Raw genomic sequence first — 121,896 nt, 5'->3', positions numbered from 1 at the left:
GCACGCAACTTTTGACCCCCTCCCCCCCCCCCCCCAATAAATAAACGCGAAAAAAGTACCACGCAGTAAATGAGAGAGAGAGAGAATATTTCAGTGTCACCTACAAGGCGAGCACGTTGTGTTTTTATTTTTCTGGATATAAAATGTTAGAGCCATTTGTTTATTATAAAATGCAATATCAAATTCTATCTAAATTCTGCTATCATGCTTTTAATTTGCAAAATCGATGAGACGTACTTCCCACCCTGTAGATGCTTCTAAGAAACAAATCACGCGAACAAGGCATAAAAAGCAGGGTTCATTTAAAAAAGTTATAGCATTCACAGTTTTGCATTAATACAATAATCTCGTGCGTATTATTCGCAGTTGCAGCATGTTCTTCCAACCCCTGCCAAAATGGAGCGACCTGTATGGAGTCTGGATCCGGTACAGGTTTCTTCTGCCTATGTCCTCCGACGTACAGCGGGCCTACCTGTCAATTCCAAGGTACATTACCATCATTCAGTGATGTCAATATGCAGATTTTCTTCTATACGATCGGATTTCCAAAGGATTCCAAAGTCTCATTACATTTTGCAAGTCGACAGCATGTCACATCCACTGTAGGTGATCTTAGTGTTATCATTTATTATCACTAAACCGCCAAATCCCTTTACTTTTCATTTTCTAAAGTAGTGTAACAGCGAATGTCATTCTTTGTGAATAAACATACATTCAAATGTAACATGCTCGAGATGAACAGAACGTCAAGAACATTAAATTGATTTACCAAAAGATTGAGAATAGAGAATAATCATAGCAGAAAAAATCCAAATATTAATATTTTTTCCCTATTCAGAAGCACCATGTGCGTCCAACCCTTGTTTGAACGGTGCCACGTGCTTCACTTCAATAGACGGAGAGGGATATGTTTGCCTGTGTTCTGCAGGATTCACGGGACCCATGTGCAACACATCAGGTAAAGACTGTTCTCTCTTTGCTCAATGGTTTTAGGCTTTGGAGGTTTTATCACAAAGAACAGCCCGCAATTCTTCATTACAAGGGAAACTTCAAACAAACTAAGTAGCAAATTAGCGAATTTTTTTTTTCAATTGATAGAATTTATTGATTTCTCGAAGCAACATAATTTTACAGAGGATAAATGAATTACAAAGTTATTACTTCAACACAAAAACATTTCATTGATACAAACAATTTAAACACTTATCTGTGTTTTTTATGCTTTTTTTCAAATATTCAAATAACTTCTTACTAACAAACATACTATAAAGGGTCGTACATGCAAGAATACCCACTAATGCAAAACATAACTGTATATACCCAACCAAAAATGGTTTGGCAGAGACCTCCAAAAGCATCTGATTGGACAGCCCCCCCCCCCTCCCCCCTCCCCCCTCCCCCCCCCCCCCTCCGTAATGCGGAGAAAAGTATTGTTCATTATCATAATTATTGAATTCAATTTCGAAAATAGGATAAAATAACTCTTGGCAGTCCGAAAGCCCGCCCACTCCCGCCCGACATGGCGACGACGAGTGCACATTGAATAACTTCCACAGGACCATTGCAATTGACTACACACAGCCCCGCCGCCGTACACAAGTGTAACACTTGTGCACAGCGACAGGGCCGCGCACAGCCACATTGCAATGTACAGCTAATAAAAGGAAATTCGTAAATACTAATAGTATTTACGAATTATTAGCGAAGTTGTAGAGGTGCACCTTTGTTTGTTTGTTTGTTTGTTATATGTTGGTATGAAGACGTGTTGATGAACAGTTTTCAAATCCCATCTTGCCGTGTATCAGAAAACTGACATCGTTTTTCTTCTGATTTCATTCCAAATTAGTTCCTGCTTGCTCCTCGGATCCGTGTCTCAATGGAGCGACCTGCGTAGACTCAGCCCTAGGCTTCATCTGTGTTTGTCCCCCTGGCTACACTGGTCTTACCTGTAGTGCGACAACCTGTAAGTTTCGATGCCTGGAGGTCTTTATGCTTTTATCCTTGTTTTATTGGCCTCGAAAAGCTTTCATTAAAGATAAACAAATTAAGGGCGTGTGTGAAAGTGATGGCTGGACAACTTCATGGACTTAAGTTTACTTTAGAGAAGGTAATATGTAACAGTCCAATGACTTGTCAGTACCGTCTAATCAGTTTTCATTATTTGTTGAGAGGGAAGATGTATATTATTGTATCCTTCATGATAACACTTGGTATCATTTCGGAATTAGTGTTTTTATCGCTTGTAAGGGAAAGGAATAGACACAAGAAATAAAGTTGACTATGATTATTAAGAGCATATTCATTGCTTCCTTCATTTTTTAAAGATATTTCCTTTCACATATAAACATTAGGGCACTACTTCAAATCATTCTGCATAATACATATGGTATAAAATACGCGATTTGACAAACAGTCTAAATAGTATGACTAAGAGATTCCCCAGATAATGTGGGATACAAAATCTTTGGTTTTTGCCGACATGATCTCGATTTTATTTTTCAGTCAGTTGTCTTGTATCATGAGCAACGCACACACGGCGGCAACAATATTGCTGATCAGTACATACAACCTCGTAACTGCAACACAGCATGCAAGTGAGCTTATGCACTAATTATGTTCCTTTATTGTTTGCAGCACTTGCGTGTTCATCCGACCCCTGTCAAAATGGAGCGACGTGTATGGAGTCCGGATCGGGGTCAGGATTCTTCTGTTTGTGTCCGCCGTCACATAGCGGTCCCACCTGCGAAGTGCCAGGTGCGTATCAGTTCTAAAGTCAATTAATATGTTTTGAAAGTGACTGGAAATTACATGCATCCAAAGCCTACTTGTATGATATCGATATTAATAAAGATAAGGTCGAGTGAGTGTACACCAATCATCAATTTTCATGTCATCAGAGTAGTATGCATATCTTCAATACTTCATTGTCCCCACTGCTTCATGGAAATGTAGACCCTACAGCTGTATATATATGCTTCTGAAATTTTGTTAAACAATGAAAATTTAAGGAAAAAATCAATCTTTTGTTCATGATTTTGGTATACTAAATAAATAAGCAGAGTTGTGTTAAGGTAATAACACTACCAGTGCTATTTTTCAAACATTTCTCGTCCAAGTACTATGCTTAGTTCTAAATGAATGATTCCTTTGCAGTGCTGTGTTGTTCTTCAGAACATTGCATTTAGACTTGCAAAAATGTATAATATATCCCGATTTCGTTTTGTTAAACAGATGATTTTTTTTTAATCGATCATTTGTTCATAAATTTGGTAGACAAAAATAATAAGCAGAGAAGTATACACTACCAGTGTCAGTGTTATCCCCCTCCCCCAATTTCTCGTCTAAAAACAGTAATATGCTTTGTTTTAAACGAATGATTGATTTGCAGTGCTAACCTGTTCTTCAAACCCTTGCCTGAATGGAGCCACTTGCCTGGAATCGGGGTCTGGCTCAGGTTACATTTGCCTGTGTCCGCCGGTATACACTGGCCTCACTTGTGCCACAAGAGGTACGAATAATGTTACTCTGTTAATAATGATAAACGATCGCTTTTGTCTTGACTAAATTCGAAAATATTGTTTAGGAATAATGTTCCCAAAAAATTAATGATTTTTGACTTAGTTGAGAGCAGTCAAGCGAAGTTATGTTCGATGAGATGAGTAAATGCCGGTCACGGTACGTTGGGAGAATGATAATACAAAATAATATGTTGTGAGATTTCAGTATGCATGTAATTCTCTTGAGATACTTTTCTTTGTGACCATACATAATGTTTTTTCTCTTGTAATAAAGAGTAATACCGCATGTTATCAATTCTTTCAGTTTCCACAGCAGACCGTGACTGCAGGTTTGTAAATGCATTTATGTGCATAAATAATTATGTCAAATTTGAATCGTTTGCAGTGTTCACATGCACGTCAAGTCCCTGTCTGAACGGCGGTGTCTGCCTAGAGAATCAGGCTTCGTTGGGATATGTGTGCAACTGTCCAACTGGCTTCACAGGTTCTCGATGCGAAGATATGGGTGAGTGATTAATTAACACGTAAATTCATTCAACAAACCTCAAACAAATGGCGCCATTGCTAAAGGAAATATTGATGCTCGATATAGAGCAAATTGTAGAAATAAGCTGATTGGTTGTTATTCGCACGGACGCGGATCCAACGAGCACGCCGGTCAAGGCATCATGACATAACGTAATATATACCCAAATAAAGATTATAAGGTCTGTTTAAATTGACCAAATTGTCACTGTGAAGACATGTTCTTATTCATACCATAGAGGCAACAATGAAAATCTTATACACAACTAGAGTCTATACAAGTGTAGTGTTGTGTCGAGGTAATGCAGTGATGCTCATTTTTGCACGTTATTCAACAGACCGTCTTGCGTCAGTTACTGTATCAATGTGTTATTTACCTGTTGTTCAAATGGGGGGGGGGGGGGGAGCAAGTGTAGTGTGTTAGTTACTTGAATATCCTACTTCACGATATTAAGATATAGTATGCATACGTTAACTTAATGGAGTAATAAACGGGATTTTACGTGATACCCATCGTTTTATATCGTGAAGAGAGAGAAGTAGCCAAGGTCTCTATGAAATTGGTTTTTATTTTTGTCGTTGTGATTGTAGCTTGACTGTGTGTACATGCATGTGTTTTGTATTGTGTATTATCTTGTGTCAATAATGTGCACTAATATAGCTTCGCAGCTGAGAGCAGCTAGCTTGCTCAATTATGTCACTGTGTATAATACGTGCATGTTGTAGTCCCTATACATTAGCTTCATGCCATCAACCAGTTGCGATCATTGTGTCATTAATTTAGTGCTGACGTGCCCGTCGAGTCCGTGCATGCATGGCGGGGTTTGCTCCGAGCTCTCCGTGGGAGTCGGGTACACCTGCGATTGTCCACTGGGCTTTACAGGGACTCGCTGTGAAAATCAAGGTACGTCTAAATCTTCAGATGGCCGCGTAAATGCATTTTGTCCACGTCAACTAATTATTCTATAAGGAACAGAACTAAGCGAGTCAGTACCGAAGAGAGTTTGAACAGTTTCACCAGTCATCTTGATATCACGTTTTAAAGATTTCTGTAGGTTTACCTGTCATTTCTACATTTTAATAAGTGCATTTTTATTGTGAACTTCTGAGTGAATGCAGAAATGAAAAAAAAATACTAAAGTGTTAGAAGTGAGTAGTGTGTGTAACGCAACATCCAGGTAATAAGTGACTTTTCAACATTTAAGAAATTAGAAATAACTTACTCCTCGCCATTCTAACTTGCATTGTCCAAAGGGATGCATGCTCATGTGTCTTTCAGTACCATAATGCGAATGATTCCTTATTTGATTCTGAAAGGAAATGATGATAGAAAAGTTGATATTAGTAGGAAATTTAGACGGATGAGCAGTGAAATCGTCATTTTCTCTCTCGTGTTTTACAGTGTTGGCTTGTGACTCAAACCCCTGCCTCAATGGTGGTGCTTGTTCTGAACTGACGTCAGGTTTTGGGTACTCTTGCGTTTGTCCTGTGGACTTCACTGGCTCTCAGTGTCAAAATGCAGGTTAGTATTTCTCTTATACTTTCTGTGTAAGATTTGTCGAAGTATGTGTACATTTGCGTATTTGGATAGAGAAGATAGGCTCTCGCGCACAAACGTACACGCAGACGTACACATGAATTCGAGAGATTGCAGCTTCGGACACTATTTTGGAAACGTGTTATTATTATCTAGTTTTAAAAAAAGATAACTTTTCGCTGAAACTACAAAGTGTATTATATGTTTGTTGTCGACATTGTCGACTACAGTGGGAATGATATTGCCTCGTATATGCGACACTACAGCTCTGTCAAAACAGCATGTGATTGCATAGTCAAAACTGCAGCATGGCGGTGGTAGAAAAGTTATAATAGATACTGCAGGGTTATGAGACCATGAACACTGACATGATTCCGCTGTTTATTCCATGGAATCTACTTAACCACCAAAAAAAAAAATCATTAATTAATTAAAGAAAGAAAAAAAGGACAGGTTACAAAGAAGACATTTATTTCCTTTATGTTTGCGATGGATGTTTGATAACTAAACGTATGACACTCAAATTCAAATGAAATCATGTTGGTCATTAAAATGGTCAGGGCGATGCGCATGACTCGGTCGATGCTCACTTTCTTCAAGAGAATTTGATAATGCCGACCTTATAAAAACTGGTGCAGTGTATTGACGGCAAGCGAGTGAATGCTTGATCTGACATTCGATTCTGTCAAGCTGACCCCGTTCTAATTAAGCCTACATATTTAATCAGGCATAAATTACTTATGGTCATAATACTCAGGAATAGGGAGAATGATTTATAAAAATCCTGCTGTGTTTCGCCTTTCCTCCGAAGTACGCCCGTGTGACTCCGCCCCCTGTCTCAATGGAGGTACCTGTTTCAACCAGGGGACCGGAAATGGATATGTGTGTGTCTGCCCGAGCGGCTACACTGGATCCCAGTGTGCAACGAGAGGTAAAGATGCAAAGCATTACGGCGCGGGGAGGTCGAATCTGGAAGTCATTTCCCAAACCTTTTACGCGGCCCTGCAATATGTCACGCTTCTTCCTCTGACACAAACTTTTTTTTTGATTCGTGTTGACATCAGTTATGCAAGCATTTATCATATCTTGATTCCCTTTTTCTGCATTACTTTCATCGCGATGCATTCGTGAGCACTCTATGAGATGCATTACCTTCTATATATATGCCTAATGGGCGAATATCAGATCTATCCTCTATTTTCTTTATATGTTTCTTGCCTCTACAGTAGGAACAACAAATTCTAGTAACACACATGATAACAAAATCAATTTCTTTGTCGTGGTTGTCTCATCGGTGTCATTTCTAACAGGAATAATAATTTCTGTCTTGTTAATGTCAGTGTTATTAATCTTACCCCAACCTCGAATAGATCATCAACAAATGAAGTACCGCTGTGCTCATGATCATTTTACTCCTTTTCAGTGTTCAGTGTGTGTGTTCATGCGATCACGTCTTCTGTGGAAACATATTTTTTCTTCTCACTTACATTATCTTTATGTTTCTAATGTCTGCATATGCATGCCAACAGGACAAACATGTGAGTGTGTGTGTGTGTGTGTGCGCGCGCGCTTTAGCGTTGTATTTCTTCATGAATTGCGTCAATACTTCTGTGTTCCTGCCTATTTCCTACCAGTTTCGTCTTGCGAATCTTCACCCTGCCAAAATGGCGGCCTTTGTTCAGAACTAGATTCAGTAGTTGGTTTCAACTGTACTTGTCCTGATGGGTATGAAGGGCTTCATTGCCAAGACCGAGGTAACTAACACCGTCCCAGTTCTCACTGATAACATAATTATTGTTCTTGTATTTCTTGGAGGATACAACTTGAATATACTCTTCCATCCTACCAATCTCTTCTGCGCTTTGCTAACAAGGAAGTTACTCGATCTCTTTTTATTTCACGCATTTATGATTTTCCTAGTAAGTAGGCCTATATGAAACTAATTGTGTTCTTTATTCACTCTGACTCAACGCAGTATTTGTTTGAAATATCAGGCGCAGACGCAGATACAAATAATGAAATATTGTCGAGGATAAACATTCTTAGTCGCAGTAATGCTTCCAACACTTTCTTGCAATGTCTTGTCTTGTCTAAAATTTTTGCTTAAAACTTCCCTCAATTATCACAGAATCTTTCCACATTTCTTTTATTCTTGGAGTATCACTCATTAGTATAACTTTTCCCCCTCTGTCCGCACAGTATTCTTTTCATGTCAAAATGGCAAGCTTACTGTTCTGAACTAAATTCTGATTTCGGCTATAGCTATTACATACATGTCCCACTGGTTAAGGAGGGTAGTTCTGTGAATCCTAAAGAATAATGTATTTTGCTAAAGACTCGAATACAATCTGTTCACACAAACCAAATCTTGGCCCCATTTCTCATGATCTGCAGTTTGTCATGTGTTACAAAAATCGTCAAAATGTTATAGGAGTCCCTTCTTTGGCTTGTATTTATCCTCGATAACGGTCTGTATTTTTCACATTCATCTATGTTGACCTCACTGTTGTGTGCTTCTGTAACGTCATGTCTAGATTCTTTATTATGTACACTGATTCTTGTCCATTGCTAGCTTGTCAATTCCTATGCTTTTTCATGTTGTTCTTTCAAATCATGTGTTTTAAACCTTTTTTTTCATGTTTTAATGCGCTTGTAATGCCCCTCAATTCTGCTTGTAGTTCTTTCTTGCGAATCTACTCCATGTCAAAATGGTGGGCGTTGTTCTGAACTTGAATCTGAATTCGGCTTCAACTGCACATGTTCACTTGGCTATGAAGGGCGGTTCTGCGAAAGCAAAGGTAACTAACATAGCCATTTGGGTTATCGGCGTGAATGTTGGTCTCAACCTGACCGATTTGCCATACCAATTTAATGACATCTTCACTCTATATTGCAAGTGTAAAACCAGCTACTGTACGTCAAAAACGAGTCTGCGAAGATATCGCAGGAACAGCCAAACATTCGCAGGAACATACTCTCTACCTTCTTCACAACTTTTTTTTTGTGTCTAAAATTCATACTAGTCTATGTCTTTGGAAGTTTTCCATTATTGCCAGGAACTAGTTCTCAAGCTTCCGTGTACGTATGTCTTAAACTTTGTTTCGTGTCAATTGTTCTTCATGTAATTTTCTGCTTTGTATCTCTTAACCACGCCAAAAATGGTGGCCATCTTTCCTGTCTATATGATATCTTGTTTGTGTATTTCATTCTTGTTTTTAATTGTTCGTATATGCCATCGTAGTGTCGTCACGGTTTCTCCTAACATCAGAACATTGTGTTTTCCTAATCTTACTTCAGTGTACTTTATGTTCATTTCACGCTCCCTATGTCTCCCTCGCTTCTTCTTGTAGTCCTGTCTTGCGAATCTTCACCATGCCAAAATGATGGCCTCTGTTCCGAACTAGAATCTGAATTCGGCTTCAACTGTACATGCCTAATGAATTATGAAGGGCGGTTCTGTGAAAGCAGAGGTAACTATATAACGCAGTATATATCTTCATCTGAATATTTACTGTCTTATTGGCACGTCGATTGAATATGCCCCTTTAAAAATCGTATCATACAATTTACTTCATATTTCCGGAGAATATTACTGAAAACAATTATTAACAAAGGCTCTTCCTTCGTATTACAACTTCTCTTGCCAAATGTCTGTGTTAAGCTTTGTTGTTGTTGTTGTTGTTGTTGCATGCAATTTGTATATGGTACTGCGTGAAACAAAATCATTAATAGCAAAGGTTCTTGCTCTGTTTTGTATTTTCACTCGCTCTGTCATGTCTTTTCCATATTCATCTTCTTAAAACTCTTACTCTCACTCTTTTTTGCATCTTATGGAGGTTTAATCGTTTTACCTTTGTTTCGTGTCCAACATCCATTTGTCATGTCTTATTCATTTCTTCATGTAGTTCTTTCTTGTGAATCTGCACCTTGCCAAAATGGCGGTCTCTGCTCTGAACTAGAATCTGAATTCGGCTTCAACTGTACATGCCCTATGGGTTACGAAGGGCGGCTGTGTGAAAGCAGAGGTAACTAACATTGTCAAATTAATGTTAGCATCCTATATAACAAACGTATCTCGTGCTTTAAAATCACAGATGTATAATCGGAACATCTAGATTTATAACATTTACGGATTAGGTCTATAATTCCTCAAGCATGCGAACTCTCTGGCTTTTTATATCATTTATTTCAGTTTCATTGTCTTTGTTTGTAAATCACACATTCTTTCTTGTGATTACTGTGTGTCTGTGCAAGCTCATAGAGTATATTGTCTAATTTGTGTTTAATATTCTTCGTCATCTTTTCATATCTTTCTCCCATTTCTTCTCGTAGTCCTATCTTGCGAATCTTCACCATGCCAAAATGGCGGTCTTTGCTCTGAACTAGAATCTGAATTCGGCTTCAACTGTACATGCCTAATAGGTTATGATGGCGTTTTCTGTGAAACAAAAGGTAACTACCTAACTAACTGGGACGCAAAACCAACAAAAGTAGTAAACCAACGAATGTGCACGAACGATTCCATTATTTTGCAACAGTCGCAGAAAACAATATAGAATAAGTGGCGCGGGTTCGAATCCCAGTGGGTCTTGCTGAGCAATGTTGTGCATTACCCTGTCGTCTGAAAGTCCCGTATATAAATGAGAGAGTTAAAACTCGTGTACATAAAAGATCTACCCTGCTTCATTCATCGCAAATAGCAATTAGTGCATAGCCCGATGATGTGGTCCGCCCAAACTACATCTACATATTGACCCCATGGAAGACTATGGAAGTGCAGTTGAATATGGACAATTCAGCCATCCTATCTTGTACAGATGGAAAAACGAACACAAACGAACATACTTTCTTGATAGCTATCTGCTTCTAACACTTATTTCCTCTTTCTAACTGTGGAATCTTTCTTTACGTATGTCGACTTTGCCGCAACCATCTCCTCTACTGTTCTCTGACTTTTTTTTTTTCACCTTAATCTCAAGTCTGCTTTGTGTTTTCTATTTCTTCGTGTAGTCCTGTCTTGCGAATCTTCACCATGCCAAAATGGCGGTCTCTGCTCTGAACTTGAATCTGAATTCGGCTTCAACTGTACATGCCTAATGGGCTATGAAGGGCTGTTGTGTGAAAGCAAAGGTAACTAACACAGCATATGACCTCGTCTGAGTTATGATGTAGAGCGTTATTGACACGACAAATATTTACCTGTAAAAATTAATTCATTTGATTTACTACTGAACAATCGGCATGAAATTATTGAAAGTAATTCAACATAGGCGCTTTCTTCAACTTCTCTCCCCAACTGTATGTGTTTGCTGTTTTTAGTTCATCCATCAAATTCATTTTGTTGGCTTGTTCGTGTATTGTCGAGGTTATAATTGTTGTCTTACCTTTGTTTCACAGCCATCATGTCCTTGTCATGCCTTTTTCATTCCTTCGTGTAGTTCTTTCTTGCGACTCTTCACCATGCCAAAATGGCGGCGTCTGCTTTGAACTAGAATATGCATTCGGTTTCAACTGCACATGCCTAGTAGGTTATGAAGGGCGGTTCTGTGAAAGCCAAGGTAACTAATGCGGTATATGACTTCATCTGTATATCATTCCATTATTAACATAACGGATCTCCACTCTAAAACAAAAGGCGTTTCGTTAACTTTACGATATTTTTCTTTCCTTACCAATTATATTTGCGGGAAGCAAACATAGGAAATCATCTCTTTGTGTTACATTCTTACATGCCAACTATATCTGTCCTTCCCATTTCACTTGCAAATTCTCATTTGTAGATGGTTTTTGTGTGTCAGTGTGCTAATTATTGTCTCTCTTTTGTCTCATGTCTGTCGTTCGCTGTCCTGTCTTTTATGTCTCTTTGCATACATTGACGTATTACCTATATGTAGGTGTGATCAATGCAAAACAACTTCCAACCCCCCCCCCCCCCAAAAAAAAAAAGCAGCAGGCAAAATACGCGAACAATTCCAATATTTTACAACAGCAGACATAGGTTTCTAGATTTGGAGAAAATAATGTACCCTTTCATGATAACTGTCTGGTTCTAACATCCATTCCCTCGTTTTTAATTTTGGATGATTTCTCTACTTCTGTAAACTTTGTCGTAACCTTTCCCTCTTGTGTTCTCTAACCATCTTCAACCTAAAGATGCTCTTTGTTTACCATTTCTTCACGTAGTTCTGTCTTGCGAGTCTTCGCCTTGCCAAAATGGCGGTCTCTGCTCTGAACTAGAATCTGAATTCGGCTTCAACTGTACATGCTCTATGGGTTATATAGGACAGTTGTGTGAAACTAAAGGTAACTAATTATGACAAGAAATGACTGGTTTATTACATTACTGACATAAGAGATTCATGGTCATGAAGAACTCACATAACGACGAATTTGCCATGTATTTGTAATATCGCTGTTGCACTGCGAAAACTTAATTAAAAGACTTCACTGACTTAGATAACATTTCCTAGCGCTTACTTTCCAGTTAATCTTTTTTTTGGGGGGGGGGGGGAGGGCTATTTTTTATTCTATCTATTCACTATTAGAATTATTTTTTTTAAAGCAAACGTTCTTTTCAAAAGTTCTTTCTTGAGAGTCTTAACCTTACCAGAATGATGGTCTCTGCTCTGAACTAGAATCTGAAATCGGCTTCAATGTTCAATGGCGTATGACCGATTGGGCCATTCTGTGAAAGCAGAGGTGTGACCTCATTATAATTGACACAGCAGGTTAGCACTTCAAAACGAAAGATTCCATGTCATGAACTCTATATAACTTTTGTTTACATGTCTTTGCATGCAATTTGTACAGTATTGCGAGAAGCAAAATTATTCATAACAATAGTCCTTGCTCTGTTCATGTTCTCTCTTGCTTTGTAAATGTGCTTTCCATCTGTGCGTTCATCAAAGTATCTTATTTTTTTTTTGCATCTTGTGGAAGTTCAAATTGTTGTCGTATCTTTGTTTCGTATCCATCGTCCGCTTGTCATGTTCCTTTCGTTTCTTTATGTAGTTTTTCCTTGCGAATCTTCACCATGCCAAAATGGCGCTCTCTGCTCTGAACTAGAATCTGAATTCGGCTTCAACTGTTCATGCCCAGTGGGTTATGAAGGGCGGTTGTGTGAAACCAAAGGTAGCTACAGTACTGCTCTATGGTTATTAGCATATTATTAACGCACGACATTCAAAATCATCAAGGATTCACATAAGATAAACTACAACTTTGATATGTGTTTGTAAAATCGCTATTGTATCGCAAAAACTAAATCAACATGATTGACTAATTCGTCTCCTTCGTTTCTTCTCGTAATTCCCCGCCAAGTCAAAATGGCGGTCTCTGCTCCGAAGCATAATCCGAACTCGGCTGTATGTGTACATGCGTAATGGCTATGAAGGGCGGTTGTATAAAAGCAAAGGCAGCTAACGCGAAGTATAACTTCATTTGTATTATACAGTTATATGAAATATTCCTTGAGCGACACAACAGCTTTGTATTTCAAATGAAGAACGCCATTTCATGAACTCTTCTACCAGTCTACGTTATATATAAATATGTCTGTACAATTGGTATAAATCGAAGATCCTCGCTTCATCGCTTGCTTAGCATCTGTTTTCCATATCCACTTTAACCAAACTGTTCCAGCTGGTGTTTTCATCTCGTGAAGGTTCTAATTATTTTCTTAACTTTGTTTCATTTCCATTGTCCGCTTATCATGTCTTTTTCATTTGTCTTTGTAGTTCTTTCTTGCGAATCTTCACCTTGCCAAAATGGCGGTCTCTGCTCTGAACTAGAATCTGAATTCGGCTTCAACTGTACATGCCCAGTGGGTTATGAAGGGCAGTTATGTAAAATGAGAGGTACCTAACATTGCCAAATTAATGTTAATAGTTGATGTTACAAATAAATGTCGTGCTATAAAATCACAGATCTACTCGGAATGTCTAAGTCAATCCAACTAATTCGGATTATAATTCCTCTCACATGCTAACTCTCTGGTTTTTATTCAATTTCTTTGAATTATCATTGCCATCATTTGCACATCAAACATTCTTTTTCTATGATTACTGATGCTTACTTCTAAGGCTTACTTTCCGGTTTGTCATTGCATTTCTTTTGGGGTCATCGTTTGTTTTGTTTTGTTTTGTTTTTTTTTTACAGCAAACGTTCTTTTCTCTATAATTACTCTGTGTGTATTGACAAGCTCATAAAGTATGTCTAATTCCTGTCCAATATCCATCGTCTACTCGTCATGTCTCTCTCGCTTCTCCTTGTAGTCCTTTCTTGCGAATCTTCACCATGCCAAGGTGGCGGCCTTTGTTTAGAACTAGAATCTGAATTCGGCTTCAACTGTACATGTCCAGTGGGTTATGAAGGGCGGTTCTGCGAAAGCAAAGGTAACTAACGTATATCATATGACATCACATTAACACAGCAGGGTTGCACTTTAAAACAAAAATTACCATGCCATGAATTCTAATACAAATTCAGTATATATATATGCCTATGCATGCAACAGGTAAAATATTGTGAGAAGCAAAATTATTAATAACAAGGTCCTGCTCTGTTTTATGTTTTGTCTTGCTTTGTATACATGTTTGTGTTTTCCATATCTACGTTCGTCTTACTTTGTTTTGCATCTTGTGGAGGTTTTCGTGTCTTACCTTTGTTTAATGTCCATCGCCCGCTTGTCATGTCTTTTTCATTTCACCATGTAGTTCTTTCTTGCGAATCTTCACCATGCCAAAATGGCGGACTATGTTCTGAACTAGAATCTGAATTCGGCTTCAACTGTACATGCCCAAATACTTATGAAGGGCATTTATGTGAAAGCAAAGGTAACTAATGTTTGGTTTGGGTTCTTTTTTTTTCAGATATTGGTTAATATTTTACTAGAATAACATAACTGATTAACGATTCGAGATATGATAATAAAATAGGACCTATCATTTATTGTGAATTTGTAATCCGGCTACTGCATGGTAAAACTTTCATTTTTCTGATTTTGCAAGCCGCAAAAAAAAAAAAAAAACACCTCACAGAAACTAACAAAGCATCAACACTTACTTTCTTTATAGCTGCCTGTTTCTAATATTCACATCATATGATTATTCTGACTATTCGTTTATGAGTGTCAGCACACATCGCAGTCATATTGTCCAGCTAAGTACCGTGTTTTAAGCCTTGGTTCATGTTCATCGTGTTCATTGTCCCTATACAACTGCTATGTGTCGTATGTCTTTCGCATTCTTCATGTAGTTCTTTCTTGCGACTCTGCACCTTGCCAAAATGGCGGTCTTTGCTCTGAACGAGAATCTGAATTCGGCTTCAACTGTACATGCCTAATTGGTTATGAAGGGCTGTTGTGTGAAAGCAAAGGTAACTAACGCACTATATAACCTCATCTATATGTATATAAATATAAACGATTTGAACATAACTACAGGTTTACGTTTTAAAACAGAAGGCATTTCGTGAAGTTTAGTAAATTGATATATCTATTTTTATTGCTACGTTTCCGCGGAAAGTGAATAAATGAAAGTCCTTCTTTTCTGTAACATTTTCTCTCTGTGTATTTTTTTCCTTCCATTATTATCATTCACACTCTCTCCGTTGCTTTCTGTGAGTTCTCCAAGTTCTAACGTTCCTCTCTTTATTTCTTGTCTGTTATGCGTTTTATGTCGTCTTTCTCGTTTCTTCATTTAGTTCTGTCATGTGAATCTTCACCCTGCCAAAATGGCGGTCTCTGCTCTGAGCTAGAATCTGAATTCGGCTTCAACTGTACATGCCCAGTTGGTTATGAAGGTCATTTTTGTGAATCCAAAGGTAATAGGCATAGTCATGAGTGTGTGGGCGTATTTTGTTTTAAAATCAAAATGAATGATTGCGTCATCATTTAGGTTGTCATTTTCTGGGGTCTTCATGTTTTCTCGTATCAGTTTCCAAGCCATTGTAATGCAACAACAACAAAACCAATATTATAACACCTTTCTGTTGCTAAGGACTCATATCTCATAACTACTCATTGTAGATGTTTTCTCAAAGTTTGTCGTAACTGTTCTCTCGACATACTGTTCTCCTTTCTAACCCTTGTTTCATATCAATAAACTTGGTCATTGTTTCCCGTTTTTTCGTGTAGTTCTTTCTTGCGAATCTTCACCATGCCAAAATGGCGGTCTCTGCTCTGAACTAGAATCTGAATTCGGCTTCAACTGTACATGCCTAATGGGTTATGAAGGGCAGTTATGTGAAAGAAGAGGTAACTAACATTGTCAAATAATTGTTAACATCCTATACACCAAACGTACCTCGTGCTTTTAAATCACTGATGTAATCGGAACATATAGATTTACAATATTTACCAATTAGGTCTATGATTTCTCAAGCATGCTAATTGTCTGGCTTTTTATCTCATTTATTTCAGTTTCATTGTCTTTGTTCGTACATCACACATTTTTTTTTTTTGTGATTACCGTGTGTCTGTGCAAGCTCATAAAGTATTTTCTAATTTGTGTTTATTCTTCATCATCGTTATCTTCTCATGTCTATCTGTCTTCTCGTAGTCCTATCTTGCCAATCTTCACCATGCCAAAATGGCGGCCTTTGCTCTGAGCTAGAATCTGAATTCGGCTTCAATTGTACATGCCTAATGGGATACGAGGGGTTGTTGTGTGAAAACAAAGGTAATTTCAAGGAACTTGACATGTCCTTTATTCCATTATCACCACAAATGAACAGATTCGTGACAACTACTCATTTCATAACAGTGTAAACTCCCACAACGTTATCGTGTATCTGTACACTCGTATCATGGAGACCACACTGTAGCAGTTGGCGATTTTCAACCTTTCTGGTTTTTCAAGTCATTTCATTTCGTTCTGATTTCTGTCATCATACATCAAGCTTTAAAAAAAAAATGATTTCTGTGTTTCTTTAAAATGTATTGTCAGACTAACAAAGTAATTTCTAAACCTTGGTGTATTTCTATCGTCTCCCTGTCCATGTGAAGCACGAAATTTTATTCCATTAACATAATGATATTTTTTAAGTTTACACTTTATCCTCGTCTTCCTTCTATTTATATGACATAACGTTGTCGAGAGCTAATGTGCTCCTCTTAACCTTGGTCACGTCTTTCTCATCATTATTTTTGCAAAGTATTAATATTTTGCATTCCATCCCATCAAACATATACCACTTTTTATGCTTATACTATAGCTCGAACTCAAACCGCAGCTTTCATCACTTGCTCCTCTTTCTCCCGCCATTCACTATCACTTTCATGTCCTTCCGCTATAGTCTTGTCTTGCGACTCATCACCTTGCCAAAATGGCGGCCTTTGCGCTGAACTAGAGTCGCGATATGGGTTCAACTGTACGTGTCCCATGGGATACGCAGGGCTACACTGCGAGCTGAGAGGTAAAAACCAACGACAGCAACAATGCTTCATAAAAGGAAACAATTGCTCTCTTTATAGATCTTGCCGTTAATGATTATACTAACTTACTAAACATTTTTTTTTTCGCCAGCGTTGAAATGCTTTTTGAGACTGAGGCTAATTTGAAGTATTTACTCTGAATAAGTTGTGAACGCTGACATTTTTACCCTGTAAGAATATATCAATCTTGGAGAAAAAAACCCAACAAAAACCCGACAGAGTAAACGTGGCAGGCCGTTTATAAATACATGTATTCTGGTTTATGATCGTAAGGGATAATTTTAGCTGTCATATAGTTCACACTTCTTTCCTTGCATCTTCCGTTTACCCCCCTTATAATCCTCGCAGTATCAATTGAATAGGCGAGCCTTACTGATACAGTTCTACAGGAAGCAAAATAATAACAAAAAAAAATCATAACTTCCCTCTAGCCATGCACCATACATGCCCCTACTGATTGCAATATTTGAAGTTATTCACACCTTTAACAAATTCTTTGTCAGTTGATGCAAAATGAAGAAGTAGGGCCTTTGTATATACATTATGGCTTCATATTGGATAGGTAATAATCATTAAAGGAACGCTAGAAATTGAAATATACTGGACTCTCAAATTAGTGTGTTTTTTTTTAAAACATAGTCAGTAGTGATCAGATTTCCTCTAAAGAGAATGGACGTTTATGGTATAACTTCGGTCATTCGGGGCCCGGTATTAACGTGGTTCCTTCATTACTGTCCGGCAATATATCCTTCAGCTATTCCTTTTCTACCCTATTAATCCCCTGCGATATGAATAGAAATGCTTGTTCTTTTTTCTCTTTTTTTTTGCATTTTTCTCTTATACCTTTGTTATATCACTTTTCCTTCTACCAGTCTTGTCTTGCGATTCTTCACCATGCCAAAATGGCGGGCTTTGCTCTGAATTAGATTATGAATTCGGCTTCAACTGCACATGCCCCCTTGGATATACGGGGATGTCTTGTGAAGTGAAAGGTAATTAACTTAGATGCGTAACATCGATTGTTCATTTACCCCAAGTAGATATTCAAAAGTTAAAAAAATAGCAGCAGCAACAACAACAACAAAACAGAACACAAAAAAATCCTCATACACATCAGTGGAAAATTGCTCTCCATGTTGGCATGCCTTATTAAAGTATGAGAGATAAGTACTTTTCAGACAACAGTGGGTTATCAACATGTATGCGTGTTTTACTTGAAGCAGGATAATACTCATATATATATATATATATATATATATATATATATATATATAATGATATCCGAAAATCATGCTATATCATCCTAAGTACAGTATCCGTTATCTTTTGCTAATGATATACAGTATATTGGCAGAAATAGATAATTTACTCCAGTCTAAATGTTCGCTCGATTCTTTCATTCTTTCTTTCCAAAATAATGTTCTGTATTTCTGTTTTTTTTTATTTGTGTTAAACGTGTCTTGTCTTGCAAGCTATAATAACATTCTGTGCTCTTACTCGTCATGCTTGTCCATATACCTATACCTGTCCTCTTCCCTCGTTCTACTAATGCAGTTCTGTCGTGTGAATCATCACCGTGTCTTAATGGCGGCCTATGTTTGGAATCGGATATTGATTTTGGTTTCAATTGTACATGTTCAGATGGATATACAGGTGCTTTCTGTGAAACTAAAGGTAACCCGCATGCAGTATACAGGACTCTACATTGATTAGATATGCACAACATGTACTTCACAGCGAAAGCTTATCCATAATGATAGTGATTACTCTTAATGCCATCTGTATCAAAGCAAAACAACGTTTCTTACACTAGTCATGATATCTTTTGTATTCGCATTTGCACTGCGTAGTTGATAGGTATCGAAAACCGTCATTTCAGTCATATCTTTCTGTCTAATTTCCAACGTATCCTTTCTATCCCGCACTGCATACAAAAACGACAGTGGCTCAATTGTGTTTATTATGCCGAATTGTACTTTGCGCCTTGCCCACCATAATGTTTCTAAGCATGTACTTTGTATGCGTTTTTAATTATGGTATTAAAATGCGGGCGATTGATATCATGGTGAACATTGATGAAGACATGGTGGATTGAACTCCATATAGCGCCTTCCGCAAAAGAGAGAGATATGCACGTATTCTTTACCGCATTTCCTGTTTGATTTTGGAGGGAAAAGAGGGGTTGAGGTGCTTATTCGTGTAACCTGTTAATCAAGGTCTATTGAGATGATAAAGCTATCTTCTTATCTTCGCTGCTTAATTGCTGTCTTCCTCTTTGCATCTCTCCTTCTCGTTTTGCCAAATTAGTATTGACCTGCGCGTCGGCACCTTGTCTTAATGGAGGCACGTGTACAGAGTTATCCGCAGGCACGGGATATACGTGTAGCTGCCTTGCCGGATATGCGGGACAACGCTGTGAGACAGAAGGTAAAATCTATTTTGGACGATGTGTTATATAGTATTCTGAAGGAAACACCTGCATGTGTTAAATAGTCTTGGGTGTTCGAACGGGAGGCTAACAGAAGTTTAACATCACCACCAATCGAATGTACACATTACACTAATTAGGTCAAAGGCATAGTGTTACACGATTGAAGAGACTTTCCAGGAAAAAATAGTTCATGTAAGATATGGCTTAATTCTATGAAAAATTAATAAATCAAGACCATCAATAGATTCTTCATAGGACGAGATGGTATGGCATTATTCCAATTAATTCAAATCTGACACTGTGTCGTTTCCGGACATACTAATTAGTGTTGAGGAAAATGGTAAGGCTCCTAAACGAGAGTTTAACTCTTTCTTTGCCTGAGGTTTCCGACAGTGTGTACAATGCTATGGGGCTTTTCAATGCCAATTAGTAGTCAGAGCACACATAGGGTTAACTGAAGGTCATTGAAATCGATATTCTCATTTTAGCGAGATTGTCTTCGGTGATAAGAGCGCTATTCAGCTGCATATAAATTGAGTGCGGAACAACTTTTTTTTTGTCGGTGAATATACATTGGTTTGCATGTTTGCATTTAATATAATATCGTTATAAAAATCAATTCAAAGATATATTACATATGAATTTACATTACTATTTTTTTCTTATTACACTGGGTGTCTGTCAATTCAGGCAAGACTTAGTTAAATAAAAAAGAGAGAAAAGAATGAGACAGTCAAACTTACAACAAGAGCGGATATATTACCATAAATATGTGTAATGCTGTATTGCGATATTCATGCTTGTACTGTGGTATTTCGGTGTCACTGCAACGGGAATGGGAAAAGGGAAGAGGGTACGTGCCCCTCTTCAATATATGTTTTGCTCTGTTCTTTTTTGTGTCGTATTGTTTTTGTCCGATACTTCTGCATCACAAAAATACTCGCTTTTTTTTCTTGCTGTCGGGACTTGCGCTGTGTTTTCTTGAAGGAGTTCACCTTGGGTTCTTATATTATGATCAAGAATTCCTCGTGATATATCGTGTGATTTTCCTCATTGCTAATCAAAGCCCATGGAAGCATCTTAAGTCGTTGAAATTGCAGTTGACAATTGTGCATTTTTGTGTGCTTTTCCGAGTAAGAATGTATTAGAGTACTATTGAAGACGTTATGCTCACAATGACGAATAAGCAAGATAATTTGTATATTTAAAGTCAAGAGTCAATATCAGTACTCGGGATTGGGAGGGACAAGAAAAAATATCATCTAAACTACTTTAATATGAAGTGGACAAAAGGAAAGCAGCTCAGCTTGATAATTAGTATCAATTTTCATAGGACGACAAATATTCATGAACGGGAAGAAGTGTGTTTATGACGTCACTATCAAAACAACAGTCAAGTAGCAACAACTTTGCTCAGGCTACACTTTGAATTGAGAAAACATGCATGTTACCTTCGCTGGCGTACAAAACTTGCGAGTTTGACATGGACCAGTGAAGCAATGTCTGCGCAGGTAAACACACGGGGAGCTAATACCATCACTTCTAATGCAGCTGCCATCTAGCTAAATGTCACCAGGGAAACTAACATTCAGTAACGGTTAATATATCACAAATGTTCCTCCTTATCCTTTCCCTGCGGAAGCAAAAAACCCAGTTCCCACAATGTGTGCACACTGTGTTCGCTGTGTTCGACTATATGGAAACGCTCAAATTCAACAGTGTGAAAAATATTTCACACTGTGGTATGCTTTTTTTCCACACGGTATTCACAAAATGTTCTGTTTCACACTGTGAATTGATAAATCACACTGTGAATCCACGTTTCACAATGGGTTCACTCTGTTAAAACGCTCGAATGTAACGGTGTGAAGAGATTTTACACATGTACACTGCAAAAATTCCGATGTTAAATAGTGAACACCGAGTTGGTGTTAAATTTTCGGTGCTCATTATGGTGTTAAATTAACACCTCCGGGTGTCATTTCCAAATTTTAAACTGCTTTTTGAAGAGTTTCTTAGTAACTGCACTTCTTGTTGATTTTTAATTTAAACAAGACGATCAAGAATTTTACATCAAAATACTAGATTTTTGAAAAAATGTGAAAATAAATTTACACCAAAGTAACACCAGCTGGTGTGGTCACTTATTGAAGCTGGACGGGTGTTAAACCATTGATATTGACACCAACAAATATCAAATCAACACCATGTGGTGTCATTTTTGAATTAACACCAGTACAGTGTCAAAATAACACCAGGTACAGTGTCAAATTAACACCACGAAGTGTCAGGTGAACACTTTTCAACACCATCACAGTGCATTTTTAACACCAGTCCTGTGGGTGTTGTCCTTTATTGAAGATTGATCGGTGTTAGATTTAACACCCGTGGTGTTAAATCTAACACCGATGTTTTTGCAGTGTACTGTGTTAACAGTGTGTTCAAGTGTGTTTCACATTGTGTTTCACATTATGGAACACTGTGTTCTTTCCAGCAGGGCTCCCTGTATATCTGATGCCTGTTTGAATATACAATGCTTCAATGTCTGTACTCCGTTCACAATGCACCTTCTCTGTGTTCTTAACTTTGACACTGTGATTACCACATCAATAAACAAGAGTATTATACATGTAGCCGAAATACTAACATTTCTTTTATTCTTATTTTTCCTATACCAGGTTGCTACGGCAGTCTTCGGGAGAACATAGACATTCTCTCAAAATTTGATGTTTTCATTGAAAAAATCTTAATGCATGTATTCCCCTGTTTTATGTTTTATGCATATCGTATTTATATCATAAATTTTCTTTCTTTCTTCCTTTCCCTCATTTTTTCCCCTGTAATACCTATAATGACATGTGACATTCATCATGAACGTATTTCATTGTGTTGTCAAATGCAGTCCTGGATGATTTGATTATTTTGTCTTCAAGTAATCATTAGTAACAAACATGCAATGCAATTTTGTGTGATAACAATTCCATCCTTCTCCCCCACGTTATATGTCTCTCTATAGCCATTCAACTAACCACCTAACCGTAGTTTGTCCGTTTGTGTGTATTGCGGACGTTTCGCAATATACGCACTGATTTCGTGTACCTTTTTTCTCAATATATTCATTTTATGTGTGATTTACATTGTTAAACTAATGTATTGTTCACTATAATTATTCTTTTTATACAATAAAACATTCTCATTTGATATTTCACAATTGCGCTTGTGTGTTGTCGTCCAGTAAAACTTTAAATGCATGTGTTTCCCTTACGGTTAGATTCATCGCTACACACTTTCCATGATTGTTTCTCGAAAAAAAAAAACTCACACAAAATGCAAACTTACGAAATCGGATGTTTTATTTCCTCTGGTCACTGCTGGTCGATGGCTGTCATACTTTGTAAATGTGTGTCCATGAGTATTAACTCAGTTATCGCAGGGTCTGATAAAGATAAATGTACCTGTGTACATGCATTCAAGATGAATTAATATGATCATTCGAAAATTCATTTTTAACAATACACATGTATTATGATTAATGAAAATGGATTCATGCGTCGTGAATAAACGTCGCATTACAGACTCAAGTGCGTAGTTTTCTGAATACATACCTCTATGTATATTTTCGAATGAGAACGATTTTGTTTTCCTGGTAATGTCGTACAATTACCTTGCAGCATTTGCCATTTTTTTTTATATAAATGACACGATTTGTCACTAGCATTTAATATTCCCCCTTGTTTCTTTATGTTCCTGTTTTTGTTGTTTTACATGACATAAATTTGGAATGGAAGGCTTATTTACAAGAACGATATCTGAAATGAAAATATGATAATGTCTCTACGAATCTCAGGCTAAAAATATCGCACTGCTCTGAAACCTTGTTTGCATTTTATCCACGGGTGACTCTTCGATAATGATAGATTGCACATAATGGGAAAGATTATTGACAAAATTGTAATGATTATTGAGCTGAAGCCTTATTTTCCTTGTGTGAGTCACAGAAACATTGCTTTGCACATGTAATCTCCACCACAAGGAGATTAATAATGAGTTTCTTTTGCCACCGTCATGTCAATAGTGACTGCTGGACATGTTCAATTGTGTCTCCTTGACGCAAGTTATCACCAAAGTCATGAATGTGACCAAAATGCGGTTAGGCAGATCCCAAAAACTGAGTTTCAAATCTTCTCTTTTGAAGTTATCTAGCTATTACAATCACAGAATGTACTCAGTATATCGTCACTCTATTATTGCTTTTTGGTATCTTATCACAGAGGTTGCGTGTAACTCGAATCCATGTGTCAATGGCGCCTGCTCGAACACAGGAACTGGATATTCGTGCACCTGCTTTAGTGGCTACACTGGAACTAATTGTGACCAAATAGGTAAAAAACAAACAGACAAAAAAAGATACAAGCTTAAACCCTTTTGTCTATTCGTAAAGTGTCATTGGTCGACCATTTAGAGTTTGTTGTACTAGATCCAAGGTGATTTCAACGTTTTAGCCAGGTAGTTTTTTTCTATATGCCGTGTGAGATTTGTAGGATCTAACAAACTGGCATAAACGACATCTAGAATGAATGGCAGGAATGTCTGACGAAATGTTAAAGGAGTAAATATATGAATAAGTTTCATTATCCATCGACGTCTGGACGTGGCAAAATCTGTACTATTGGGAAGGAGAAAAGGGCTCTATTTTTTTTTCTTACGTAAGATTATTTGATACATAAAGCAAGTATGTTATTTCAACAGTTATTCAACATCACTTCGCGTGAACGCCGGGCATTTTTTTTTTCGTTTGTATTCATATTTTCAGTCAATTATCCTGCAACCACTAAATGCCGAGCCATGCATTTGATATTTTTACTTATTTTGTTATGTCTACAGTTAACGTCTCACCTTGCGACTCATCACCCTGCGGTAACAATGGCATTTGTTTCACGTCTCAAGTTGGAACCAGTTATGTGTGTAGTTGCTTCACGGGTTTCTCGGGAACGAACTGCGAGATCGTTAGTAAGTCGAGTCTGGATAGATGCAATGCATGCAAGTGCCTGAAATTATTGGTTGCAGTTTTCTTATGTTTTTTTTTCTTTTGCAAAGTATTTCATTGGCTTCCATGGAGACATGGTTTCATTGTTCTTGCACGTCATAAGGCGACTAGTAATTATTCATACGCTATCTGTGATGTATGCTTAAAGAAGCTTTGCTGTAGTTTCTTTTTTCTTGAAGGAACTGAGATAATCACAATTAAAAATACATCAAATGACAATTCACTAGGGATTTTGCACGTCATCCCCTCAAACAGAGCACAAAATCTAAAGTGAGATGCGTCCTGACTTTCGAATTGTGTGCTTATTGGTACGTTGATATTGTAACGTACTATAATTACACTTATTGTAGATTATCCCAACTTCAATGCATCCATAAATTCCACCAATTGATTGTAAAATTAGCTGTTTAGAAAAAAACTTTCTGCAACAAAATCTGTTGCGTCATCTCATTTCTTATCATTTTCGTGGGCTAATTCGGAAGTAGCCTGCCTATCCAATTCCATCCATTTTACCATTTAAACATTGCAATTTTGACTCTGATCATTGCCACACACTTGTGTAAGCTCGTAAGCCTATCAAAATGTCCATTTACATATCATTCTTGATATTTTTGTTACTTTCAAACTATACAACACATAGGAGAGATGGGCTCGCTGTTGATGTCATTACTTGCAAACATTCATATAGGGAAAGCTACTGCTAAGGGTGGGATTTCACGGAGCACGCGAACGATTTGCGAAGGACGCGAATGACAAAATCCAACATTCGGAAAAGTTTTTCTCCGAATGTGTTCCGACAATGAAGCCGAAAACTATTCTTGCGCATTTTGTGCGAAGTTTCCACGACGTTTGTGCGAATGTCGTGTGTATCATTGCGAAAGTACAGCATGTTACGTACACGAAGAACACGCGACGGAAATGCGAACAACGAAACATTTCCAATAATCATGGGAGAAAATGTACCCAAGGAGAGGTGGAAGCTGTCTTGAGTTGAATTTTTTTTTCTTTCCTCTATTTCTCCTTACTTTTTCTCTCATTTCTCTATCGTGTGCTTGCCTACATTCTTTTTCCTAATACCTATCTCCACTAGAAACGAGCATCTGATTTTTTTTTCAGTTCCTCCGACACATAATCTCTATAGTTCAAATGAAATTTTACATACTTAAGATTAATCTTAAGTGTATTCTGCGATTTTTTTTGTATATCAAACATTTCTTTCTCTTTGCTAGTCTTTAATTTCTTTTGTTACTATAGTTGTTAATAATTCTTTGATGTTTAGATGTATGCTACGATTTTTATCTGTAGAAAACGTATAAGTCATACGTCCCCCAAACGTGCGCAAAACGTTCGCGAGAATGTCTCAAAATGTACGCGAACAGTTTGCGATTACGTCGTAAAATGATCGGAAAAACTTCGCAGATTTCGCATAACATACGCGAGACATTCTCCAAAGTTTCGGAGACTGTTTGGGGTTTCACGAACATTTTGCGAACATCGCGCGTGTCTTGCGAAGGTCTTGCGCATATGACGAGGCTTTAAAGACACTTTCGAGAACAATTCACGAGCAAATCACGACCAAGTGTGCGGAAAAGGTTCGCAAAAAATTTCAAACTTTTTTGAAATTCTCGCCGAAGTAAAAACGACATTCGCGAACAACTGACGACGCTTCCGAACCCTCACGTTCGTTTGGCGAACTTTTGCAGACTAAAATACGAATGCTGGATTTTGCCATTCGCGTCCTTCGCAAATCGTTCGCGTGCTCCGTGAAATCCCACCCTTACTAGTACCGGTGTTACGCTCCAGGCTGTTTTTGTGTACTCGCTTCGGTGCTTGCCAGTGTTTAGTATGAATGTGTATGTATCTGTTATTTATGATCATGCATAATCACTGATGTGGAATAAGACAAGAATGGACTTTTCAAGCCTCTAAGTTACTACGATAAACGCATGTTTCCATCACTCCATCGATGCATTCATCTGCCTTTGTACCCATTTACCCATTATTGTATTTATGATCCATCCTTCCATCCGTTCACGTTGTATCTGTCTCTCAGCTTTGGAGCCCTGTGCTAGCAGCCCGTGCCAAAATGGCGGCACGTGCTTGGTTTCTAGCGACCGGTCCTCCTTCACCTGCCAATGCCCCGCAGGTTTCAGCGGCGAAACCTGTCTAGTATCCGGTATGAGCAAAGTTTGTGGAGTTCAAGTAGCCCTATATAGTATCATTGTAGCCAACGCTTGTTGTGCACATGTGTCTCTGCGGTCTGCCTGCCTTGCATGAAAACACGATAAAGTCCTTTAGTAAAAGTATGTGATACCTTGGAAGCCTGTAATTACACTGGATAAAAACAGTACAGTAGCTTTCAAGATAAATTCATGATTGAAATTTCGTGCGAGTGTATTTTCATGTTTGTTACACTCGCGATGGAAACACATCTAAAACGGGTTCAAAGTTAAATTAAATGTAAGTCCTGCGTTATCAAGACGTTATAAAAAAGAATAAAATCATATGCCGAGTAAATGTGTGATACTACGAATGTACCTTGATCACTATACATTCATGCGATTCTCTGAATATCTTTTTTCGTTCCTCTTCCAGCCAACGGTTGCGCCTCCAACCCGTGTCAGAACGGCGGTATCTGTGGCAACACGGCGAGCGGATACACCTGCACCTGCCCCGCTGGATATGTTGGGGACAACTGCCAGACTTTCGGTAAAACCTGTGAACGGCATCTTATGTTGAATCTCGCTATTTGCTGAACACTGTAGAGCATTGCAGCTTTTTAGTCGCATCCCCTTCGTTTTTCCTGACATTCTTTATTTAAACTACTTGTGAAAAACTTACAAAAAAAGGGGGGAGGGAATGTTATGTGTTGAATTCCAAGTACATGACAGCGTACGACAGCAAGAGCTTTGAGTTCGTTGTTGCAGAAATGATCGAACGTGATTTTACGGTGTCAATTAAGTATGTTGCCGGGCATGGCCACTGTAAAATTTTGGATGGGTCCCTCACTCTCCCTCTGTCTCTTTCCGATATCAAATCTAATCAAGCTCATTTATCAATTTGTTACCGAAAGAAACAACCACTGCACCCCTTGGGAAGGGGCAGTGCATAATTCACAGTTCGTTGAACATTTGAATAGTTTGTTTATTTGATACAAATACAATACATTGGCTTCTCGCCAATCATAGCTTGGCAAAGATTTGTATATGCAAAGAGCTGAAACCGAATCGTTTTACTGACATTAAAAAAGGGAGCCACTCTAGTGAAAGTGCTGTGTTCATATTAGATATTGCCATGCTTACATTCTGTGTTGTTTGAAAAAGAAAATATAGACAATTAGCATCATGCATAGAGTGATATGTGTGAACATGCTCCCTGCAAAGTTGTTCTCGAATATAGATTGCTTCGTTTTATGATTTATCGGGGTACCGTACGTTACACTTGCATGATTTACGTTACACTTGCATGACTTGCATGATTTCATTTCCTTTTTGGTCACCATATTTGTTTTGTTTTGTTTTGTTTTGTTTTGTTTTGTTTTGTTTTGTTTTGTTTTGTTTTGTTTTGTTTTGTTTTTTGGGGGTCTGTATTCTTGTTTGTTTTGCCTGTTTATTCGTTTCAATCATGACATGCCTTTCTGTTCCTGTCAAGCATCATTTCATTCATATTTCAACGTCAAGTTCTTGTCTGTAGAAAGCTCTTATAGGGTACACAGTGTGTGTGTTTGTTTTGTGTGAATTTGTCTTTATTCAGGTTATTGATACGTTTGATTGTTACTATTTGCGCTATATAGATCATCTGTTGTTCATGTATGCTTCGCTTTTCATGATTATAGTGAGCCCGTGTTCCCCAAACCCTTGCTTGAACTCTGGCACGTGCTTCCAGATGCAGGGTAGTTCCTCGAACTACTTCTGTCAGTGCCCGGATGGTTTCGAAGGCGCAAATTGCGAGAACCCGGTGTATGGTGAGTCCAGCCCACAATCTTGGTGCCATCACTCATGACCCATAAAGTCATCGAGATAAAGCAATATGATGTTGTCACAACAAACAGAAAAAAAAAAATCGTTGTATTGGCGTAACCCGCCCGACCCTAACCCCCCCCCCCCCGACCCTGAACTTTTCAACAACAACAAAAAGAAAAAAAAAGGAAATACATCGTTTTTACCGACAGAGGGCGCGATACGGGTTTGCGAATTATCAAAAACAACAACAACAACAACAACAACAGCTGGTGTCGGGAAATGGCCGCGCAGTACAGCGTGTCGGCGACTGGCAGGTCCGGTTATATTATTCGGAGAATCGATTCGTCAGTGGCGCTGGGTGATTTGGCCCAGGAATTTGTTCGTTCGTATTCTGACCGGTATGTCGTGACGGCTTTTAAACCGGTGATATAACAAACTTTGGATGCAACAGACCCTCTCTATCGAATGGAGTTTTGTTATATGAGTTTTACACGTAAAATACAGGTAGCAAAAAAAAAAAAAAAAAAAAAAACACGCCCGCCCGACCCTATTTGAAAATCTCATGTTACGCCAATACAACATTTTTTTTTTAGCCTTAGTTAGCTGCAGACGTATCGCAATATCAACAGTGTTGTAGCGGCTTGAAAGCCATAATCCCGCTCCCAAATCACTTGCATATCCTTAGCAGTAGCAGTGCCACATATTCCTCATTCTGTCGTAAATGTCATTTGCTTTTGTCTGAGTAGAGAACGTTGATTTGATTCAGTTTTCCTTCTCTGTTTTTTTTTTCTTTGCGTTGCTTCGCATAGTAAAAAAGCCGCCTCACGTATGGGCTGAAGGAAACCCATAATAATCTTTGATAGTCATTTTCATATTATTTCTTTTTTTTATTATCATGATGCTTCCACAGACACAAAATGCATGCCTATTACAAACGAACTTCAAGGAGTTTGTAGTTTCAATATGTTCGTGATCATTAATTATACAGAATTACTTATGAACCTAGTACCAAAGAATGAAAATCAATAAATCTTTGTAGTACTATAAGTATTTTAGGTTGTTTGTGTATGACTTGCATGCTGTTGATCTGCGGGATTTTCTTGGTTATGTTACATTTTTTTGATCGTCATTATTGCTAATATTGGACAAGAGAAATGACAAAAAATTATTTCTCTTTTCTTTGTGTATCGAGTTTGCTAGGCTGTTAAAGTAAGCTTTATATCAATAACCGCATGAAAATTTGAAGCATGAATGCAGCTATGCTATGTTAACTTTAATATGACTGTACTCTAGACTGTCGGCATTCTGTGATCGGTAATGATAATAGACAATAATATAATATCACAATGATGCAGTTGAGTCAATGGATGGCTAGATAGAGAGATAGATAGAAAGTTGTGATATCTTATATAAACTGAGCATGACTGACTGAATAACAATGTAGTGCTATCTGTATATTATTACTCATTTTGTGTGTGCGTGCGTGTGTCGTTCCGTCAATCTATTTTGTACGCATAGTGTCTCCATGTGCATCCAATCCGTGTGTGAACGGCGCCACCTGTAGCCTCTTTGGAGCCAACTCGTATGGATGCATGTGCGCTGATGGCTTTCTTGGAGACAACTGCGAAGTCGTTGGTATGAACATAACAGGGCTGTAAGAAACATGTGTCTTCTTGAAAACAAAGACACACGAAACCACTATAAGAAGACCTTAATAATAAAGGATTTGGTGTGAAAATAATTATGTATATAAAGCTTTAGCTGTTGCCAGGCTATCCGCAACATAGGAGTCTGAAGGGAAAATATTGCTGCAGTAAACATGCAAGTTTTGCATAACATGTCTAGGTTAGAACAAGCATAATGGGAGAGAAATGTTTCGGCTACTATCGTGTAGTACAACTCTGAGTTTGCAGCAAAGCTGTATCTTTTGAATACAGTTCCCGGAAACTAGTCAAATGCTGTCAATAATAGATGGAAAACAGATATGGCTATCAAAATAACACTGGCACTCAGTTAGTTGGTAGCGTAGATTTTTTTTTTAGATGCTGTACAACTGTTCTTAAAAAAATCTTCTTACCTAAAAAAGTATGGCAATGTAATTTCCGTCGTGATGCAAGAGCGATTTATATAATAATGATGTTATTAATGATAACAATAGCAATAATAATAATAATGATAATAATAATAAAAATGATACAGGGTGCTTATAATGCGCCAATTCCACATAACTAATGTGCTCAAGGCACAGTAGAAAAAGTGAGTTATGAAGTACAGAAATCATTACACACACACACACACACACACACACACACACACACACACACACACATATATATATATATATATATATATATATATATATATTCAGACAATAACATCGCGATCACTATCTTTAGACTTAGTTTGCTATGAGAGAGCCCCTGATATTGAATGAGTTTATCCCCAATTGCTTTCTGAGATGAAATGATAGTAACGTTCAATATACAGCATGTCATCGTTTACTGCATGTGGCATGTCTGGGCCCCTTCCATAAGCCTAAGGTAACGTTACAACTAATGGTAACTCTGCAATCGGTGGTAACCATCAGTGATTACTTGGATTTGATTAGATACGGAGTGATGCTGCTATGATAGTAACCCTTGATTAAAGAGATACCATTAATTGTATAGTTCCCATGGTAATGATTTTATGCAACGGAATTCTGATAGATGATTCATGTCAGCAAATATTGTGAGGAAGTTGCTCTTTTCTGTTCATCTCCGTTTTATTATCAGATTTTTTTTTTCATTCTGAAATCAAAATGTTACAGAGAGAAGTTATAAAATGTGATTATGTGTTAACCACTGTCATGATTTAGTCATTTAGTCATAATTTAGTGTGAATATGACGTTTACACCTTGTCACACTCTGTTACCAAGTCAGTTGGGAATAAATCTGCTGGGTCCACCTGTTTCGCAGACATGCACTTATACGCACATGCAATGGTTTTATAGTATTATATCACCACATTGTTGAAACGACACACAGCATGATAATGCATCTCCGCGGAGGTAATTCCACACAGACTGTGGACGTAGTTATGCATCTACGTACTCCTATATCCGCCTTCCTATACTATCCACCTTCTTACACTCTTCTGTTCTTTTTGACTTCTTGTTTTGGACATATTTGATGTACGTCACTGCCGCACCACCAACACCAACACCACCACCACCGACACTGTCTTGTTTTACATCCCGCACACTACTGCGCGCACACGGGGACAGACCCTTGCTCCACAAATCCGTGCGTGCGCGGACAGTGTTTCATCAGCTCGGCAGGTTTCTTGGCGTACTATTGCTTTTGCCCTGTCGGCTACACCGGTAGTACTTGTGACGAGGTTGACGGTAAGGGTGCTTTTTCCAAGCCCACTTTTCAGAGTATAGTCTCACTTCGATGTTTCGAACTGATGAAGTAACGATTATAAATAGTGGCTTTATTAAAAAATGCTCTCGTCTTTTAGTGCGATGCGTGATTTGGCATTCATGTCCGTGTGCACCGTTTGTTTGTTCAAAGACACTACTACTTACATTTGTAAGAGTAGCGATCACCTATCTTGGGTTCTTTGAGATATCAATGTTCAGTAGAATTAATGAAGGAGCACATGCACGGGTATAGGAGCCACTATGCTCATCTCGTTACAAAATGACAATCTTTATGCTATAATGAAAAAATGCACGTCTATCTACTATTCTATTCAATATTCTGTGGCTAAGGCCGTCTCTATAATCACAACCAATAGACAGTGACAGATATGCCTTCTTTTATATGATTCATACAAAATTTTTCTCCTTTTTAAAAACCCGCGTAGGTTACACTGCATATTAGTCTCTTCAGAACGGCTTTGTATCTTAATTGTACGATAATGCACCTTCAATAGCGGGCACAGGAGGAATGGATGACATTTCCGTAGCAAAGCCATTTGTTAAAACAAAACCTACGCGCACGAAGACATTCACGGCATTTAATTAGAGTATGATGGCTTTTCAGATGTATTCATTCAAGTTTAAAGACAGAAAGCTACTTGTCAAAAAGCTGACGGAAATCTTGGTGTATTTTGCCTAATCACGTTTTGTTTGCTTATCGATTATTTCGACAGATCCATGCATCTCCGGACCATGCTTAAATGGCGCCACCTGCGTCCAGGATTCGTCCAGTACCAATGGGCTCGTCTGTCAATGCGCGCCAAATTTCTCGGGAGAATTCTGTCAGACCTACGTTCCGCCAAGTAAATATTGATTTAAACGATCATACAAATGGCTCTTCTGTCGTATGTCTTTTTTCGTGTTGTTTGGTGTTGTTGTTACTGTGTTTAATTCTTTAAAATTATCTTTCTTTACTCTGTGAGGTAAAAGCAAAAGATGTCGAATGGGAAATTGCCACGGAATGCTGTGAAGTTATCAGTGCAAGAACTTTAGAAGAGCAGAGAGTAAACTGATGGTCTTTTTTGATAGATAATAAGCCAATGATGGCGATGATGATGATGATGAAAACGATAATGATACAAATAATGATGAATTATTATTAATGCTAATTATTAATGACATTGCTATAAGAAAAGAAATGAAAGAAAGAAAGATATTAATCAGAGGGGTGAAGGTTCAGGTGCGGCTGTCTCAGGGACAGCCTGGTGGTAGTGTCGCTGCCCGGAAAGCAGTAGATGACAGTTTCGAGTCCCACTGGTTCCTTTTCCCGACACGTTTGTTAATTTACAGATCAGCAGTTGCGATCTTAACAAATTTAATTTGTAGAGGGAGACAAGGTGAAGAAACTCGCACCTGAAGAAAAGAAATGTTGACTAGAAATGATAATATTTTATGGGTGGTAACACAGAAATAGTTTCATTATAGTCATCATTGTTGATATTTGATGGTACATCTGTACGCTGTTGATGTGCCTCAGTCTGCTTTCCTGACCTTTGAACTGTGTATGTACCTTGCCACAGCCGATCCATGCAACCCAAATCCATGTCTGAACGGGGCCGGCTGCTTCATCGACGGTGTTAACAGCAGACAGTGTGTCTGTCCCACCTACTATAGCGGCGATCTGTGCGGAGACTTCACCCGTGAGTTGTTTTTCATCATCAATCTTTTCAGCTTCCTGAACATCTAGAAATAATGAAAAAGATTAAAAAAAACATATAATTTCATTCCCACCAATACTTGTCCACATGATGTCGTTAAATTGAATGGTGGGTTCGTGAACATCACCGCCAGATTAAAGTTGACGATCGCCCCGTTTCAAACTATCAAACCTCAAGGAACATTCGACCTGTGAACGGCAGTCGAGTTTAACGCATTTAACTCATTTTCGATAAGTTTGCTAAGCTACATTTTATTCGTTATTAATCTTAGAACATAATGCATTTTTTTTTCTTTAAGACCTAGGCCTATCTTTGACATCACTTGCAAATTATAGCAAAGTCAGTCCATATTCGAACATTTTTTCCTCTCATTTCGGTTTATACAGTCTGTCATCAGTGTCTGTTGTGGCCCCATGAGGTGAACGATCCTTGAATTGTTGTTATCCAATAAATCATGCAAAAATGTGTCATTATTTATTTAGCCCCCGATGTGTGCGACTCGAACCCATGTGGCGCCAACGGGATTTGCACCAACTTCATCAGCTACTACACTTGTCAGTGCCTGAATGGTTATACTGGATTGTCGTGTGAAAACGGTAAATATTCATGTTTTGTTTTTCAGACTCAGTAAACATTTAAAGAAATAATAAAGCGGAGGAAAGTAAATCAACAGATTGGATTATGTTTATTATACCAATATTGAGAACCTATATAGGTCAAATAAAAGCAAAATTCTGGCAAAAACTTCAGAGTGCAACGGAAAACGACGGTTGATTAATTGGAGGCATCGGTCATGAAACTGCCAATTACTGTTTCATCATCTGTTTCCCTTTTTAATAGAGTTTTTTACGAACATGTTCAAAACCACAATCAAAGCTTTAAATCTTGCTTGACGTAATCAATATTTGAGGTTTGAACCGGCCAAGATATGAAATCGATGCTGATGTTAAAGTGTTACTCAACACTAAAATGACTTTGATAGACTAAAATCAATCAAATTAACTAATAGAGGTCCTATCGATGTAAGATGAGAAAGTAATTGAATTTTGAAGTCTTCACTAAATATGCTCATATCATTTTGGAGAGGGGATGATGTCATCATCCCGCAAACCCCTCTTGCCCTCCCATACATCACAATATACAAAAAATACTTTCAAATCATTTTGTTGCTGTTGTTGACGATGAAACGACTACAATGTCGTAGCTGGTTAATTCAAGACAACAATAAAGCGATGCTTAGAATACATCTTATTTCCTACTTCTTCTTTCTTTATGTCGTGAAAGGATATTTCAGAGAAGATTTGTTTGGAGATCTTAGGGAAACTTGTGAGATCATGATATCATTATCGTTGACAATTTGAGTTTTCGTTTGTGATTCGATTGTATCACTGATTTTTGATTTATGAAATGTGGGAAAAAATAATAACCTTCTTGCTTTTGGTACATATTTTCTTTTTGATAAAACGTCTAACAAAGTTTAATCAACTTAAAAATAGCGTACATTTACGCTTTAAATAACAAGCATCTCATACAATTTATTGTTCTGCAGCTGCAAATTTCACTTTCGTGATTCAACACTCATCGGTTTACAACACTGTTGATGAATACTTTTGATTTTATTTGATTCATTTATTCTCCGTATGGCATCATTTACAATTTTTTTCAACATAATCAAACATAATATATACAAATATGATACTCATTATAGCTAGTTTCTACAATTTCACAAATTTTGATTACATATACATCTGTTACATAATTGCAGTACATGTGAATTACCATACAGAACGGTCGCCAATAATAAGCTGTAAGCTTGACCCTTTGGCAACCGATAATGCAATAAAAGAAAGTAAATGTTTCCATCAATAAAAGAAAGTATATTTTGTAAATGAGAATGTATGATATGTTGCAAAAGTAAAAAAAATACACTTTGATTAACCTCCCACTCTCATTACAGCTCCGAATGCATGCCTTTCTGCTCCGTGTAAGAACGGAGGAAGCTGCATTGTGGTCGGGACATCATTCGGGTGTGACTGTAGTACTTCCCCCCTCGGCTTCACGGGGCCAACGTGTGAAATAGGTACGTGTTTACGTTGATCGAGTTATGTATCCAGCCCACCAACTCGGCTTCAAATGCATTCTACGTTCTCCTAAAGCAAGGGCATATATATAGAATTTTGCTTCCCAACACAAAAGTTGTCTGGTATGCGTGAAAGTTAGATGATTATGATCTTGTGAAAAACGGGACAACATGTAGTCTAACAAGAATCATTACGATAAAAAAAGTACAATTGCAATACTTAAACTAGAAGAGGAACTGTAAAAGCACTATTTTCATCATTACGTAACCCAGCACAACTCGAATTGTGATGCCAAGTTGATTTTTGATTTCCTGCAGCATCTTGTAATGGGGGAAAATATTTATGCAAGACTCACCTATCACGGTATCCTAAAGAGGCGTTTGATTTTCAGGGGTTATACTTAAAATATCATCTTGCAAGTTGTAAACACTGCCAAAAACATGTCGCGGTAAATCTGTCACAATGTCGACTGCATCTAGTCTTCCAAATCATTATTTCTCGGTCCGCTGAAAATTGAATGGATAAGCTCAAACTCAGAAAGACCTCAATAGAGTGACTGATATAAAACAAACTCGCGTGAAGCCAATCATACAATCGACAACGTTGTCGTACTTCTTCACTCCACAGAGCCGAACCCGTGTCTCTCCGGCCCATGCGTTCGGGGCTCCTGCTACAACCGCCTGACGTACTATGAGTGTGACTGTCAGCTCACCGGGGGATATTCTGGAGAAAGATGCGAAATACGTGAGAATCGCAAATTAGTTCTCTTGAAGTTATCTCTGAAAATAAGAATTTCTTTTTTTTTAATCAAAAGATTGTTATACTTTTTGATTATAGATGTATTATTATGCACCAATACTAGACTACCTTTCAAGACGAACAGTCCAGCGTGTCCGAAGAAGCTTTTTGGTGGTTTTCTGCTTTTGTGAACTGAACATAAATAGCCGGTAGTATACTCGGCGTTTTTCACCTTGTAATATCCCCATTCAAGCCTTTTCACCTTACAGAAAAAATCCCAATAAGTTATTGTGTAAAACAACACAAGAGGTGTTTTATTAGACCAAATGATTGACATAATTCAAATTTCTGTTCTTACTTTAATGAGCAATCAAGAATTTCCCCTTTTTTTCTGAATCCGTCATGCCTGGAAAGACGTTTTCAATCTATAAACGCTACTGCATCTCAACAATACATTGCATAATCACTGATGATATCAAAGGCAGATGGAATTGCCGCTAGGGAAATTTCAAATGATGAATAACAAGTATCACTTTTATTTTGAGTTATGAGCATAAAATGAATAAAAAGATTCATATATATATATATATATATATACACATGTCATATAATGTATGATATTATATACGTTATACATCATGTTCTGAGAAGGAGGTAAAATATCATGCCAATCTTGCTACACTCTTTCTTCTAGCTCCCGATCCGTGTGAAGGCATTGTCTGTCTAAACGGCGGTATTTGCGACGTAGGACGATGCGACTGCTCGAACACAGGCTACTCCGGAACTACTTGTGACACACGTGAGTTTAAAGGTCCAGTTTACCTTTGGGAGCAGTGATTTCAAAAATGTTCAAGATATCACATTTCATGCATATGTGTAGGTCTGTTGTATCACAAAAGATCCTACCATATAAAATTTTTGCAATAAAGCCTAAAATGCGAAGGAGAATTCAGTGTTTTTCTCAATAAGCCGTAACTGTACACGGTTTAGTCACTTGAAACATTTTCATTATAACTATTGTTCTCATTTTGTGTATTTAACGACACTTACATAGATTATACGGATTCAATTTTTTTACATTGGTTGTTTCTATCCCTAACTCACATTTTAGAACTATTTTGAAGCACTAATGCTGGATTTTTGTGTCAACTGCAAATGGTAAATTATGCCTTTAACGACCCCTAGGTACTCTCCGCATAATTTATAAATTACAAGCGCATTCATATCTTCAGAGATACGAAGAAGTCCACAACTATCTGCACTGTATACAGCTAAGTTCAGTGAGGGAATATCACAAAATCATTCAATGCATGTTGTTATATAGGATATTAGTTTACGTTTATCAGTAAAATCTGATGGTACAATGTCAGCGGGAGGTTGTGGTGGTAGTCGTGAGGGACTTTTACTGGGACCAACCCAAATTATTCACAATGGATAAACCATCCTTTCAGAGAGGGCCGTTTGATGAGTTTCACTTTTTTTTAATAGTATTGCGAGGGCCTAATCCTAACTCGTGCAGTCAAGCCAAGCATCTTACAACGTATGTCGGCAATGTAGATGGGACTGCCCAATTAAAGTATCTCATGCACAAACAGACAGACTGACGAGCAGACAGACAAACAGACAGACAGACAGACAGACACACACACACACACTCGCGAAACTTGTTTATCTTAATCATCTCTGGTTTCATCCATAGTGACTGATCCATGCGTGTCCGACCCTTGTCGCAATGGAGGGACCTGTCTGAACTTCGGGTCTTACTACCAGTGCAACTGTGCCCCTCCGTACTCCGGAACTGTTTGTGAAACATGTACGTATGCAATGCAGTCGACTGCAGCTAAGTTTAAGTCATGCAATCAGGATAAACATTACCAGTCTAATCACAGTATAACATTTCATCAGGCAAGTGGTATTAAAGGTATGACTTGTGTTGAAATATTTATGTTTCCCTATACTCAATCGTCTACCTTTATTCTCACCACCATTGTTACAATTATCGATTTTGCTTGACCTACAGTCATGAAAACAAATGAGTTAATCGCGTTCTTATGTTTTATCACTGAGTTAAATTTTATTGTCATTTTTTTTTGGTGGAAAGAAAATGAATGAAGTCTAATGAAAATATATCCTCCCATTTGTTTTGGGCAAAATTTTGTACGACAAAACCATTGATTTGGTCATGTTTCAGATATGTTCGTTTTATTATACCAGTTGTTTCAAATTTCTTCCTCTGTTTTTCCAAATGATATCATTTATACAGCATTTCTCTAAGCATCAAACAATGCATAGATAGATGAATTGATATTTAATTACGTCAAAGAAATATCCATGTTGTTCACCAAGAAAATATCGGTTATATCGGTATATGTTATCAAATTCATGCATAACTGATCAACAAGAAGGTTATCACTAAAAATAATAATAACCGCACTGTGTGAGGTTCAAAACAACAACAACAACAACAACAACGACGACGACGACAACAACAACAACGACGACGACGACAACAACAACAACAACAACAGAACAACAACAAAACACACAAACAAACGTTAGCTTACGTTTAGGTTATTTTTATGTTCTCTGCATTTAGACGTAAATCCGTGCGATGGCATCACAGACCCCTGTCTTAATGGAGCCACTTGTTCGGATCTTGGAACCGGGCAGTATTTCTGCAGCTGCCCACTGGGATTTGAAGGAGACCGTTGCCAAAATGGTGAGGATGTGTCATTATTAACTTGAGCTAAAAGAAAGAAAACTCATTCGTGGTCCTTTCGATGTCATCAAAAGAAGTCTTTACGCTGGATGAATAAAATCTTTTGTGTAAATGTATACATAAGGTGAAAAGATCTCGATTTTTTTTTTAAAGTCTGGAAAGGCCCTTCTATAAGGAGGTGCTGAATAGAAGATTGTCACGGAAATCATTTCAGTGGGGAAGCATTCTCGTTAGTCAGGACTTGACAATAAAGAAACGTGTTTCAGCCAACGCAGCTTCCAGTTGTTGTTTTTTTACGTGAACAGTTTTGTTTCTTTCAAGTATTTTGTTATCAAAAGATTACCGCTGAAAACTCGCGTTCATTCTTCTCCGCGTGGCGTAATTGTGTATTTCAAACACGAAACAAAGTTTAGACTCAGTCAGTAAAGGATGTGTATTGATTGTTTCATACTGAATAATACAATTTTCGGTGCCACAAACAAAGGTTTATTGATTTCATATCTTTGTAATGATTGTCATCAGCAATCAATTACTGCGATAGCAATCCATGTGAAAATGGCGCCGCGTGTCAACTTCGTCCAAGTCAGTACGGCTACTTTTGCGAGTGCAATGACGGCTACGCAGGCATCAACTGCGAACAGGGTAAGTAATTCACTGCAAAAGTATCATCTGATACATTTTTACACCTCATTCAAAAACACCAAACAAGTGACAAACCATAAACCTATTCATTAACCAAATTTCTAAAGGCGTATAACCGTATATGTATTCTCCTAATTTCATTTATAATATTGTAAAAGAGAGGAGATAGCTTTTCATCATAATTCGTTTCGTTGTAATATGATATGACACGATGATATGCGTACATTCATGTTGACATAAAACAGTCCAGCATTATATACTCAGATTAGCATGATTTACAGCCTTTACAATAGAAAATAATGTCTATACTTTCAGGTGCGTATTATTTGGTATGAAAATACCGGATAGTATGATTTTTTTTTTTGATATTGTGATAAGGCAGTATCGTATAACTTCAACAGCTACTAAAGCACCAGCGATCTAAAATAAGCATCGATTGTTGAAGAGATTTATAACGTATGTCTAGTGTTCCCACTGTCTTTCCAAATTTCTGCCAGCTCACCCTTTTAGAATTTGCCGTGTTTGTTGTGTTTGCTTTCTTCAACTTTTGACTCATGAAATACATGTCAAATGGGTTATGCCTCTCCACTATACTTTAACAGTATCTAATCCACTTTAGAATAATAAGAAAGCTACCACCGTGGTTCCTCAATTTATTCTAATGTGTCTTTACCGCTCACATTGACGAGTCAACGGGTAGAGATAGTCAATGCTTCAGATTACAGTGGCTGCTAAACAGCTCCTTATTTTATTGTTACTCTTCCAGTTATCTATGCTTGCCTGAGCAGTCCTTGTCTGAACGGTGGCATGTGCACAGAGCAGCCAGGTTTTGAATATTCGTGCACCTGTACAAGCCAGTGGACGGGTGATACCTGTGAAGAACGTGAGTCAACTTCTCAAATCTGAATCTAAAATATGTCCTCTTTCATGTAAGAAGTCTTGGATTTTTCTTTTTTTTTGTTCCCCAATTAAATGAAAAAGGTAATTGTCTATGGCTTCTTATAATGATTGCATACAATAATGTCAAAGAGAAAATTTTATTTCACGCATGCGTCATTTTCACATTGAACTGTTGAATTTGCCCATCTTTTATTTTGTGCTATTGATCGCTCCTTATTACCAATGTGTCAAACATTCGATTATTGTTAGCGGTAAAGGGTTTGAATTACGGTGTGTAGGATTCATTTGATGTAAACTAAAAACAAAGCAAAACAAAACAAAGCAAAACAAAACGAAACAAAAAAAAAACAATTTTCGACACTACGTTCAACAGCGAATTCAAAGGATTATACAGAATCACTCGCTGACAGTGCATTTGACTGTCGTTTACGTGCCTGAAATGACACGGTGGTATTCTCTGTTTTTATCGCTAGCTGTGGACGCGTGCTCCTCAAACCCATGCGAGTATGGAGGAACCTGTACAAACTATTTCACGTACTTTGTATGTGTGTGTCCCGACGGAAGGTTCGGCTCAAGATGCGAACAAGGTGAGAACTTCACGGTATAAACTAAAATTAATGAGGGAATATCAGATAGCTTGGAAATATACAGTTTTCTTGAAGGCATGGTTTGTTTATTTTGTTATTTGTACTCATAGTTTTCGAATAAATCTCACAATATTTACTGTAGTATAAGTGCACAATTTAACAGACATGTGCAGCTATTTTCTCAAGGAAACAACCTTAAGGAAAAAGCCGCAGACAACTTTAAGGTACGAATTTTTTTCTCACATTTAAGAATATTCTGAACAACTACTCAAACTTTATTAACATTGCCTTCTGTACCCATGTTTGTTTGTTTGTTTGTTTTTGTCAGCCTGATATTTGTTTGTTTGTTTGTTTGAGGGTTTTTTTTAAACGATAGGTTCTGTTAAAGATGGTCCTTCCAAATGTGAGTTGAATAAAGACTAGTTAAGGAGCCTGTGCCTAAGATGTCACATTTTTTTGTTGCTGCCTATCACTAATCAATTCGCGTTGTTCCACAAATGCTAGACTTCAACGAATGTCTGAGTAACCCGTGCCTAAACAACGGTCTTTGCGTCAACGGAGACAACTCCTACAACTGCACATGCCAGGCGGGCTTCGAGGGCAATGTGTGCGAAACTAGTATGTCATTTTTTCCACTTTGATATATCCCTTCCATTTTTGTCATATTGTTTGTTTGTGTTTTTTTTTTCAGTTTCGTTTGTTTTCTTAATCATTTAGATTGGAAAATAATATCATATCATCTTAAAATTCGTTTAAAAGAGAACAATATGAAGAAATATACAATCTTAGTGTTGTATATTCCCCTCGTAAATATGTATATCATAAAAGCTATTACGCAAGTCCACGGAGTTTCGGACCCAGAGTGCAATCTGCCTAACATTGCTTGAGATCACTGGAGGTCGTTATTAATGATAATAATTTTGTTGTCCCTGTGTGCTGTAGTGTCATCATCATCACATTGCGTATCTGATTTAATAGATTTTTATGTGAAGCAGAGACACTTTCGTTGAGTTTTATTACCACTTATCTATCAATGTCATGGCCGGGATTATTACCAGGTATGGCGATAATAATACACAAATTGTATATTAAGACCAAGACCACAAGCCATTTTTCAGAGTAACTGAAACGCAATTACTACATCTATGTGTGTACGGAATGGATGAAAGCGCTAGCAATGTTGGCTAAATGTGTCCGGGTTCTCCTTTGAGAGTGGTTACACTGTAAAAACATCGGTGTTAGATTTAACACCACGGGTGTTAAATCTAACACCGATCAAACTTCAATAGAGGACCACACCCACAGGTGTAGAAAATGCACTGTGATGGTGTTGAAAAGTGTTCACCTGACACTTCGTGGTGTTAATTTGACACTGTACCTGGTGTTATTTTGACACTGTACTGGTGTTAATTCAAAAATGACACCACATGGTGTTGATTTGATATTTGTTGGTGTTAACATCAATGGTTTAACACCCGTCCAGCTTCAATAAGAGACCACACCAGCTGGTGTTACTGTGGTGTAAATTTATTTTCACATTTTTTTTCAAAAATCTAGTATTTTAATGTAAAATTCTTGATCGTCTTGTTTAAATTAAAAATCAACGAGAAGTGCAGTTACTAAGAAGCTCTTCAAAAAACCGTTTAAAATTTGGAAATGGCACCCGGAGGTGTTAATTTAACACCATAAATGAGCACCGAAAATTTAACACCAGCTCGGTGTTCACTATTTAACACCGGACTTTTTGCAGTGTATTTAGATTTTTTCGTTTGTTTTTTATTTTATTTTTGGTTTTGTTGTTGTTGTTGTTGTTGTTGTTGTTGTTGTTGTTGTTGTTGTCGTAAAGTGTCCTTGTATGTAAAGTGTCGCTCATCAATTAATGCTATGTATCTATTTTTGACAAAGATATCAACGAGTGTGATCCGAACCCATGCGCCAACGACGGCGTTTGCACGGACGGCATCAACGACTTCGTGTGCACGTGTCGACCCGGTTTCAGCGGTCAAACTTGTGAAGAGTGTAAGTTGTCAAGCATACTGTTAATACGGTACTTCGCGTGCACTTCTTTTACACATGCTAGAGTAAAAAATGGCTGGCTGAAATAAAGAATTCTCACTATGAATGTTCAATTCCACTCTCTGTATTTAAAGTAAAGCGATATTTACGACAATGCAGAGTATTTGAAATTGCTTTCACTAGTTTCGCGATAGCGATCGTGATGATAGTCTGAAACATTAAGGCAGATGTCACCGTGTAAGAGTAATAGTGTGTTGCATTTTCCCAAAACTAAAAGTCTTTCTATGTCTTCCTCGATAAAATAGTCATAGAAATGAAATGCTTAAAGTTGACCATGCACCGGTACTTAAACTAAATGTAAATTGACTGAACCTGAGAAGAAATAAGATTTAACTGAATGTCTTTACATGGCCAAGAAGGTAAACAAGATCTATGAAAAAAAAAATGTCAATGTCAGTTCACGTGGAAGAATGACGTCAATATTACTGCGCACCGTGTTCGTTTAATATCAATGTGTATAGTCGAGTTTCCACGGAAACAGCGGGTAACCTCCTCTCATTGCTTCCAAATTGCCTGCTGTTAGAATAAGCCTGTTATGATACACAAGCTAATACTTTCCTCCCTATTTAATATCCTCACATGGTTCGACACTATTTACTGAATTTCTGTTGTTGCACATGTAAATTCAAGTTTGATTTATCCCATCAAGAGTATGTTTGTCTGGTGTTTTAATATGTTTTCGCATTGCCTGTAATGACACATTTCTCGTTGATTGCCTAATTTTCTTGTCAACTACAGCCGTTGATAGGTGTGACAGCAGCCCGTGTCTGAACGGTGGGGCGTGCCTCAATCTCTTCAATTCCTACCGCTGCGAGTGCGCTCGTGGGTGGAGTGGCTTGAACTGCGAACTGAGTAAGTTTCTACTAAATGGAAGAGTGCAGTTTGAGAGAGGGAGAACAAAGGAAAGAGAGGATCGACATACTGCCAGGAGAGAATATATTCCTTAAAGATAGAGCGAGACGATATGAAAGAAAGATCGCAAGTGAGCTAAATGGACGATTGAATGTACCGTTGACCACGAGTATAAAATGTGACACATATATTTTGAAAAGAAATATAGGGATAAAGGGATGGAACCAGAAATACATGGAAAGACAACTTTGTGACTCCCTATGAATCTTTCAAGTCTTCCAATAAGGAGAAGACTGGAAATTGAAAAAAAGGGGGCTCGAGAAAATGGAGATACATATGCTTATATAAATTATATACCGTTAAATTGATAAAGGGATATCTGGGTGAATGATAGGCAGAGTTAATGGGGGAAGACGGAAGAGGAGAGAGCGATTGGTAAAGAAGTGTACAATGCAGAATCATTAATACGCGTATTGACCTTGTCAAATTCTTAGCAGAAAATGAATGCTTCCTTCAGATTGTACGCAATTGTGTATCTCAGAAACTTTATATTTATTTTGTTAGAAGTTTTTTTTTGTGTGGAAAATCGTCGTGATTCACAACGCTTTCATACTCCTTTAGTCATATTCGAGAAGGACGTCAGCACTGTACTGTGTTCGCCACTTCTGCTACTCAACAATATACAGCTATGTACCAGGATAGTTACTATTCTTTGCTTGTTCCTTCAGGATCCGCTTGCAATGTGGACTACTACCTGCCCGAGTGCGGGCAGGTGGAGATCACCAGTCCCAACTACCCGGCCGCCTACGACAACAATAGGACCTGCTCCTGGTTGGTGACGTCGGACGAGAATAATCGCCTCCTCATCGAGGTGAGGGATTTCCTGACCGAGCTCACCTACGACGTGCTCGAGATCGGCGGTGGCACGCTCATCGGAAACCCTTCGTCGCTGATCGCTGGGGGCGTCCTATCCGGGGATGTGGCACCCACAAATTTCACGTCATCCCAGACCTCAGTCTGGCTCCGCTTCGCCACCGATTTGGAGAAGAACGACCGAGGCTTCAGTGTAGTCGTCAGCGACATATGTGGTATGCCATCACTTATCAGTTATACTGTTCTTGTTTTTTATATTGCTTTGAGATTTGTGACGTGGATTTTGATATTTAGGGGACGTGGTGGCATTGTAGATACTAAGACTCCCAACTCCCAAACGGAGGACCCGAGTTCGATTGCTTACGTCCTTGGACAAGATGTTTTTACCCATAACGTCCCTCTCGACCCAGGCGTTTAAATGGGTACCTGGCAATGCTAGGGTAATGATAATGGCAGGGCCCTCTGGTAGAACAGTGGTAACACTGAAGAGGCTACCCTGGATAAAGAAGACCTCATTAGTAGTAGTACCCTAGCTGTATTATTATTATTATTATTATTATTATTATTATTGTTGTTGTTATTGTTATTATTATAACCTATTTGCATCAAAACGGTGAACCATAATCTTCATTTTGGCTTTGTAAAGTCCCGTAAAATTATGTTTCTCTAATTTTTTAGATAATGGAAAGATAAAAATTGATTGTAGATATCAATGACAACGTGGCATTGTGTTATCTGCGTCTGCATGATTGCGTTGTATTCATCTTGATTCCTCTTTTTTTTCATATTTCCATTTTGTGGTAGCAGAACACAGAGAGCAATAATCTCAAAATTAAACGATGAATAAATTCTCTGAAAAGGCTAGCCAATTCTCAGACATTGGATGTGGCCGTAATGTGATTATACAATTATTTCAGTAGTCCTGTTACAGTTCCATGACTCATGATTTTCAGGTATAGGGAAAAGTTCCACATTACCGCTAGTCAGGACACTGTGCCAAGATTCTATTCCTGATAATGTTTGTGTTTCATTTTCTTCATCCAGTTCTGCCTTGCTCAAGCAATCCGTGCCAGAATGGAGGGCAGTGCCGCGACACGAATAATAACCTTGAGTACCAGTGCGCATGCCCGCAGGCTTTTACTGGAATAAACTGCGAAGAAGGTGAGCTAATCTGACGTTTTTTCGTTGTGACTATCTTCATTATAATCACCATTGATTAACGCTTTCAATTTCATATTGTTGATGCGTGTGAATTAGAGGAGATTATATATGCATTGATAATCTTATACATCCAAGAAGTATTTGATTTTGATTTCAAATAAAGAAATATCAGTAAAACCCCAAAAAGGTTAAGTATAGACAACTGTTTAGATAAAGAAAGCGTGTTCAGCCTTGTTCTGAACAGATAACTATTTTAGTAGTCACCTATAACACGCGTTAAAATTTGTCTTTCCGGTTATATAGTTTTCCAAACTTTCGTAACTCTCAATGGAATGTGTTTCATCCATGCCGTTACTTTTTTTTTTCAATACGTCGTTTGTGGTTTCCCTTTATCTTGATAAATTAAACTCTAAAAGAAATGTGTCCCAAATTGCAAGGATGTACAATGACAAACTGTTTTCTCTCTTTTTTTTGTCACTTTAGCTGTTCCCACGCCATGTGATGACGAGCCGTGTCTCAACAACGGCAGTTGCTTCTTTAATTTTGCGACAAACGGATATGTGTGTCAGTGTCTAGACCAGTGGACCGGCGACAATTGTGAAGAAGGTAAGTGGGACCTTTATATATTTTGCTTCATATTGTATGACGCATTAGCGTCATTTTCAACCGTGGAAGAAATCTCATTGTAATCTTTCTACCATTATCATTAACGACATTAAAAAAAAAATACAAATATCATACTACAGTATATCCATCTTAATAGATTGATGTCATGTCCACGTACTTCAAGCTACCGTCGCGCACCTTAGTGTTTTAATACGTAAATCAGAAAACCCCCTCCGATCTTCCACCATGCACACATTATATACGCGCACACACGCACACGCACACACAGAGAGATGCAATATGAATTGGCTCTACAACAGAACTTATTTCACGCCTGTTCTTGGTTATTATAATGCTGCACCTCAACTCTAAGATAACATGAAGCTGTTAGTTTAACTATGACCGATGGGTGACTTTTATTTTCAGCCGTTGTTACCCCGGCGCCGATGTGTCCTACGGATTATTGCCTGAACGCCGGAACGTGCACCCTGAACGAAGCAGGAGATCCACAATGCGCATGCCCAGATGGCTACGTCGGGGCTCGCTGTGATACACGTATGTATGCTCAGATCATTAGAATATTAAACCTTGCACAGTGCTTGACAAGGATATAGTTTTCAATCACATAACGTATATTTTTGTTTTGTTGTAAAAATGCTGCGATGAATTAAAAATCAGATTAATGATAGTAAATTTTATCGTGAAAGTTCGTAATAGTCTTCTTACTAACTTAAGTGGTGAATCTCAGCGCACAAAGCCTGCTGAGATTATAAGTTCTAACCCATGGCCTTTCAAAAACTAACTGAAGATTGTAAAATGCGATTACATTGTGACCTACAATCTAAATCCTTTACATCGTGACAATGCTGACGTCAAACCATATTAACATTCTCTCAACCAATGCATTCAGTAACAGCTAGCAACAGGGTAAGGTGAAACTGTCTTTCATCATATAATGACGTCAATTTTAACACGTTATCTGTTAAAGCGGAGTGCCCGGCAGATTACTGCGGCGAAAATAGTCTGAACTGCGGAGTGGTTGGCCCGGGAGACTACCTGTGCGACTGCGTCCCTGGCTACTCAGGAGACCAGTGTGGAACAAGTAGGTATCCGTAATTACCGTAATGTATTGGTACATACGAATATTGCTGGTGAAAATAAGAGTACGTCTCCGTCTTGTTTAAAGCCGACGATCATACAGTGCCATGGAGTCAACTTTAGGCCCTGACTTTCTCTTGGAAAGCTGCTAATTCTGCCAGTGAATCTTTGGTAATTTGCCTTTCATTCAATTTCTTATCTCTCAAAAGAGGGCAAAGGAAGTATATAAACGTTACATATCATTAAACACTAACTGAGAGTATTCAATGTGTTTTTACATTTGCTATTAATTTTTCATTCTACATTTTGCTTCAAAGCAACAACAAAAAAAGAATGTGCAAATGTAAGGTTTACAATGTGTACAAATTGTACTAAGTGTTTGTTTATGCTAGAAACGTGTCCACTATATGTGGCTGCAATTTTTGCAGCAGATGCGCGTTTAGTACAATTTCAGCCTGGTCAATAGACGATGCAATCTATGCTGTAAACCTTTGTTCATGTTCATGTTGTTGTTTTTGTTCCACAAGACATCGACGAATGTGAGAGCGATCCCTGCCTGAATGGAGGAACCTGTGTTGATGGCGTCAATACGTTCGAATGTATGTGCGGCTCAGACTTTAAGGGCACCTACTGTGAGGAGCGCTCAGGTAACCTAATAGTAATACGAAGAAGAAGCGGTTACATTTTTTTTTCTGCAATTTTGGTTGGATCATTTCATGTCATGATTTATAGTCGTTGTCCTGTGCACTTGGACAAAGCTGCTTTGCAAAGGCACCCGACAGCCGAATACAATTTCCTTGTGCATGAAAATACAAGAGTCAAAATAAACATACGAAAACATGTAGCACGAGAGATAACAACTTCCTTTCAAAAGAGAAGAACAATATCATGCAACCCATATCAGACAAATCAATACCTTTCGTAATTCATGAGTCATTTGTGTGTGATAAATCATCATAGATATATCCAAATGAATGTCGCACAATTGGATGCAACAGTTACTGGGAGTGATGTATAGAAGAAGATGTTTTGTTAGAAGTGCTATAGTTATAGGCCTACTTTATTAACAAACTCTACTGCTACTGTGATTTTAGATGCTTGATTTAAATCAATATTATTATGTCCTATTTGGCAGTCCTTACTTATAGGTGCAAATAATTTCCATGAATGACAACGATAAAAAACACAGAAGCAATACCTACATAAAATTACAAGTTGTATTAATTGACCCTTTCTGTTTCCAAACATCAGATGCTTGCGTCGCCGGACAACCCTGCCTTAACGGAGGAGTCTGTATCGAAGACACTGGCTTTTGCAGATGTCCAGCTGGCTTCGCCGGCACGCTCTGCGAAACCGGTAAGCATTGGTTGATATGATCATGGTTTCATTCGGTTTCATTCGGTAAACTTCATCCTGTAGATTGGTAATTATGATGCTAACCCAACATGTCATACTCGGGTTTGTTTATAAGTTACTTGTTACTGTATATACTTGTTGCAGTAATCCCAATCGCAGCTTCCAGGAAGCTAGAATGGGACGTAAACCGTCTTGGACTAAAAGTAGTTCTCTAATTGCCCCCCCCCCCCCTTTTCTAGGCAAACTATCGCAGTTAGGTTTCTTAGGGGTGAGGGAGGGGGAGGGGTGAGGGGCAAGGGATTTGTCAGCATTTGTTTTCGTCACACATTGCAGCTTCCCCACGGCCAAAGCCTTTGCTGGCGATGTGACGGCGTTGTTTCGAAGCTTCAGTCCCTTTAACAAGTAGCTGTGACTATTACGATTCTACATGCCTAATCGAGACACACGACTTAATTACACATATTGTCATGGGAGGGGGGAATCAAAGTTTATAGAAATCGAGAGAAAGATAGATAAGGACACGTGGATGTCTGGTGGTGACAATTTCTAGAGTTTGATCCCAAAGGAAAAAAAAAGTGAATACATTCTTCATAATTTGAGATATTTGCCATTAAAGCTGCTCAAGACAAGATAAGAAAATATGGGATGTCTTTATACATAACTTCAAAAACGTTCCTTGCTATGTGAAAAAAGTGAAGTATAAGTGAAAAAGGTATTGTCTTTTTATTCTATCTGATGATGGACTTTGAAATGTTCGAAAATGGCTCTCAACCCGTTTTCCTATCGAACCTTTCATTTATAGAAGATGTAATATCCATGTATCTGTACACCAATATACTACAGAAGAGGAGGAGAGAGAAATAGGTAAAGAAGGAATTTGTGAGTGTTGAACATGCCGATTATACTTCGAAACTTCTTCAGTGCCTCTGTGGTATTCATTTTGTTTTTCCTGTTGGATTTTGCGACTCACAGCTGTGAACGAGTGCGACAGCGATCCGTGCCAGAACGGCGGTGTGTGCATCGACAGCGATGACCGATACGTGTGTGTCTGCAAGCCTGGATTCGTCGGTGATGACTGCTCAGAGAGTGGTAAGGATACCAAGAATGATGAGTCATTGATTTGAGGAACGAGTCTTGCGCACCTAATGACATTTTTTGTGTGATTGATGATACTGAGTAGCAATAAGATTAAGTCTGATGCTCATGTGACGATCTTCTCAGGTTTTCTCTGATATTGTGATGGACCTGTAACCCTGTGACAACGCATAAAATATTGATGGCAGAGGTTGCCTGGGACTTGTCCCATCTAACAAGATTATAGCGAGCAATGGATGCCGCTGCCAGATTTCGAAGTTGAGCTGACGCTATTCTTTGCGAGAGTTAATAAAAGGATCATCGGCCATTAGCTTAATATTTTATACGCGATATTCATCATTCTGTGAATACAATAAGGTGCTTAATTAGTTATTTTACCAAGTACATTATTGTAATTATCTTTACCTACCGGTATACATGCGTGTTATATAAAATGTATGTGTGCATGTGTGCCTGATTGCATCGTACACAACACGCAAGAACATTCTCATTATCCACCGTTCACTAATTCTTTCGTTTCTCCAGACAACACCGGTAACAACCTGCCGCAAGCGAGCGACTCCGCCCTAGCCATCGAGCCATGGTGGATAGCGCTCATCTGTCTGATCGGCCTCCTCTTCATCATCTTCGTCATCGTCTGCCTGTGCACGATGAAACGGCAGGACGACCTCGAGAAGAAGAAACTGATGGCTCTCGTGGCATAGAAGACGGATTCAGCGTGGGTTGGCTATACTTTATTTTGTCAGCTCTTTTGAAGTATTTTTGCAATCGTGAAAATATTATTTCATGATTTCCCTTTTTTTCAAACAATGTCAAAAAAATAATCAAAGCTGAAACAATCCTAATAACGCCTCTTTGTGTATTCAATAAAGTTGTATATACACACGAAGTATTTCAAGTCGATTCATAGATAATGTGTTTTTATACTTGTATGAATGAGAATGTTGCATTTGAAAAGTATATTTTTGTATATTTGCTTGAAGGTTCTTTAGTGATTGTTTAATGTAATGTCGCAGGGGATATAGTGATTTTGTTCTGTAACAAGTCGATCAAGTTGGTGTGAGACTTTTCTGTGTACAAATGTACATAACAAATCAATGATAAGGACTTTCGGGAGCATTGTAACAGAGGACAGTATTCGTCCATGAAGTTGTACTTAATTGCGGTATTTTTGTTTTTGTGTTAATAATAACACAAATGTTTCTTTAGCCGGTAAAAAAAAAATTGTAGATATCAGTTACACGTATGCTGGTTTTCAAGAGGCTGAAGAATAATACGAGTTTGGTGCGTTTCTTTAGTTGTGCCATATCCACCTTGGGAACCACCATCGGGCCATGTTTAATACGAGGGCAATGGAAGGTGAAAAAAATATATATACATGTACATACATGGAACGTCTGCCGATGTCTTTGATGATATGTGGGCTTCCTAGTTTTATCTTTAAAAGCCGAGAGAGGTAGGAAACAGTTTAATACGCAGGATGTGGTCTGATCAATTCAATGCTGGCCATTGATGACAGAAAACAAGAGATAAACATTTATTCTAAAATTGTTAAATCATACTACCTTGCGTTTTCTCTGTGTTTATTGAGAATTTCACTTTAGGAAAGAAATCGTTTCACCTTAAAATCCATGACGTATGAGTTGATGTAGTGAACGTCACGATAAAGTTTGAATATAACAGAAAAAGAAAGGGGCATTACAGTTGAGACAAAAAAAAAGTTACAGCTATTGTTTCTGATGCAAGGAGAAATCAGTGCAATTTGTCTTTTCCCCTCGGAAACGGTAGCGTATGAGAAAGAAAAGTCAGTTGGTAAATGATGTGTGAGTTGGTAAATGATGTGTGACGACGGTAACTCATAATGTTCAATAAATTGTAGGTTTCTGAATGTGTTTGAAAGAATCTGTATGCATACGAATTATATTATGCAAAGCAGATGTTCAATATTATTGAGTGAAGAGCAAATTCATCTGTTTTTATTATGAGCTGTTTCTATACGATGTAGGCCTACTTCTACTGTACTTTTTAATATATTATATGCCTAACTCTCTGAGTGCTTCAGCGACTTGGGATATGATTTATATCATACGATATATTATTGCTGTTATAAATGTGTCGCTTGCATTTTTTTATACTATAAAGTTTCAATGTTAGAATTACATAATGCATCTTTAGTTGTTGTTTTTTTTAAATAAGAAGGGTAAAGCGATTCATTTACTCTCAGTACTTTATTTTCAAGCGCGTTGTTGCTCCGATTGAAATTACTTCGAGGTGTTCGCATTTTATTTTGTATAAATGTAGGCCTTTTTAAACAGGCAGGAGATCTAAGTTCAGCAGTTCAGAAAGGTAGCGAAGATGCTGTAGAGTACAGAGAAAAAAAAAAACCCAAATAAATATGAATGGAGCATTACTGGCAAGTCCTATATGTATGTTTCCTTTTCTTTTACAATTGTGTGTACACTGTATAACTAGGTTATCAGGCAGACGGGGAAAATGAAAATAAATACATTCTTTAATAGTTACTGCACCTACATTATATTTCCACATCTAAACATAATTTCTACATAAAGTTCATGTAAGCCTAGATTACAATTATAACTATTTCTGATGCGCATATATTTCCTTTGTTTATGTTGCCTTGTTTTTCATCACAACATCGCATGGGCCTCGTATTTTTTTTTTTCCTTGAGCAAGCATATCTTTGAGGATAATTTATTTCTGTATTTTAGGATATGTTACATTTTGTTGATTGCTTGTTTGATTATTCATGCAGAATTGCAAAATGTAAAATCATCGCCCACATGTCTTTCAATCGGGATTAGAGGTTCTTTCTGTTATTTACAGCGTAGTAAATAGGTATCGTACAATGGAATTTGCATTTCTTAAGTTTTAAATGAATGGAAACACATATTCAATTTTCCATCACTCTAATAAAGTACTTGCGGTGTTTTTTCCTTTCTTTATACGTTAGCTTGAAATAGCTTTTGAGCCGTTTTACTTTACAATTAGTTTCATTGGGAGAATTTCCTCCTGTGTCAAAGTTTGCATATTTTTGAAAGTTTTTTTTTTTTTTTTTATCATTCCATATTTTACCTATTATGTTTCTTATTACATTAATCATGTAAACTTAACATCGGATTTGTCCTTGCCTACCTATGAATGACCCTGTACATTTTCGACTAAAATAGATTTTAAAGATGTTGAAAGATATACATGTAGAATTTATTTAATGTAAAAGGTGCACATGATCGCAATGTAATTTTACTTTCCTTTCCTACAGTACATTACTACTGGTGCTCCTCTAACAATGGAGTTGTTTTCTGATCACGAAGTACCAGTACTGAAAACCTATATATGATTAGGTAGTGATTGATACTCTATTCAGAAAATACTAGTTTTCATTGCTGGGTTGTTGTTGTTGGTTTTTTTTTCAACCCTTTTATCTCTCTCTCGCATGTGATGGAAAAAAAGTTTTGTGTTTTTTTTAAAGAAAATTATGATTGTGAATAAACGTAAGACAAATGTATTGAATGATTTGTTGTCTTTTTAGTGTTTTACTTACAGCAGTCTACGGTCTGTTTCAAAGAGTGCCAGAAGACCCACGAACTACTGTTCGATCAGCTCTAATCATCCCACCCCAAATTCATCCGATTTCGTCACACTACCACCTCGCGTCATTGAACTCATGTACCGTATGCCCCCCCCCCCCCCCCCCCCAAAAAAAAAAAAAAAAAAAAAAAAAAAATTGCAACGGGACCCTCCGCAATGATAACTTTAAAAATAGTGAATCAATCCAAATACAATTTCAGAGTATTATGAAACTACAACTTATCACCCACATCTTGCAGAAAACCCCATCTGATTTGCTTAAGTGGTCAAAGAGAAATGAGGATTTTTGTACAGCATGTCAGGAATTCCTTCCCTCTAAGTTCTGTCCAATGTGTTCACACATTAATATACAGTTCCAAGAGCATAAAAGTGCTGAACTTGCAAGAATCACATCCACGACATGCTTCACAACGATTCACATTTCTCTGTGACCACTTAACCAAATTGATTGGCGTTTTCTGCAAAACATAGGTAAGATGTTGGAAGTTATCAATGCAAATATTCGATTGTATTTTGGGGGGACATACTGTGAAGTGGTACATTATGAATAACTAAACAGAAAATTCAGTTGACTGTTTTAGAATACAATACAAAACTCAAGGCTTTTATTCATGACGAAGTGAACACTTCTCATATTGAGACAATATTCGATGACAAAATGCTAAAGCATCACAACGGCCGCCAACGCTGGACGGCATTCCTCACTGATTGATGCTTTGTTGAACTGATAAGCATTCAAAAACAAAAGAGAACGATCTTTGGTGTTTTATCAAATAATGTCCATTAATTTTGATCAACACGAATACAGTTTGGCACAATATACACATTACAGAGTGAGGTTCCGACTTCAAAACATTTTTCTTTCAAAGTTCAGTTGTACCTATAGTAACATCTTAATCTTATCTGCTGTGCAAGCAAGTCCCGTTCTGGTACGGCCCTGCAATGCAGCGATGTAAGAACAGATGCTGTATGGAAGGAAAATGCACTATACCATTGTAGCGGTGACGTTTCAGTTGGCTACTGATTTTAGACATACATTGTAGAAGCTACACTTTTGGAGATACGAATTCTAAACTTTCACAAAATTTTTCCTGATATTCACAACTGCCTGACAAAACTGAGAACTACATTGTCAAATCTGAACTTCAGCCACATAAAATCTCTCTTTATCACTACCCCCACAAAGAGAGAAAATGAAAGTTAGATAACGCATTGATGCAACAAGACAACACCAGCTCAAAACGGTCTTGATCTCAGCGTGAATGAAGTCATTACTTATGATTTCGGAAGTGTCTCCACGTTTGTGGCTTAAAAAGAAAAAGAGAACAGAAACAAAAGTTGCTCATGCTCTGAAATGGGTTCTGCACGTTACTTTGTACATGTACAGTGATTCTATGAATGGGACTCTCGAACCCTGCTAAAAATCCACCTGCACTGTAGGCAGAAACTTTCACACTGTACTGTACTACCTAAACAACAACCTGAAGAAACTGGCGTCGATATTCCCGGATCATGATCATGGAAACCACATGCTTTGACACTTTAGATAGTTATAAGTAGCTGAATGTGGTCATTTGCTGTGTGACTTTTCAGAGAACTTGATAAAATGATTGGCTATTCAGTCCCGCAATCTGACGAGTAATGCACATACGCAAACACAACTTAAATGCTCGAAACACAAACATTTTTTTTTTTTTTTCACAGAAACAAAAATCAAATTTGTGAATTGTTTGGACAATGACATTGTTGCATCTTTGCTTCTTCTTTTTTTCCTTCATTTGCCCACGTCTTATTTCATTCCTTTAACTTACGTTACACTTACAAAATATGGTATGTAACACACTTTACAACTTATCTCTCATCAGTAGTCTAAAATTCCAACCGTAAAGTGAAAGTGCATACTTTCAGAAACAAGACAGCAAATTGCTAACAAGTTAACGTCTTTAAGGACATTGCCATGAAAGATGTTCTTGAATTGACCTCCCAATGGCTTTTCAGGTAAATTAACAATATATTCCACACAAAATTCTGGCAGATATACGGTGTATTTGCACCTTTTCATCTGTGTGGTTACACAGACATATAATCATAGGATTCATTCTGTATCAATTCCACTGACTTCGTCCTGTCTTATCTTCAGAGAATCCAACCCAAAGCACCTTCTGATCTGGAGATTCTCCCGCCTGAAACCCCTAGCAAACGGGAGACTCCAAGCTGATGTGTGCAAAGCGCGAAGTTCCCAGGGTTCTAGATGCTCTCTGGTGCTATCTAAGGCTTATTTTTTTCAACATACAATAGCAATAAGTAAGAAATCCTTTCCAAAGGGAGACACAGAGCCAGGGCAGGAGAAATTATATCTCAAACGGGAGAACGGGAGATTTTGCAAAAATGGGTTTTCAGCGGGAGATCTCCCGTCGAAAACGGGAGAGTTGGAGTCTCTGTATCTTCAACTCTAAGTGGTTACCAAAACACGATCGTGACATGTATACATCAACTGATTTGGATGCATCATCATCTCACAAATTCTTGCTCCTCACACACATGAACAATGTCTTCTTCGTCTTCATTTTTCACTACTTCACGTTGCTTCACAGCCATGTTCTGATATCCCGCAATAGGAAATCTGGAAGGAATCCAAAATCAACCTATCAATCTAATAACAGGAATTCCCTTGCACTGAATCCACTATAAATCTTTCAATCCTACTAATCCTACTAAAGAAAATTTCCTGAGACTGAATCCAATGTCATTCTTACAATAACAGAAAATGAATAGATGTTATGCTGGCAAGAATTGTGGTGTGCTGGCTTCGTACGTACACTGGGTTTTTTCCAGCAAAATTGGCGGCAAACATAAAGGCAGATAGGCACTTGAAATAATCTTCATGAATAGGTATTCCCTGTTACTTGGTAAAGAAATCTCCAACTCTTCCCATCTGTCCAGCACACTCACCATAGCATACATGCTGGGCCAATAACCTGTCTGTTGCAATACATTGACTGAGAGAATAGAACAAAATGTTTCACCCAGACAGTAGGAAGATTATGTTTTTATCTTCTGGGTTCTCTGATCAGTCCATGAGAAAGTCAGTCAATATGCTTTTTTGCAAAGACAAGAGCAAACCCAAGTCAACTCTGAGTCTTGAGTCAAGACCAGTCAAGACAGGCAGTGGCAACAACATACAGGCAAAATGATGATCGTTGTGTTCCAATCTGACCACAATCCATTGTTGCATTGTTGGCAGATGACGTTCAAACCAAGGCATGCTGGCGGACATCCCTTTCAAACTCCCGGTGTATCAGCTCATGAACATAAGATCATTTAAGAGGGCTGGGTCGTCCGCATCCAAGAAGTCCTCACAGTCCTCCTCGTCCATGAGCCATCCTTCCCCGGCACCATCGTTCAGGAGATCCTCCTCCACGTCCTGGAACTGGGCCAGGTCTGGATTGGCCGCTGCAAACTGCCCAGGCACGGCAGACCACATCTGCGCATCATCAGCCTGGACCTCACCCACTGCTCCACTGATGAAATCAACCTCATCCTTGTTTTGCTCCTCTGCCTTTGCCCCCATTCGCCCCTCCTGCACCACGCCATCCCATGGCTCGTCGGAATCTGCAGGTACTTGCAGATATTGCCTCTCTCCTCTGTCTCCGTTGACATGGAAGTTGAATGGAGGATAGGGATACTGAATGGGGTTCATCTGTTCCTCCAGTCTCAAAGCATTTCTGTTTTCTCTTTCTCTTCTTTCATCTTCTTCTTCTTCTTCACTTGATACATCCCAAACTGAAGGAGGGGAAAAAAAGGTTGCATTTTCTTGGATTAATGAAAAAAGGTTAATTCATTCTGTACATACACACAAAAGGAAAAAAATGTTTAGAAAAAAAAAAATCACGATTACTGCATTACTAAAGTATGATCATCAGATAGACCTCCTGGGGGTGTTTCATAAAGCTGTTCTTAAAGTTATGAAAAACTTAAGAACGACTGGTGGTCAGTTGTGATGTGCTATACTTATCAGAATTTCAGTAATTCAGCACAAGAACTGATCACCAATTGTCTTAAGTCGTTCGTAACTTTACGAACAGCTTTATGAAACACCCCCCAGGAAATTATACAAGCTTCTAAGGTCACAACAGATGGGATGGGCTTATGGTGACCAGTGCTAGAATGGCCTGTACGTAACCAGTTCTTGGATAGATCATAGGCAATCAACTGTGAGACAGATGCTAAGTAATCCAATGCTGGGATAAAACTTGAATAACTAGAAGTGGGGACAGCTTTGGAATAATATTGCTGCAAAATAGAGCTGTAATAAAGTAACCACTACTAGGATTGGCCTTGAGTACTGTGTAGTGTGATGGGTTTGAAGTCATTAGTGGTGGGACATGTCCTATTATCTGGAGTATTGATGGGGCTAAAGCGCCCAAAGACAGGACATTCCCTTTGCCTGTGCAACTAGTGCTGTGTTTGCCTAAGTAGTCAGTTGTGGGATAGGCCTCGAGGTAAAATGTACTCTAATGCTACAGTCACAGACGGCCAGATTTCTAACCAGGTCCATAAGGAATTAAAACCATATCGATCCGGTTTGAGCCGTCGAGACCCGTATTGACTCGCATCGTAACCTGTGTCAATTCCTGATGGATTCTGGGGGCTATGATACGGCAGTGAAAATTTTTTGGTCATGTTCAAATTTTCTCACGGATTTCACTTCCGTATTGATATCCGAACTGACCCGGTTTGAACCGCACTGACTCACATTGACCCGCTGCAACCCGCAGCGTAAAACCGTATGGACCCTTGCAGTGTACTGCATTTTGCCTTCATGCAACGAATGCTGACAAGGTTTACATCTGGGTCAATACGGTACGAAGCGGCTTGACACGGTTTTAATCCCTTATGGACCCGGTTCGAAATCCGGCCGTCTGTGACTGTAGCATAAATTACCCTCCATTCCAAGACTAATCCGGCTCATTTTCACCGGGATCAAATCCGTTCTGTGACCCGACTGTGTGTGACTCTAGCATTAGTAGCCAGCAATCTTACTTACTGAAAGCATCCAATAGTGGGGTAGTTAAGAGGGGCCGTGGGTTATGCAGTGCTTAGATGTGTTTAACCCTTCTGTGCCAGTGACTTTGGACAGTGTGTACAACACTATCAGGTTTTTTGCTCCAATCAGGACGCAAAGCACACAAAGGGTTAACCCGTTGAGGATGAGTCCCAAGTATACTCGGGCAGGTGTCTATGGGAAATGTGTGTTGTAGCAAAATCAGTCCGTCCTCAATGGCTTAATTAGCTAATGGCACAATGAGCCTCAAGGCAGAATGTACCAGGGGTGGAGGCACGTACCGCGAGGATGCAGGGCGGGGTAGTGCATGCCAGGGGGTGCAGCCAAGTCCTGGAGGCAGATGGTCACACTTGGATCGATGCTCCCTAGCTCCTCTAGACTCTCACTGCTGACTCCAGTTCCTATGGTAACAGAGACAGATTCAGAGCAGTCCAATCAAAGCACTTGAGAACCAACATTCTATATTAAAGCAATACAAATAAAGTGATAATACATGTACTACCACAATAATAACAGTCTTATCGGCGCAAGTCTTTGCACGCCTTACCACAATCAAACCTTAATCTACCATTTCCATTAATTATTTCTGATTTCCATATATGTCATTGAATAGTCTTCCCTTCATGTATGCCTTTGAATGTTCTTTTCAGATAAAGTGACGCTACAGGGCTGTATACAAATGCTGTTCATGATCACCATCACCATAAAACCAGCTCACGGTCAAGAAACCCCCATCAATACTTGTCTAGATACCAATCCAAGGAAAATGTAAAAATGAACTTTACAGATATAAATTTGTTAGCCCGTTGAGGATGGACTGATTTTGCTACAACATGCATTTCCCATAGACACCTGCCTGAGTATACTCGGGACTCATCCCTTACAGGTTAGGCATAATACAGATTTAGTCTTGAAGAGAATCAAATTCAACAGAATAGTGCAGCACTATTGCAATTATTCACAAACCACAATAAATCTAAGATCACAGTAACTTCTACATCCTATCAAATTGGCGGTAGATCAGAATTTGACCTTGTATCATAGGGTTTGACACAGATTGTACTCCTAAATGTTTCTAATGATTGAATGATTCATACTTAAAACCATTTCTGAAGCCTGATAATTAGAGAGAGAAGGAAAAAATCTGACCTTAACCTTATTTGCATAACAATCTCAGAACTCCTTAACACATCCACAGACCTCTATCAATTCTAATTTCTTGACTTTTATTGACTCTCTTCTTTATAATCATGTCTGTTACATATCCTGTGACACTACACTTTCTGAATACACCAAATTTGTCATATTCTTTTCAAAATGGCTGCAGAAAGAAATATATTGCAACAAATGACGTATTAGAAAAAAATGGATACAACTCCCTTCAGGTGGAGGTTTGGATGAAAGTAAGAGAGGAAATACTAGTGCAACACGTCTATTTAGAGAATAAGATTCTACAAAATGTAGTATATTTCAATACATACATTGGACAAAGGGTATCTAAAATGAACAATTCATATTGTGCTCAGAAGCTGTATCTGGCAGGAGGTAACTATCAATTGGGAAAATAGTCATAGTCCTTTCCAACGAGTGCTAGCCCTTTTTTCAGCTGAAGTATCTAATCTTTATCCTGACTGAAGTCTGACTATGGTTTCTAGAAAAGTTTAACACATGAAAATATTACAGTGCATTTCGGTAGATTTGACCGAGTCCTTACCGCCAACGATGAGAGTCAGCGTCAGGGTCCTCCCCCCTTCATCCTGCTCATTCCTGGCTTCAAGGAAGGCCTTGATGGAGCACACAGTCACACCCTCACACCCACAGACATCCACTTCCTTCATCTTGGGGCAGTGGGCTGCAAGGTAACCGAGGCCTGATGATATACACAGAGCAGTAAGTGTGATGCATTACGTTTGGAGCATACAAATAATAATTGAATATCTGAATATAAAAACGAGCCAAGTCTAAATCTGGCTATCCTCTTTGGAGACCCTTTTCAAAGTCATACAAAAATGGATAATTAGTCAAATGAATGTTTCACATTTGAATTTATATACATAATATTTCACTAATGGAAAAAGTGAAAACATTAGGAAAATATTTAATGAGTTCTATTTTTTCTAAATTTTCTGTAATGGAGTTGGGTCATTTTTATATTCAGGTATTTAACTGTTTATTAGAGAAATAAATATAATAATATTTCATGAGGTGAAAGATGAAATGATTCATTCCACAAAGCACAGCCAAGTTGAATGGATCAATAATTTCATCTTTCTGTCCGTTGCACTGTTTATTGCACAAAGGAAAAACTATCATTTGTTTTATCTATTATTCATTTGATGTTTTATGAATTTACATATATATATGTATTGTAGAAAGAAGAGAAATATGCTAGATCTGAGATGGCAAGTGCTCACTGAGCGCTATAGGCTAGCATGCTGTATGCACACTGCAAACATAAGCATTTTACGTACTATGTATTGCGTACCGGGCTCTCGGCGTGCGTGCAATGGAGCAAATCGCATGGATCCCAGACTGCCCAATAAATGGGCCACAGTTGCATGAGTGATGACGTAACAATGAAATGGGACAAATCATCAATATCAACCGACCAATCAACTGGCAAGGATCTATCGGGGTGTTATATAAAGCTGTATCTGCAGGGCCCCATTTCATAACAGATTTTAGGAGAGCAACTCTTGCTGGATTGGCAACTTCCCATAGCAACAGCAAATCAAGAAGCTAAATTCTTGTCATTACCGTGACAATTGCCATCATAGCATTTTTATCATTTTTTTTAATGAAATGGGGACCTGATTTGCTCTCTGAACTTGAGACAAAGATATATATAACACTCTCCATATACACACAAATAAACAAATAGCAGACTGACGTATACACCCTCCATGTCAAGTCAAGTCAAGTAGTTATGCTGGACAAGAGAAATACTGATATATTGATACAGTATCAAACCCACTCTTTATACCGTAATGACAGAGTAATCTGTATTGGAGGTCTGTTGGAAAATTTATAAAAAAACAAAAGAAAAAAGTCTAGGTTCGAATATTTACCTTTATCTGTGAGCGGAACGCACCTAGCAACAAATTTTTGCAACCTGCCAGCCACGGCTAGAACCTTCACGCCTTCATCAGACACCTGGGGAAGACAAAGATGGGATTCAAGCCTGCATCTTAAAACCATCAATCAGTGGTTTAATTATATATGACATTTTACTAAACAGTAAACTAAGAACAGGACTGAGTGAAGTCATGTCAAGCGTTGATATTCATTGTGATTTCTTGATTGTACAATGATTATACTCGTAAATGACAAATCCACAACACTTTAATGATAATGTTCTTGATTAACGTCACATAATCATCTGACAATACATCACTTGCATAGCCATTCCTCCCAAGATAGTAGTCAGAGGAAACTTTTGAAAGGGCAATCATTCTCAAATCATATTTACTTTTATCAACAGAGGTCTTAAAGGGACATTTGCAAATTCACTGACTTCTAAGTAATATTGGCAGTTTGGGTATAAACTCCAGTGTTTTGATACCAATGTCATTTGTGTGAAATAATTTAATGAAAATGAAGGAAATATGAATGGAAGTTACTACAGTTTGGACAGCATACTACCTTCCCTAGATAACTGATGTTAAGAGACTCCAGCTGTCCACACTTTGCCAGGGACTGCATGCCTGTGTCAGTGACGGCGTCAATTGGGCAGCCGTCGATCTTCAGCTCCCTCAGTCTCTGGCAGCGCGTGGCGACCGTTGCCAGCACCGCATCGCTCACCGCCCGGTGGTTGCTAAGGTGGAGGGTGTGCAGGTCGTGCAAGCTTCCGAGAAATGCGAGTCCGGCTGCGGTCACTGAAACAAAGACTACGAGACATCATCCAGTGTGTTATGGAGGGATCTATCTGATCACATGAAAACTAGAACAAACATTTGCTTACATTGCTTGCAATTTTTAAATTACGTGATAATCACCGGTACAGTTAATGGAGCATTAGCTTTCAGAATGGTTCCATGTGTAAAAAGCAGGCTGTCAATAGCAGAAAAAACTAAAACAATAATGATGATGATGATGATGATGATGATGATGATGGATAATAATAATAATAATAACAACAATAGTAATATCGATAATGATGATAATGATAATAATAATATTTATAATAGCAACAATAACAACAATAATAGTCACCATCATTATCATCATAATCATAATAAACAATATTCGACATCTCCTTTAGGCAGGCAATGAATTCAAAGTGGCAGTTTTGTTTGATATTACATTTTCATTACCACATCATCTCTGATGCACTGAATGTCACAGTAAGACACGATACAAATGCAGACATTTGTTTTCAGCACGAATTCATCCTCAAGTAAAATCAGAGCAGTAAAATCAGGCTATACTTACATCTTGAGTGCACTCCAGTTATGCTCAATACTCCAAGATTGGGACACCTCTGACAAAAAGAGAAGTACAGGTATGTTAATAAAAAAACCAGAAGCCCATGTCAGCATCAGTGAAAATGGCAGAATTACCACTGCCATTGGACTTGGCTACTGCGGTACAAATAAATTGCTCATTAGAATCTTAATATTTCACAACACTGAATTTCACTGATACAATTTAACTACCGTAAAGTAGCAAAAATTGCAGCAATATCAACAAGAAATGTGTACGTGGTATGAATCCAGCTTTGACTTTTCACATCATATCAAACATGGACAGACTTGGCAAAGAAAACTGGCCCTAAAAGATCAGAATGCTAGGAGTCTTTCTTGCCAAGCAGCACAAATCCATGAATTAATCAAGGAATGTAGAGAATAGAAGCATCACATTACTTGCAATATCACTTGCAATCACCTGCAATATCTAAACACTCAAACTAAAAGTTGAGTGATTCTTATTGGGAGAAAAACAAGATATAAATGTATAGGTTAAAGGAATAGTATAGTTTTGGATGAGATGGTTATTCAGGTTTTAACTTTTTGCAAGATAAATAGCAATCACTAATATGAAATATTACACAGCATATAATTCTAAGAGGAATTCAAACTTTATTTGATGAAAATTGGCTTTAAAGCAGCCGAAATATCCAAAAACAAAGTAAAATAAAGTCCTGAAATTGAGCAAAGATGGACACACAACAAACAAAAATGTTCAAATTCCGATCTGATCATCTAAACATCGAGTCATTCATTAGGGGATCTTAAGCAATCATATGGCCACTGCTGGAGTTTCTCAGGCTCCAGCAGCAACTTTGTGAATGGTGGCAAAATCTTTTGTGTGGCCACAGTGTTTCCTTTGTGTGACCTTCTGTAGGCATTGTAATAATAATAATAATAATGATAATGATAATAATAATAATAATAATAATAATAATAATAATAATAATAATAATGATAATAATAATGATAATAATAACAATAACAACAATAATAATAATAATGATTAAAACAATAATCATAATAATAATAATATTAATAGTAATAATAATAATAACAATAATAATAATAACAATAATAATAATCAAAACAATAATCGTAATAATAATAATAATAATAATAATAATATTAATAGTAATAATAATAATAATGATAATAATAATAATAATAATAATAATAATAATAATAATAATTACATTTATAAGATTAGCCTTTGACCATGTTGAGGGCCTAATTTGCACAAAACAAAAAATTCAATGTTTGTATGGCCATATTGTGTCAATTTCAGGATGTGATGTTACCCGCAGGAAGACAGAGAACTTGAGAGGTACACACTGATCTACTGTAAGAGTGGAAATTTTCACTGTGTTCAAATTTTCACGCATTTCGTGCAACCAGAAACTGGCGTGTAAATAAAAGCACGCGCATATTTTTGCTTGCCATATGTTCCAGTACTTATGTGGCTTGATTCTGTAGAAATAAAAACATGCGAAACTCTTCTTACCGAGTTGACCGCGAAAAACTAGTCGCACAAAAATTTCCACATTTACAGGACTACTCACTTCAGTCAGATTCTGCAGACCACCATCCGTCACCATGACGCAGCCGCTAATGTTAATCTCCTCGAGGCTCTGGCCACATTTGTTGGTCAGACAGTCCAGCCCCTTGTCGGTGATGGCGCTGCAACCCTCCAGGACGACCGTCTTACAGTGCCTGTTCAGGATATGAAAACACTGGGAAGAAATGCAGAGAAAACTCAGCATCGACCTGACAAACTATGCACTCATTACTTCTGCGTTATGACATAGGCTTCCATTATTGCAGAGAAAAAAATTACTTCTGATTTCTTCTGTGTGCAATACGTCATATTCTCTTATTATCTCAAGGGCCAAGGAAAAAGTTGTCTGAAACTTAGATTTGTGATGACAAAAAGAAAACCAAGAAACAAATAAAAACATTCCACGGACAAGAAGAAAAGGTTATATGCATGGACGTGCCTTCCTTGTAATAATACACATGAAATTCTGACTAAACTATTTCCATCTGTGCTGGTGATGCTTATCTGTCTTTTTTTCTGTTTTGTATGTTTGCTTGTTTGTCTGTCCGTCTATGTTATTGTAGTTGTGTGTTTTTTTCCTGCTGATGTATGCTTGTGTGTGTATGTATTTTATCCAGCAAACCTCATGGTATGGCTGTGAGCCTCTGCATACAAAGCACAAAAGAATCACAAGAACCATATAACAGTAAGCTATGGTGTTTATAATTAGAGCCTTGCCTTACCTTACCGTTGATGCGACGGTTTTCTTCAAGGTCCACACGGCTGAGGTTTTCACAGTTGTGAAATAGCCACCAGATCCTGAGAGAGAGAGAGAAAACAGAATAGACCCATTGTAATCTAGTTCTTGTCATCTCTGACTCTTTATTCTTTGATTTAATCTCTCCTTTTTAATCTATATTTTCTAAAGGGGAGCTGATAACATTAAAGCATGTGTCACTCTTCTTATCAATACTATTATGACTTTTCGATAGAGTGAAAGCTATGTATTCAATGTAATATCCTACGAGAAAAAACAAAAACAAAAACACCAAAACAAAATGTAAAGATAGAATCAAAATCACACATACATACACTGTGGCATTCACCACTAAACTACTCTGGTTGTAATTTTGCAAGCATTTTTTAATCTACTAGTCACACAATGTCACTAGTCGGTTGCCGATTTATCATGAGAGGTTGAATACTATAATAACAAAATTGTATGATTACAGGGTTTAATCGCAATCACAATAAGTTACAGTATAGACATTCACAAACCAAAATAAAATTCCAGAATAGGGTGACGTACATCTTGGATATCAAAGACAAGTTACAGTAGATGAACAACTGTCATTTAATGCTTTTATAGTACGAGGCCACCTTTTCATGCCACCACAAAAATAACAATGTACTGAAAACAAGACATTTTCGTGCACATTGATTATGAAGTTGGCAAGGAGTCAAGATTTGCGCAAGTAAAGTGCACATAAAAGTTCTTGTTTACACAATACAGTGGCTATTCTCAAAAGTTTCATGCCGCGAATAAGGCTGTTGACTTCAATTCTCAAAAAGTTTTGCACCACAAATGTTTCTGGCTTTGCAGTCTCTTAAAGGGATGATTTAGCATTGGTTGAGATGAGGAGTCAGCTTTTAACTTTTCGCGAGATACTTAGACACCTTTTTATGAAATGTTAAAGAGCATACAATTTTAGAGGAATTCAAAGTTTATATGATGAAAATCGGTTTTGAAATAGCTGAGATATTCAAAAACAAGCAAAACAAAGTGATCCTAATAAAAAATTGAGTCCCATCTTTTATTAGGACCCCTTTGTTTTGGATATCACAGCCATTTCAAAACCAATTTTCATCAATACACTTTGATTTTAAGAGAAAATACTGGACATGCACAACTCAATCATCCTCCTACACATGCGTTCTCTACTGGTCAGTGCACGCTTAGCCAATCAGCTGTGTCAGGTTCAGCGCAATGCGACAGGGTTCAGTTTTCGGTCCGCAGGGTGGTGAGTGGGCAAGAGAGGAACCCTGCAACGTGCTTCAACTGTTTCAGGCAGCACAAAAAACCGATACATCGGACTGCGTACTGCTTACGCAATGGGTTTTACGTGGGCCACATGAAGTGACTGTGATCTCAATTTTTTCTGGACATATCCGTGCACCAAATGATACAGAAAAGATATTGGAACACAGTATGGATATACCACCATAAGTCATAAACCGTAGTTTCATTTTGGAGCAATGAAGGAAAATGTGAAAAAATAACACTTGATTTGAGACCAAATTTTCTGTTTTGGAAGCTAAGTTTCGATGTTATTTTCACAGATTTATCCTCAATAAAACTCCAAATAACTAGCATTGCGAATTAGAAACTAGCTTCTTCTTCAATTTGCTGTATAGATTTAATCATTTGATGGCTTCTGAGGTGAGATACTGCGATTGTCCTGCAACACTTCCCCAGCGGTTTTGTGTACACAAGCTGTCTACTCTGCGAATGCGGCTTCAAGGTAATACAATTCACATGCTTTTGGCGAGTTAATTGCACTGTATCGCCGTGCCTGGTGAGAGGAAACTTCCCCCCTGATTGTACTATCACATGTTCTCATTTCACCATCATTGCTTTGAACACTTTATCCTGTCTTTCCCACGGTCAATCTGACACTCCTTTCTCCAGCCACCACCATGCCTCATTACCTTTCATAAACACCACCACCTGCTCATCTCATTTCCTCTGCCACCCACACTCTTCATCAGATGACCAGTGGTGTACCGTGGGTCAAGACATTGGGGGGCACCTCGTGGAAAAGTAATTTTGAGGGTGTGTATGCTTGTGCGTGCGTGCATGTGTGCGCGTGTGTGCGTGTGCTGTCAGTTGGCAAACTTAATGGGGACTACAATACATAACGGAATGTGATACGTTCCACAGCGCAGTCATTGAGCAACATTGTAAGTTTTTCTTACATGGATTATGGAATGACGGTGTGAGACAACAAATTACTGGCAGCAACACCAGGAGGATTGCATAAAAACTAAATGTGAGCGAGTGGAGCGAGCGAGCTTGAAAATTTTGACATTTTACAGTCCAAAAAAAAATGTCGTTTGTAGCTATATTTTTTTCACTTTGGAAATTAAGGGGGGGCACACTGGGCGCAACTGCTGGCAATTACTGGCAGCAACATCAGGAGAATGGCATAACGATTAAATGCGAGCGAGCGGAGTGAGCGAGCTTGAAAATCTTGACATTCTACAGTCCAAAAACTGCCGTTTGTAGCTATATATTTTCACTTTGGAAATTAAGGGGGGGGGGCGCACCGGGCGCAACTGCTGGCAATTACTGGCAGCAACATCAGGAGAATGGCATAACGATTAAATGCGAGCGAGCGAGCTTGAAAATTTTGACATCTTAAAGTCCAAAAAATGCCGTTTGTAGCTATACTTTTTCGATTTGGAAATTAAGGGGGGGGCGCACCAGGTGCAACTGCTGGCAATTACTGGCAGCAACATCAGGAGAATGGGATAGTGATTAAATGCCAGTGAGTGGAGTGAGCAAGCTTGAAAATTTTGACATTTTACAGTCCAAAAACTGCCGTTTGTAGCTATATTTTTTTACTTTGGAAATTAAGGGGGGGGGGGGGGGGGGGGGTGGACCGGTGCCGCTCCCCCCCCCCCCCCCCCCCCCCCCCTGGATCCGCAACTGGTAGTCAAGGGTGTCGGTTTATGTTCATGGTTGGGGGAGGTATGACCAGCGAGGGGGCATCGAAGTGACCAAGCGCCGGGAAGGTTGTCCAAAATCTGCACTTTAGAGCATCCCCTAATTGTTTGTGTTTGTGTGTATGTGTTCTATATACATGGAAAAGTTAGGTAATAGCCCAGGTCAAGTCTTATTATTGGCAATGCAAGGCATCTTTACATAGACCAGTATGTAAAGCAACACAGCAAAATCAATGATCTAGGTTTGATATAACGAAGCGTAAGGTACAAAGGTGTACATTCTACATCACATTGCGCAACATTGCAGCGACTCTTTTTGCCGTTCGGATGTTCTGAGTACACTGCCAACATCCTGCTTATATTCAGAATGCCAACCAGGAATCACGCTGAATCTCAATCTTTTTTGTCGGCTTTGGGCTTTTTGAACAATGTTTCACACTATAAACCTCTTTAACCCGTTGAGGACGGACTGATTTTGCTACAACACGCATTTCCCATAGACCCCTGCCCGAGTATACTCGGGACTCGTCCTCAACGGGTTAATTATGCTTTTAAAAAATCTTAGAAAAATATCTTATTTCTTGATCACCCTTTCATGTTGATTTCAAAAGCAGTATACTAACCCTTGAATTACCATTTTGGTAAGGTTTTTTTTTTTAACCAGCGGATTGGGGGGGGGGGGGGGGGGGAGGGACGTGCCCCCCGTCGTTACGCCACTGCCCATGACTGTAAATCTGTTATACTCCACTGTGACATGTTATATAACTAGCCATGCTGGTGAGAATAAACAGATTGGCGAGAATAAACAGATTGGCATCTCAGCACCAGAATGGAGCAAGACGTGTCCGACTAAGTCTCTCTCCAGCTAGTCTCCATCTCAATAGATGTATACATAAAAATACCAACCTTTTAAAAATGAATAATAATGATCATTCTGGCAAACAATCAATTCATATCTCACCCTTTCTCTCCGAGCTCATGGCACCTCTTCAACACGATTTTCTGAAAAAACAAGATGACAAGTGGGGTAAACTTACATCACGGTGTATAAATATTACATCTCTACCTATCTCACTTCATCATAATAAACTTATTTTAACATCTCTGACCTCACCAGGCCCCATCTTATTTGTTTCAGACCAATGAAGTTCTGTATTAAAAGTGATTCACAGTGACCTTTAACCTGTAACCTCTGTGAGACACATGGCTTTATCTCTAACTCCAAAATGTTTCACTCATCATTGATTTCGTCTGTCATTTGACTACATCTTTCCACATATATAAATTAAATCTACTCTTCAAACCTTGAAAAAATGTGAGAAATATATTTAGTTACTTTGACATCTTCTCATCTAACATGTACACTTTGTATCGTATCAGTGTAGAACCAGTGACTACTAACAGTATAGTTAAAGTAATCAGTGATTCTGCAGCCCTGCTACCATACAACTAGTTTCAAATCCCTTCCATTGCCCCCTCCCCCTTCAGCATCCCCCTTTCATCTAAAATGAATATATTACCTCAATCTTCCGGCACCCATTGGTTAGCATCTTGAGGTTGGTATTATTAATCTTCGTCCCCGACAAGTCCAGGTGCCGCAGTTCTCTGCAAATATTCCCTTCAAACAAACAAAAAATTATTCCATGAACTTCAAATCATTGTCCGACAAGACTTTTTTGTTGTTGTTTTTTCAGATAAGTAAACAATACATCTTACTGAGCATCACTAATAATCTAGATCTAACAATTGTCAAGCTGTACAATGGCAACATAAACACGTGTGAAGGTTTCATTGCTGAACGTATCTAAATTATGTGTTATTGGTTGATTTCAGCACCCATATTTTGCAGAAAAGATGTGACATATAACTTATTCATCCGTTAACTAATGACACCACAATGGCCATCTACCAACAATCTTTGGGCCTGACATTGCACTATTGGAGAATACTGGACATTCTTATCAAAACTACCAGCATCACCCACATATTCCAATTACAATAAAACAAGGACTAGCAGTTTCGAACAAGCAAAATTCATAATTTGTGAAAAAAATTCTAGATTATAATGATGTTATCTAAAATCTTGATGTTTAACCACAGAAAACAGACATTTGCACAACTTCATTGATGAATAACAGCACATCCAACTGTCGACATACAAGCTCTCTTTTCATTTTCAATCTATGCAAATGATAATCAATAACAGAACAGCAACAATGGCAAATTTACAGCTGAATGAGTACATAATTACAGACTTAATAATCTCTACATACAAGTGCACATGATACATAATCTAATAAGACACTAATCAGGTGCGACATCTTTACAGTGATGTGGACTTCACACTCACCAATGCAGTTCAATGACCTTGAGGTTATGAACCTTGGGGATGCGGACAGATCCAAGTGATGCAGGTTGCTGCAGCCTTTCTTCAGAATGGACTTGAGTATGTTGTCGTTGAGAGCGACAATATTACCTTTAAGAAGGGAAGGTTGCAATGAAAAACCGGGCTGTTAATTTAATGATATTTCAATCAAACTGACACCCCCTCCCTTTTAGATCTCGGCCTGAACATATAGCCAGATGTCAACTGCAAGATTATAGGTTATACAATAGAAAAATATTGATAACTTTCCTTTTTGTAGTTTGAATTAATTATACAAATTTATGCATGAAATCATATTTTCACCTCTAACTCCATTAAAAAAAAGCTAAAAGACTGCTAATTTTTGTATCAGAGTTTCTCAAGACACATCAGACAATTTTCTTGAAAAAAAATTAGCACAATCAAAATCAATTACTTTCGTATTTTCTTGTCTTGTTAATTTCTTATGTGATTTATTTTCTTGACCTTTTGTGTTTTATTGTTTTTTGTCAAATTTGTTGCAGACACTTATTCACCCTTTTTACGTTATAATCAATTAATTTCAATGACTAAAAGTTGAAATAAACATGCCAATATAAATTCAACAGCAAAAAACACAAATTGCTTTGAATTTGCACACAACATCACAATTTGAGCTGTTTTGGGGTTGTCATTCATGTACAAAACACTGTACCCAGACGTCCCACAGTTGGTCTCACTCACGGTATGTGGGAGACTTCAAAGAAGAAAATCATGAAATGGCGCAGCAAAATCTTTGCGTGTTACGGAATCATCACATAATTTCTTTTTTTTTGGGGGGGGGGGGAACAATTTGCCCCCCCCCCCCCCCACCCCACTTAACCCTTACTGTACTGGGCTATTTGGCTCCATGAAAATACTGGGGGGGGGGGGGGCCTGGGAGGCCCCCCCCCCCCCCCCATTGATCTCGGAAACGCATTGTCCGATGAACTTGAAAATTTGCATGCTGATAGATCTTCGCGTGCTGAATCTGATGGTGTAATTTACTCTAATCAATTATGCATTTTTTTGCATAATTAGCTAATTAATTATTCATAATGCGTATCTTATGCATTTGGGGGATATTTTCATAATTTCAGCCTAAACAAGTACAAAATTACATGAAAACTGAGTAATAATGAAGAATAATGTTTCCCAAATGTGAAATGAATCAGAGAGAGAAAAAAAAACAAGAAAAAAACAACTTTTTTGTTATGTTTTGTGTTGTTTTTATTTATGTTTTCTATTGTTTTATATTCCTTATGTATATCATTGTTTCTAAACTTTGCCCAATTTATTTCAGAACAATATAGAAGCATGAACCAAGTGGAAAACCAATTCCTGAGCAAAATTTATAAAGTAATGTAAGCCATGGTCTATTGACAGTATGTAACTGTACACAAATATATGCAGCGATGAGCTGTTTTAATGACATGCGCATACTAATTGGCCCACAACACCCCCTAGGCAGGTGCGATATGGACAAATGTGGTATCAAAATTTGCACAAGACTTCAGGGGAAAAAGTCATGAAGTGAGAATCCGAAATTCCCAGCGGTCGTGATGCAATCGCCAATGGAGGAGGGGCCTCCCAGCCCCCCCAGTGCAGTTAGGGTTAAGATATGGTTAAAATCATTATTTTGGGTCATACAGCTATCATTACTTGTAAGCACGGCTCGACAGTAGCAGTGGCCTACAAAGACGGCTTCACAACTTTACCATCAGAAAAGGTGAATCCCTTGAAGACATTGTTGAAATGAAGAGAGCGTTGAGACGGCCACGTATCCAACACCACTCTTCTCCATCTCCTGCAGACTTGGGAGACAAAAGGTGCTAAATCTATTTTTCATCAAAATAGGACTGTGTGTACAAAAAAAAAAAAGCTTTAGATGACCCACATATTACTTGATAATTAGATGCAAAATGTTTCATTTCCATGAATGAAAATTCTTTGGACATATGGAGAATGAGAATGTGTAGAGGAAACAAATTATCCAAGAAAAAATACACAAAGTCACAGAGACTAGTCACTAAATCAACATTTACCTGTTGAACACCCCCTCGCTAAAAATTTTAGTTCCAAAAGCTGCTAAATTTACAAAATCTTTTAAAAAATATATCAATGCATCAAAAATCACGGTAGATACACAAGTTTTTCTGAAGCATATTTTCTTTTTCCCATTGTGCGGTACTTGTACAGGATATAAAGTCCTTACAGGAAAGCACTTAGAAGCATGTGAAATAAAAATCCAGGTTCATCTCCATACTTTCAGAAATGAATTTAGCACTGCTCGGAAAGGAACTTCTCATATAAATCAATGCAAATGGTAAACATGATCTGCCCAAGATTAGGTCCCCTCTGGCTACAAGTCATTATCAGATGGGGGAAACTAGATTAGTGACAGTTTTTGCAGCTTGCTTTTCATCTAAGGCAATATAGAGAATAACTGCCACGTGAATTTTTACCACACGACTGGAATGCTGATCTGAAATTTTGACAGAAATCATGACACCTTATAACATAATGTATAAAGTGTCATACATAATAAGAGAAAAAGAAGCATATTATGCGTTAATATATCCTGTGTTGTCATAAACTTCTTGCTTTAACATTTCAACAGTAATTGAAGAGACTTAAAGCCTAACCTGTTGAGGACAGGCTGATTTTGCTACAACAAGCATTTCCCACAAACACTTGCCCAAGTAAACTCGGGACCGGTTGGACAGACAAAGTGTACTTTGCAATTACCTCAGAGTATTCACAAGTACCTGCGAGACCTTTATGTATTTAACCACAAACTTCTCCTATGACTTTCTTTAAGTGCTCTAAAAGAAATTAGCACCCAATAATAATGCTAAAAAAGGGGGGGGGGGGAAACATGTCTCTTTACCTGATTCAATTTGGACTTTCTCCTTAAGACCGAGATAGCCAAAGATCATGGCCAGCACGTCATCAGGAAGATAATTATTGATGAGGGAGTCATCAGGAACTTCCTCTTTGCAGTCACCGCCCAAGTTATCCTCATCAGAAGCAACCTTTGCAGCTCCACCCTGACCCTTGGCTCCATCAGCTGAGAACACATCACAGCTCCTGTCCATGCTCCTGGAATCACCCATCAGTGAGTGCTTGTCCACATCTTCCTGCTGCCTGTTGACTCCGCCCCTGCTTTTCCGGGATCTGGTTTCCATGGCGCTGCACTTCATCACTCTAGTTTTTATGAGGAATGGCAGAGATTCATTTTCACAATTTGAACAATATCTTTGAGGTATTGACATCAGCTTTAGTACAGGGTAGGAAATCTAAAGCCATCAAACTAACTTCAATTTTTTATTAGTCTTCTTACAAAGAAACTTTTATCTCATAAATGTGATAGTGCATAACCAAACATACAAAGGTCACACAGTCATGTCAGTTTAACTTTCCAGTAGGCCTGAAAATGTGTCACTAGGTGAATAGTATTCTTTGTTTGTTTGTTTGTTGTTGTTGCTTTTTTTTATGGGGGGGGGGGAGGGAGGGCATTGTATGCTCTGAGCAGGCCCACCTCTTTTAACCAAAATGTGATGGTGGAATGAATAGAATAAAATGCAAGCAATACATTCTACAAATTTCTTCATTTTGTGCTATTCCCTCTTCATCGTTACCCAACTCACTTTATCTTTCAGAGTGAAATTAAGATGCCTCCTTGACTTACTTACATAATACATTACGTCTTGTGCCTTCATTCACTAAATCAGAACATCAAACTTGACATAAAAACACACAAAAGAGAAAGACCGTACCGTCCATCTAAGCTGAGCTCAAAGTGAGTTGCTCTTTTTGCTTTTGATGCCTCCTTTGGGCAGCTGAATGTGATAAATGCCATTCTGCAAAAGAGAGAACAACATCTTTAAAGGACAAGTTCACCTTCATAAACATAAGGATTGAGAAAATGCAACAATATTAGTAGAACGCATCAGTGAAAGTTTGAGGAAAATTGGACAATCAATGCAAAAGTTATGAATTTTTTAAATTTTTGTGTTGGAACCGCTGGATGACGAGACTACTACAGCTTGTGAATCATATGCGTACAACAGTATAAAGAAAATATAAAAGAAAATTCAACATATTTTCACTTTTTTCGCATAATAAAAGAGCAATTGACTTGCCTCTTTCTAAAGGCAGGGGAATAATACTACCCATAACATTTATCGGTAACGAGTCAGGGGAATGTGTACTTTTTTCAAAAGATGGAATTTTTGTGTACTTTTTTCAAAAGATGGAATTTTGTGAAATTCTCTTTGTATTTTCCTTATATTGTTGTACGCATGTGACATCTAAGTTATTCATACACTGCGGTAGTCTTCTCATCCAGCGGGTACTGCAAAAAAACTTCAAAAATTCATAACTTTTGAACGGATTGTCTGATTTTCCTCAAACTTTCAATGATGTGTTCTACTAATATTGCTACATTCTCTCAATCCTTATGGTTATGAAGGTGAACTTGTCCTTTAATTAATTTCTACATTAATGAGTTATTACATTATTACCATACAGAACATACAATGATTCTTCAAAATCCATACACTATACCAACAGCCAATGTGACACATTAATGAAACAAAACAATTGTGTCAGTGTAGATTTCTGTCGGTGAAACAAATGGAATCATAAAGTGATGTAGACAAGGGCATTCATTCAATATCAGCATAGATTTATACCTTGATGTTCTTGACATAATTATTTTACTATAAAACTGGTTGTCACAACTTTAAATGAATGACATCCCCTGTTATGCAGAATCCACTCAGACTCTGAACATTGCAATTATACAAAAAATAAAATTTAAAAATGACTGTGTGACACACATACAAGAAAAAAAAATCTGAATTCAACTTCAGCCTTTCAGTATTTAATTTGTCGACATGCAGCAGTCTCATGTCTTGATAAGACATCCAATTTCAACCTATTAATAACATTCTCAAAACTGTGTTCATTCAGGATTTGTGGCATCATTTGATTTTCCTCACATAACAGCTGCTCTTCATGCTACTCTACAATGATCTACAATGAATGCCAAACCAAAGAAAAAGAAACTGCCTTCCATGAAACTATCACACTACAAAATGAACTTTAAAATTTAATGATAGGAGATGGATGGAGATATGCAATTACCAATTATTCAGTTTGCAATAATTTTCAAATATTTGCAACAAAAACAACTTGACACAAGAATCGTTGATTTGGATGTAAAGACTTTGAAGAACCGAATGCCTCCAAAGCCCTCTGTGTGAAAGCAAAAGAAAAACTATTTGCTTACCCCCGGGATCTTCTCCTCTTCCCATCCCTGAGGAGATTCACCTGTGTCACTCGCCCAAAGTACTGGAAAAACTCACGCAGCTCTGATGTCCGCACCTGACCGAGACATACATACAAACACAACATGGGAACGAAAGGGACAAGATCATAATTTTTGTACAACCCACACCACCGCCTCCAGAAAATGCTTCAATCAAGTGAATGATCACCCGAAGTTGTCACTTCATCATCATAATCATTTTTTTTTTGGGGGGGGGGGGGGAAGGGAGTAATATTGCTCACAGAATCACTTTTTTTTCCCAGCAAACTCATAGTAACTCATAGTAGTAACTCATAAAGTTTTTTTTTTTGTTTTTTTTTTTTTCTACAGTGTATGCATAAATGAGTGATGCAAACAATAACATGTACATTTATGACAAACAATTGAAGGCATGCCTGACTTGAGTGCAATGTTTTTTTGCCTGTCAAGCGCTACGTGTTCACATTTGTCAGAAGCATTCAGCTTCCTTCTGCCAGACTTTGTGCTCATTCTAGCCCCACTACAGCTTAGAGCGCCACATCCAAATGGGATGATTGGGGGGGGGGGGGGAGGATCAGGTAATAATAAGCAAATAGTCAACGCTGGTGAAGATGATGGGACAAACTATCACTTTGAGGTGATCTGGATGTAGCTATCTTTCCGAAGCGCAGCTGAGGAAAGATAGCGTACGCATTCAGATCGCCGAGGAAGTGATAGTTTGTCTCATTGCCTGAAACTAAAAGTTGATTATTTGCTTTAATATTCCACATCTAGGGTCCTAGATATTCCCATTTTATTCCACATCTAAAACTGTTTTAGCTGTCTCAGGGTATCCTCAGGGCATGGGCTATGTAGTTTACTTTTCTAGACGTATGCACGTATGCTGTCATGCTGTAGATGACAAAACAATGAATTTTCTCCACGCAACGTGCGTGGCACGTAAGAGATCAGCGAAACAAAATGACTATCATCGTAGAGTGTAACGAACTTTTCTTCTCAGGTGATGTGATGGGCAAAACTATGCTTTATCACGTGATCAGCTCTTGACCAATCCTACAGCGAGATTCTTAGTATGTGGAATATAACATGCAATAACTATTAATTGGCAGATATCATGCACAGTACTGCCTGTATGAAAAGCTTCCTGTTCATTGCAGCAACTTTCAGTGAATTACTCATTCTTGTTCACATTACCAAAGTGTAGCCTATACAGTGTACACTGATCATCTTCAGTATGGCTCTTCAGTTAAACTAAATAAATGTCTAGCGCAAGACAAAACATTGGAAGTCTTCCAAAATAAATGATTTTATATGGCTTGCTAGTACAAATGAAGCTATCTCTGCTACATCCACCTTTGATATAATGTATCAAATGAATAAATATGGGGAAGATGTGTGTGTGGGTTTGTGTATGATGTCAACAACACAAAAAGGCTTTCCATTTATTGTTAAGTGATTGAAAATACGAGAATTGCCATCTCCACTATCCTGAGAGTTTAGAATGATTTTAGAGCCCTCTAGATCTGAAAATGTTGACCTACAAGTTGTATTGGTCCTCATAGCATTACATGTATACTCACCGAAAAGCTGATGTTACTGACAAACACCTTGCATGGATCGATCCCAGATGATGCACCTTCCTGGTAAGACTCTTCAGGTGGCGCTAACCTATCAGCTGCTGAAGGAGACACACGGCCCAGCGTTGCCTGGCTCATCACATCTGTACTGGTGGTAGCTTCAGCATCATCAGCACATGCAGACACTGGAAGGCTTGCAGCCTGAATCAGACAAGATCGTAGTCAGGATCTCACAACTTGATTTGTGTTAAGTATAATGCTATGCTCAAGGCATACCGTAAACCGAAAACATTTGAGGTATGAAACTTTTGCAAATGGCTGACCATGACGATGTACAGCATTGTACTACTGTATAAGCTGTTATTTTTGGGTATAGATATTTTCACGAATGAAGAGGTCACAGACATTTTCACAAAAGGTTGTTTTTATGATTTTGACTTCGAGGCTGTCATATTAACCCGCTGAAGACGAGTCCCGAATATACTCGGGCAAGCGTCTACATGGGAAATGCATGTTGTAGCAAAATCACACCGTCCTCAACGGGTTAAGTGCACCAATGCCTGGGTTGTTAAATTAGTGGTCCAAAACTGATTCACAGTGTATAGTCATCTCCATTCTCTAACCACATGTCATCATAATTTTTTTTTAAAATCAGCTTTGTTTTAGCAATTCAACTTCAAGTCCTTATTGCAAAATCATTACTGCACTAGACACCGCCCTATAAATATTTTTCTCAATTTCAAAGTGATGTAGGACTAGTACCTGGTAATCAGAAGGCATAAACTTTCTGAACTGAGTAGATTGGAATTACATGAGGTACTGTAGAATTCTATATGCCGAATATTTCGCGAGGTCTTGTTTTTGCAAATTTCGTGAGTCAGGTACCGTGCTATTCGCGAAATTACAGACACACGAAAATACATGCATTGACTCTGATCCCAAAGTGGATGTGACGTACGCATGTATCTCCGTTCAGTACAAGACTCCACGATCGCGAATTTAACCACTCGCGAAATTGTTGGGAATTCCTGATTCACAAAAATTTAGACTTGCAAAATATAGATCTATGGCCTATATAGTAAAGTCATGCCCATGCCTTAATTCTCACAGGTCTATCTCTGAAAAAAAAAAATCACAAGAAAAACAAATAAATGAAAAAATGAAAAAATAACTTCTAAGTTATAAAGAGCAATACAATTTAGTGCCTATATTTAACAAGAAGAAAAGTCCTCAGACCTCACTATGCAATTACAGAGCCTCATTTTCTTGCAACATCAGTGTTAGAATATTACAGTAACACATCTAGATACCAGCCCCCCTCCCTTCCCATTATTTTGTATTGATAGTCATGCATACACCTATAACTCCGGAGCGCTCCTTGCTTGTATACAATTATACTGTGGGAGCCGCTGGTCGCAGTTTAATAGCATACACCACACTACTACTACTAATTTTACACTAGGTACTACCACTGAGGGTCAGGGAGGTTATACCACCTCCCTGGTAGTATTAGTTGCACTAGATCTACTGGATTCTTAAACGTTAGTGCGCACCAGTTGTGTAAAAATTTACTTTTAAACATGAACTGACGAATGAAGGAAAAACTATCACAACCAACATTAACGTCACCTACCGTTAAGTCGCCATACGCGTTGATTCGCCACCTGTTCATGCACCTGATACCCTCTTCCCCTCGTGTACTCTATTATTGCTTGTGTATGTCTATTGTTTGTATGGAGTGAGAAGTAAAGCATATGTCCTTCCGCGAAAGTAAAACGTCTATGTAGGGGCGGGAAGAATTTGTGTGTACAATCTGTACGCAAATCGTACCATATTACGCACACACACACTACTGCACGAACGGTGGTCACGCGACACCAATGGCATCGTCTACTTTCATGTAGAGGGGAGAAGAGCTTATGACGGTAAGTTGTTAAAACTGTATATCAGATTAAACCTTGGAACTTAGAGCATTGGCCTGAACCATTTGTTAATGGGTATGTTTGGAAAGAAAAAAGCAAGTGAGAGTGGCAGCTCAACGATGGAACCGTGACTGCTTGGTGGCGACTCAACGAGTGTATTGGCGAATAGCGTATTGCGTGTGTGATGTGTACGTGTATCGTATGGGAGCGCTAGCTTGGTTGGGCTGAATGATTGATGGTTGCATGTTTGGGCATGTTAAAAAGAATGAGAATAAAAAGATGTTATTAAATGAAGATCTACTCGATCCTTGAGATAATGAGAAGTATTTCAGTCCATTATTATTTCTGGTTGCCAAATTCATGTCGATCAGAGTGTGCACTGTGCAGTTCAGGTGGGCATGGAATATGAAAGTTTAACGATTTTTTGCGTGTGTACCGTGCCTTGAACTGTTGTCATGATCACGAATGCATGCGGGGTGGATGGATGGATCGATGGAGTCTAGTCATCATGGCAACTGGGGCCGGGGGGGTACACTGTATACAGACTGACCCGAAGAGATTTATAAGCACGTGGGACGATTCTGAAAGAGGACTTTCTACAGCTCAGTCGGTAGAGCACCGGTCTAGCCATATAGGTTTTCTCGGGTTCGACTCCCGACGCATTCCCATTTTCTTTGCTCATCTTTCCACTCATGATTTATATTCTTTTTGGTCAGTTTATTCTGTCTGTATTTGTTACAAAAGAATGTTGAAAATAAGAAGTAAAAAAAAAAATAAGTTAATCTAATCAAGACAGACTCTTACTTTTAGTCTTAGATGAATGACGCTTAGGAACCACCCAACTTTTTATTGGTGTTAATTTGTTTTAAACTTTTAACTTTTAACTTGTTAGTTTTATTTCCTAATGTAGGCGGGATGGGGGTGGGGGCGTTGAGGGTTCCCTTCTTATAGTCACGCGCAAATGCTATGTCCGAGTAGGAATTATATTCATCCGCCACCCACCCCTCCCCCCCCCGCAAAAAAAAAAAAAAAATATATATATATATATATATATATGATATATAACGGGCCCCAGGTGTATATGCCTCCATAAAAGCCCTCAGTCTAGCTGGGATAGCCCCACTTAAACTTCAAGGAATATTCTCAGAACTGCAAGGATCGGTCTTTATTGGGTGATATATTATTGTGTGATATAGGAAACAAAGTTTAATTTCTTCTCTGTGAATAACCAACATGTAAATGAGACAACTATTACATGTCAACAATTTCATCTTCAAAAGATAGCCTTTACGGTATGTATAGATAGTATTAAAAATATTAAAAATACATATATATCTATATAGTATCAAATATATCTATATACATGTAGTACCAAATGATATGACTTGTTCAATACTGACATGTAGATCCTTCCCTGTTCTCTCCCCCTTCTTGTTCCCTGAATATTTTATTTTGTTTGTACATGTAATTCGTTTTGAATATTATGATTTTATTTGTGACTTTTCACACCTATCCATATGCGTTGAAATCCGTTTGTCATATCTCATTATGACCATATTCTCTTCTTGAGTTACTCTTTGTTTTGTATGTATATCAAAACAATTTGCTTTTCTTTTTGTATAATTTATAATTTATTTTCCCTTGGTTGGTGTAATATTATTTAAACTTTATAGACATGCCAGGTAAAAGAAATGTAAAGTACAGGCAGTGGTCTGAGGAGGATATGGAGAATGCATTCCACGAGGTCAGAGTTAACCATGTGCCAATATCTGTCGCAGCAAGAGACCACGGTGTGCCAAGGAGATCATTGGGTGACCGTGTCAATGGTAAAGTGCCCCTTAATGCGAAACACGGTGCCATGACAAAGTTATCTACAGAACTTGAGAGGGACCTCCTAACTGTTATTGATTACATGGCAGCTAAGGCCATGCCCCTCACGGTGAACCAGATAATGCTGTATGCGTGGGTCTTGGACAGGAAATGTGGAGATCGCAAGTTTGGTGAGAACGGGCCAAGCTACAACTGGTGGGTGAGATTCCGTAAAGCCTATCCTGACATGACTCTTAAGCTTCGTAGGCCAGATCGCCTCGACAGATCAAGGATAGTTTCTTCAACCGTCGACAACTTGAGGGAATACTTCCAACTTCTCAAAGGAGTCCTGGATAGATACGATCTTCATGAACACCCCGACCGAATCTACAATGTCGACGAAACCATGATCGACCTCAATAAATCAACCCAGAAGGTGGTTGTGCCAGCGTACCAGCGCCATGCCCATTCTGCGACTGTCGCGGATTCGCAACATATCTCCCTATTGTGCTGCGTTTCTGCTGCAGGAGCAGTGATGCCTCCAAACCTCATATTCAAGGAAGCAATGCCTGGAGGCAATTACTCACAAGGAGGACCAGACAATGCCCTCTACTCCAAGTCGAGCAGTGGATTTGTGGACGGAGAGCTGATGCTGAAGTGGTTTAACAAGATCTTCTTGAAGCATTGCCCCCAAGATCGTAGTGAGGAGAACCCCGTCCTCTTGTTGCAAGACGGTCACGCATCTCACCTGGATCCCATGCTGATATTGGAGGCCATTCGAGAGAATGTCATTCTCCTGCAGTTGGTGCCACACACCACACACCTCTGTCAGCCCCTGGATGTGTCCGTGTTTAAGAGTCTGAAGAGCCACATTGGGCGCTTTATCAAGGAAGGCCAAGCTATCAGAGGGTCACTGTGGGTACCCAAGACCGAAATTCCGCGAGTACTGAAGACCCCGTTCGAGAAGGCCATGACCATCCACAACATAAAACATGGCTTCAGGAAGTGCGGGATTCATCCCTTTGATCCAAACGCCATCGACAAGCAGCAGCTTGTCAGATCACGAATGATCCCATGCACTGATGTCGACCTGGCTCTCCCACCACAGTACCGCTACGCTGATGCCGCCACACAGGCAAATATCCAACCTGCAAATGAGCAGAATGTTGCACTGCGTGACACAACCAATGTCGGAGCCCAAGATCAGCAAACAGCCAACGTCCATGCTGCAATACCCGCAGATGAAGAGGCTCATGAGGCTCCCCAAACTGAGGAAATGCCGGAGGCAGAAGACGCTGCAGTGACACCAGACAGGCCAAGTACATCATATTCCAAGGTGGTGATGGATAATCCTTTAGTCCGATATGGTGTAGTGTCACCAGAGGTTGCCGAGGTGTTCCTCCCCCAACCAGAGTGGATCCCACCCGGAAGAAAACGGGCACCTCGAGGAAAGAGTAAGGCCCGTGTCCTCACTGCCAAGGAGGCCAAGGAGGACTACGAGAGAGAGGTAGCAAGGATCAAAGAGGAGCAGAGGAAGAAAGCCGAAAGACAGAAGAAGAAAGAGGAAAGAGAGAAGTTGAAGAATCAAGACAAGAGACCCAATGGCAACTCTGAAAAAGATGGAGAAGAGGTAGAAGAAGAAGAGGTTGAAGATGAAGAAGAAAACGATGAAGTAGAGGAAATGGACTTATCAGAAGACGGGGAAGACTTCTGCTGTGTATGCGGATCAGATTATTTCCAAGAAACCAAGAGGAACCAGAGAAAATGGGTAGGATGCTCAGGTGCCAACTGCCCAAAATGGTGCTGTCCTTCCTGCCTTCCAGAGAGATTCACCTATGACCAGGACTATTTCTGCGATGAGCATTCTGTTAAGAGAATGAGGAGGCATGCCACTGCTGCAGAGTAAAATGTTGGAGAAGAGGTAGAGGGAAAAAGAGGTTGAAAATGAAGAGGAAAAAGATGAAGTAGAGGAAATGGATTTATCACAAGACATGCCACTGCTGAAGATTAAAATGTTGCAATAAAGATTTGAGTTAAAACACTCAGAAACAATTTTGATTTTTTTGTTTCTTTTGAAAAAAAAACCATTCAGATTGAATTGTTCTCTTCCACACATTTCATAATTTGCCTTGAATATCGCAAATCGCCGACTTGTTTATATATGAAATACTTTGTATTAGCATCACCGAGTACTAATAGTGATACTATAGTGCTAGCGTGAACTTATGCTAGCACTAGTGAGAACAAAGGATTCATAAAGCCTCCAACAGAAACAGACTATCTGTTTGTATTACCACTATTACAGTAACATGTTGAATAATTTCATAAGTATTTGTGCTATATACCTACAGCAGTGTGCCCATATTATCAACTTTTTTTTAAAGATATGAGGTAGAATGTTTATTTTCGCTCGACCAATACGGATTCAATGAAAAAGTAGATCTTAATCACAGCAACTATTCAGATAAATGGCCATAGAATTGCACAAAGAATGATGATCACCACATTGATTGATTTGAAACCTGTTTATATTGCATAATATGTATACAAGTTACTTTCATTCAGTCGCCATGTCTTGGTAAAAAAATCAAACAAACAAACAAAAAACGAAAAGAGCCATGCAGTTTTGTAGAGCACTCTTTCGGGGCCACCCTGTGTAGATGTAAAACATATATTGACAATTTCATACGTTTGTTGTCCTGCTTTTATAACACATGTTATGTATGTTGATATAAACTGCAAACATTTGTAAATATGTTATGAAAAAAGGCAACACGAAGCTCAAGAGCTTTATGGAGACGTTGGAAATACAGTTTATGGGATTGTACTTTGAAGGAATGTTGACGGAAGCGAACCAAAATGCATCCTAACTACTGTATTCGATGTACAGGTATATCTTCATCAGCTAAAATTACATATCCAGTTTGACCCGGAAATATACATGTATTGCACATCTAAACTGGAAACCTTTGTAAATATATTATGAAAACAGAAAAGACAACATAAAGCTCAATATGGGATTGCACTTTAAAGGAATGATGACGGAACCGAGATGCATCCTTACTATTTGACGCATCTTCATCAGCTAGTTGAATGGGGCTACAAACATCCACTTTGACCCGGAAATACATGTATTGCATTCATATGTAAAGCTGCAAATATTTGTGAATATATGTTATGAATAAAGTGCAGGCAGTTCATGAGCGCTTTGAAGACATTGCATACATGTTTGCGATTGTACTTTGAAGGATAATATTGAAGGAACCGTCCTATGATTATCTGTTATCAGATGCGTATCCAATTTGACTCGTAAATATGCATGTATGTCGGATAATATGTGGGTATCAATACTGCAAACATTTGTACATATGTTCTGAAAAAAAAAAAGGCATGCAGTTCTAGATCTTTATATGGAGACGTTGAAAATATGTCATTGTACTTTCAAGGATTAAATTCATTTTTACTTTATCACGGAATACCTGCAAATAAGTTAGAAGTACATGTATATACAAGTGTAAATGTATATAGTTCAGAGATAGTACACACAACTTATATATACATTCTGAGAATTTCTGATGCACAAAGATGATCGTGCTCTACTTTTTAGCCTCATTATTTTTAGTTTGAGTATTTCATATGCTGTCGGAGTGATCGCCCTGTTAGTGCCAATTGTTACATCTGTGCAAACTGCAGAATGGAATTACTGTATAAATATTCAATTTACAATATTCAATTTTGATTTCATTTTGAAATGGCTGGTCCAAATTTCTCATGCTCTATATTTCAGAGACATTTGTTATATTTGAAGAAATAAAATCTTGCTGGCATCGTTCTTGCCACTTCAAATCATTTGCAGTGTACATTTTCTGTGTCCTAACCTGCGTAGCAGATTCCGAGTCCATTTTGAAAAGCTCAGTCCTTTTATTTATCTATATGCCTCCTCCTCTTACTTACCTTAATATCTCGACCCAAATAAATCCAGAACGGGCGGGATCCCCATCAGTGTCATTTCTTCTTCCTGCAATCGTAATGCCCTAATTGTACCCCTCAGGAATAGTGGTTCAGACTAATAACGAAATCAATATGTCGCTTACATCGTTCTGTGCTTCCCACTTCAAATTATTTGCAGTTTATTTCTGTTTTTTATCCTCATACTTCTGAATTGACTTGTTAAAGATAATTCTTCCATTTTGAAAAGCAGTCCTTTAGTCTATCTGGTATGTCATGATGTTACAAGAAAGATTGTCTAGTATGTGTGTGTGTGTGTGTGTATGTGTGTGTGTGTGTGTGTGTGTGTGTCGCTGCGGGCATGTCTGTGTGAGACCGAGTTTGCCAATACATGCTTGTAAACACGATTAATAACAAAGCTTGTTTACAAGGATCTTTTACCGAGTACTGCGTATTTGATTCCATGATTAGAATTAAGAACAAATACGAGATATAATAAATATTAGAAAATCAGTACAATTGTTATCAATATATGGGTAGAATGAAATTATGCTGTACTTTCAGCAAAGTATTGACAAAAATACTTTCAGCAAAGTATTGACAAAAAAAATACAAACACATTAACAATATACATCATAAATACTGGATGAAAATGGAATCTGTTCACGAATGTACTATAATTATACTAATCATTGTGAAATAGTGACGTATGTAATATTATGCATGATGGGATATGTGCGTGTGTGCGTGTGTGTGTGTGTGTGTGTGTGTTACACAATTCACGGCTAGCTTTTCCTGGAATATGCTCAGCTCGGAGCCCGTCCATGACGTACAGGGATCTGTTCATCAGGTGCATGAAACAGGTGCATGCGGGATGCATGGAAGCTTGCGGCTCACTGCATAATGTATGCACGTGCGGTAATTCATGGTACAAGTACGCTCGGTGAGTCGCCAGCCGGTAGTACTTAAAAAGAAGGGTTTCCCCCCAAAAAAAATCCATGACGATTCCTTCTCAAACTGCATAGAAACAGAATACAGGATTATTATTTTCACATGGAGATATCGAGATATCATTGCAAAGTAAGTAAAACAATGAATTTGTCATTTTTAAAAACCCTTCAAAAACTGGCGACTTCGTGCAGCTCACTGCATGCATGTGCGGTAACTCAATGGTAGTACGCTCGGTGAGTCGCCAGCCGGGACTACTTCAAAAGAAGGGTTTCCCCCCCAAAAAAATCCATGACGATTCCTTCTCAAACTGCATTGAAACAGAAGATAGGACTATCATTTTCACATGGCGATATATAGATATCGTTGCAAAGTAAGTAAAACAATGAATTTGTCATTTTTAAGAAACCCTTCAAAAACTGGCGACTTCATGCAGCTCACTGCTACGCACGTGCGGTGACTCAATGGTGGTACGCTCGGTGAGTCGCCAGCCGAGAGTACTTAAAAAGACGGGTTTCCCCAAAAAAATATTCCTGAAGATTCCTTCTCAAAATGCATGGAAACAGAATATAGGATTTTCATTTTCACATGAATATATCATTGCAAAGTACGTAAAATAATGAATTTGTCATTTTTAACAAATCCTTCAAAAACTGGCGACTTAACAGTAATTGACGTTATATGTAAATAATGGGAACTGAACTAGGGTAATATAACTAATATCAATAAGTCATGCTTTAATAAAATCAGTTCAACCCCATCATCTCTGATGAATATGAGTCCTGTTTAGTTTACTAAACCTCGACTTTTCTAGTTTATTTTTTACCGGGATTCAGGCTTGTTTATAACTATCAATAGGTGCCTACACATACACAGCTCAGTCGCTTCGCACAGCGTCTAGTCGGGCTAACTAACTTGTTTATGAACACTACAATATATTTGGCAACCAACACGTTTCACAAGGCATGGGACTGCGTCAATACACGGAGCGAGGGGATCGAGAGAAGCATCCATAAACACGGAGAGTATAAACGTATATCTTTCGCATTTAAACGGAACTGATACATTATTGTGTAACATACTGTCACCTGCTTGACTCTGACTCTTTTTCTGTGCTTCCAGTACCAATACACAACAACAGCTACAGCTACAACAGCAACCACCCCACCTCGGCCACGCATGGTAAAGTTCATCTTGCAAGGTATCGGTCGGGAAGCGTGGCTGGATCCATGGACTGACGTAAAAAAAGACGTCCACGTCCGTGATCCCTGGGCCCTGGATGATCTCTGGATGATTGTGTGGCTTGCTGAGGCGGAAGCTACGCCAAAGTTGTATACAGTGTAGACTCTGTTCCTAAGAGCTGTTCGAAGGTCGGACCTTACATTATTTCAGTAAGTGTCTGCGCCTCTTCTTTTGTCTCTTATTTTCACAAGAATACCAGTGACGAGTTCCATAATTATTATAACTCCTTGATACAAATACTACAATCTTACTTCTCTCATATCTGGCTGATAAAATATAGGCATATATCCCGAGAAAGTTATTTCCGTTGATAATGGTATAAATTGCAATGCGATGATGATGACGACGGTGACGATGATGACGATGGTGACGATGGTGACGATGGTGATGATGGTGATGATGGTGATGATGGTGATGATGGTGATGATGGTGCATGATGGTGATCCATGATGATGATGATGATGATGATTATGGTGGTGGTGGTGGTGGTGATTGATGATGATACATTGTGAACCAAAATGAATAAACCTAAAGTGATAAAAAGAAAAAGATAGACCTAATAGCTATGTTGCTGAAAGGGTGACAACAGTGAATGTGAATGGATATAGCTGCTTTTGTTTTTGATTCTGTCAAAGAGTGATTGCGTATTAACTTTGTAGGTGTTTTTCCCCTCATATGTTTGGTTCATTGTATTGTGTTTGTTCTACCTTACACGTTGACTGTTTATGACTGGGCTGTTTGGTGTTTTGCTTGTGGTTTTTTTTTTTTTTTGTACATGATACGGACTTACTGAAAAAACAGCCAAGTGGCTGAGCGCAAGTATTTTGACAAACAAACAAATAAAAGAAAAAATACATTAAGATCACAGTCTCCAAGTTTGATTAAAATCTGATCATCCGTACCTGAGTTATTGGAAGATTAAGCTAACTTTATGTCCTCTATGTTTTTTATGATCCTATGATATTTGACCTTTGACCTTTGTCCTCATAATCACTAGGTATAATCGTGTTTTTTTCTTATTTCCTTATGAACACAACCCGCCAAGTTTGGTGAACATCCGATCATTTGTTCTTGAGTTACAAGTGGGAGATTAAGCTTTCTCATGTTTTCTATTTTTAGATATCTATTAGATCAGTCTTGACGGGCGGCAAAAGAATAAAATAAAGTAAAGGTTAAAAAGGCTAAGTCGCATATACACTGTATATCCCATGCAAATCAATTTGTGTCTTCTGATTGGTCGAGAGCATTGAAAGTGACAAAACATATTTCCACTATGAAATCTTTGTCTCATCGGAGGCCAATTATTTCCCCAGGGGAAAAAAAACACGATATCATGCTGGTGTTTTGTTTTGTTTTGTTTTGTTTTTGTTTTTTCCCTAGAACCTTTCAGGCATGGTACTTTTGCATACCAGACTACCCAGTGGCCTGTTATATGTTGTTGTTCTTTTCTATTCTGCAGTATTGTGCTTAATAGACTGTTATTCGTAACTAACTCATGTGTACATTTCGGAAAATGACCCTTCTTTTTTTCAGTTGGTTAGGGACTTCATTATCTTCTTCAAATCGTCAAAATGTAAAGGTTTGCCCGACGTAACAATTTACAGAATTCATATCAAACCCAGAGTGAGGACCCTACTTGCGTAAACCAGCAGGTAACCAGTGGGAAACACCCGTTTATTGCTTTGCATCGAATGTAACATTTTTCTATCATTATTGCCAAATATCATATACTGCGCAGGCTTTAAAAGTCCAGTTTACCTTTGGGAACGGTGATTTGAAAAAAAAAAAGATTCAAGATATGACACTTAATGCATATGTGTAGGTCTGTTGTGTCACAAAACATCCTATCATATAAGAGTTTTGCTATAAAGCTTAAAATATAAGGAGATATCTGTATTTTTCTCAATCTGTAGACGGTTAAGTCTGGAAACATTTTTATCGTAACTTTTGTTCACATATCATCTAACAAAACTTAACATCGGGTTTACAGATTAAAATTTTTATAGTGGTTGTTTCTATCCCCAACTCACATTTTAGAACTATCTTAAAGCACTAATGATGGGTTTTTGTTTCATCTACAAAAGGTGAATTATGCCTTTAATGTTTAATAAACACTGTGCACTGCCAGGTGGATGCATCGCAAGCATGATCTATATAGAGATTATGAAAATAATCATTACATCACAGATGCTTATATCAGTGCACTTAAAAACCTATCATGCCTGGGCCCCATTTTATCAAAAGATATAATCGATTACAAATTTCCTTACCACACAGGATCCCATATAGACTTATGATAGAAATCAACTAAACAATCAATTATAACTCTTCATTAAACAGGACCGAGGCATGGTAAATGACCCTTTTTCTACTCATGCACAAAGTGGAGTCACGAAATGGATTTGTGAGTGTGTGTGTGTGTGTGTGTGTGTGTGCACAAATCCCCCCCCCCCCTTCTTCCACACAACACTCGCATGGTATTGCTTTCAATATAACGATTAAAAGATATAAAAGCCAAATCTTCAGGGATATTTCATAAAAGATGTTCGGATGACAACTCTTGCTGGAATGGCAACTTCCAATAGCAACAGCCAATCAGGAAGCTGGATTCTTGTCGTTACCATGACAATTGTCATTGCAGCAAGAGTTGTTATCGTATCAACCTTTTATGAAATGGGGCCCAGTTGTAAAAAGTCTATTGTGCTGTCACTGCTATTGTCTATTTATCTTGGCCTTTCTCTGCTTCCTGTGTAAGTCAAGAGGAGAGTTTGTCTCTTGAAAAGTTCTCTCAGTCACAAATAAAATATCCAGATTTATACTCCAAATTCAGTAGAGACTAGAGGGTGCAGACATTATTAATTATTTGATTCAAAATGTATGAGCAAACGGGCGCATTAATTTCAACATGTATATCGCCGTCAGCCAAGCGTGTGGAAATGCCTACTTTGGACATCATCAAAGTGCGAAAGGCGTACGACTCGTGGTCTGAGACATAACGAGGTAAGTTACGTCTTTAGGAGATTTTCATCTTCATCAATAGTAGTCAGAGTTTTGATAATTAGTTAAATCTCAAATTCATTTTCGATCTTTATTGACCAACTGGAATTTTTTTTTCAAGTCTGACACATAAACATATAAAACACTAAACAATGATATAACACATCCCAAGAAATTCATCGTAAACGCGTAACATAATGAGGCCCCTACATAAGATAACATGCTCATGTGCACTTGTAAAAAATCGATATAACACATCATAAGAAATTCATCGTAAACGCGTAACATAGGCCCCTACATAGAATAACATACTCATGTGCACTTGTAAAAAATCGAGCATTCAACCAATAATCTGACACTTCATTAAACTATTAATCTCAATTTTCACCTTTTTTGAAATACAATTTCACATTTCCACAGCTCATCATGATTACTATTCAAACAAAGCAAATATATTGTTAACGTTAATTTGTCAAACACTCTGACCATACTGTGTATAAAAAAATAAAAAAAAACTGAATACAGGAAGCTGCCACCACGAAATATTTTGGTACCTGTATTACTAAACCTTAAATGATACCCTTCCATCAGTTCTAATGAAATTACATAAAATCAATCCGTCACAAATCCTGGCCTATTAGGCCACGCTCTGGACACCGACGAAATCCAACATATCAAAATATAATATAACCTGACGATATACATCTCTGATAACAACTGCACTTTACAAATTCATTTGGAATAAACATAAAATAAAATAAGAGCTGCCCTTACCGGGTGCTGTTCGTTATTCCGAAGGTTCGCTATTCCGAATGTTCGTTATTCCGAAGGGTCGTTAATCCGAAACACGCAAATTCCCTATACCTAGAGGTTCGTTAATCCGAAAATGAAAATGGGTTCGTTAATCCGAAGGTTCGTTATTCCGAAGATTGGTTAATCCGAACATGAAATTCGGAACAATGAACCTTCGGAATAACGAATCTTAGGAATAAAGAGCCTTCGGAATAACGAACCTTCGGAATAACGAGCTGTAACCGCCTTTATCTACCAAGCTGATGTCGCACTTTCGTCAGTCCACGTAACGTACCTACACAGCAAAATCTAATAATGTATAAAACACAGTGTTCAATAGAATTTTATGGCTGTTCTTATTTCTTGTCTTTTCTAATTAATGTCACGTCATTCAGATGAAGAACAACAAATTTTCAATGAACATTTTTGACCTTCATAATTATGTAAACGTGATATACATATTGATGCTAGTCCATCGTAACAACGTCCCCTCCCCCCCCCCCCCCAAAAAAAAAAAAAAAATCATTACGTGTGGCAAAAATTATAATAGCTTGCTTGTTTGAAGTATTGTTATGGCAAAGTGTTTTTTTTTTTCGCTGCTCCTAAAGGTCTTTTTTTCGTATTTGGGGAGAGTGTGCAATGGAAATGAAAAAAAAATAATCCGACATTCCTGAATTGGCCCCTTCAACTGTAAAGATACCCTTATACATAAGAACAGTGTTGTATTTACGCACACAGATTTCAAGTATTTGATTAACAATCTACTGAGAAACTGAAAGCAGCGAACGTAACTCTCGGTTTTAGCTTGAGTTGAGTATAGAAACCATATGGGTTTCTCTCAAAGTTGCCAAATATCATCAACACGCTGTTTAGACCAGGCGTCCACTAGGGCGCGGACAAGACGCGGACAAGACCCGGAAAGCAAATTTGGTATTCCGCACTCGTTCGGCAACCTGTCCGCACGTTCCTGCAAGTGTCCGCTCACTGTCCTAAACATATCCGGGCGTTTCCGCACCTTCGAGAGAGAGAAAAATTTCCAAATTTTGATCGAGACCAAAATTTGGACGCGGAAATGAACTTCCTGACACCTTCGGCAACTTGTCCTGACGATGTCCTCAGGACATCCCGCCTGTCCGGAACCCTTCCGCACGTTCCGCAAGCGCTCCTGAAAGAATCCCGCGGTGTGGGGAAGCTTCGCGAATGAAAGCGGAAGACACTAGGAATGTTTTAGGACAGCGCGGAGCCGATGCGGATCTATTATGCAAGAGTCCGGAACCGATGCGGACATTTTGTGATCAAGACATGAAAGAGTCTCACACGTTCCATGAGCGAAAGGATCTTGGAAGTTTAAAAAAAAAAAACATCAATGCAGCATCTTGTCGATGAATCGCAAAAAAAAAAAAGACCAATAAGGAAGGCGAGGTCCCCATGCAAGCCCCACAGCCAAACCTCTCTTCTACTGATTAGGAAAAAATAAATATCAGCATGTTCCAGTCCCAAATGAAGGAAGCAAAGAAGAAGGCAGTGGATATTCTGCCAACAGTAACTAGGAAAAAGAGGAAGCAGTACTCTCCGCTCCGAGTATTTTTTTTTTTGCGTTCTTTTCAGAAGTCATTTTAAGTTGAGAGATTTTTAATAGTTGCTGTTACATCGTATACATAGTGCATCGTTTAGTTCGCTTCAAAATGTGACCGCCCAAATCAAACCCCACAAAAGTGGAATAAGGACATTATATATCTATTAGATTATATCATGTATATATATATATATATATATATATATATATATATATATATATATATATATATATATATATAGATAGATATATATATAGATATATATACATATACACTCAGCAAAAAAGTCAGTTCCCCCCTAGCATTTTTGGATATATCTCAAAAAGTGTTTTACCGATTTTCATAATTCAAACGGAAATGGATAAGGAATTTTATTACTCATAACATGAGTGGCAAATCATTGCCACCAGATATCATTATTGGTGTGTCAAAATGCATGGAAAAAAAGTTGCACTTTAGTGATTTGCAATGACTTTTACACAAATAATCAAACAATCACTCATGATTCTGGACATTTAAGCATGGTTGATTGCATATTTCTCTATCTCTTTCTTTTCATGAGCATACAGTGAAGTATTTGATAATTATTGATATGTCCACCATCCGCTTCTATTACCAGCCGGCATCTCTTCCTCATACTGTTAACTAAAGTTTGTATTTTGCGCTGCTCAATGTTGGCCCATGCCCTTAGATTCTTGCAGTGAAGTGTCATCTTTCACCTTCTTGCTCGCTTTCCGCTTAATGACATCCCAAAGATACTCTTCTGGATTACAGTCAGGCTATCTTGCAGGCCACTCCATACGTTCGATGTCATTTCCCTTAACAAACTGATCTACAACTTGAGCGCATGATGCAAAATGGCCATAGGCACATTAATGTGATCAACCCAGATTGGAATTACAAATCACATGGCTTCTACCAACATTTTCATATTGAAAAGGCTATTGTTTAAAAAGAATGCATAACATCTGTTTAATAGGGAAGCACATTGTACCTGAAGAAATTCCTGAGAATTGCACAACTTAAAAAGGTCATTTGCTAACTTACATAGGAAATGTGTACAATATGCTTCATAACCAGCCTGAAGTGCAACTTTTTTTTCTCATGCTTTTTGACATAAAATGCATTTTTTTTTACACCAATAATGATATCTGGTGGCAATGACATGCCATTCATGTTATGAGTAATGAAATTCCCTATCCATTCCCGTTTGAATTATGAAAATCCGTAAAATACTTTTTGAGATATATCCAAAAATGTTAAGGGGTAACTTACTTTTTTTGCTGAGTGTATAAACGTATGTACATGTTATAAGCTTGAAAAATTATTTAACTTGTATCATAATGATCATCCTAACAATTTAAAAAGGGACCAGGGCCAGTGCTCGTTTGTTCGTTCGTATCTATTTTGCTTCTAAAATTAAATCAAATCAAATATAAATTACATCAATAAGACAAATTTAAACAAAACATAACCAAATGTCATAAGAGCAACTCAAAAATGCTGTTTATACATCCATGCATAACATTTATAGTTATTATGTAATACAAATAAGGCAGTACATTCGATTCAATAAGGAAGCAGGAGACCATCAGCCTAAGCATAGCTTGACTGGGCTGATGGCCTCATTGGGAAATATAACACTTGGTTTGCCTCTCACAAAGGTACATTATTTTTTTTTTTGTTCTGCATTACAATAGTATTATGCTTTAGAGGGAAAAGAAGGTGTGAGTGAGTGTTGTGCGAGTGCTATTATAGGTGAGTTGAATGTTTGTGTTGGGGCCATTTTATAATACACTTATTCTTCAGTACATCAGTACAATAATATTGATAAATGCAGACCGAAACATAAACAAAATCATATTAATGATTATACTTTATTTCACTAAATATATTGAGTTGAAATACATTTCTTTAAACTAGCTTTGAAAGAAGATAGAGATGTTCGTGTTTTAGGGATCGAGTTGGGTAAAGGCATTTCTGCTGGTGTGACCGCCATGACGGCTAGCAGTCAAATTAGAAAAAGCGACAGTCTGCTCCAAATTTACAACCTTGCCCAATTTCCTGATACTGTCCGCATATCTAACTCCTGTTGTCCGCAAGTCATCCTGATTGCCCTCGTTCATGACTTAATCATTCCTGGTGTAAACCTAGATGTTTCCGCGCCGCCCGGCTACGATTAGCATATTCCGGGGTATGTCGCGCTCTTCCGGAGTGAGTCCTAGGACACTCCTAGTAATGTCCGCAGTCAGTCCGCGGACAGTCCGCGGACATTCCTAGGAATGTCCCAGGACAAGCCGATTCGCACACTTATTCCGCGTCTGACGCGGACAGGATGCCGAAATGACAGAATTTGCTTCCGCAACCCTTCCTAGGCTTGTCCGCGCCCAAGTGGACGTCCGCCTTTGATGAGGTATACAAGCGTCACAACAGCATCATTCACAGATTTACATGGTTGATAATCGTATAGCCAAACACTAGTATCTTCATGCAGGCTTTGTGAAATCGGTTTCGTTAGAAGCAATACGTACGAAAAAAAAAAATATACGAACGAAAAAATTACAAAATTCAATAGAATATGAAAATCATTATAGACCCTTATTGTGTGAAAATTTGGAAGTAGGATTAAGGGATCAAATGCTACATAATGTCACTTTAGTTTTCAAAGTCATACAAAATCAGTTTGGCATTGAGGCGCAAGCAAAATTTCAATGACACTATGATATATTCATGAAAATGATTATAAACTTGAACGGAGGGATATGAATATGTAATTGAATAGATAAAATGTGGCATCAAAAATTGGCAGAAACAAACTATTCCACAAGTAAGGCAGTGAAGGCTATAGTTTCAATCTTGCAACCCTGATAGTCGCAGCACCTATAACTGAAATGAGTGCAGTTATCGAATACAGACCCGCGAGTTATTATATTTTTCTGTGTAATGTAAGAAAATGCACATGAAAGCAATATACACACTCACAAATTCTTTGGTTGCACGATGTCGAGCCACCAAAACACACTTATTCTTGAAGGTTCTGTTGCCTTTTAGAACAGTGATTTAGAAATGTGCAAGATATCACATTTGATACATATGTATGTGTAGGTCAGCTGTATCACAAAACATCTTACCATATACAATTTTCGCAACAAAACCTAAAATATAAGGAGATATCACTGTTTTTCTCAATAAGCCATAAATGTAGACGATTTAGTCCTGAAACATTTTTATTATAACTATTGTTCACATTTTGTATATTTAACAATACTGAAAATTGATTATACTGATTCAAATTTTTACATTGGTTGTTTCTATCCCTAACTCACGTTTAAGAACTAGGCCTACATGTATTTTGAAGCACTGATGCTGGCTCTTTGTTTCGTCTGCAAATGGTTAACTATGCCTTTAAAGGGATTGTGTAGTTTTGGTTGAAATAGGGGAATTCAGATTTTAACTTTTTGCGAGGAAATTTTAAACCACATGATTAATATTGAAAGCATACAATAAGAGAAATTCAGAGTTTATTTATATGAAAACTGGTGTTGAGATGGCTGAGATATCCAAAAACAAAGAAAATCAAAGAGTAGTTCTAATAAAAGGTGGGTCCCACCTTTTACATCGCGGCCATTTTAATACCAATATTCATAAATGAACCTTTGCATTCCTCTTGGAATTATTGTATATTCTCTCATAATTCATGATGTTTCTCATTATCTCACAAAACTTTGGAAACCCGAAGCCCCGTCTCAACCAAAATTATCCCTTTAAGAAGCAATGGCCAGACATCTACAGTGTACGATTGTATTTCTAATGGTAAACCGTGCAAAAAGGCAAATAGATAGACGGAGAGAGTGAGAGAGAGAGAGAGAGAGGGGGGGGGGGGGCTCGTCCTGAATTGGAGGTGTTTGCATTTGAAACTATCAACGCAATTACGATTTGCGTGGCTGGTAAAAGCATGTTTGTTTGTTTTTTGTTTGTTTGTTTGTTTTCTCTGCAGAAACTATTCTTGTCATTATTAAATTGCACATCTTAAATTGGAGAAAGAGGACATCAAACTTCAAGAATTCATTGCATCTGCACGGATCAAGACGGATTTTATGCTTGAGTCAATTTTAGAGAGAAACGAGGATTAAATATTCTATTGTGTGATCAAGATACTATTGATGCAGACAGATAAAGATTAGCGAGTTTTATCAGTGGTCACTCTCTGTACAAATGCATTTGTAAGATCACAACTGCTGATCTACAACTAATATTGGAAAAAGGAACCAATGGGGGTCAAATCTGTCATCTAATTCCGGGCAGCGACACTACCATCAGGCTATCACTGGTTACCAGCAGACAGTGGCATGATGGACTTGGAACAAGTATAACTCAGGCTCCGTTAAAAAGTCCATAAGGTGAACATGTTATTGGCTTGTTGAATGAAAGGAAAGGAATGTTGATGTAGAGGGGTAGAGCCAGATTATCACTGGTTACCGGCAGTGACAAGATGAACTTACGATGAAGAATACCAAAGTTTCGAAATTCCGTACTTTTATGTTAAATAGTCCAAGGCCGAAAAGGCCTGTTGAATAAGAGGAAGAGAAAGTTGACGTTGAGGAGTGAAGATGTGCCATGATAAGATTGTATTTATCCTTCTATACAAATCTATCTGTAAGGTCGCAACTGGCGACCTACATTTTAACAAAACTAATGTTGGAAAAACGAACCGATGGGAGTCAAATGTGATCTACTGATTTCCGAGCAGCGACACTACCACCAGGCCATCACTGCATGATTACCGGCAGTTCATGTCACGAGTCACATAGTACCGTACTACGTGACTCCCCAAACCCTCCCCCTCTGTGCCTTTTTCCCTAGCTAAGTACACTTTTTAGATTTACAAAAAATTCTGAATAATTCTGAGTGCACAAGACTTATATTCCGAAAACTTAAGGTTCCCTCATGTATAAGGGGAATTTTCCCTTTTAATCGACCCTTTCCTCCCTCAGCCCCCCCCCCCCATCAGTTTTTTTTTTTTTTTTGTTTTGTGATTTCCCAAATGTTGATTCCATCAAATATGCGTATACGAGATATCTCAATTTCAACCTTAAAAAGATAAAAGCTCCATCGGAAGGGAAGGGTGGAGATAACACTCGCCCACGCCTTCTCCCTGCTCGCCCCCCCCCCCCCCCCCCCCTCCCGCCATGCAAAGAAGTAGACTGTGGCTATACCCAGATCGCTTTATTTCAATTCTAAAAACGCAAAAGCTCCGCGAGCGGGAGGGGGAATCCCCCTTCCCCTAAGCTCTACCTCACTAGACTTTATACATACGCACAGATTGTGCACATTCGGAATAAGAGCTAAATTCCGTGATTTTGACACGTCGATGAAAAAGTATTGCACAAAAAATTTGCACCAGATCGCTGAATTTCAGGTCTGAAAACGAAAAATCACCTTCGTGTGGGAGGGGATATGCCCCTATCTATACACCCTCGTGTGCATGCTTTTTTCTGTTTGTTTGCTGAACAGACAGCGTTCATGATATTCAGTGTAAGAATGAATACAAGAAGACTAATGTATTTAAATTATACCATTTTATAGGCAAATTGTTCAATAATAATCTACACTAAAATATACTGCACAAATGGGACTGTATCAACTCGTTAAAACACGCAAAAACATGCATCAAATTGCACCATTTGCAACATCAAAATGCAAAAAGTTCTCACCGTGGGAGGGGGACCCTCCCCCTCCCACACCCTCCCCTACCCCCTCGCTCGCTCCACTCGCTCGGGTTAAGTCGCGTTCATGATATTCAGTGAAAAGAATTAATACAAGAAGTGTATCTAAATTATACCATTTTATAGGCAAATTGTTCAATAATAATCTACACTAAAATATACTGCAGTACCTTAAACAAGTGGGACTGTTTCACGTCGATAAAACGCGCAAAAACATGCATCAAATTGCACCATTTGCAAAATCAAAATGCAAAAAGTTCTTACCGTGGGAGGGGGGGGGAACACTCCCCCCCCCCTCACACCCTCCCCTCCCCCCCCCCCCCCCCCCCTCGCTCGCTCCGCTCGCTCGGGTTAAGTCGCGTTCATGATATTCAGTGAAAGTAATTAATACAAGAAGTGTATCTAAATTATACCATTTTATATAGGTAAATTGTTCAATAATAATCTACACTAAAATATACTGCTACCTTAAACAAGTGGGACTGTTTCACGTCGATAAAACGTGCAACAACATGCACCAAATTGCACCATTTGCAACATCAAAATGCAAAATGCAAAATGCATTGGTAGGACAAACCTTTTGTGATTATGTACCACTTTGTTTCAGCTTGTTTTTGATATCTCGGCCATTTCAAAACTGACCTTCATTAAAAAACAGTTTTAATTCCTCTTAGAATTGTATATTCTTTGATATTACTTATAAATGGTTTCTAATTATTTCGCAATAAAAGTAAAAACCTGAATCCCCATCTTAGCTGAAACAGTACCATCCCTGTAATGAAACTCTCAGTAGGCCCTTTTACATGCATTACAATGATTTTGTAAGACAGCATTTGTGTCATGATCGGGTCAAAGGTCGAGTGAAAACATCAGAAAATCACAACTTTCCAGCATTTTCGAAACAGCTCAAAGTTTTGTCATTTTAGATAAACGGATGTCAACAGTAAGTTATTATTCAAAGAATTGTAAACCATTGGGTCAAAAGGGCAAGGGTCACAGCTAAGTGAAAATGCTCAAATTCCTGAATACGTGCTCTCACAATTATTAGCCGTTCATCGAAATGAAACCCACTTCAAGGGAAGTAGACACCCAACACATTTTGGGCAAACATGTCATTTCATTCTTCTTCTTCTTCTTCTTCTTCTTTTTTGTCATTTATGTGAAATTATCATCGCCGCAACATGGCGGAGGCATACAATTCGCCACAGCGACATGTCCAGTTCTGGTTCGTTCTTGATAGACCATTTAGACAACCGTAATCACTTCATGTGCACATTTTTTTTTTTTTTTTTTTTGGGGGGGAGAAAAACTTTCGGGGTTTTTTTTTCTCAGTTCGTTACGCACTTTACTCATTTTTAAAGGACCATAAAAAGTCGTGCCCGATGTAAAATTTACAAAATTTATATTCAAACAAAGAGTGTATAGGCTTACTTGCGTAAAACAACAGCTGACCAGTGGGAAGCTTCTATTTGCTGCTTTGCATCAAATGTATTGACATATATTGTAGCATTAATGTCAAATGCTAGGCTGAACCATAGAGCTGTATTAACATATCGCTACTGAGGAGATAATTATTTAGCTTTAATTTACATTAAAAATAGCAATTATATTGCGTAACGCGTGGTTTTGTGAATGAGATTATCAAATTATCACTCAAATCGTTGATTTTCATCGCGTGTACGTCTTGCAAAGGAGCAAATCCGGCGTTGTCAACCCCGGTTGTCAACGCAACGGTACATTGCTAATACACAAGCGATTCGCACTGTACTGAAGTTTTGCCACTCCTAGGGGCCCGTTGTATAAAACTCCAACCGGATTTTTTTTCCGGTTGAAATCACAAAATTCCGGTTGGAAGCTCCCAACCAGAGTTTTTATGCAACGGATTTTACGTTCTTAGGTTAGCAACCTTAAAAAAATCAAGTTGGGCAAATCCCAACCTGAATTTTTTAAGGTTGCTAAAAAAGTTTTATGCAACGGGACCCTAGTAATGGCGGATCGTGCTCCATGCGATCACAGAGCCTTAACGTGCGCGCGTATGACGAGTCCGCACTCTAGTACGTATAGGCTCTTTTTATGGGCTGAACACGGTGTTGTTGTAAAGACTTTCAAAACCTAACACGCCTGGCAATACCTGGGGCTGGGGGTGTTTCATAAAGCTGTTCTCAAAGTTCCGAACGACTTAAGAACGACTGGAACACGTCCTGATGTGCTACACTTACCAGAATCGCAATAATTCAGCACAAGAAAGGATTACCAGTCGTTCTTATGTCGTTGGTAACTTTCAGAACAGCTTTATGAACATAAGGAAAGGTTGTCTCTTTTAATACACACAGAGACACGCGCGCGCGCACCCTGTGTTATAACCTATGGAGACGCACAAGCAAAACCCGACTTACTGTCATTAATGGAAAAATATCACAAAGTAAGTAATGTCCGTGGACTTGTGGCTAGCGGTTTTCTAGTCTTAGGACATTTTTCTGTAGAATACTAAAATTAGAAAATGAATGGACTTCTAATAACGTCGGACTGGCTGCTCAAAAACAGCTTTGTGAGTTCACTTCAGAATAACTGCCCCATAGGATTGTACACACTTCCTGAAGTATTCGCCGTGTGATGCAGTGATACCTCCCTATTTGGAAGGCTGTATCTCCGCAACCGAATGGCACATGAAGCTGTGGCTTCTACCATATTACGCGCCAAAAAATTCTCTATCATATATGTCAAACTCATTGTGATTGGATTGTAGGTCTTGTCGGAATTGGCAAAAAACTGAGAAGGTCCCGTCCTCAATCCAATCACAATCAGCGACTCAGAGAAGCTCATTATCATATGAAACATGACGTCACTGTTTATTCGTGGCTGCATTTGGACGAGTTATGATTTCATATACCGTGAGTTACAACGTAAATTGGATATGTATTTCTCATTTCTAAGTTTCCTGAGGTCAGCGGTGAACCCTTGTATTAACTGACCACCTACTGTACCAGTTATAACTTTATATGTTGCTGAGAAGATATAGAAAACGGGAATTTTCTTCTTCGATGATGTTCGATGATCATATCTTTCTCGGCAAGCACATATACGCAGAGTGCACCATTGTGTAATGGGGGTGAACGTGCCCAGGTAACCGCAAGTGGAGCATGAAGCACAGTGCAGTGCAGTGCCGGTGGAACTTGCAGTGGTCAACATTCCAACATGATTGTGAATCTACACTACATCAGCTTTCAGTTTCTATTTGTGCATCTTTTAGAGTGTACTTGGGTTTTGCTATTAATTTACTGAAGTTGCTGCACATGACCAGAAAGCGACTGTCAGCAATATAAGATTGATACCTCAGTGAGTGTGTGCGTATATGTGTGTGTGTGTGTGTGAGTGTGTGTCACTTAAAAATCAGATAATGTAAACAATTGAAAAGCATGTAATTCATGTTGTCAATGTAGATTTAACCCATATAATGCTATGTTTATGACTGCCCCTATGATGTTTCTGCAGCATTTTACCCATATTCGACAATGGACCAGTCCGTATCACTGCTGTGTGCACGACGGGTGTGGCACACCGTGTAGGCTCATGAATAATTCAAAGCGTGCACCTTGGCGTTCTGTGTGTGCGGGCAGCGTGCACTCTCAGCTGTAGAATGATTTTAGTAGACTTTTGGCCAAAAACCTTTCCATATGCACTCCCTGGTGTGGCAAATTACCCTATTTCTGCTCATGCGCACAAATCCCGCACCAATCTATGTTTCCTTTATAGTATGGCCTTAAAGTACCCCCCATGACACTTACATAATAGCTTTCAATATAAAAAGTAAGCGCAGATATTCAAGGATACTCGTCCACCATACCTGGCCTTTCACTGCTACCTGTGTGACTCAAAAGGCGAAATCCTAGTAGAGACGAAGAACGCATACGTTAATTTGCTGCAAAATGTGTGAGCAAAAGGAGGTATTAGTGTCAGCTGCTATTTCGCCGTCAGCCAAGTGTTTGGTAATGCCTGTTTTGGACACTGCCCAAGTGCGAAAGGTGTACGACTTGTGGTCCGAGACGTATGACCAGGTACGATATATATATATATATATATATATATATATATATATATATAGAGAGAGAGAGAGAGAGAGAGAGAGAGAGAGAGAGAGAGATGGAAGACCAGCTTAGCATAGCTGAATATTGACTATCCAGCCATCTTCTGAGATGGACATGAACATATATATATATATATATATATATATATATATATATATGTATATATTTATATATTTATATATCTAGGAAACTTTGATCTTTAAAATATCAGATCCTGTTATTTATATCAATTTCTGTATAACATCATTTGATATGATTATATTCATGATATAAGAGAGAGAGGGAGAAAGAGAAAAAAAAAGAAATTTTGAATTTGGAGATGAGTGGATTTGAAATTGTCAACACAATAATAACTTCTGTGGAAATTGTATATTTATAACCCACCATGTCTTCAGAGATCTTGCAGCAGAAACTACTTGTTCATCAGTGAACTGCACTTCTTGAATTGAAGAAAGATGATCTATAAAGGCAGTATTCATGAGAGAGCCTATACATCTGCACAATTTGATAGACAATCACGGATTTAATCTTCTATTATATGTTGACGGACTAAGACGAAGCCTAATTTTCAGATTGATAACATAACTTAATAGAACAAAATTCGAGTTTCCCTTTAAATTGAGAAATTTGTCAACAATCTTTCTTATCTTTTGAAAGACGTAAGGAATTCAATCCATGACATATAATCGTTCTTCAGTACTGGATACGCAGTGTGAACCTCGGAGATAACAATTTGACGTTCACAAAATTCTTAAATTATGCAAATAATATTATGAAGTATAATTGGAATTCTATTAATAATAACGAAGTACAAGTAGACGAGGGTTAGCATATTCCACGTGTTCAGGCAGTGCATCACACAAAGGAAATTCAAAGTAGTTAAGATTCCAGTGTGTGGAGTGTGAGGTGTTCACGGCTATAAAGGAGTGTGTTTGTAAGGAGTGTTCATCTTTCAAAGATAAGTGTAAATGTACCAGTAGACTGCACGATTACTGACTTATTCTTCCTAGGCAGATATAAGGTACTCCTTAAATTATAGAAGATGCTCAAAGTATGAATATCTTTCTTTAAAGACAGACAAGATGTTTGTGGATTTTGAGATTTGAATAAATTATGGCAGTAATCGTGTTGAATATTAAGAGGGCTGTATACAGATTCATTCCTGCACATGCGGATGCATCCACCACAAGCAGTACAATAGGCACAGCACAATCAGTCATTGATACCAGGCACACAAGGCACGTCAACTTCTGTGAAACACGCGGGTGGGTAAAGGAGTTGAAAACGGGTGGGACCCTCGTCTACTTGTACTTCGTTATTATTAATAGAATTCCAATTATACTTCATAATATTATTTGCATAATTTAAGAATTCTATTACATAACACTCGTACAAGTATTCCGAGGGTTAGCATGTTCGAAGCAATTGACCGAAGTTGATGTGCATGGATAAGACGTAATAACACAGACGCAAGACACACCAGCTGTCTGATTAGTATACCTGACTTTATTACCAAGATGCAGGACATTTTGTCCCTTGTAGTCTTTTGACTCAACATTATCCCAAACGATAATACAAAGGCAGTTGTCATTCAGATTATCTAGAATACATGCAAAGGAGTATTTTCTCTTTAAAATCATATACTGGCGGTTCTAAAAAAAAATTGACCTTTCGCCGCCAGAAAAACCACGACTGCCATCCTTATACTACCTTCTCCTCTTAACAGTCGGACCGCTAGACACGGTCGTCATCACCGAGAATTACGCAGTAGAATTAAGGACAGCCGAATGATAAGAACCGTCAACAATTGGTTTATGATAAAAATCTCTGAATGTAGTCATGCGAGACCAATTAGCGATTGACATTATATCCTTTAGGGTCGCCCCGTGAGCATAGGCGGATGAGGCTGATGCGCTTCGAAAACTATGCGCTTGAAATACTGAAGTATCTATTCCTGACAATTTTAGGATATCTTTCATCCAACGTGCCAAAGTACAGGTGGTCACTCGAGTGTATGGCCTCCTGCTGGAATCAAAAAGCGTAGTCTCATTGTTATGTTCACGGAGAGGGGCGGTACGTTTAATGTACTCATTGAGGGTTCTTATCGCACACATTTTATTGTTCGGAGTGTATGACTTAAACTTGACCGATTGACTCTTCAGAGTATTCTTAACCGAAGTAGTTTTTAACAAATCTGTCATGAAAAAGGTAGCGTGATCTTCAGAAATGGTACATGTAGAAATATCGAGATTAGACAAAGTTTGTGACCTCTGGGCGGAAACGAGCGCCATCAAAGACAATAATTTCTTACTCAATTGTAACAGGGACAAATCTTTATCATCTGGTAAACCAGCGATATAGTTTAGAACAATAGAAACGTCCCATGTGCTACAGTATTTCGGTTTGGGTGGATTTTGATTGAAAATGCCTTTCATTAATCGAACAACATCAGGATGTTGGCCTATTGGCTGACCATTAATTCGTGGAATCGCAGATGATAAGGCAGATCTGTAAGAATTAATTGTAGAGTAAGACTTGCCTTGGGAATGTTCGAAGGCAAGGAAATTAACAATGTCAGCTATTAGGCGTGAGTGGATTGGTCTTTTGTTTATGACACCAATCAGTCCACTGTTTCCAGGCTGAATCATATTGCTTACTAGTCCCGCTGCGCCAGGAGAGAGCGAGGAGATGGGAAGCTTCTCTCGAAAAACCTGCTGCATCCCAGCGTCTGCTGAGATAGTCCATGCGGCTAGCCTCATTTTTGGTATCGGATGAACAACGGGGCGTAGGCAGTCCATCGGTAGAAGAAGGGGCGGGGCAATGCGAAGAATGGCGGGGAACCAAGGTTGGGTTTTCCATATCGGGGCTATGATGAGTGCTATTCGTGTGTTGTCCGTTTGTAGCTTGTTGAGGACTCTAGAAACGAGGCAAAACGGGGGGGGGGGGGGGAATGTACGGAGTTAGACATTTCCATGAGATTGAAAAAGCATCAATAACTTTCGCATTTGGATCATATTTCCACGACGCATACGATGGCAGTTGCTTATTATTACCCGACGCAAACAAATCGATGTCTGGGTCAAAGGTAGAGGCAACCACGCGAGAAAAGACATTTGGACGCAAGCTTAATTCTTTATTCATGTCCCTTCTGGACAAAACATCCGCTTCTTTGTTTGCTTCACCGGCAACATGAGATGCCGAAATCCAAATTCTTCTTTCTATACACCAAGACCAAATGCGGAATGCGATCTCATTAATTTTCTGTACGTTACCGCCCATCTTATTAATGTAGGCCACTGACGTAGTATTGTCTGTTTGAATATGGATGTGTTTATTGCGGAACTCGCTACAGAGGGTAAGCAATGCTTGCTCTATTGCTAGAAGCTCAAGGGCATTAATATGCATGTACCTTAGCTCTGGGCGCCAGACGCCTTGAGAGAAAGAATTGTCATTATGACAGACGGCTCCCCAACCTGTGTTACTAGCATCTGTTGACACTGTGATTGAGACCGGGGGTTCATGAATTGGGGTTGTAAAATTCTCCGGTGCTTGACTAAGCCACCATCCAATTTCCTCACGTAACATTGTATTAAGAGAAACAAAAGAACTATAGTCGTCATTTGAATCGTAAAGAGCTTTTGTCTTTGCCCATTCGAGGGGTCTGAAATGCATTTTCCCGCAGGGAAACGCTAAAAACGAAGAAATAATTGAACCAATGAAGCTGGCAAGGTCGCGAATTGAAACTCGATCGGATTTTAGTAATTCGTCACCCTTGGATTGAATTTTTTGGACTTTTTCTGTTGGCAACTGAAAAGACATTTTGCGGGTATCGATTTGGAACCCGAGAAAGAGCGCCGAATTCGTCGGCGTCATGACCGACTTTTCACGGTTTACAATAAAACCTAAATTAGACAAAAGATGAAACACATAGTTTGTGTGCTCCATGCTTTCTCGAAGTGAGTGAGCAAGAATCAAAATATCATCCAGGTAAATGATAATTCTAATTCCTCTGCTGCGAATAGCAGCAATCACAGGTTTCATTATTCTGGTAAAAACACGGGGCGCCGAACTGAGACCAAATGAAAGACATTGGAAGGAATAAAATTTTCCTTCCCAGAAAAAGGATAGATATCCCCAGTGCTCAGGATGAATTGGGACCGAAAAATATGCGTCCTTTAAATCGAGAGAAGTTAGGAAATCATTATGCTGAACCAAATCTTTAACAAACGTAATATTTTCCATTTTAAAATGGTCATATTTTACAAAAACGTTCAAGTTTTTGAGATTGATAACTGGTCTCAAATCTCCCGTTTTCTTCCGAATTGTGAAAATAGTGGAAACAATTTTGCAGTCTTCTCTTCGACTTTCTACTATTGCATTTTTTTCCAGAAGTGTATTAATCTCTGCTGAAACGGCTTTCTTTTCGTCCGCACAAAGAGGTATATTATGTGGCCTGGAAAATTGACAGGGCGTTCTTACAAAGTCAATTTTGTAACCTAAAATAGCATTTAAAATCCATGTATCGGATGTTATGTGAGACCAATTATCCACAAAAAACTTGAGTCTCCCGGCTTGGGGAATTAACTCACTCTTAGTTTTTTGCGTCAGGCTTGGCTGGGGTGTACGAGGCCCTATAGGGACGGGTGAATGGTCGACTGTAGGCTGGGGCCAGGGGACCAGCTGGTGGCGGCCGGGAAGCGGTCGCTGGAGGCCTGGGTCGTCGAAAAACATCCCTTCGCCACGCGGCTTCACGTTAATAGGGGCCGCCGTCTCTGCGACGGCGTTGACGGTCGCGATAGGAAATCGGCTTGCCGGGCGCTACCTTGCGACCCACGTTGAAAGCTTCCGAGACGTTTTTTAACGTCGTAGGCAGATTGCTCCTAAACAGGGAGTCCGTAATTGGCACAGACTTTGCACACAGGCCCTGGTAACGGGGATTGAGGTGTTGTTTGATGTCCTCCCGACGTTTCATACTCGTCTGGTAGCTGGCATAGCCGGCTAGCGTAAGGCCATCGACGGCCAGCCGCTGTAGTTTCTCGATGTCCACGGTCTTTTTGCCTTTCCCGACTTCTTTGAGATATGCTAACATTTCCACAAATGGAAGCAGAGCTTTCACGATATTGAGTTGTAACTTTTGCGACTGGGCATCTGTGGCCCTTGCCCTTGGGAGAAGGGAGTTCCAGATCTCGTGGTCCACGCGCGGCACACAGGCTGCCGCGGCGTTGGCCGGAGGCTTGTATTTTTCTTGTATCTTCTGTATAGCGTCTTTCTGAGGGGGTAGAGTTACCGCCTTGGTGACTCGATCCGCTAAACCGTCATATACAGGCGGAGAGACCTTGTTGGCCTCCTCATAAATTGTATTCACGTCCGCCTCCCAAACATCAACCCCTCCTCCGGGGTTGGAAGCTAAAGTGGCTAGTGGGTCATACATCTGACCCGCGGGCGCCTCCGACTGGGAAATAAAATCACTCCCTGCGATGATACTCAAGAGATCGTCGTCAGCCTCGTGGTCCGGGCCGGGAGAAGATATTGGATACCGGGTGTTCGGTTCGTGGCCATGCTGCTGGCCCTGGACAGAGCCGGACTCTGCTAGGCGAGAAACTATCTCCGAGAGCCGTCTAATCTCCGCGGCCTGAGATGTTAGTTGGGTCTCTACGCCTTCCTTACTGGGTTGCTGCTCGTCGCTCGACATTCCTGTTACACTGCCGGTCACACATGAAAAAGATGAACACTCCTTACAAACACACTCCTTTATTAGTCCATGGGCCAGGCCAGATATTGGTACCATCTGAGGTGGCAAAACCTTTTTGGTGTCATTTTGTTCGTCGGGCATAGATATGCTTATCAAGCTATGGTAGCATTTCCAAATGAGTAGCTTAGTCATAGTAAATGAATTTTTAACCAATTTGGTCTCGTTGTTATATCCCTATACTTCTGAATCGAAACTAACCGCTATACAAAGAAGAGCACTGTCTTCTGTATGTTCCATAGAGCTGTAAAATGCAGCTCTATGGTATGTTCACAGGTGTTCTGTTGTAAACGCGATGCGCTTAGTCTTTATTCAAGGCAGCGAAGGGAATATCCAAAGGTTATGATGTCCACAGCGCTTAGTATTTATTCTAGACGGCGAAGGGAATATCCAAAGCGTATGATACAGTGTATATCCTTTTATCTAAAAACAACAACAAAAGCAATTCCTCGTGAATTTTACCGTATCTTTCAATTATTTATCTTTTTCCGGCGAAAATGCTACGGTGAAAACGCTGATACCACGCCAATGTCGCTTTATTTCCCGCCAACAATATAAGATAATGCAAAAACAATGTACCGGTACACTACGATACATTATAATGAATGATATTGTAAATGAACAGAGTGATTTTTGTTTAAAACTGATGTATTTGTTGATAGGGTAGTATAAAAACAGTATAGATAATCCCTTTTAAGAGGAACTTTAGATATGATAACGGTACATTGGTCTAGATAAAGACTAAGCGCACCGCGTGACAGCTGTGGACATCATAACCCTTTGGATATTCCCTTCGCTGCCTTGAATAAAGACTAAACGCACCGCGTTTACAACAGAACACCTGTGGACATACAGAAGGCAGCGCTCTTCTTTGTATAGTTTCGATTCAGAAGTAAAGGGATATAAAAATGAGACCAAATTGGTTAAAATTCATTTATTATGACTAAGCTACTCATTTGGAAATGCTATCATAGCTTGATAAGCATATCTATGCCCGACAAACAAACTGACACCAAAAAGGTTGTGCCACCTCAGATAGTACCAACAACCCATTTTTCGAGTCGTGGCCCATGGACTATATAGCCGTGAACACCTCACACTCCACACACTGGAATCTTAACTACTTTGAATTTCCTTTGTGTGATGCACTGCCTGAACACGTGGAATATGCTAACCCTCGTCTACTTGTACGAGTGTTATGTAATAGAATTATAAATATGGTGCAGCATTCCCTCTGATAGACCTAGGTTAAATATAGTGTATTTTGAATTTGCAACGGCAGAAGATGTACTGTCGGTTACACGAAATTATCATAAACCTGTCTACTTTGTAAAACTTAAATAAGTTATTTATCAAAACCAGTTTCGTGAAAAGTAGTCATTTGTGGTACATGTTTACCGATAATCCCACGCGATGAGAATCTATTTTTCCGACTATTTTGACTTTTGCAAGCGTATAAAGTCGTCTCAATTAGGACTAGTCTTCCAAGGAGACAGAAAATGAACGGCTGAACTCCCTGTTTTTATCTAAGAGTTTTACATATCTAACACTTTGAATCTTTTAACATTACCCCGAAGTTCGTCTTATTCAGTACCGTCTGCAAGGAACGCTTATCCTCAAATCATGCATTCCATGCGTCCCACATCGAAATTTCGTTATAGCCAAACAGTAAAGTACATAATGATATATTATAGATGATGATATTGGGAACCGAATTTTCAATTTCTGATAACGAGAATTCATATCATACCTATAACCGGTATGCACTGTAAGAATGTCTATTTACCAAAGAGAGAAATGCTTTGAGCTCATAGTCTATATTCAGAGACAGTGAGATCATTTTGCTTTTATTCGGCGACGCATGTCTTTCTTTATCTGGAAAACAAGGACAACAACAAGGCTGGGTACAACGGCCCCCGGGTTGGAGCTGAAAAGCTTTTGGAACTACTACCAGACGAGGGGTCCAAGATACTTGACTGCCCATGTGGAACTGGACAAGCTGCAAGAGAGGTAAAGACAGTTAGTGATTATACACTTCTATCTCTTTGCATGCTGAGTGTGCGATGACAAACAAAAGGAAAAAGAATAGACATACATTTTTAGGTAAGAGCCATCACATTTGCGCCGAAAATTACTTTTGTAAGGGTGAACACCTAGGCTGTAGCATGGGGGCACTCTTTCTTTTTGTCCAGACTCCTTCAGACTTGTTTTCTTATTTAGGAAGGCACTGTTATATCAACCCACTATACACCTCCCCCTACCCAGAGTTAACAAGTGTGACCCACCACGACAAAACGACCAATAAGTTGGAAATGTTTATTTTTTAGATTCCCTCATAATCAAAAAGCTGAGATTCTAAGCTTTAAAATGATATGTAACCACCTTGTAAGAACAAAGCAAACCCTTTGAAAATACAATGAGAAAGTGGGGATGTCAGACAGGGTAAGCAGAATAGTGGAGAAAACGGGCTCCAAAGAACTGTGACCATTCAGAAGCGCAGAACCGTGCCCTGTTGTCTGGGGACAAAAGATTGGATCAAATCTCCCTAGCAACCACTAGGAAGGACTAATCGGATTAGGATTAAGCTTGGTACAGCTTTTAAAAAGACATACCCCTCAATAAATTTTCTAAAATCATAAGACCTAATATTGTATACTTTTTGAGTTATACTAAGTTGTTTCAAAGCTTCAATGTAATCAAATCAAGCATTTTTCAAATGGTTGGCCGGTAGCAGGCAGAATGCTAAGAATGCACCAGTGCAGGGACTGGCAGCCACCCTGCTCGAAACCCACAAAAAGTGTATGGCGGACTTAGAATTCTCTGGACCAAACAATTTAGTGTCATTCAGTTGAAGGACCTTTTTTTATCTTTAAAGTTTGTCTTGCCCAGGAGAGTAATCTTTTCTATACCTGAATACTGTCAAAATTTGATGGCTTACAAGGAGTCTGAAATCGAGATATCAGTTGTTGTTTTTTTCTGGACTATATTATGCCTTGCAGATCACGTCTGAGTGCTCCCCCTTTCTCCCTTTATTTATGAAACTGCATCATGAAAAAAAAATCCTATTATTTCAATCACTTTTTTAAATGGACTAGAATAGTCCATGTTTATTATAAATTATGTATAATTTTGAAGCTTACAGGTTATTCCTTTAAATCAGAAATGTGGCCGTGGTAACGACGTAGCGGGGGAAAAAAAAACCCCACAATCATTGTTGAAATCAAAATTAAACAGTAAATGAAAAGCCGCGATCAAGAACATAGCACATCGATTTGGTTATAATGTCTTATTCTGACAGGGCGATGAAACATGCATGCAACCTCACACGCAATGAGCTTTAATTAATGCAACGCTTTTCGAGGAAATGACCAAACAGACCCTGCCAAAAGCAACCATGTATTTGAAAATTATTTCATCACCCTAAATACATCTGATGCCTTGACTTTTTGTAAGTTTCGGTGCAGACCGCATAAACTACCTGTAAAAACAATGGTCGATTTAATGCGAACGCATGGCATTGTGATATGCAGTGCACACTCTGCTTGTCATCTCACATAGGCGATAAGTTTCACTATATTTTTGTTTGCCCTTATTTTCAAAGGGAGAGACGTCTGTATCTGCCCCAAAAGTTAACCAAATTCAGGTTTCCAAGTGAAGAGTTTGTTCGCAAAAACCGATAAGTCCAATTTTGAAGATTTTGAATTACAGTCTCTGTCATAAAGTACAAAATAATACCTTTTAAATGATATATTGGTCACTACACATAAAGGTACATTTTTGAAGTTATGGCCAAAAGAAGCAAAACAATTCTTATTATTCTTTTTATTTTTTCTTGACCTCTAATCGCAAATATCTCCATTTGGCAAATATGGACTTATCGGTTTTAGCGAACAAACTCTTCAAGTGCTTTGCACATAACAGAGCTTTTTGATACCAGAGGTAACTAAAGAAACCTAGAAGATTTAAACTTCTTAGCATGTCCCAATTTTCTAAAAAGAAAAAAAAAAAACCCTCTGAAAAAGAGAATCGCTCAAGCACCTGAGATGGTTCAACAACAGTTGGACCTACACGTACACGTGACAGTAGATTAGTGAGGCACCCTTCTTTGTTGAATTTGTAATATTCTGCTTTACATGTGCTATTGTCTGTGTATTATCACGTGTTTTTTTTTCATTTTACTTATTTTTGTGTTCTCATATACACTTTCTACAGTAATCTTCTACATATTTTGTGTCATTTATGTGTAATCTACAAGCACTTCATTCAATGGTTTGTCGTACCGTTATTCATATTCTGTTTGTACTCTCATACCCCGAGAAAGAATCAATAAAATTCACAAATTCACAAATTCAAATTCACAAATACCAATAGAGTTAGCTTAGGCGCAAAACATGAATTACATGTAGTCTACGATGAATGTGCACGCAACAGGTTCTTTTTTTATATTATGGTTCACAGGTGAAAAAAATGGGCATCAATACGACCATCACGGGCGTGGATATATCTGAGAAATCTTTGGAGCTTGCCGAACGCACTGGTCTGTTCGACAATTTGCATAAATGCGACATCATGAAGGACAAGTTACCTTTCAATGACGGTAAGAAAGAAATTTAGTAGAGATTCATTTTCTTACATTTTTTATTAAACACCTTCTAAATACACATGTATTCCAAAATGAATATGCACCACATCGTTGAATGTCAATTCTAAAAATGAAAGAAAAAAATCCTCATGTGTAAGGAGATTACGTGTCCCTCTATGCATAACATTTACATGTAATACTTACATAATGCCCGACTGTATATCGCAGATTCCACGACCCTTTATTACAGTTTATTACTCTCATCCTCTCTGAATATTTGTGAATATTTTTTCTCACGTTTTTGATGGCTAAAACAAAAACACAAACAAACAAACAAACAAGCAAACAAACTAAATTTGTTAAGATCGCAACTGCTGATCTGTAAATTAACAAACATGTCGGAAAAAGGAACCAGTGGGACTCGAACCTGTCATCTACTGCTTTCCGGGCAGCAACACTACCACCAGGCTGTCCCTGGTTGCCGGCAGTGACACGGTGAACATGGAACAAATATCCAAGCTCCGAAATTCCGACATTGTTATGTTAGGAAGTCCAAGGTGGACAAGGCATATGACATGAAAGAAAGATATTATTCAGAGGGGTGAAGGTTCAGGTGCGAGTTTCTTCACTTTGTCTCCCTCTACAATTTAAATTCGTAAAGATCGCAACTGCTGATATGTAAATTGACAAATATGTCGGAAAAAAGGAACCAGTGGGACTCGAATTTATTAATTTACAGATCAGCAGTTCGATCTTAACAAATTTTTCAAGGTCAACATAAGGGGGCGCTATTCATTACACTATAAAGAAATATATGAAACCTAAGATGTATCGCTTAGAATGGATACATATTGACATCATATTTCATATTTCCAAAATATTGAAATTTTGAGTTTGCAAATTAATAATATGATAAACAAATTATATTACAGGCAAAGCTTGTGTGAAGATAACACAGAATAAAAGTTAAGTCTTTGGAAAATTGCTGTATTTTTATCATTTCTATTATATCCATTATTTGATCCCTATGTCATATAAACGATAAAGGAAATAATAAGAACAATATTACAGGGTAATTCACAACCGTAATTTCTCTACCATTTGGTCCTTCAGAAAATTACAGCAAGCATTATTGTTAAGGAAATTGGAACAAAAATCATGCAAAATCTGACGAGTATGGTTGTCAGTAGTATCGGACATAGCTAAATTATTCATCAAAATGTTTGAAATAAGATTGTAGGAAAAGTCACCAAATTTGGTTGAAATCGGGTGAAGGAAGGATGTGGTAATGGCAAACGAAATGGTGTGGGATGGGGCACAATGTGCCTCAGCCCCCACCCCCCCCCCCCTTGGGCTTTACAGGGTTGAACATCCTGCTCTCACATAGTCCCGCAAAAGTAAACCAATAAGACAGCAATACACAACCAACAAAACGTATAAAATGTTCATGTATCAGTTTCAATATACTCGCAATTGGTTTTTTCCTCGAAGGTGTCAACCAACTGCTCGTCTGTAGGCCTATACAGTGCCTAATGTTTGTTTGTTTGTTTGTTTGTTTGTTTGTTTGTTTCATTTTCCATCGAAGAAGATGGCTGGATAACCTATATTCACTGCAATAGCTGGTCTTCCATATTTGGTCCAGTTTGATGTAAGCCTTAAAGGACAAGTTCACCTTCATAGACATGTGGGTTGAGTGAATGTAGCAATATTAGTAGAACACATCAGTGAGAGTTTGAGGAAAATCCGACAATCCGTTCAAAAGTTATGAATTTTTAAAGTTTCTGCTTAGTCATGGCTGGATGAGAAGACTACTATAGCTTGTGATGTCACATGAGTACAACGGTATAAAGAAAGTATAAAGAAAATTCACCTTATTTTCACTTTTCTTGCATAACAAAAGAACACTCGACTTCTCTCTTTCAGAAGGCAAGGGGAATAATATTATCCTTAACATACATCAGTAACAAGTCCGAGAAATGTGCACTTTTTTCAAAAAGTAAAATTTTGTTAAATTCCCTTTTTATTTTCATTATATCGTTGTACGTATGTGACATCACACACTGTAGTAGTCTTCTCATCCAGCAGTAATTGCGCAGATACTTAAAAAATTCATAACTTTTGAAGGGATTGTCGGATTTTCCTCAAACTTTCACTGATGTGTTCTACTAATATTGTTGCATTCACTCAATCCACATGTACATGAAGGTGAACTTGTCCTTTAAGCACCCTCCTCTTTGCGATGAATGAATGAAGCGGGATCATTTACGTGCATGAGATGCGACTCTCTCACACACGGGACCTCCATTTTATGTCCTATCCGAGGGACAAAGTGTTTTGCCTCTTGCTATGGAGGGGATGGTATGATTGCACACAACATTGCTCAGTCCAATCTCGAGTTCGCGCTGCCGGCTGAGCCAACTCACCGTCCTATAACTTTATAATGTAGAATGAATTATAATGCATTATAATGTAGAATGAAAACACACATTTTGCATTCCCGGTATTTGAATTATCTGTGTATTTCTTTTAAATTGTAAAATTCTAATGATATTGGACCCAAAATCGACTGCCTACTTCATCTATTGTGAAAAAGAAATTCAGAAATATAATCAATCAATCAAAATGTAACTTCCATATACATACGTGTTCATTCTCCATGAAGTGATGTAGAACGAAAAAAAAAAATTGGCAGCTTTTTCCATAAATAAGATTGATATCATTTCTCTACCCAGATACCTTTGATGCCATTCTCTGTGTAGGTGGATTCATACCTTCTCATGTAAACCAAGACGTCTTCCCAGAATTTCATCGCGTCGTGAAACCCGGTAAGGAGATATCGGCTGCTACACTAGTATATAATTTCTATTCATGCCAAGGCCTACAATTCGTTGGAAATATAATATAAAGTATACACCAACGTAACACCAAGAATAATTATAAATGTACATGATATAGAAAATGATGAAACATATTGACACCTTCACTCTTCTGCATCTAGGTGGCGTCATCGTCATAGTGATGCGGGAGCAATATCTTTACACCGCGCCAGAGTACCGTGGAGGTCAACTTGATTGCGCCATAGTCCAGGGTGTAGAGGACGGCAACTTCGACTACCTCTACCGACTCCAATTTCCGCGATACATTCAGGACCATGAGGGCGTCGTTTTCGCTTTACGAGTTAAATGAGCTGGGGGAGAGGGATCCTTTCATAATAGGGAACCAAGCAGTTTGCCAATACAAGCTAGATTTCTTTTGATATACACCCCTCAAAATATCTTCTGATACTTTTGATACTTCATATTACTCTCGTCTTATATCGGCATTAACTTCATTAAATATGACATCGTAAGAAAGCCTATCTCTAAAGTGCCATCTCATTTGTTATGACTGGTTGTTCCTTTATGGAATGTGCAATTAACAGCTGTGTATGGGGACAGATTAAAATTGAAAAATCGCTATTGATAATGTACTGTTTTGATGAAAGAAAGGCCACTGAAATAAGAAATGCTGAAATATAGGCACTTTTCTGATCAAGCAATCAAGCAAGCAGTGAAAAAGTTCTTCTTCAGCAAACAGCATAATAGTAATACCAAGAAGAATTTCGTTGTGTCGTTCGTGTAAAGGAAGTGTTCAATTAGAATTTCTTGCGAGGTTAACGGTAGGGAAAAGACAGGAAAAATACGCGCAGACTGGAGCACTGGCGTAGCCAGGGGGGGGGGGGGGCGATGGGGGCGGTCGCCCCCCCCCCCCCCCCCCTTAAGATTTGGACCGGGGATTTGGGAGGCGGAAAAAAAAATGCGTGTATACTGTATATGCATGCACATGAAGCGGGTCTCCTTTGCAACCTTTCATCAAATAAGATTTTTTTTTTTTTAATATTTCACTCAGAGTGTGCACCAGATCGTTGAATTTCAATTCAAAATATGCAAAATCTGGACTGTTTCACGTCGATAAAACGCGCAAAAACATGCATCAAATTGCACCATTTACAACATCAAAATGCAAAAAGTTCTTACCGTGGGAGGGGGGACACCCCCCTCCCACACCCTCCCCCCCCCCCCCCCCCCCCCCCCCTCGCTCGCTCCGCTCGTTCGGGCTCGGTCGCTTCGCTCCCTCGCAGACTAACCGCCCCCCCCCTAAGATGAAATCCTGGCTACGCCGTTGGACTGGAGATCTTTAAACAAGAAACTTACACAAATCAAAAGCATAATTACAAACGAAATTATGGCAGACTTGACGTTAACTTTTGAACGAAATATGGGGGATTACATAAGGAAATGACATTATATTATGGGAAGATTTTTAAAAGAAATGAAGGTCAGAAGGAAGACAGTTTTAAAGCGCTGATAAGTCAAACAGGATGACAGAAGAATCTGAACACGTAAATCAAAAAGGCAACATCGAAATGCAATTATTCAAAGTCATCCATTTATGTATCTCACACAGAACTAAAGGAGTCTGGAGATGTTTTTTGAATATGTTAAAGGAAGTAACGGTAGTTTGCATGTTGGAACGAATGAAGAGTTTGTTTGTTTAAGTCCATTTTTGAAGATTTTGAAGTACGGTCTCTGTCATAAAGTAAAAAAAAATAATACCTTTTAAATGATATATTGGTCACTACATATAAAGGTATATTTTTGAAGTTATGGTCAAAAGAAGCAAAAAATTTTCTTATTATTCTCTTTATTTTTCTTGACCTTTAATCGGAAATATTTCCATTTGACAAATATGGACTTATCGATTTTTGCAAACAAACTCTTCGAATGTATCAAAAAGTGTGGAGTTTATTGTTCACCACCAAGTGTAGACCTGACAAAGGTCTTTCTGGGTAGAGGAGAGGAGTGGGAAGGTTAAGAAGATGGGAGAGGAGAGAGAGATAACGTGAAAAAGAAGTAGAGCGCGGAGGGAACCAAACGATGAAGTAATAAATGATGCATTTTTTCGTAGATATGGAATCCTTAAAAGAACGGAGTCATTCCCCAACACCGGCACCCATGAGTCATTCTGCCCAATTCGAGATCGACATTGAATAAAGGTCCATGACTCATACAGCCCATTAGTCATACACCCCAAGAGTTTGACACTAGACAGATAGGCCCCACAAGTTCCGACACGAAGTAAAAGCTTTTTTTTCCCTCAAGCAATTTTCCTAGCGTGCTAGTTCATTAATCAGTTACTTTTAATGAGGAAACTGGAATCTACTGTACAAGCCTTTCATTTTAGCAGTTCCCTCCATTTCAATCAACTTTGATTTCGAATTTGACATTAGCACAGGTCATAAAATTCAATGTAAAAAAAATTCAGCAAAACAAAAAGAAAGAAAGTAAACACTTTTTCGAGTTCATCTTTCTCATTTGTTTGGCTAATAATGGTGTTTTATATACCATGTTAAAGGTAATTCAGTTGGCTATAAACCCAATAGGTCAATAAAAAGGGAAATTTTGCGCATGAGTGAACACATTCGTTTTTTCTCTTCCAAGGCACAAAAGTAAAAATTGCAAAAATGGACAAGTTGTTATTCAAGCGTGTATGCTCTTCCATAATACAATGAGAGCAAGACAAATTCAACACAATAAAAATGCAAATCAATTTGCAAAACTCAACCTATGATCTCTATAATGTCTCGGTAACCCTCCAAAGATAAAGAAATACAAAAAACAAACAAACAATGGAAGACATTGAAGAATCTTCTGTCAAATTCATGTCAAAAGACATAAAAGAAAAGGTAATGGTAACAAAGAAGGTTATACTATGAAGCGTTATTCCAAATTAAGATAATTTGAAATGATATCTGGTTTCTATATTTGTTTCATGCATCATTAAATTCCTTAATTAAAAGGTGAAATGAAGAAATTCTGTCGATTTTACCACCTTTGCAGCTTACTCCCCAAGTCATTTAATTGACAAAAAAATTCTTATGTTCCACCTTCAGTATCCCCACTTTGTTTTTGTTTTAGAATATTTCCCTTTTGTATAAACCTACCAGGTTGATAGCCAATTAAAAATCTTTAATATGGTATATGACACAATGTGTCATTAAGTGTATTTAAATATTTTATTGCAGTATATTATGTTGGAAATGAAATAAACAGAAGGAAATGGTAATGAATCTTCAAACAATACAATTTGTTCAAGAGCACTCCACAAACCCGGCAAGCCAAACCTTAAAATTATCCTGAGGCTGGACAGAGAGTACTCCGAGCAATGAACGTCCTTCTGTCATTCATTTTTTTTTTTTCCGTTGAGCATCATATCGGTATTAGATGCAGAATATAGGCCGGGTAATCATTGTTAATTACGTGTGTGTTGGGGCAAAGAGAGTAGATGATTTTGAAGCGCCTGGGGTTCGTGAGAATATTTCAAGATGCGGCTACCATATCATCCAAAAACGCAAACAATTCCCAACCAGCACAAGATCCCAAAATTATTGTGTCCAGCCAAGGCACGTATTCGTTTGCTGCAGAAAACCTACGCTATCTTGTTTTTCCAGATTTCGATTATTTTACTGACGATGCAAAAAACTCAGCAATGATTGTTCATAGCGTTATCTGGGCCCCGTTATCTTGTCTTAGTATTATATTAACGAGCAGAGAGAGAGCAGATGGCAGAGAATCGAGTGGGCTAATCTAAGTTAAGAGTATGCTTCAAAGAGATCTGTTGTCAATTTGGTCTCTGTCTGCCCACATCTGCGCACCTGAATTTCGCTCGCCATGAGATTTCTCATCTTACTTGCTGTCGTCGCTGCGACAGTGGCTGGTAAGTGGATGAAAGGAAATAGGTTCACTTCATATTCGAGGGATCAACCGCCATTAATATATTAATATATACATTAATATATATATATATATATATATATATATATATATATATAATTATATATATATGTATAATTATATATATATATATATGTATAATTATATATATATATATATATATATATATATATATATATATGTTCATCTTGGAATTTTCCACGTGTTGGATGGACCTCAAATGTTATTATTATAAGGAGTGTCGAATACGCCATCTGTAGTTCCAACAATAAGGTTTTTATTCATAAAATTTTCTTCCCGCCTTGGGCCTTCGTCAGTGTAGTGTATACTAATTGAAAATTTTGAGAATTAAAACCTTCCTGTTCGAACTACAGATGGGGTATGCGACACTCCTTTTTCTTATATACATTCATTTATTTATATGTTTGATATTGCATTTGCTGAGGATATCAAAAGCAAAATGACTTCATTTTGGTTTCAGTGTGACCGAGATATATTCATGGCTGAGAATGGAAGTGGAGTTTTGACCAAAAAAGAAAAAATGTGGGATGCAAAATTCTTGCGGCTTTGATATCATGGAAATTTCTTGTTATAAGAGGTGTTGAAAGCATGCTTGCTCGTGACTGACAGAATACAATGCAGTGCTGATGGTGCTAATGATGGTAATGCAACAAATGCACATAAAGCTGTAACCTGTAACCGATAAGTATTGTTGTATGATGTATGTTTTCATTTAATTCATTTTTTTGTGGTTATTACACTTAAACAAAGCTGATAAGATTACCGAGAAAAAAATATTACAAACTACCAAAAACTTTCTGACTTAGATAGAAGATATCTGCTATAGATTGGATTGAATTCCTAAACGAATGTTTCTTAATCTACAGGATGTGTGTAAAATCTGTTATTTACATATTTTGAAAAAAAAAAATGTGTTAAATTTGTCAGTCGTGAATTTTGAAAGACCACGAGCTGATATGAATACCATTTTGTGTACTCAAGAACACGTCTATCCTTTCACACTATTATCATAATCATATTTATGCCAGAGAGTATAATTGAAAATAATTATAATACTCGAAATATTAGGGGAGATGCAAACAAAAATAATAATAAAAATTTATTTTGATTCGTAACATATTAAATTAATATCATATTTTTGACACCTAAAATTGATAGAAGATATACGGTTTATCTGTTTGAGGGAATTTGGTAATGAATTCCATTATTTAAGGTTCATCCATACGTGCTAAAGATATCTTGGGGTTAATGAAGTTGATGTTGCACGTACTTGTTGAGCACGAGTGCAAATTGCAATTGTATGAAACGAAATTAGAAAAAAAAATCATATGGAAGCATTTGTGATGATATTTGTACATAAAACTAGCTACCTGTAAAAATGTGTCTATCATGTATCTTGAAATGCTTAGTTTATAGAGCGGATATTAAAGGCCTAAAGATTGAATGAATCATCTCCTTCCCCCTCCAAAAATAAAGATATCAATTGTTTTACCTGTTCACTGGCTAAATGACATACGTTACTTTTGAATTTCAAATTTTAAATCAATAGATCTAACAATGAAGGTACGATGTAATACATTATTTCATCGAGTTTTCCATATACATTCATTGTAGAGAAAAGTGAATCATAACATTGTACAGACCCTTTTCCCGTCTCATTTGATGACTGATAATTTTTATCACTACGT

At 38.3% G+C, this 121,896-nt stretch overlaps 3 protein-coding genes across 3 annotated transcripts in view; 2 read left to right on the top strand and 1 right to left on the bottom strand.

The window, feature by feature from the left end:
* Positions 1-396: 396 nt before the first annotated feature.
* Positions 397-51,064, top strand: LOC139742321 (uncharacterized). The gene is made up of 40 exons (XM_071652897.1): positions 397-457; positions 839-958; positions 1,847-1,963; positions 2,635-2,754; positions 3,389-3,508; positions 3,904-4,023; positions 4,828-4,947; positions 5,446-5,565; positions 6,392-6,511; positions 23,717-23,827; positions 24,330-24,455; positions 26,546-26,668; positions 27,088-27,201; positions 28,328-28,456; positions 29,973-30,089; positions 31,721-31,840; positions 32,593-32,721; positions 33,439-33,558; positions 34,059-34,172; positions 35,534-35,656; positions 36,285-36,401; positions 37,090-37,194; positions 38,095-38,208; positions 38,992-39,114; positions 39,637-39,756; positions 40,523-40,639; positions 41,130-41,243; positions 41,748-41,861; positions 43,149-43,262; positions 44,058-44,171; positions 44,900-45,259; positions 45,921-45,929; positions 46,089-46,205; positions 46,689-46,811; positions 47,238-47,366; positions 47,800-47,913; positions 48,437-48,556; positions 49,161-49,265; positions 50,238-50,354; positions 50,886-51,064. Exons 1-40 carry the CDS (start codon positions 397-399, stop codon positions 51,062-51,064), a joined length of 4,869 nt encoding a protein of 1,622 aa, XP_071508998.1.
* Positions 51,065-57,016: 5,952 nt separating this feature from the next.
* On the bottom strand, positions 57,017-80,590 carry LOC139742319 (putative RNA-binding protein EEED8.10). Its single transcript, XM_071652896.1, has 18 exons — positions 80,510-80,590; positions 78,041-78,238; positions 76,443-76,537; positions 74,926-75,009; positions 74,182-74,353; positions 74,037-74,139; positions 72,865-72,960; positions 71,114-71,239; positions 70,284-70,381; positions 69,725-69,765; positions 65,781-65,856; positions 65,063-65,233; positions 63,466-63,514; positions 62,677-62,909; positions 62,103-62,187; positions 60,749-60,904; positions 59,316-59,435; positions 57,017-57,617 (listed from the first exon to the last, which is right to left on the bottom strand). The coding sequence occupies exons 1-18, from the start codon at positions 80,588-80,590 to the stop codon at positions 57,268-57,270; spliced, it is 2,334 nt and encodes a 777-aa protein (XP_071508997.1). The 3' UTR covers positions 57,017-57,267.
* A 39,534-nt stretch (positions 80,591-120,124) lies between these two features.
* Positions 120,125-121,896, top strand: part of LOC139742318 (endoglucanase A-like) — a 16,667-nt gene continuing 14,895 nt past the window's right edge. Inside the window, exon 1 of the mRNA XM_071652895.1 lies at positions 120,125-120,170. Coding sequence (XP_071508996.1) covers positions 120,125-120,170 — 46 coding nt within the window. The remainder of the gene's footprint in view (positions 120,171-121,896) is intronic.

The sequence above is a fragment of the Diadema antillarum genome, unplaced genomic scaffold (genome assembly GCF_040938485.1).
Source record: "Diadema antillarum isolate AM-2024a unplaced genomic scaffold, OU_Dant_1.0 seq00000996_RagTag, whole genome shotgun sequence".
In the NCBI taxonomy this organism is placed as follows: domain Eukaryota; kingdom Metazoa; phylum Echinodermata; class Echinoidea; order Diadematoida; family Diadematidae; genus Diadema; species Diadema antillarum.
This window is presented reverse-complemented; position numbering and strand designations above follow the sequence as displayed.

Coding starts and splice junctions, on each gene's coding strand:
- LOC139742321 (XM_071652897.1), top strand. CDS start 397: ATGGAGCGACCTGTATGGAGTCTGGATCCGGTACAGGTTTCTTCTGCC. Junction 35,657..36,284: donor GGGGCCAACGTGTGAAATAG/GTACGTGTTTAC, acceptor TTCACTCCACAG/AGCCGAACCCGTGTCTCTCC. Junction 47,914..48,436: donor AGGAGACCAGTGTGGAACAA/GTAGGTATCCGT, acceptor TTGTTCCACAAG/ACATCGACGAATGTGAGAGC.
- LOC139742319 (XM_071652896.1), bottom strand. CDS start 80,590: ATGGCTAGACCGGTGCTCTACCGACTGAGCTGTAGAAAGTCCTCTTTC. Junction 76,538..78,040: donor TCAGTAACATCAGCTTTTCG/GTGAGTATACAT, acceptor TGTCTCGGTCAG/GTGCGGACATCAGAGCTGCG. Junction 62,188..62,676: donor ACATCAGTTATCTAGGGAAG/GTAGTATGCTGT, acceptor TGTCTTCCCCAG/GTGTCTGATGAAGGCGTGAA.